Below are 108,039 nucleotides of genomic sequence, written 5' to 3'. Positions count from 1 at the left end.
ACTAGTTTATCCATAAGACTGTGAAGGGGCCAGAAGTGGTTGTTAAGAAGGTGTGGCAAGAGCAAGAGAGGGAGCAATTTCGTTGGAAAATAGAGAACATTTGACTGTAAAGAAGCTTACGGATTTTCATTGAAACATCTACGAAGGTGAATGCTGTGCCATTGTTATTAAGACGCATAAAATAGCCAGAAACTCAGCACTGGTAGAGCTTCTGCTGTTTGAAACTGGCGGTATGGGCAGATTACATTTAAAAATTGTTTTGAAGACTTGCGGTCTGTTTCTGGAATGATACACTGATTCTTCTGGAGCAGAATAGAAATAAGATCTGAGGTTTTGGCAAAGAGCAGAGTCACTTGCTAAACTTTTAGCATTGGTATAGCTGGAAGAAATGGTATGGTGGGATGGTGCTGGTCTTAGATGAAGAACTATAGATAGAAAAAAAATCTTTTCATCTAAACCTTGGGAATTAGCTGTATAGATAGTCTCAAAAATAAATGCTTTTAAAATCTGGAGTAGAGGATTAAAAGGAGAATGGTGTGAAATTATTTGGCTAGACGAAAAGATTCATTTGGTGGATTACATGCAATATATGCCATTCCAGAACATTCAGAATTACAGAATGGGGACAGGTAGTTCACCTTTCACCGTGCTCTGTGTAGGTTGGAGTTGCATGCTTCTGAGAAGGATAGAAAAACCTGTATGTGCTTAATTAGTGTGTCCATAAAGGATATTTGTCTCTGATATCCAGTAACACATGCTTAGTGTGAGGCCAAAAAGTTTGAAGAGTTACAGCCCGTATTACTTAAAAATACTTTTGTAGTTAATATCAACATTAATTATCTATGCTAAAGAGAAATTAAGTTGAGGAAGTCTTGATTTTCTGTAGAAACAAACTTGCAAGCCAACAGCTGTCTGAAAAAGATTTGATTAGACCTTTTGAATCTGACATCTTTCAGGTTCAGCATCTCCTTCAAGTGTGGAAAATGATGGTAAAAAATTTACTGACGTTTTTTCCATGCGCTATTGCCTGTGTATTCTAGTCTCAGTTCCCTTACTTTTCAAGATCCTTAATTTGTTTGCAGTTTTTCTCAGAATGTGTAAATTTTTCTGCATAATTTAGAAGATAGGAGTCGGTGTTAAATAAGGTGAACTATAACTTCTGAGGATATGTGCTGTTGTCTCTCTGCTGTTTCTGCTGTTGTGGGGTGGGGTGGGAGAAAAAGAAACGTTATTTAAGCTGCTTGTAGGTACATTGAATGGAAGTTTCTACAGACCTGGCCTCAGTGATCCGTAGGTCTTTCATCTGAAGATGGTACATGTTATCTGGAACCGCATAAAGGTGCCTGTGAGCCTTTATCTGAACTTAGAAATCATTTGCTTCTTATTCGTCTTTTAATTATATTTGCTGTCATGTTTCCCCCTCATCTATGTTCATTAAAACCTTAAATCTTCTCTGGTTATAATTAAAACACCTTTGTTCTGTTTGCTATTTGTTCACTGGAAAATTTGTCCATTTCCACCTCTGTGAATCCCTACGGATGTGTTTTGCAGGCAGGATGGGACCTTGTGTCATTCAAGCTACTTCTCTGCCGTACCTCCATCTCTCACTTTCTACTTCAGCTTCTGCTGAGTGACTTGGCTTTGGGACCCTTGACGTACAAAAAAATAATAGCAGCTGCATTCATTTGTTGATAGCTATACCAATGCATTAGGACGTTTATAATAAGTTGTAATCCATTGGCCATTCTTTGCAGAAGGAAGGATTTTGTTACAAAAACCGCAGCCTTACAGGCCATATCATCAGAATCTAAGAACTTCATAGTTCTGCTTGAACAGTAACTTCAACAGTTGTATAAAGGGTAGAAGCACAGCTCGGTACATAGCGTGTTTTCTGTCTTAAAATTGTCTGTTTTAATAATTAGTTCTTAAAATCTCCAAGTGAGTTTAATTCTAGTTTGAGCCCAGTGACTTTGTTTTGGTTTTTTTTTTAGTAAGGCAGTTTGGTGTTTCTTCTTGATGTTGATAATCTGTACTTTATCTGTTTAGAGCTAATCCAGCCCAGGTATCTGTGCTGTGAAATGAGATGTGATCCTCAGAGCCACATTGGTGTGTTCGTATACACAATCACATGACAGCAGTGACTTCAAACTTGGGGGTTTTCTCTCTGTCCAAGAAAACGTTGCATGATACTTCTGTATGTGCATGTAGTTGCAGAGTTTAGTTCAGTGTGAACACTTTACCTGTATAAACATCTCTCATGCAGCACTGTATAGATATACAAACACACACAAAACACCAAAGACACACATGGTTGGTTTGTATCTTCTTGGCTTCCACTGCTCGCTTTTGTCGCCAGTAATCTATTACTATAATGTCTTAAATTATGGTTTTTTTCCTATTCGTGTGGTTTTTTCTGTTTGTTTTCAGTTAGGTGTGCTTCAAATTCCATTTTGGTTCCTCTCACTGCCAACAATTTTACTTTGTGGAAATTGGGAAAGAGCAGACAGAGGATTCACGGTGATTGAATTTACTGCCTTAGAAAACCTAATTGGGAATTCCCCAAAAATGTGAGAGATTCAGCAACACTACTAGATTTCAACATGAAAGAAATCATAAGGCTAGGAAATGGTACAGCTGATATGTTTTAATGTACTTATATCATGGTCTTAACAAAAGGTGTTTCTATGCTTTGCCTTTGAAGGCAAGAATTTTAAATTTCTCACACTTTAACAGAGTTCTGTGGAATTCTTTTGTTTGCAAGATTGAGAAAACAAGCACCTCAATATGCAGACAAGGCAACTGCAGATTTGCCTCTTGCTGTCAATGCAGTTTCTAACACAGCATCTACTTCTTTTGAGGGAAGAAAGTCAGCGGTCCCATTGTTCCTTTATCCTGCCTGGGGGTTATCGGTGTTGCAGCCTGGTTTGTGCAACAGTCATTTCAAGCATTATGATTAAGTAAGTTACTAAGGTGGTACAGTCTGGCAATCTGCAGCAATACAAAGCAGAATGCCATACAAAACCATTACAAAAAAAAAAAAAAAAATCTTTTCTTGACAAAGTAGGTAACTAGCACAAAACGCTTGACAAGTAGGAGTTTGGTTTATTTTTTTCCAAATGAAAATGTCTTCTGGCAGTGCTGTGCTGATTACTGATGAGTCATTACAAATTTCAGAATAGAGTTCCACGCAAATTAAATTATTTCTGAAGGACCAGATGTAGATTAACCTTTGTGTGGGCATGTGGATCTGTTTTGACAGTCATTTTGCTGATCCATACTACTTCCTACAGCATGCCTGGGTTTAAGGAGCCATCTAGGTTTTAGACTCCACTTGATTCCATGACATCAGTTGTGAGACTGATGTTGATGTCATCTCAGTTTCACACATTCAGAAAGTATTGGACTTCTAAATCAATTTTTGGTAAATGGTTTTACTTTGGAGATTTAATAGACATACAAATCAACAATGGTCTGAAAAGATGTTTGATTATTTAATTTAAAAGTAATGTTAATAAGGAAAATTCTCTTCCTTGGGAGGATAAATGGCAATTGGTGAGTGTTTAAGCTTCCAAATACATCTGCACTTTCTACCAAGTGGTTCATTTTTCAAGTTCGTAACAGTTTTATGCGATTTATTCCAAGGAAAATTGTAATGTGATTTTTCATTGTGGTTTTCTACTTCTACCTTCAGATATCTTGGCTTGTGAGCTGTCATGAACCAAGTGTGTTTCATCCTGAACCTTACGATCTTGAGTGTCTATATCCTGGACTGCTTTGAAATTCAGAGCTTGGAATGCTAGATTTTGATAAAATTCTACTTTTGCACAACTTTTTACTGTCAGTTTACAGGTAAACTTACAGGGAAATAGATACCAGCTACCAATATAAATTAGAAAACCAAAAAAATCTTGTCTCCTTTCACTGGGCGTTAGGATGGTGAAACAATAAACAGGGCTTATTACCTGCATGAGGTTATCTTCACAGCAAGGCGAAAATGTAAATATGCAGTCCTAGCTTTTAAAAATCATATGTGAATCTCTGCTTGTAGCTTGGTCCACCAGCTGCCTTGAGGAATACAGTTATGAAATACGGGTAGAGCTTTGCCATTCGTCTGCTGTGATCTGAGAAGTTTTATCAGCCACTTTAATATATTACTACTTTCTCTCACCTGTACTTCCATCCTGTTTTAGCAAGCAAGTTCTTTGCAGCTGATCATATTAAGAGTGAACACTAAGGATACTGATGTTTATCTTGTTTTTCAATTAATTCCGTATTTATCTGTCTATGAAAATGACGTTTAAATGTTAGCTTGTGAAATGTTCTGCGCAAAAGCACAGAAGCACTATGGCATGTTCAGTGCAAATTGAACGGTTTTCATTATTCTGAAGCAGGAAATTCACAGTCCCAATACATCAATGTCCTGATGCAAGGGACATTTGTCCAGGTCCCAGGTGTGGGTGGAAAAAATGAGTTCAAGCCTTTAAGTTACACCTAAGTACTGCCACATTATTATGTAAGATGGAAGGAGAGAGGTAACAGCAGAGGTGAGCACTAGTTTTTAAGTCAGAATGCTGGAAATTTCAGTGCTGATGGGAGTTATGAATCATGTAATGGATGCAGTCATTAAAGTCTGAGTGTTACTTGTCATAGAGGCCGAGAGGATGGGCTGTTCGTTAAGGAGTTGTGTTCTGCTGGCCAGCAGCGATGTTGCCTTAGAGGGAGGAATGATCACCCAGGACACCCCCCCGCTGAGCCAGGAGTCACCTTGATGGCCAGAACTTATGAATCATTTTATTCTAAAACCTGTCAGTGTAAAATGGGAAAAATCAAGTAACAGATGAATGATAACAACACTTCAATAAGCTGCTGGACGCTAGCAGAACTGAGTTACAATCTCTTTTCCTCTAGCAATTCATTAATTGGCATTAGTAAACAGTCAAGAGCTCAGGTATAAAATATCAAATTATATACAAGATACCTACTAAGAAAACTCAGGCATGTGTGCCATCCAAGTTTGAATCATCCTGAACTTACCTAATCTTAACCATTTTGATGTATTTTTCAGGACCACATAGAGCAGGTTTAAAAAAAAAAAAGCGGGAAAGGGTAAAAAAAAGTCTTCTCAAGATGTTTGCTTTAAATGCAGTTAGGACACGAGTAGCGCTCTTGCATCCCAATGAAATACAGTAATAATTTCCCTAGGGATTTATAATCTTTTTCCAGTTAAGAATAGTTTATAGGCATTGATAAAACTCCAGACCAGAGAGGCTGTAAAGTCTGTCTTTAGTAGTTTAGTGGGTCCATTTTGCCTGAAGTGGAGCAAATGGAGGTTTAACTCCTTTTTCTGAAGCAGGAACGGGGAGAACTAAAACCCAATTCTTTCTCATCTAACATCAGTAATTCTGGTTTGGGCTGGAGAAGATTTCTCCCTGCCAAAAAGGGGTTTGCTCTGACTGGCTCATCTCCATCAAAAAGTTTTTGATTAGATAGTTCAGTAAGAAAGCTCCTCACGAACTCTCATTTCACCTAACTTCCCAGCTGAAGCTGAACTGTAAAATTCTTCAAGAGAGAATTAAATCTCTCAGTTTGAGAAATACGAATGATTTGATGTGCACAAATGAAAAGCAAAGTTGTGTTACCTGAGGATGCTCGAGAACCTCAATACTTTCAAATCCTTGGTAAGGATGTGGGCATAGCAGACCACAGGCAAAAATGCACTGAGTAAGAATGGGTTTATGTGTAAGGGAAACTGGGGGCTGCTGATCTTCAGACTGTAGCTGCTGCCCAGAAAACCCCTGCTGGCTACTGTTTGATGAGGAATATGCCAATAGTGTGCTGCGTTTCTGCTTGCTAAGCCCTCTAAATAAGTCAGCCTGGTAGAAAAAAAAATCCACTTGAATGGAGAAGTGCAGGGAACTTCAGAAGTCAGAAGCAGAGAACAGAGAAGTGCCTCAACTGAGAGGCAGAGCCAGAATTTCAATTCGAGAAGGTGAAAGTTTTGTTTTCTTCTGAAGGATACAAACCGTCCAGCACCTTGCTGCAACACTAAAACATTTCTCTCTTCTCTAAATAACCTTGAAAAAAAAATAATAAAAGAAGCCTGCACTTCAGCTGGCCCAATGGAGACTCTGGGATTCAGTGACAGCCCCAGCCCCACACCACCCTCCATAAATGGGTGTTTGGGGTCAGAATTAAAAGTCCCACTGGACACACCTGAATGGGATTCTGGGCCTATGTGTTTATGACCAGTGGGAACAAACACTTGAAAGTAAATACACAGTCTCCTCTTGGACACCCAGAGGAAAAGGAAGTTGTGTTATATTTGAACGTCCTTACCCAGACAAGCTCATCAATGACAACAGAATCTGTAAATGTAAACCCAAAACTGTTTGCAGCAGCTGCTGTTTGGGAGCAAACAGGATTAGATGGGACTGACTCCAGACTGGGTTTGAAGCAGAACTAGCTAATGAAGCATACAATATTTCCAATTCGACAGCAGCGCCACAGGTCTTCTGCACCTTTATTTAAACCATGTCTTGCAAGAAATATCCCTTTCTGAAGATTTGTTGCAGGTGTAAATACTTCATCCGCTCACTCAAGCCCAAAGACATTTAAATGTCTACATTTTAAATTAATTTCCTCTTATTTCAATTGGAACATGATCTGCAAACTCATTCAGTGGCCTTGAAATGCTGCTCCTATTTCACCAGGTGCCAAAAATTTTAATCCAGTCTCACCTTGCTGCCCAAACCTCCACCTCCTTTAGCTATACTTGTATATATATGTGCTGTCAGTCCTTAAAATGTATTGCAAAGAGTGAAATCTAGAAAATACATGTGTCCACCTTAATTTCAGTGCTGTTGGCAGGCCACTCCCTAAGAGGTAGATTAGTCATCACATCTTGCTTTGATTGCAAGAAATCAAAATGTGCAAGGTCATCCAGTATTTTCAAGTGGTGACTTGTCAGAGAGGGCATGGAAGTCCTGAAACGTTAATAAAATTAACTTTAGAATTTGATGAAGCCAACCAAAATGCGACAGGAGGAGCAATAAAAAGTTGCTTTAATTTTCTGGATACAAAACAACAGTAGTTTTGTTGATGACGTGTGTGTGAGCACATTAGATCTGACATACCCCACACAGAAAAGGGGAATTGCCAGAACTGGAGAACAGTCATAGGAGGTGAAAAAGAATGGTTGATATTAAAGCTGTGAAACAAAAGTAAAGAGAACTCCAGCCAGATAGGGAATTTTGCAGCTTAAAAATATAAAAAAAAAGGATGTAAAGTTACTTGATTCTGTAACTGGAAAGCAGGTGTTTCCAAGTGTCCCTTCTTCAAAAGCCCTCCCGACTGCTATCTACGATAACTGGTCGCACAGGTGGACAGAGTCTCAGACATAGGAAAGTACTCAAAAGCACTTGCACAAATATGTTCCTCCAGAGAGGATCAAGGACAAATGTAAGTAAATAACAAACCTTGGCTCAGAAGCAGAGCCTGAAGTTGCACAGATGGCTACGTTCAAGCCCACATGCGTACAGAAATAATACCAGAGTTCTCTGTTTTGTTTTGCGTAGTAGTAGATTAGAAAACATTATTCAAACTAAATTTGGAGGAAGCGCAGACACAACATGAATCAGTTATAAAATTGCGTTTTGGTAAGTTTAATTTAGAAACATGGCTCTTGGTAGGGTTGGGAGTATAATTGAGTGTACGAGGCATTGTAGTCTAAGCAGATGTGTAGATTTGGAAATTACTGTCTAGCGAAGCCAACTGGTAGCATAACAGCCTGCTGCTGTCAGCTGCCAGAATGAGGACACGAAGCTCTGTGGTGGAAAAGTGAGGTGGAGGTGGGGCAGGAGAGGCAATACCTATTTCCTCCTAGCAAAGAACACCACTCAAATTTTTAAGTTTGTTTACAGGATGCTAGTGAAAAGTAGACTGTTCCAAATGCTGGGAACCGTTAAATGCAAGCACCACAGTTTGGGGGGAAGAGGGGGTTGGTTGGGGGTGTGAGGGGGTGGGGGTTGTTTCTTTTTTAAACGCTCTCTTGCTTATTTAGATCCTTTTCTGCTCACCTGGTTTCTGAAACCGTTGTCGTTTCTAGCTCGGTCTGATGGAACACAGGGTCCCTATAGGCTGCCTCCTGCCACACCAGTGGTAGCAGAGCTGGGGTCTGTGTTGGCTGGTGCAGCTCTCAGTAGGTCCTGTGGATGCACAGCGTTCAGGGGTGCTGGTCTTTGGGACAGAGGAACATAGCGCTATATTCTCTTAACCTGTCAGCTAGACTAGAACATAATAGTATTGTGGTAGCGTAGTTTAAACTCCTCACATGAGAGACGCTTGACTCATACAGGCATAATAAATCACGCTCTGCTTGCTAGCAGCACTTTGTACGCAGCAGGCTCTCCGTGGCCCCAGGTGCGCTTCTCCATCAGGCTTCTCTGCTTGGGGCATGCTGCAGAGACCCCCAGCTCCGCTTACCTGCTCTGTCCTGCTGTCGGAATTCAGCAGCAAAACCCTATGCAAAGCCTGTAGAAAAGAAATTAATTCCAGAATAGTTGTTTTCCTTTCAAATCTCCACTTTCAGCCTTGCCTAAAACGAGTGCTTTCATACCCAAAATGAAGTTGGATTTTCCTTCCATCTTGCTGCCTAGGGAAACTTTTGTCTGCCCCCACATGCCCTTCACAGACAGGGCACAGCTGCCTTGTCTCTTGCTTTCAGGAGGGTATTGACAATCCAAAGCCAAAAACTGTTTGCAATGATTTTCTCTCCTCACAGATCAGATGACATTGTCCTTTCCACCTTATTATAATTTTTCCCCCCACTCTACAAGGTCGAAATGTTTCCTGTTCACCTTCCCTTCCATTCCTGTCCCAGCCCTGTGTCTGGGCTCTGCAGAGCCATGTTTCCAGCTGCAAGTGCATTGGATTCCACTTTGTCTTCAGTCACCGTCTTTGTAAATACTCACTCTTCTACCAGCCTCATTAATCTCTTACAGATCTCACAAAGGCAATATAGGACAGAGCTGTACACCTGCAGCTTGCTCGCTCTCTCTCTTCCTCTCCCTCTCTATGTAGCCTCTGTAATTGGAGGCTTGTCACTCTGGGCTCCGGTGTGCAGCAAAGTCTGCCCTGGTCTTAATAAATATTTGACAACTTAGTGCAGCAGAGGAGTCATGTTGGGTGTTAATAAACATCTGATGTCTTGTGGAAAACACTGCCTTTCAATAAATGTTCTTTGAATTCCCAACAGCTTTTACTTCTCACTGCTTGAAATAAGGAAGGAAATTAATACAAAAGGGAAAAAAAATGCTTGAAAAGTGCCAGGGAACACAAAGCTATTCCTGAGTCCCTCCTGGACTGTATTATTTTGCTTCAGTCAGTTGACACTATTTAAACACATTTCCTATTTAATAAACACAAAAGCACTGCGATATGTTTTCTGGATCCTTTTCCTGGATCTGCAATCCCAGTGAAGCGAGGACTTTGATATTAGCAGAACCCTCTTCTTAAAAATCAACCCACTGTGAGAACCTGTCTTATAGCCAAAAATTTGCTTTATTCACTACTGATTTTCTTGTAACTCAGCTGAACACTGTCTACATCTGGACTGCACATGAAAAGCTCTTTGTCTTCAAAACACGGTAGCCTGCTCATCCTGTGATGACCTCTGTCCTTCCCCATCAGATGACCAGGGGCACGTAAATCAGTTGTAGCACCCTGGTAAACTAGAGGGGATGTGAGGCTGGGTTTTCAGCAGAAGCAGCAGCTGCATCCTCTCTGGTACAGTGAATTAATGTCAGCGCCATAACCCTAGCGTTATTTTTCCTCCTTGCATGTGAACTGTGGCAGGACCATCTTCTTGGGAAGACACCAGAAAAAGCAGCTCCAAAGACAGAGTGCCTTGGATGACATTGCTGTCCTTATATTCCTTTACAATAATAGCAAGCTGGTCACAGCAACACTGCCAGATGCTACCACAGGGATGCAGACTGAGTTCTGAGCCGGTTTCAGAGCAAGGAAGCAGCTCTGGTTACTCTGCATCTACCTCCAGTTTAGCTATGAAATCCTGAAGATCTCAGGTGTTAGAAGGCCCGTAGCACGTTCGTCAGTGCAGCGTTCCCAGCTGGCTGGCCGGTTCTCTCTTGGATGTTGCCATCTGTTTACTGCGGATGCCCCTGTGGTTTCACCTCTGTGTCATTCTTCGCTTGGTCATGAATGAGGCCTCTTATCAGTTGCTTAATAGTCTCAGAACAAGGACCTGAGCCACTGTCCATTTAAAAAAAAGAGTTAACTGGCTCTGACAGCCAGCCAAAAGTGTGAGCAGCCCCTCATCTTTCCTGTGGATGTAGGTTCTGTACGTGTGACCGTTCTTCACGATTGCTTTGTAACACTGGTATTCGTACGACGTTCACAGGAGCTATGCAGTGCTTTGTCCGCTGTTTGAAATCAAACTCAGTATATACATTGCATTCCTCATTCGATCAGGTGATATTTTAAAAATCTGTAATAACTGCCAAAATAGCAGGAAATCAATTATATGGTGTTTACCCCACAGGGGATGGTTCCGACTTGATGTTTGCTACCTGCTGATGCTAATGAAGATGTTTTGTTCTCATCTCACAGCACAGTGGACAGCTGACATCTCAATAGCTCAAAATTAGTGCTTTTTGGACACAACTGGGAGTGGGAGGCAAAGAAAACTCTTCATGCCATAATTATCTGTAGAGAGGCAGACAAATAACTCCTAGTAGAGATGATTTGTCATTAGGCAAGCGAAGCAGGAGCTTTACAATTCATGAACATTTCCTTTGCTTTTTTTTTTTTTTTTCCCTTTCGCAGGTACCCAAGGCAGCCTAATACACTTTGCAGGAAGAAAAAAAAAAGGTAATGCTAGAAATGGGGTTTTTTATAAACCACTTAGCAATTCTGGCATCTTCAAGGCTCACATTACTATGATGTGGATGTAACTGATGAGAGAAGAGCCAGGGAGAGATTGTGCATAAAAGGCTGGAGCTGTTTAACAAAAATGAATAATGTATATAGGGAAATGGACAGGAAAGCCATGGTCAGAGGGTGAGCAAAGTGCTGACCTACATGCATACCTGCGTGAAATGTGATTTGGCTGGTCTGTGTCATATTTTAAATGGAAGAGCAAGACATTTATAAAAATTAACACAAAAAAACCCCAACCCTCCAATTCCAGCTTTTTTAATATATTCCCTACCACCCTGTCTCTGATGCTGTAATAAGGAGATTACACCCTCTCTTTTCATATAATCCTTACTCAAAGTCATTAAGTTTTAGTATTCTTCACTTTCCTTTTGAGAAGAGGCATTTTTTGCCACTAGGAACCCTAAGTTTAGCTCAATAGCCATTCAATTTAGACTGAGGAAAAAAAAAGAGGCATGTTTACCAAAATCCTGAGAAATGGAAGAGGAAGTAAGTACAGTCCTTGAATCTGAAGACACTCTTAGTTTGTGTATCTTGATTTGTATAAAAAAGCATCAGCTATGGAAAAATGGGTGTCTAAGACAATGAAGGAGATAAGTAGCTATTAAAATCCTCCCAGCACCTGAATGAGTACTTCCAAGATTAATGCTTCATGAGGAAAAAAACATTGAAGAAACTACACTCACTATTGCAATCGTAAGTTTACAAGATGGTTTGGTGGCAGTCAGTAAGTGCCAAGCACGTTCTGTTCTGTTCATAGTGGGAGTATATCTGACCATAGATGAGCTTTGATTCAGAAACACTGAGTGTGTGTTTATTTGCTATGCTTTGGCTCCGGTGTTTCTGTATTGTATTGCATTATTTCAGTATCATGCAATTCTGAAATAACCTATTTCCAAGCCAGAACAGTGCCGCGACAAGCCAAGATGCACGAATGCGGTTTACACCATCGCTGGGCTCGGAGGCAGGAGGCGCAGGAGGGGCTGGAGGAGGCAGCAGAGCCCCAGGCAGCCTCACCACCTGGCCAAGAAGGGCTTGGCAGCGTCACCAAAGAGGCCACAGCTTTTGTAAAGGAGGTGTAAACCTTTAGTGGCTGCAGCTCCAAATCCACATGCTGCTTTTCATGCAGAGCACCTGTTTTTTGCCTTGGTAACACTGAAATACATCCTTCGCTTGACTCCCTCCACTAAGTGCTGTATTTAGCAGTATTTTAAGCATCTGTCCCAAATTGTGCCTGTCATGTTAAGAAGCGGAGTTTCCTTGAACCCTTTATATTTGATCAGCCTGTCAGTTTCCCAAGAAAGACGAGATCCTTGTGTCCGACCGGCTGGTCTGCTACCTGCGTTTTGACAGCCCACGATATCGGGGGGTGAGTCGATGAACCTATTCGGGAAGCCCCCGACAGCGTCACTGAGTCACATCCATTATAACAGCTACTCAGATCTTGGGAGACTTATGCAAAATGGAATTCAGCTGAAGATTTATATCATACAAAATACAAGTTTGTGACAGAGTAAGGTTTGAAGGTTGCTGATGATAATACACTGACCACAAAACAAGCTTAAAACAATACACTTAGTAACAGCTAGCGTTAGTCATAGAATAAAGTTCTTACCCAATAGGCGTCCCTGTGGGGTAGAAGGCAGGTTCAGCCCGTCAACTGATCCCAGAAGTTAGGATGGAGTCTTCCCTAACTTCTCCCCTCAGCCGTCCACTTTTTATACTTCATCATTTATCATACACAGGGTTGGTTACAAGTTTCTCACTCCCACTGTAAATTATTACGCACCCTCAGGCAGCACTACTGCAGTCCTTCACTAACTACGCACGCTCCTCAAGCAGTTGCCCTCTTTTGGGGGGCTAATTGAGTTGGATGTCGCGATCTCCCTCTGCCACAATTACCTTTGTCCTACTTTCAGATGGGAGTCGTGACACCTTATTAGCTTGTCAGCCAGAATTTACAGCTTTAGAGGGTGGGTCAGCTTGACCTAACCTTGTGACACTAAATCAAAGTGTGATGTTTCAGGAGTTTAGACAACAGTTCCCCCCCTTTAGATATATTTCAGTTCAGGACCAGTCCATTTTCTTTACACTTAGGGGGAGCTTGAGTGGCTCATACATATTGTTTTACTGACTGGCATCACGTACCCAGTGAGATGTAGTAGTGCTTTGGGATGGGGGTGTGCACTAGTATTACAATGAGACTATTTCATTTGAGGAAAGTCATTTCGCCAGTGGTCAGCTCAGCAGCCAGCACCATCTCATATATCCTTTGTATGACAACTGCTATGCAGCTTATCAGACCATCAGGTCCCGTTCCTGCAGGGAGCACAGCAGAGCCTGGCCACGGTGTCTCCACTCTGTTCCACCCTCCATCACTCCTGTCAGCACCTGCCGAGCTGGCAGGGTGTGTTGCTTAGGGAGCTGTGGTGAAGCAGATTCCATGCATGCCAACCATCCTGAAGGTGATAGCTGTATTTCACCCTAAAAACCTTCCTGTAATACTATGCTCCTATTAGGTCCCAGTTTTCTCTGATTTCCTCCCAAAGTAATTTTCCCGCAGTGCCCTAATAATAGAAGCTGCAAGTAATAATGACAGAAGTACCAAAGGAGGACTTAGATATTATTTAGTGCTATGGCTTTGTTTTACAAACTAGTATATACTGCTTGTTTGAGCATGCCAGGAGCCAGTGTTCAACAGAGATGATGGACTCAGACGTAGGGTAGGGTTGTAAGAGGCAATTGCAGAACTGTTGTGTTGTGGGCAGGATATATTGCTTGGGGCGATGTGTTTCAGGAGTCTGTCAGCTGGAGATAATAGAGGAAAATGAAGATGAGAGTGCTCTCTGGGAAGGAAAATAAACCTGTCAAAGAGGAAAATAAAAAAATCTAGCAATTGTTGGTGGGGGGAAGTAACCTAGAGACTGGGAAGGGTACAGAAAAAAAAGATGGTAACATGCATCTGAAAGAGATAAGAGAAAGACAAGGGGAGAAAAAAACCCAGGAGTCAGGGGGGAAAGGGGAAGAAGAGGAAGACTTCAGAGATTTATGGGCATTATACACCTGAAATTTATTGGCTTGCCATTTGTCTGCTACATATGGGAAACAGTTTGCCTTTAGGTACTGCCCATTGTAGAAGTAGACTTCTAGGATAGGGTTTCTCCGCCCAACCTCTATAAACTAATGTTAAAATAAGGAGACTTCATGGGTTCTTTTATTTTAATATGTTTATTCCACCCACATTTATTGTTGAAGATACATTTCCACTAATAGCAGTATCTGAAATAAATGTGCTGAGAGGATTACACGACGCTTTAGCGATGAAAGGGTGACATTTGGACACAGGAGTAACTTCTGCAATGCACAGATCAGGGAAAATGGCATTCAGATGAATGCAGGCTGCAGAAAGGCTGAAATTTCCTGTGCTAGGAGAACAGGGCAGAAGATGACAAAATGACTGGGTTGCAATCCTGCATTTTAAAAACTTAATTCCTACTCCTTACTGGAATTTAGCTTAAGGCTCATGACTTTGGGAGCCTGGTCATAGTTAACACATTGGTTTAAAAACAGATGTGTAGGGGGCAACAGAAGGAAAGAGTGACACATGCACAGACGAGCCTTAGGCAAAAAGAAATGTGCCTCTTCTGGCACATTTCTAACCCTTCCCTGATTGTTGCCCGACTGCCACTCCATCAGGATCTTCTTCTCCTGCCTCCCTCACTTCATCACCTCCAAATTGTGCTCCCTGATAGTTGCGAGGGGGGAATCAATCAAGAGACTCTGCTGCTTTCAGCCACAGGTACCAGGGGCCACGGGTGGCTGTCATTTGATTAAGGCATTGTTGAAAATAGCTTTTGCCTTTCATCTGAAACCATCGTCCTCGGACTAAACCAGTAGGAGCCGGTGAACGGTGTTACATACTGCTATGCTGGCTCTAAAGGTACCAGGGAATCTACATTGAGAAAAAGGAATTTGCCTTTGAAAGTGCATACAGAGCTGTAAAGCAGGCTGTCTCACTATACAGTGCTTAGTCACCAATACTCATATCCAGTATATAATTAAATTGTGATTTTTTTTTTACTTATATAATTTTCAAACTATGTCCTAAATAAAGCCAAACTTCCAAATGGTATAAAAGACTTGAGAAATATTTTTTTCTGCTCTCACTGTTTCACATAAATCCAAAACCAGCTAAGTTTCTCCTTCAGTTTCAACGCACAGGACAGGTTTGTAGAGGATCTCATCCTACATCCTTATGTGAAGTAAAATTCTTATTTTTTTTTTATGAATTAAATCCCCTAATTTAATTTGGTGGGTATTTGCAAAAGGTCAGATCAATGTCAGTAAGTCTCAGCACCATTCCAGGAATAGTGTTACTTTGTTAATGTGGCAGGCAAAACATTGTTTCTATGGATCGTGCATAAATAGTGTTTAGAATTATTTTTTTTTTAATTTCCTGTCTGTGGACAAGCTGGATGCAAAAAAATAATAGCCAAAGTTGTATGCGAAGTTGTATGGATAAACTGTTTCAGGCAATAACTGAGTGCAGAACATGGATCTGGGTGCCTGGAACTCAAATTATATTTCCAATTTAAAATCATTCTGTAAAGAGATTAGATTTTTCTGATTAAAAAGCTTGAGAGGGGTTATATTTAATATCCACATCTACATTCCGCACTGTGCTCAAATTTAATCTCTTTCTAATAACAAGTTTTTTAAATTATATTGATTCAGCTAGAAGACAGAAGCATCTTCAACAGGATATTTTCACAAAACAAAAGAAATGATATAACTTCTGCTGAGCTCCACAGAGCAGAAGGCACGACCTGAACACCCACAGTCACCTCTGCGCTGCACAGGAAAGAGGCTGGATTCCTTGCTCAGTAAACACCAATCATTACATCATTCAAAGTTTTGGGTTTTTCCTGTGTTGAGTCTGTTTACAAATATGTGTAGCTGGAGAAAACAGTTGTTCCAAATTTAAGAAAAACTATGTTTTCTGACAAAGTCTTCCAGACTTTGCTCGTTGCATCTGCTCTCTTTCTGCCTCACTACATCCAATGCCTTCTATTTCCATGTGGCAGTACCATGCCAGGAGTGACTGTGAATATATTTGTGAAATGTATGGCTACCGTGAACATCGTCCTACGTCTTCAGTCCTGTGTCTTTTGTAAAATCACCTCTTTGCTTTTATCCCCAGCGTTTATTCCTGTGCTTGCCAGTGTGACAATTTCCATGCAAGCCTTTGGGGCTCATCTAAGACCTTGGCACTTGCACGTGTGGGTGATGGCAGGTGCACAGAAGAAAGCCACTTCTTTGTGCTTGTTCTATGGGGTTTATTTAAACCAAAAATACATTAACTTATATTAATTTAGGTTATTGCCTAAGTGAGAAATGAATTTTATCCACAAAGTCATCAATATTTATTTTAAATTTTTATAAAAAATGAAATTATTTTACTTAATAGCATCATCTTCGCATAGACAAGCCCATTCGTCTTTTACTTGACTGTGACCCCAAAATAATCTCAACATGTATTAGCTCAGCTAAAACAATGTGAAAATACACTACTAGAAAGGTAACTGAGAAAATTTTGATTATGAGGCCTAAGTATTGAAGTGAAGACTGCAATACATGTATTTGTGTTTGAGGAGAATCTATTAGCATCTCAGAAATTTTAAGAAATACTCAGAACAGCAGCCAAAAACTCAACAAAACTGTTGGTATAAAGGACACCAATTTTTACAGGCAAATCTATGACAAACAGAGCATCTTCTAAGGCTTTCTATAAAGTCCCTTATCTTCAAAGAGCCCTCTTCTCCCTTTGTACTTTTGAAGGGAAGGTGATACAAAGCTCAGACAGCGATCCATTTCCCGTACTGTCAGCTGAAGTGTTTCATTACCTCAGAACTAAATCATGTTCAGCTGATGCCTCAGTCACTTTCCAAGACCAGGTGACAGATACTTGAATTTCTGTAGGCCACTCACTGCCTCTTCTGATGCAGCTCAGGGAGGAGCAGATGCATTCATGTGCGTATAAGAACATTTGGAGAGTGAAGCCCCTGTTGTCTTCCCCTCCTCTTCATCACCGACCTCCCCCCGTATCGCAGGGGGCTTTTGCTTTGCGCAGCAGGTGAAAGTGGCTAGAAAACCCATGCGGAAACGCTTGTTCATAAAGCAGTATATGATAGGGTTCACACAGGCAGAAGTGTAGGACAACAAGTGGATAAAGGAGATGGGAGCCCCTGAGAGACGCTGGTCTGCCGAGGCAGTGTCAAACGCGCGCCACGCGTTCACGCTGAAGATGGGAGTCCAGCAAAGGAAAAACAAAATCACTATCACCACCAACATACGGATGACGAGTTTCTTGGCCATTAAGTTGGCAGAAGAGCTGCTGCTTCTCACCCTGTCTATTTTGCTATGGCTAGTAGCAGAGAGCTGTTGCAATGGCATTTTCCTTTTTCTTTTGGTTTTGTTGAGGTAGCATCCATCTCCATCCTCATATTTGGTGCTGCAGGTACTTACTTTTCTTTCTGTACATATAAATCAGTGCTTAAAGAGTTGGCAAAATATCTCTGAACAGTGGTTCAAAATCAAAAACAAAGATGGAGTCCAAGTCTAAACAAATAACATAATTCATGGCTGAACAACTGCTGCAAAGAAAACACTGGCCTACTTCTGAGTCAGTCATGTATCAGCTGCTCTGCGTCCGCTATATCCCAATATTCTCATGTCTTAACTCTATACAAATTGATGCAAAAGATGTAAGAACACTGTTTGCTCAAGTATTCACTGAAGATAGTTTTCAAAATTATATGCTTCTATGTAAATCTGACAATTTTTATTGTGGTGTTTATTGACAGAAATGGTCCTCACCCATGGCCAGAAAAAAATCTTGGTATTGCTACAAAAAACAAATTAGAAGTTTAATGTATCCTGCCCAGAGCCTTTGCAAACAAGCCATAGGTGAGGAATTATTTGCTAGTGAGTAATGGAATAACTTCAATCAGCAAACGCATCTGGCAAGTTCACGACCATAATGACCCTAATGGTCACTTTTGCAAATAGAAAATTTTGCTTTTAGTAGCCTTAAGATGACTGCTCGTATCTTCAACTCTAACTTAAAAAACAAAACAAAACAAAACAAAACCAAACCAAACCTAAATGTATTATTACCTTGTGAAGATTTTCTCTGGCTGGCATCAAATTTTATTCCTCTATAGAGTTCCAAAGAAATCAGGCCATAGGCAACCATCATTATAATCCCAGGTATAAGAAAGAGTATAAGTAGCAGGAAAGTGTACCTAAAGAATCAAAAGATGAACTGAGAGCAAGGAACAGCACAAACCCAGAAAACCTTTTTCTCCAGGTAAGAACTGGGGGGGGAGGGGGAGCAAGGGGAGGGCAGGATTTCAAGATTTTTTTGAAATTTTTCCATACTAATATGAACCATCATTTTGACAGCTCTGGAAATTAGAAGCTTCCCACCTCTTCTCCTTCTTGCCCCAGAAAAATACAGTAGGAACAAGGCTATTGTGGCTGCAAAACATCCATCACCCGGCCTTCGCAGGCCCAGAGGAGATGAGCACTCACGTAGAGGTCAGACGGGGGACGAAGGTCTCTCTGCCTATGGATGGGGCTCCCTGCTGTAACCACATGAGCACTGGGTGCCCTGCCACTTTGAATGACATTAAAATGGCCTTGCAGAAGCCAAATGAGCTGATGATGATTCTTGAAGGAGCCCCTGGTACTGGTAGTCACTACTTCAGTGAGATCTGACTTTCCAAGGGTCGTGGCACGTGTGGGCAGGGATGGAGCAGCCACGACCCCAGCTCTCATCCCTGGAGCCATGCAGAGGCCCCTGGGGAGGGATCCCAGGGCCAGCAATCCCTTTGCTGAAGGAAGCAGCTTTTACTTGGTTGCACATCTCTTACTCTAGGCAGCTTCTCTCATGTGACTACAAGTTGGGGAAATAATTTGGTTTAAATGCGTTCATGAGCTTATGTCTCTTCTGCTCCCTGGGGCTTTGGTGCAAACTCACTAAGGCACCTGGGAATCTGCAACACCACCGCAGAGAAGGGAATTTCACCCTCCATCCTCCCTCCTCATCTGTACTCAGACTGCCAAACACCAGAGACTACCAAAAGCATTAATACAGGTTTGCTATGTTTGCAGACACACCACACTGAAGCGGAGCATACCTTAACCTTGCTCCCAGTTCCGACTGACCTTCAGTATCCGAAAGAATCTTACATCTTCTTGGTGCCAGTTAAGGTGTTTAGTCATCATGCAAGGACACAATGTCTAAGTGATATTGCTGCTTAATAGTGCTACTATTTACTTACTCTGCCTGTACCTGTAGGGCTTGGAGCACTGTCTCTCCCCTCATATCTCTGCCCCTATTCTCTAGAAGTGACCAAAAGGGTTCAGTTCTCAAGAAGGGCATTTGCAACCTCTCCAAGTTCTCATATTCTACTTCCCTGCTTCAGAGGACCTTCAGGCAAAAAAATTTCACAGGCAAGGCAGCACACAGAGGGGCACTGGTGTGTGACTGTTTCTCAAAGACCAATCAAGGATTTCTCTGAAAATATTTATGTTTACATATAAGTGGGTCGAAGCAGTACTCCTACATGAGGAGTGACAGATGCTTTCTTTACAGTGACAGTAGCTGCTTAGCAGACCATAGTGTGAGAATCATTGCCATGTTGGGTATCATTCCTATGACACAGGAAAAGTCATACAAGTGTCAAAATGTAAGCAGCTTAATTTTATTTTTTTTTACTTCTTAAATAAGCATGATAGAAGTGTAAATGTTTGCTGAAGGTTAATACTTGATTTTCAACAGGCTTAATGCTACCATGAAATCCTGTTTTCCACCAGATAATTATGCATTTGCTAACAGTCAGCTATGCCTTACCAGGACTGCTGAATGACATCACTTGGCCAAAGGAGCCGACACATATTTGCTGTGGTGTTGTTATACTTGGTAAAAGGTACCAGTTTGCTGTAAATTGGGTATGGTGACATGATAGTAAAGGAAACACACCAGGTAGCAGCAATCACTTTCAAGGCATGAGATTTTGTTTGCCAGACCCTGGACTGCAGAGGTTTGCAAATGGCACTGTATCTCTCCAAAGATATGGCAACCAGGTTGAATGTAGAGACACTTACAGAGACACCTATATATATGAAATAAAGAAAAAGGTTATTCTGTTGTTTTAAAGGTTCATGTTATTTTCAAACAGTCTGGCTAACTTTCTGTATACAAACAGAAAATTAAAAATATAGCAAACTGTTTATAAGCTAAAATGTTTATAAATATCACACTGATTAAGTCAGTGAAGAATGTGTAGGCAATGGGTCTGGGTCTCCACACTGATGTTGCTGTCCTGTGCTTCTGTAACGCCAGAAGTCCGAAAGAAAAGATTCATTCTGTCAAACCGTGAAATTCTGATAACAGGAAAAGAAGACACTTTTCCTCCTCGTTCTTGTCTTTCCTACTGTGGTTTATCCACTCCATTAACTGCACTGAAATTCAAACAAGCATTTGAAATCAGTGGGATTATGCTATGTTATTATGTTAATTACTCTTTTAACACTGAAGTTCATAGTCCCTCTTCAATTGTTGCCATTTTTTTTAAGTGTCCTGCTTGTCTGGTGATCTGATTTTCTCATTCAAGAGAATTAAATATCTTACCACTTTTTTAACTAGATGCTAATGGAGTTACAAAGCAGGAGAAATGAAGACAAGAAGCAGAACCTTTGTCCTTCAAATGCCCTTCATTTCTTCTGTTCATATACTACAAAATATAACACAGTGGTCTGTATTGCTGTCACTGAGGTGACCCAGTTTATCACTTCAAGTTTATAAATATTTCTTGCTAGCTCTGTCACAAATTTTTCTTTTGGTGAATAAGCTTTCATTTAATAGTCTTTGTGAATGTTCTAATGTGAATCAAAATATAAAATGCCAATATCTTTACAGCCTGCTTCACACAAATTATCTGTAATTTAAAATACCTCTTCCTACATCTTAAAATTAAAAAAATGAGCACAGGTGATGTAATGGATGTCAGTGTCTGTTTGAAGCCTCTCTTAACGTGACCTGCTAATGGGAAATATCCACATTCTGACTCTTAAAATAAAACACCTTCATAATGAAAAACTCCGTGCTCAAAAATATTTCCGAGGATTTCTTTTATAAAGTAATTTACACAGTGTGAAATAAGAGAAAGATGACAATGCTTCAGCAAAGTTTTATGACATTTATGGCACCAGTTCATTATAATTGTTTAAACATGGACTTTAGTTTTATTTGTTTTATCTACAAAAAGATGTTGATTTCCCATTCACACACTTTAGGTGTGTACTTTCACATTACATCAAAGTTCTCAAGGGCATTGGTTGAAAGGGGACCTAAGGTTTCTGTAATTAACCAAGGCTCTCCCAAGGTAGCAAAAACTTATATAATGTGGTTTTTTTTCCTTTTTGTTTTTTTTTTTCTTTCTTTCTTTTAAGAAACAAGCAAATGCACAGGAAGTATTGGAAGTGAGACAAAATCACTTACACAGACATACATAATCCAGGCATTTTGAAACTCCTGGCTCCAAAACCAAAGGGGGTATGGCAAGGCATATAAATGTGATGCTTCTTAAAGTCACCCTCTAAAACCTACACCTATATTTTGTGGTGTCCTGGTGAGCTCTGATCACACCTGGTCTGTTCTCAGAAAGCGTTTGCTCTAACTTCCAGCTCTGCAAATGACACCTACTTTGACCTACTCTATTTTTTTTTTTATGCATCACTGCTACCAAAATAATCTGTGGGCAAAATCTGGCCTTGGTGAGGACTGTACAACCCTGTCATGTCTGATGGGTGATCTCAACACCACTAATAACTCTGTCAGTGATGGGTAAACAAGCACATGTGCTGGGTTCCTCATTAAAGATTGATCATACAACATATTTTTCACTCCACCTGATCCAGTAAAACACTTCTGCACGTTGTTAAAATTAAGTGGCTGCCTCTGTGTTTTGCTGGATTAGACCAAGGAAAACAGAACCATGAAGATTTGCACTACAGAGCTATTTCTTCATAATTTTGGTAACTGTTCAATGGCAGATGGAAACAATCAGCTTTTTACTGGTCTTTAATGACCTTCTCGCCTATCTCTTTAGTCAGTCTTCAAAATAAGTATAAATTTCCAAGACTTACCCATGAAATAAGTGGCAGTTTTGCAAACAGCACTACCAAAAATAAAATCTTTCAGCAGGTTGGGAATGAGGGTGAATGGCATGCAGAAAAGGCAGAGCATCAGGTCACTGACTGCTAGTGACAGCAGAAATGTGTTGGTGACTGTTCTCATCCGCTTGTTTCTTATCAGCACTGTAATTACCAGAATGTTCCCCAAAATGCTGAGCAGAAATATCAAGCAATACAGCAGAACCCGAATTATCTGATGCAAATCTGAAAATTGTCACAAGGAAAAATCAGTTATACAGTATATAGCTCATAGACTAGTATTAGATGTTTCATCCTTTAATCAAAAGGTAAAAGCCTTTCTGTATTCAGTTTTACTAAGGTTTATGTCTTTATAACAATGCAAAATTGATGGAAGTGCTGAAATTCTTAAACTTACTCTGACCTACTTGAATTCCACAACATTAAAATACAATAGATGCAATACAATGTACATTTGGATAGCCAAATACGACTTTTTAAACACACACTCTGCTCACACCACTTAGTGTGCACCACTCACTCACCATGGGAGTTCCTTCTTTATACAGAAGTAAGAAAAAATAGAGAAATCAAAAATATTTTAATACATGCATATTTTTTGCAGCCTCAGAGTGCTACAATTTCAAATGTAATCATTTGTGCATGGCATCAGATCAGATAACTCCATTGTTATTGATTTGCTCAAAGAGTAAAAATCATGTTTCTCCAAGTCCTTAGCAGAACTGTTTACATTTTGTGCCAAATATTGCTACTAGTTTAGTTTTCCATTATATCCAAATTTTGTTCTAGTTGAATTTTTAACTTGGAAAACCAGCACATTCTAAATTATTTCCTGCCTGTTTCTCATCCTAACTTATCAGCAAGCAGTTGATTTTGCACTCTTTCACGGGAAAAGCTTTGGGTAGCTGTTTCTTTCCATAGTATCCCTACTCCCAGCTAGAACTAAAACTGCCTGGAAAAAACCATGGGTTTCTATACATACCTTTAGAAGGATAAGGTGGTTCTTCCACACAGAAAAAAGTGTCATTTTCAAAGATGATATCACACAGGAAAGCAGTAATATTCGTACCGTTCCCAAGGAAGCTAACATCAACTACTTCCATTCTTCAGTACCCACAGGTTAGCTTTGATGGAGAAGTGGGTGGGTGTGCAACTATCTGCCCATTCCTTCAGTAAACAAATACATTTCTGAATGAAATCTTCCGAAGAAGCACAAGAGAGGCAGTTGTGCAAGGAAGCTCTTCTAACTATCAGGGGCACTGAGCACACAGAGTCCTGTTCAGGCTGAACAAGATTTATTCCAGGGACACACAAGGCAGTTCAGAAAAGCAAGGCATGCGTGCACATACACGCTCACACGTATGCGCGCACACCCCCCCTTCTGTTACTGGACTACTGTTGGGATTATAAACAGGCTAGAAAAAGATTACAGCATTAACCCTTTGCAAGATTGCTTCTACTCACATCTCTGCAATATTTCTCAAAAGGAGTCTGTCACACCATGGCCAATAAATCACAGCCAGTGAGTGATGAGACTGATAAACCCGTCTCTCAACCAACAGCATTTAAAATAATAAGAGCAGCTGAATAGAAGGGCAGAGAAGAAAGAAATACAGTGAAGATTTTGCATGCCTCACATGAAAGTGATTCTTACCTTCATATTTTTCAGAGCAGACTGAAGACTGGGTATGCTCAGAAAAACAAGAGCTGTTACATCTCTCTCATGCGGTGAAGTGCTAACTTTGTACAAAAGCGCTGTACGTGCCTGATCCAAACTCCAGCAAGTCACTAGAAAGACTCACTAATTTCAGTGTTCTTGGATCAAACCTTACAAAAGTATATTAGAATTGTCGGTTAAAGCAGAAGCCTACACATTTTCTCAGTACAAGGACTCGAATACAAACTTGATGAACTGATAAACTCTGGCATGTTAGTTACACATTGCTGTAAAACACAACAATCTTGATCATTTAAAAGAAACCCTTTCTTCTGAGTTCTGCTTTTTTAATGCATAAACATTATCCTCTCTGGTGTTTTCACAAAGTCATGGGCTTTTAACTTCCAGTATACAGCTTGTTTATGGCTAAAGCTGTAAATTAATATTATAAATGAATCCCTGCTATAATTCAATGGAAAACATATTTCACATTTAAAATCTCTTCTACTTAAATAGGCAGAGCACTAATAGGTTCCTAATTACAAATCTGGATCCCTTAAAGGTAACATACAGAGACTGGAAAGCCTGGATTTCTTTTCCAGTCTCATCAGCTTTGCTTTACAATGCCATTAATGGGAATAGGTACATATGAGAGTAGATTGAAAAGCTACATTTAAAGTTCTAATTTCTAAATTATCTTTTCTTTAGCAGATTAATTATATTTTTCCATTTATTTAATAGATCTTTGTAGTTTTTAAAATCTGAGATAAAACGACTCAAGCTGGCAACTGGTGTATGCAACATGTAACTGTCTAAGCTGAAAAAAAAAACCATTCAGTCCAGCAGGACTCAATTCCAGTTTCAAAGGTGTAATGTACTGGTGGGAAATTAATCCAGAATGACACGTTATAGTTTATTTTTCCACTCAGTCTCAAAATGGAAGAAAATCATATCAAAGAAACAAAAGTTAAAATGCTTCCATTTCTTCAATGACTGGGCATTAAGCTTGAACATTAGGTACCAATGTCTCTAAAAATCAATTTTCTTTTAGCTGCCTAATTCAGTTTTAATTTTTTTAAATATTTTTCTATGATTAAACTGATGGGTGTTATTAATCAACCACTCTATTAAATGACAAACATTGCCCATTTAATTAAATGCATACATTTTTTTGTTGTTTCAGTTTTGAACTTATTTGTAATTATTCCAGTATTTCCTGAACATTTTATCTGGCCATTTAAAATTATTATAATATCCCAAAGAGCTGAAATGGCAGTCAAGACAGGTGCTGCTGTAGTAGTGGTAATGCAAAGGAGAAGTAAAGAATGCTTTTTGGAAAGGACTACTGAACTTCAGTTGCATTTTTGCTCCTCTTCATAGACAACCGCAAGATGCAGAATAGTCTAAGCTGCCCAAACTTCTGGTTGACAACAGCTTTTTCCTTTGAAAATTATTTTCTATAGAGGAAAAATCAAGGACAAACCAACTCACAGCAGATCGTGTAGCCTATGAATGCCTTTCCAAGGTGCCCTTTATACTTCTTACACTTGAGATACTGATCCTACTTTCCATATCTGTATGAGAGTCACTTCAATGCTGTCTTTCCATTTTAGAGCATTTTCCTTTGTCATGAAGTAACATCAAATCTGAATGATTTTAAGCTTTTAGAAACCTTTGTGTGTCAAAAGAAGTTATTTTAATTATTTATAATTACTATAATGATCTGGCCAACTGTAAAACACAGGATGGGTAATTGTGTTTAGCAATTCCTTTACTGAATTAAATAGCCTGTAATGAAGTTCAAGAGTTTCTGTAAGCAAGATGTCACATTGTTGTTCTGGGCTTATTTTTAATGTGGAAGAGATCTTTCTGGATTCCTGGCACCTACTATTAGATCTGCATTAGATAAATGATTGGATATATTTTCAGTTGCAATTGTGTTGAATGGCTGATATTAGCAGTATTTTTATTTACGTAATTATTTATTTACGATAGATGTGTTGCTTTTTGGGGTTGGATTCTTTCTCAAATAATTTTTAATCTACAGTTTTTATACTGGTTATACCACTGTACTTTTGGGGTGAGGAGTTAATTGCTGGTGTTCTGAAGAGTTACAGCTTGTTTACTCCTGTAACTTCCTGAGGAAGCAACATTACACTAAATAGAAAGATTAATTTTTATTTATGTTGTCAAATATAGACTGAGACTGTGCACTTGCCATCGTCTGCTGGACTTCCAGACTTGCTAAACTGGATTGCATAGAGTCTTCCATGAAGTCTCAGGACCTGGTTAAAAAGAAGAGAAGAAATAGAGTGAATGAAGGTCTTGGGGAGGCATAGTGATCAGGAGGGAAGACAGGAATAGGGGGATCATTAGGAGGATCATTACAATCAGAAAGATTACAGTGGGGCTATCGTCTCTCACTGTATCATGACAGATGGTGAATTATTATTCTGAAGTTAACTCCTCCGTACTTGTTACAATTTTGTCATATCTGAGGAGTATCAGGTTGGTTATTCATTCTTTGTAAAGAGGTAGTTTCATACCTTCTATGAGCATCATGGCCCAGGTCTAAAATTTTTCCTAGTTATTCTACAGTCTTTCACAGATGTTAACACATATAGATGAACGAAGGATTTAAATAATGGCATATTGACTTTCTGTGTTGTTACTTCCCCTGTTCCTTTCCTAATAATTCCTGTAATCCTATTTGCTTTTTTGATGACTACTGAGAATTGAACTGATATTTTCATGGGAAAACCTAGTGTAAATTCAGTAATCTCCTTCCTGCATAGTAATATCTAGTTTAGAGCCCTACACTGTTTGTGAAAAATTATAATTGTTTTCTGCTTTGCAGTGATTTTTACTCTCCCATTTTTACCATAAAGAGATTTCTGCAGTTCTTCAAAGTCAGTTTTTGCTTCTCTTCTCCTTGAATGACTTAGCATCACAGAAAGCTCTTTTACCTCACCCCTCTTCCCATCTCCTGGAGCATTTATGAAAGAGGTGAACAGCTGCAGCATAGCTTCCTGTGGGGCTCCATTCATAATTGCCTTTCACTCCTACTTTTCATTCCTAATTTTTATTTCCAGTCTTCTAATCATGATGTTTCCTGTTTCACTCCAGACCAATTGTCTCCTTATCCATGACGTTAAAAATTGCTCCTGAACTCCTGCTTCCATGGTTCTCCTAGCTCTTTCTGGCAAGCATATCCACGCCAGCTCTGCTCCCCCAGCCCAGACAAGTCTTCCAGGACTACCTCTGAACATGGATAGTCACATGTTAAAACGTCCCAGGCTTTAGGAAGCTCCATCTAGAAAAGGAAAGAAGAAACAAACCACAAACTGATATAGCAGCTCAGTGATGTGGGTTGTGCCCACAGCATGAGGGAACAATGTTTTCAGCTAAAGAAACCAAACACAAAGCCTGAAACATGCATGCATGTCATTGAAGAACTCAGCATGTGTTCTCCTGAGTTATCAGGACCTTTGCCAGCATCGCCACAACTGAATCATCAGGTACTTGTGGCTCACTGGCTCTGTGTCCACGTGATGCTTATGGATGCCACAAACTTGGTTTCCAAGTAATTGCCTCTGATTGCCAGCCTCAGGAGAGAGTGCCTTTTTGATGGTTTTTTTTCACTGGTGACAGAAGGAAATCAGACCTTTCCTTTCCACTTTTGCAAAGGTAGCCCAGAGCCATGTTTACATTGCAGCTCACTTTTTCTGGATGTGCAAATTCAGATGACACTTGTCAGGCTTATTGTCCTGAATGACATGTGAGCAGACGACTTCATCCCTTGCCATTCATGTCTTCCCAATGCAAGCCCACTGGTGGTGACGGTGGCAGTGCCAGGCTGTGTGTATAGCAGCCTGCCATGACCCTGCCACATGGAAAAGGAACTGTCAGAGAGCAGTGTGCTCTGAGGCTGGCCAGGGCTGCAGGTCAGTAACAACAAACACTATAAAGCCAGCGCATGTCTCTCACATTGGTCTCAACCGTGCGAAGGACCAGCTTCCTCAAGAGGGTAAAAGCCCCTCACCTAGCCTCCTCCCAAGGGATGGGCCCACTACAGTGTCAAGATGGGCTTCTTAAGCACACGCAAGAGGGCTGAAGCCAACGAGGCCATCAGCCACAGACAGAGGCTTCATGTAGTCAGCAGAAATGCAAAATGGACCAAAGTGCCGTGGGTGCAGCCTGCTCTGTGAAGCCTCTTGGCATAGAGGCATACTGTGCAGGTGGCAAATGAGCGGAGAGCATAGCGATGGGAGGTAGCACATGGAGCATAGACGTGAAGGGTTGAGGGTAAGTACTGAGCTATGACTGGCTCCAGAGGGTACTAATTTCAACCAAAACCAAGTGCGGAATGAGTGAGGGAATGCTATCGCATGCAAATCCTAGTAACTGTGTAGTTACTATTTGAAACAAACTGGATCAGCTGGTTCACATGTCCAGCTCTCTAAATCTGTAAGGTGTAGCTTTCCTCTACAAAATTTTTGCAGACCTTGTGTCCAGAGATTTTCATCTGTTATTACTGTCTCCACCAGCTCTCCTTTCTGTGGGTGCCAGGCATACAGAGTGGCTCATAATTCCAAGGGTTTAGTTCCCTTGGAGCCTTTTATAAACACTGGCATCACATTTGCACTTTTTTTTTTCTCTGGCAACAATGTAGTTCTAAGCAAGAGATGACACATCATGTTTAATAATTTTACCATTTCCTTTAGAAGTTCTGGATGAATACCATCTGGTCCTGGGCTGAGCTGGATTCAGCGTCTGCTGGTTAAATTGCCAGACTAAATGAGTAAAAATTTACCATGAACTCTTGACTCCCCCTTTGGAGTGGATTTCTGCATGAAACTTATGTAGATCAAAGAGCTGGAGTCTTCTAGGCATTTTTTTGCATAGATTTACTCAAATGTACAGCTAATAATCTTAACGTTTGGACAGTTCTGAGTTGTCTTTTTCACATAATTTCTTCCCATTCCATTTAGCTAATTGCATGATAGATCACTCTCCACCCAGATCAGTATCATCTTGTCTCCCTGCAAGCTTTAAGCGAGAGGAAAAGGATGCTGTTTTAATTAAATGCTTGCTAATCACAGATGTACTTTTATTATTTAGGAGAAACAAAATCCTGAACGTCTACCCCACTTGAACCTAATCATGCATTATTTGGGATGTTGGAAGTTTTAGGCAAGAACTTCTTTTATTAATAAAATATGGTTTTGTTAATTAAGAAGTAATTTAGGTACCATAGTGTAGCTGTGTAGACAGTTTAAAGAAAAGTAAACAGAAATATTTTTCCCTGTATTCAAAGAAGAGGAGGCTCATTAATCCATAATAACAAAAGAGTCTGCCATTTCAATTATTTTTTCATTTTAATCATAATCCTTTTTTTCCTCTATAATGTCAAATACTGAACACACTGGCTTTGCAGCCAAAACAGTTGCTGTGCTATGTCATTTCATGTTAAGTGTATATTGCTTTTCTTGTCCAAAAGCAAACCACATCAATTTATAGTTGCCTCATTCTTCTTCCTGAAGAATAAGCATCTGTTCTGTTTTTTCATTAATCTGACAAAGATCTTTACTTAAATTTAAATAGAAACTCCACTTGTAAAATAATGAATTTCGAAAAGCTTATCTTTATCTTGTGTGAAACCTACAAATAATTTTGGGTTTGTTGCCAAGTCTTTTTTGTCCTGGCAAATGAAATAAAATACATGAATGAGAAGAAATGCATATGGGAAGCCATGGTCTACTTCTGTTCTCATTTGCCAGGTTTATGCTGGCATCAGGCAATTGATTCAGTGGAGTTACACAGATACAAACTACAGGGATATCTGTGTGGATAACTGGCTAGCTGAAAAGAGTCACATAGACATAGTCCAGCTGGCTGGACAAAAATGCACATCGCTCTCAGCTTATCTGAAGTAAAGCAAAATACACTGTCTTTGGCTGTCCTTGTTACACAGTAACAGGAATATTTCGGTGGGAAAAGAATGTTGCAGGTGGGAACAGAAAACTACAGAAGAGAAACAAGGGGCGGGCGTGGTATTTAGGCAACTAACCAATAATGAGCTTAACTTTTGTAATATGTATGAGCTAATTATAAGAAGGCATAAAAGGTGACTGTAAGAGACAATAAATGAAGTCTGCTGATCACTCATATTGAGTGACTGTGTCTTCCCTCCGTCGCAACAGATCTGGATGAGACCACACTTGGAGAACACACAAAATTCTCAGAAACACATTTATTTTAAGCTTTTCCAAGGTGATCTGAGCTTGAGTCCTATCAGTGTCTCACAGTAACTGCAATTAAGACCAGTTTATAGCATACTCATCTGAATTCAATAAGGATGAAATTTATTTCAGAGCGCTTTGTTGTACCATGAATGATTTCTGAAATAGTATTCAGCAATATAGAGGAGGTCAAAGGCAAACAAAGTGCTCTTTCTGCCACTGCAGTGCATCTCCAGTGGTCATGTATGACAGTGCTGTGACATGTAGCTTAAGAAATGCCTGGAAGACTCCACTTGATGGATGATCCATCTGGACATCTCTCAAGGTATCTTTTAAATTATTTTGGGGGTCACTTTTTTCTTTCTTTTGGAGTGCCAATTCATAGTATTTGAAATTTTTGGATGTTTGCAGTATCATCCACCTGACCTACCTGTGAGACACATTACAGCTGGCCCTGATGCCTTCATGGACATCCAGTCAGCCGGTCATACCATCTTCCTCAGAAGAGAAGAAATGAGGCCTCCCAGGTGATGGCTGTGACTTTTGTACAATGTTCAAGGCTCGCTGATGAACAGGACGAATAAAGCATATTGTTTCTGTAAGTCTTCAGGTCCAAGTTTCTGTGGGCTTTCTGGATGCAAGAACAGCCAGAAGTCCATTTTTGCTCCAGAGATTGCTATGCAAGTGTTGTATAAAGTTTAGGGAAACTTCTTCAAAGAAATATGTGTAAATAGTCTGTCCAGTATAACACAAGATCACATAAAAATCCTCCTGACACCCTGTGACAGCCAATAAGATACCTTTAGTAAGGTCTGGGATGAATCATTATTCGCTCATTCCTCCTGCATGGTTTATCGTGCCTGTTGTAACTCCTGCTGGCACTTCTCTCTCAGCCAGTGTTGGCCTGTCTCTAGGCTCAGTTTCATCTCCTCTCTCCATACACCTAGACTTCTAACTAATTTTTAAAAATGAGGGCAGAAATTATAACAATGCTTGCTGAAGAACTGAAGCCGACCCTTTTCCTTTTTGTGGCTTACATAACGGATGCATATGTGCTTATGAGAATTTAATACTAACCCATGAAGAGGAACATAGATATTTTTTAAAGTTGCTTGTTTCTTTACTAGGCCATACACTGGGTTGTACAGCCTTAGATTTTTTCTTCGCCCTGTGAATATATTAGTTTGCTAGAAAAAACGGTTCAGGATTCAAGCTAGAGATGGAAGGAAACAGCCTTGCACACCCTTACATTGTGGCTGCTAGGACCACATGCCAACTTGCCAGCATCAACACATGGCCCAAGAGGTGACCTTTTTTGGTTTATCTTAACACCATCAGGTGTTGGTAATATTAATAGGCTCCTTTGAGCATATTTTTGCATACTAGAGCAGCATCAGTCAAAGTCAAAATCCATCACATGTTCTAAGGTACCAGTCGCCTGAGCCTGTCTTCTGAGGTACAGTCATGACACGGTTTGTAACAAACAGGTAAAAACATCAGTGGCTGCCACCAGAAACGGCCCCATTGATTATAATGCCAAGAACAAAATGGTACAACTTTTCTTGACACTACTCAACTCCTTAATAAAGCTCAAAACCAGAACAGACTGCTAAATAAACCCCAACCTGTAACAGCCAAGACCTGTAGTCTTGTCTTTTGAAGATTCCAGTTAAGCACATAACGAAGAGTCACTACTGTTTTTCCCATAAGTAGATCTCTCAGAAGTATATGAAAGAAGGTAGTTATGTTAATTGCAGTTGATATGAATTCAGTTTAAAGATGAAAAAGATGAAGCACAAGAAAGTGAACTATTTGGCACAGGCCACTCAGTGGGCCAGTGGAAGAGTCAGGAGAAGGAAGGCAGTCTCCTCAGACTTGGGCCGGTGCTATATTTGTCAGACAGCTCTGCTCTCAAGGAAAGCCACCCTATACTCATGACGTTAAGATCAAATAGATCTTCACATTTCCACAGAATTAGATAAAGAGATATTATTTTAACAACACCAACTAAGTCATTAAGAGACTGGCTGTGCAGTTAGTAGGGAGGAAATAGAGGAAGTCAGCTGATGTATTATTGGATAAATTGGTACCAGCATAACTGAAGCCAGGGCTTTAATTAAAGATTCCAAAGTTTATGTGTCTTATTATGTATGGAGAGAAGCTACTTTGTGTTTCATGACATCTGATCTGACATCTACATTTTTGGAGGGCTATCAGTTTCTGTAACATATGATAAATACCCTAAAGGTAATACTACTGAAATTTGTTCATTGACATCTGAGTTCCCAAGAATCTTATAATCCTTGGCGTAAGGGAACCTAAGCTATGGGTAGCAAGCGTGTCCATCAGAAAAATACTGAAAATTACGCTTACATAAGAAGAATTAATTTAACCAACAACAGTAGTTCTTGAAAGCTTCTGTTTTTATAGGAATCATACACTTTCTGTGAACAGAAGTCATCTGATTTGACATAAATTTGTACAAGTCTGCACAAGAAATTGAACATACAATTTGGTTATATTTTGTTAAATTTTCTATTATTCAGTAACTAAAGAGAAGCATGTAGCCTCACTTATTTCAAAGTTAATAGGCTAAGTCTCTTACCAACAACTGAATTCTGAGTATGAATTTTAGTAATTTGAGAAAATTCAGACCATGAAGTGAGGGTAATGAATAAGAGCACAGGAAATAAAGTATTTGGAGTAGGGTATCTAGTTATGAAATAGATATCCAGAGCTATATATAATATTTTAGAATATATTGCAAAATGTCTCTGCTTTAGAAGACCTTTCTACCATTACTACTGGTACAACAAAGACAATTACTATCATCTATAAACCCCGACCAGCAATCCCCACACAATACTCCCTCCGTGAAAGTACTTAAGCCAAGTAGGATTTTGATCTAATAAAGAGAAGAGTAAAAGATGGCCTGATGCCTAGCATTTTGCACGTTTTCTGTTGTTGTGATTTTGCACAGAAGGGTACTCAGACAGTGAAAAGATGGGTTGTCGCCTTCAAGTTCTGGGGCTACCAGAATGAAAGTAAGATTTTAAGTTAGGTTCATGGCTATGTGTTTCATTGTATACAATTAATTATTTTATTGTTTGACTCTTGTTCTTTTACAGTGACAATCTCCAGGCCAATTTTTTCAGTTAACTGGAACTCTGCTAACTAGGAACAGTTTGGACTAATTATTGAACCAAGTAAGATGAGGTACAGGGAGACCTTTGGGACCTAAGACAATTTACCCTGTCCTAGGTCTTCATTTCTGGAATGTTTATTTTTATTTGTAAATAAGACAAATTATCTTTGCATTTTGGATTTCATTGATAGGTATGATTCTGTCTAATAACAGGTTGTAGAAAACGGTCAGTTATAATTTTTTGAGTAACTGAGAGAGGCAGGTCAAACCCATAGTGACAACATGATTTATTTCAACTATTGTGCTGAGATGCACTGGCAGTATTGGATAGTATTCCCATACAGAGTGATTTCAAAACGTTATTCCAACACTGAAACACTGAAAATAATAATTTGCAGAGTTCCAGCACAGATGGGCTGTTAAACAATAGTATTATTGGCCTTACTTGCCATGCTTTTGTCTATTTAGTTCTTAAGAAAACACCCTGTGGGGAACAATTGCTGTAGTTTGGACTATTTGCTCGTGTTTATACAACATTACATTGTGCAGGGAGTTAATGTGACTGAAAGCATGCAAGTTTTAAATTAATTTTCGTTGTTTAATCTTTGCTTACATTACAAAACTGTTTTAAAACTGCCAAGGAGAAGACTCAACTCTCAAAAGAAAGGAGAAACAAAAGTCCAAGGACAAATTCTGCTCTGAATTCTCTACGCTCCTTTTTTGATAGCGCCAGACTCAGTTAGGATGCTATGGTATTCCTAAATATCCAGAGGCTTATAAATCAGAAACGTATCAGAAGTTGGATCTTTGGGATGTAATCCTCACATACAAAAACGTTATTTGCTTTAACAAACACTTGAAAATTTGCAACTGATATGGATGATTTCTTTTAATAATTTTTTGTGTGTCTGAAGTCACTATCTTGCACTCACATTTGCAGTTTCATCCATAGTGGTTTGGACCTTTCTGTAATCAACTGGCATTAAGCATGCTTTGTACAGACACAGCAGTGCAAAACAGTCACAGATCATATAAATTGTGGCTACCGTGTCACTTCTCGGATACCTTATTTCTTCCCAGTGTTTTTATTTTATTCTAATGCATTCACTTTTCAATCCTACAATGTGGGGAAAATGATACAATTGAAGTAGGAAAGGTATTTCTGAGGAGACCATGATAAAAGGTCAGCAACAATTAGTATTTTATTTTTACAAGCTTTGCCTAGAGAAGTTGCTGGAGCAAGTAAAGGGTTTTCATAATATTTTAAGTGATATGCTAGTGAAATGCTCCCAGATTTGACTCTCACTCACTTTGGTTTTAAATCCAGCAGTAGCAGAAGTACAATTTTGTTCAAACCATAATCTCACAGTGATCTGGTCTCCTAAAATTTCATTAGCATTTCAGTTAGAAAGCCAGAAGTGTCAGCTGCAATTTTATACTTTGTGAAGACAGACCTCCCCAAAGTCTTCACTTAATTCCCAATGACTGCTCATAAAAGTTTTTATTAGAAGTCAAATGGGAATGCTCTAGCAAAATAAAAAGTAAAGTACTATTTATTTCATTAGCTGTTAAACTGAGTCATTTCATACTGGAATATCTCATTACCAGACCTTATACAGAGAAAGCTGGAAATTTAAAATTGGATTCTGTGGGAAATATTCAAAGCAATTCTGAAAAATCAGATCATGCTAAAAATGGTTAAAAATAATTTTTGATCTTCTGTTTTAAGAAAGAGTGTGTGGTAGGTCATATACAATTTTATCTAATCTAAACTTTTGTTCTTCTGATCTGACGTGTTACTAATTATCCAAGGCTTTCCAGATTTAATGCTGTTTGAGCAGAAACTGTCAATAAAATTGATATTTCTTTGATGATATCAGCTTACTGATCAAGAAGATAGTAAAGTCTATTTCTCTGAAGAGTACAGAAGAATGAGAACAAACCAGGATTTTTCCTCGCTTACACTTTTCCTGGCACCCTGTTCATTACACAGTGGCTCGTTCAATTAGCGACATGATAATGACTTCTTTTCCTCTGTTCCTTCTTTGATGCATCCTCATGAGTGCTTCTTCAGCTATTGCCTTTCCTACCTATGTGCATTTTCACCTCCTTTAAGCCAACTTAACCAAAACTGTATTTGCAAATAGTACCTTAAGTCTGGAGCATTTATCCCTTAGGCCATGCAACTGAGCTGTATTCAGTACTTTCAGCAGGGGTATTATTTCCACTTCTAAGGAGTAAATAAATAGTTAGATCTCAAAGACTTGTGCCTCTTGGATAAAGTTATAAAAGCTAGTAGCACCTTACTGCATAAGGATACTCTTTTTTTTTAATATTTCAAATAATAATAATAAAAAAGTTTATTAAATCATGTCACAGTTAAAGTTCATTGAAGTCAAAACCATTGCATGGCTATGGATATTTGGAGGTTTTGGTGTCCTAAACCACTGCATAATGATGCCAAAGCAAAATGTTTTTCTAAGTGAATATTTGATTATAAAATCAATATGCATACATACATTTTCTTCTCTGAATCCCTTATCAAACTTGCTCTATAGGGTATTTTAAGTCTTTGCCCCATTCATATTCTTGTTGTAAACATTCACAGTTATATTTGGGGAAAAAAAGTTAACTATGTTTTGAAAGTAGCTTCCTTCAAAGAATCAGTGTCATCTCTTGCTATTATTTTCCCATATGCCAGTACCTATGGGTTGACAGCCTTATGTGTCACCTCTTTGATCTAAACCTTTATTATGCTGCCATTATTATTAATCTAATTTCATAAGTGAAGGTGAGTCCTTCCACTGCTGAACGATTCCAATTAAGTATTTTAATGCTGGGAGCACCTTTTATCCCATCTCTCTAGAAAATGTGTCCTTTGTCAAAGAGTGGATAGGAATGTTGGCTGCAGGGGTCCTTCCTATGAAGAACAAAAGTGATTAATGATAAAAGTCACTAGGGAAGGTAGGGAGGCATCCCACATGAGGAGGATGGACTATGGCAAGCTACTGACAATCTTCAGGTCAAGCATGTAGACTCCTGGAGCTGGACTGGGGAAAATCTGGCTTTAAAATATTTCTTAGACAGCACCTTAGCTGCCTAATGCATCACAGTTATCCTTCTGACATTACATATTCATCCAATTACATCGCTATATGATTCCTCATTCATATTACTGACTGATAGCCTCGGCTAGGGCAAATCTGTAGAGTTTTGCTAAACTACTTTACCAGCTTCATAACTTGTCTCTTCACTTTCTTTTTTGCAATGAATACAAAAAATTCCAACCTTTCTTCAGCCCTTGAGCACTGTGATCTTTGTGAATGTTTTCTAATTTTCCTTCCTGGTCTTTTTTGGAACATGTTGCAATATAGATTACAAGATTCAGCCCTGTAACCTGTTAATTAACAAAGCAATCATTTTTTTATGTCTTTTTTTTTTTTTTCTGAGCAGACATCAGCTTAAGGAAACAGAAGTCAAGGTAAAAAATATGTGAAAAATCCTTGTAATGGAAGTAAGGATCTCTGCAACCCAAACTAGAGTGCTCCTTTTAACAGTTAGGGTATCTGGTTATGTTCCAACTACATAACCTTCAGGAAAGAATTACAAAAACCCTCAAGAGTTTCTAGCTCCTTTTGATTTATTCTTCACTTATGAATCCTCTGTTTGAAAATACAACAAACAAGGAAACCAGTCAGCCTACTAAACCTTCATATTAAAAAAAACAGAAAAGCATTAATCCACTTCAATTGTCATCAAATCTTAATCAGAAAAATAAAAAATGCCTAGAACTGATACCCAAGGAAAGATCCTGTTCTTCCACTAAGTTTATAGGTCTACTTCTTAATGATTAAGGAGAGGAAGGCTATGATTTAGACACTAAATAACGTATTCAAGGTGACCTGCTGGTTGTTGAAGACTTGCAACACATACTGACATGACTCTGCAATAAATTGTATATATTCCAGGCAGTGAACAAAAGTATAACAGACTACCTTAAAACATTTATTACATTGCCAACAGAAGACAAATTCCCTTACTGCAATAAGTAGGGTATGTTTTCAAGAAGCTATTTCAGTGGAGTAATGCTCAATACTCTGTAATACATAAATAGAAGATCAGAGGGTTTGATATTTTTAAATAGTAGATGTAAAACCCCACCACATATATTTTTTTAGATATTTTGAAAAAGGGAATACTTCCTGTCACAGACAAAACCCAAGTTCTGCTTGTATTTACATCACATAGCCTCACTGAAATCAATAGCTTTGAAAAGAATACAGAATCTTACTCTAGCATATCTATGTACTGGTAAACTCTGACCTGTAGATGTTTACTAAGAATCTCCTGAGACTGCTCTTTTAACTAGATTTCTTGCTCACAGACCAATTGGTTAAAGTTTGTAAGAACCTTAAAAGAAGTGGCTAAAGTAAGCTGTTATGTGTGTATTGGGAAAATGTTTGCTCATGAATGTTGAGTCCTGTCTTTTAAAAGGTTTGGATACATACAACTGTTATGTAAATTTCCTGACAGACTTGCTGATAGGTGAATATACAATTTAAAATTAAGATCTAAAATATATCCCATGTTTCAAGTGCATAAGCTACTCAGTTTATGCACTATTTATGCAATAAACTGTATTTGTGATTCAGCATGTGTTTTTCTTCAAATGATACAGAATGTTACTGCTAAAGCCCATGTCACTTGTTTAATAATAAAACACATGAATAATAGACTAAATCTAATAACACTAGAGAAATTAGGAACTTTGTGCATGCTAGCTGTTTTACATAACTGATAACTCACAGTTGCTGCTATGACTCAGCAATGCTACTAAAAAAATTACCAGTAATAGATACTATGATCTGACATACATGATCCTCTCTAGGATGTGGCTTATACCTATCTAAAGCAAAGCCAAGGTCCGGAAGGAAATTACCTAAAATCAAGTACTGAAGCAATGTGAAACTCCTAGAACTAGACTGATAATCCTTGATGTCATTGGTAGTCAAAGTCTAGCTCTCAAGTTCAGCCACGTATTAGATAAAATATATTACTTCTCATGAACAGTAGTCTGAAATAAGAGACGTTTTCTTCCCTGATAAGTGAAAGTACATCACCTAAGCTTCCTACATTCTTCAGATTGCATCAGTGGTATTTGGGCAAAAAAATCTCATTACTCCACAGATACTGATTATTTTAAATAAAGTATTGAAACTTGTCAAAATATGCACTGTCACTTTTTGTGCAGTAATTTGAATAAAGCTTGAAATTGATGAGGGTGAGGCAGTGACAGAAATTTCTTTTTTGTCATGCCTCTCTGTTATCAGCTCATGGTTCTGACTGCACAAGGAAAGCAGTGGCTGTTATAAAGGTGAACCTGCAGGACTGACCCATAACTGAGATTAAAGTTTAATATACATTAGTTTAATATAAAGAGTGAGCACACTAAGCAAAGGACCGAACATGATGTTCTCTGAAAGAATGTGCTTGGATGAGAAATCCAGGGAGCGGCTGTTTGAACCTGATGCTTTAGGTCACAAGAGAAGTTCTGCTAATGGCTTGAGATGAAGGATCAGGGTTATGGATTTTAAACTCTCCTGGGTTAAAATGGTTCCAAGTGGAGAAAGAAGAAATGAAGGTCTGGAAAGAAGTAGATTTTTAGATAAAAAAATTCAAAACAACAACAAAAATCCAGTTTACCTGAGAGGGTATAAAAATGCCCTGTTTTCCTGTCTGAAGGAAGGCAAATACAGAGCACTTTGGGCATGGGAAGGATGTGTGTGGTTTTTGTTTGAGTCTGGGGTTTTTTTCCCCTTTAATATCTTATCCTTTTGTTTTGGCACACAAATTTGTTGTTGGGTTTTTTTGGGGGTGGTGGTGGTTGTTTCTTTTTAAACCTGGGTTTCTGTGGCACTTGGCTGATCGGGACACAGCCATCCTTACATACAACCCAGTCTGCCATTAGGGATTGCACATGCTGTCATTCTCCTGGCAGTGTCTCATGTAGGACAAAAACAGAAGGAACAACTTGGAGACCTACACAATATTTATGATACATTGTCAGGGTGAATGCAATATGTAGCTCCACCTGGAAAGCATTAACTCCCTGTTATGCAGGGTGTCAAGGAAAGGTACGTGGCTTCTCTACAGTAATAAGTGACAATGATTGCATACTTAATCCTATTCTGCACCATACCTTGTTCCCTTACCCTGCCAGCACTGCCTGCATGAATGCACCCGCCCCCAGCACAGGTAAAGGGGCAGCATCTTCCTTCCAGTCCCTCCCCACCCCTGTTCCCCCAGCAGAGAAAGTAGCCTTAAGAGGAGACTTCATGACTTGGCACTTCTAGCAGGAAGAAAATGAAAGATGAAGATGGGATCAGGACAGCATGAGTGTTGTGAATGGCTTAGGGGAAGAGTGTCTTGGGAGCAGCTGACTGAAAATGCTGGGATTTTCTTGACTGCTGGGATTTGGGGATTGGGACTGTTGGGATTTTATTAACATTGCTGGGATTTTGTTGACTTCCCTCATCATTTATTCTGTTATACCAGGCGACTGCCTCCTTTGGTGATACCTGCAGATAGCGCTGCCTGGTCCATACATAGTGTATGGAAAAAGCCAAGCTTCCAGGCACTCAGTGCATCCTTTGGATGTTTTTCCTTTTTACTGACTGCCTTTACAATCCAGGAAATAAACTGGTCTTCCAAATAATTTGGAAGCATTAAAATGTATTTTGTCTCATGTGGCCTTAAATATGACAGTATGATGTATCTGTTGTGTCATATCCTCCCCTCAATCAAAAACCCACCAGGGGAAAGATGGAGAGAGTATGGCTGAAATATATCAGATACTGACTGTAATTTTTCCTTTCCCTTGCCAAGTTGTTGATGCTTTCCAGACCTGCAGTGGCAGATAAATGAAAGACACTTGGGATACAAGTATCAGGTACAGTTAACTGCAGTAACTTGACACAAAACACGTTAAAGAAAGGTGTAACACTGTAGAGCACTGCAGCTGTAAATGGAGGTGGAATACAAAGAAGAAGGGAATTGGTGTTCAAGGGTGTAGGACTGAGATGAAGAGAGGGAAAGACCACAAAAACCAAAAAACCAACCAACCAACCAACAACAACAACCACAAAGAAACCAACCCCAACCCCCCCAAAACAACAGAAAAACTACACCAGACCTTCTGATAAAACCAGCAAGCTGCCTCTAGTATGTGGTACTGGACATCATAAACCCACTCTACACTGTCTGTACTGCAGTTGGTTACTTATAATTTAAAAGTAAATCATGACGAAAAAGCAGTAATTGTCAAGCACTTATCACACGAACCAAGTTAAGCCAGTCATGTGATACCAGGGGGACAGGCTAAAGAATTGGTTGAGATTCCTGCCAATGCCTGTCATTCAAGTGATTTATTTTTTTTTAACAATGACCCTGCATTTCTCAAGCTGCTATGCAGTAAGGTCCTTGTAAGGAGACAAAAGAGAAGCAGGCACTTAAGCATGAGATTGCTTCACTGGATATGGTAAGGATTCACAAGAAGCTGTTAATAGCCCTCAGTGATATTCTGTAAAGATTATCTCTTTATATCACCTTGCTTTTTAGGTTTGATTGGTATTTACAAGTTTTCCTGCCCATACTGGAGATGTAACTGACCAAAGAGAAACCTAGTGCATAGGAGGATGGAAACCAGACTGGAAACAGTCTAGAAAAACAGGGAATGAAGAGTGACAGATGTGCACATGCAGAGAGCAACAAAGGCAGATTTGGAGCAGGGGTAGTCAACTCCGGGAAATTCTTCATATGTAGCCAACGTTAATTTTTTCTCCTGTTGACCTATAGAGATACGGATGGCTTTTGCAGACCTGCAAAGTCTTATGCATTGCACATGAAACTCACCTGATGTATCATCTCCCCATATTCCCCAGGAGCAGGGGAACTCACACTTCTTATCAGTAAGATGTCACTTCTTCTGTCCCTCTCCACAACCTGCCATTTGGCTGAACGTGGTCCCTGCAGACCACAGAACGGAAAACACCATGGTGTCCAGCCAGACACCATGTTGTGCTACCAGTAGTAATGTAACAAGCCTGAGTCCCCACATATCAAGCAGTCCTGATAAATAACATACTTGCCAAAGGCAATGTGAGATTGCCATCCCTGTGGCAGTCCACAGGTTCTCCCAAAAACTGGAAAAGAAAATGCTGCTGAGGACTGTGCCAGGCAAGAGGGAAGGGCTTACGCTCACACTAGCAGCTGCAATGTAAAACCCTGGACTTACAGACACTGAGCTGTGGAGCTTAGTGGCATGCCCTGGTTATTTCCATGTGCTTGTCTGAGCAGGCAAAGTTCCTACACAAATAATCCTCCTCAATGAAAATAAAAAATATCGAGGAGAGATACTGTCTTCATGTGAACTCTTTGCAGAATTTTATTATGAACTAGCATGCAAAGCTACTATACTTTGTATGCTTGTTCAGTTGAAAATGTAGGCAAATATTTCATTAACTCCCAATACACAGAGGAAAAAAAAATGTGCTCACTGTTGCCCCTGACTTCACATATGCATGTAAGAGCAGAAATGTCAGAAAACTTGTAAATCAGAAGGGCATTGCTGGACAACTGGGCAGTTGATCTCCCTGTGCTCTCCATGAATCGAGAAGCAAGCTCTCCTCAGTTTTTTGAGTTAGCATAAATGACTAAGAGAAACTTCAGTTTTCTCTACAGTTGGTTAAAGAACTTTTATTTCTGATCTTCTATTACTATTCTTTTTTAAAACTTATTTTATCCAGAAATTCTCACAGATAAGTCAAAAGAGTTTGCAGACAGATGAGTTCAGTTTTATACCTTTTACATCTAGTTGTTTTTCCTAGCAAGTTAACTGATGACACCTATCTTCATTTCCTCACCTGTCACTCACAGCAGTGAAAGTTACAACCTGATGTTTCAGAATCTTGAAACATTCTTTGTTTTACAGAGGCATGGCCATCCTCAGAGCTGAAAATAAGTATTAATGCTAGGCTTTGGAGGTCAATAATCAGTTTTTCCATGTTACCTCCTTGAACTTTCTTAGCTTATTTATTAATTATGCTGGGATTTCAAAATTAGCATTTCAGCTTAGTAAATTAGTTTATTAAGTGAGAATTTGATTACATGGTCCTGTTACTGATGCACATAGGAATAGATTTCCCCTGAAGGACTAAGTGGATTAAAATTCCTTGCATTTACATCACTCAACGAGATGCATATAGCGCCACACAGCTGCTGTGCTTAAATAAGGGCTGTGCCTGCTCCTGGTACAGAGCCTGAATTAATGCCTCACCATACTGAGCAGGCAGGGGTAACATATTCAAGAGCGCAATAAAACTTCACCTGAGTACAGGTCGAGCAGTATTCCTCCAGAACACGGCTCCTCAAACTTTTTAACCAGGGGGCCAGCGCGCGGATGCAGTGGCAGGCAGTCATCTGCGGCTGCTTGGGTTCCCCCCCAAGCCCTGGCGGGGGGAGGCGGGGGGGTCTGTAAATACCGGGGGCTGGATTGAGGACCCTGGGGGGCCGTATCCGGCCCGCGGGACGTAGTTTGTGGACCCCTGCCAGAAGCACACAGAAGGGAGCCTCGTGGCTCAATCTCCTGCTCACACCATCTGGATGTGATACCTCAGACCCTAAAAAACAGCTGTTAAAACTCTCTCTCAGGTTCTAATGACATGAATCTGTCTATGTCACACTGGTGCAAAGCCACTTAAACCACAGCTAAAGATGTTTTTAAGCTAATATTTCTGACCGCGCTGAAATGAGTTTCAAGCCCTTTCACCGTCAGCCCTGGCCTAGAAGCAGTTGACGAAGATGCTGCCCTACAGCTACTGATTGCAGCAGCTCAGCCGAGGCGCAATGGCTGGTTGTGAGGGAAAGCTTAGTCCTTTCCAAGGCAAAACAAGGCTGGTTAATGAAGTTGTAAGTAATGATGATGTAAGATATTATTTAACTCATTATTAAGACAGACCTGGGATGCGCATAGCCCGTTACAGCCCACCTGGCCTGGCAGGTGGCAACTGCCGAGGGACAGCAGCTACAAATGCCTTTGCAGGCTGCTGTCAGGAACCTGCCACTACCGGGAGAGCAGCTGGACACTCATGCCAGGCTGCAGCGGCCACACAGCTGCGGGGATGAGGCAGGTCTCCCTGCAGGCTCGGCAGAGCCCAAGGGCACAGCGGGCAGGCTGGGCACCTTCGGGTGTCTCCCACACTGGCATGGCCAGGTGCTGGCACTCAGGCCGGGCAGCTAAAGCCCAAGACCCACATGTAGGCTTTCCTTACGCTTATTTCTGACATCCTTTCTAGCCATGATACATTATAAACGTTTGTTTAGGAAACAGAAGCACCGCGTGAGATTTTCACCAGAGCTTTAGGCAACCATTGCCCAGCCCTGTGGCATGTGGCCCGTGGGCTGGAGGAAGCCTGTCAGGTGCCCAGGGAGAGGCGGCAGCTGAAGGCACCACCGGGGCGGCCTCCCCGGCTCTGGGGACAGCTTGGGGGCTCCTGAGTTGAGCGGCCGGGGGTCTGCGCCACGCCGGGCAGCGGAGGGCGCTCTGTCCCGCTCAAGTCCCCATCGTGCGGCTGGGAACCTTTCTGGGAGGCGTCGCTTTCCACCCGGACGCAGCGGCTGAGGCCCGCCTCCGCTCCCGCCGTTGCCGGGTAACGCCGGTGAACGCGGCGGGGTGTCGCGGCGAAAGCGGCCCGGTGCGGCAGCCCGGCGACGGGCGTGGCCCACGCGCCGCGATGCTGGACCCGGACAGCGGGCTGTCCCTCACCATAGCGCGGATCGTGCAGCGGCTGAAGGGCTCCAGCCTCCACTCCCAGCTGGAGCGACAGGCCCGGGTGAGCCCCAACCTGGCGCTGTGCCCCCAGGCCCGCCTCCGTTTCCCGCTCCCCCTCCCCGGCGCTTTGTTCCCGGTCGTCGCCCCCGGCCCGGCCCGTGCGGCCTCCACCGGCGGCAGGGGGCTCCAGGCTTCGCCGGGCCTCCCTCCCCGACCGGGCCGGAGGGCTGTCTGGGTGGCTTCTAGAGCTGTGTTTGTAGTTTCTCCTTGGGACTGAAGCATTTCGCATGGAATGTGAAGACTGTCCTCTTGAAATCTCATTGCTTCAAATAGTGCCTAAAATGAATCTCTTTTCTCTTTTAATCGCTAATTTGGGAAGGTTTAAATACCGCCCACCCCCGCCTCTTCCGGAGTGCCCCTGAGAAAAGGAGGGTTTCGTGAAAGGCAGTGACAATAAAATGAAACGCGCCCATGAAAGTGCATTTTTGTAGCTGGGAAAAGAATTGCTTTTTTATATTTAGTAACTTGCCTGGTTTCAAGTGCAGATTGTCATATTTCAGCTGAACTTCATTTAGGATGTTTCAGGTTAAAATTGTGTCAGTTTTCCTGACCATAATAATATAGCAGTGGTCCTATAACAATTACTGTGCGTTTCTGAAATATTTTGGATTGGGTTTTATAAAATCTTGGAATTATTTTTCTTTTTATTACAAACTGCTTAAAATTATACAGATTTTTTTAGGGTACAGTGTCCATTATCTGCCTTAGTTTTGTTGGGTTTTTAAATGAAACGGGATTTTCTTCTCTGAATGTGACTCAGTGTCTGAATAGCAACTGATGTCACTGCATGCCCTTTCTGGTTTGTTTTGGTTTTAAATCTGCTGATTTGGACTCTAAATGCTTTTTAAAATATATGTGTCTGCTTTACTCCTGTTGGTTGACTGCTCTCTGAATATGTGATTAAGCAAATTTGCATGACTTGAAGGGGGCTGGCATTATAAAAGAGTAGAGATGTTGGGTTCTGTGAAGTGTTGGGGAATTCAGCATCCCAAATAGCTTTACATGAGGTGTGGAGGGTCAGGTTCAAGAGATTGTCCTCAATAAAGGCAGTAAACAGAACTCTCTTTTAACAGCTTTGTTACTGATTGTGATAAAACCTGTATGTACTTATCTCTGCATTCATTCTTTTTGTTTTTCTCTCCTGTGAGATCTGATTTCACAGTCATTTAATACTTTGCATGTTTGTTTTGAAACATGAGGAAGCTTGGTGTTGCCAGGACTTGGTGAGGTGTTTAAATGCTGCTGGTGGATGGCTGTTTTGTACAGGTGGACACTCTGAGGACCTTAGCAGTGTCTTTCTATGGTGATGACTGATGTCTGAAAGGATAGTTAAGGCCTAAATCCCTCCTTGACTCTATAGCGTATGAATTTACTCAATACAAGCAGAAACTCTGCATAATCAAAGCATAAAGTAACCTATAAAATAAATAAAACAGTGTAATGACCACAGCTGAATCTGTCACGATAGCTTTGAAAAACAGTTTTACTGATTTCTTGGAGAAGAAAACTCATGGGTATATATAGATTAGAAGATTATTTTAGTCATATGAAGTGCTAAGGAAAAAGAAAATAAACAGGGCAACAAATATTCAGGTTGATTTTTAGAGCAGGTATTTGAAGTATTTGTAATAGAAGATTAAATCAGAGCTATAGTTCAGTGTAGTGATCTGAAAGACTGGAAAGTTTATAGATACATCAACTAGAGGATTTTTCAATGTAAAGAGTCATCTTTTGGGGCTTGTATTTTAAATTAATAGGGCCAAATGTACACCCTGAATCTGTATGTTCTCCTTTACTGAATTTTTTGTTGACCTTGCTTGCATTTATGTTCTTTCATGTACAGTATAGACTTGTTTTATTTATAATGCTTATATAGTGATATTATTGCTCTGGTATGCAGTTGCAAAGGCCCTGTCAGCGAGTTCCCTGTCTTTGTCCATCCCATAGTAGCTGTACGTAATTCTGAAAGTTTCTGAATTTTGTTACATTATTAAATTAATGCTTTATTTCCCTCCCATTACACGGGGTAGTTCTGAAGTTGCATTATCAAATATGAATTCTTTGCTATTGCTGTGCATCACACCTGAACTACAGTTCATTGATAGGATGTGATGGGTTTTTTTCCATCTGCTGGTTACCAGTTTCTGAACAATGCTTGTTCTGCACTGGCTGAAGTATTGATCTACGGGTGCTCCCTTTTTAGGTGATTTTAAGCTGTTTTGGGGGATGCATACTGTGTTTTTTTTCAAAATAAAACTTACCTATTGTTTTGGATAGCTGCACTGCAGTTGTATTTTGCCTTTACAAAAATTCCTCTTTATCTGTCAATGCAGAAAACAATGTTGCTGATACTGATTCCTCAAAAATGCTTAGCATCTCTGAAATTATAAGAGTCAGAACAGATCTTAAGGTCCATTATAATATTGCCTGAAATTTTTGAGAGGTCATCTAGTCTCAGAAACAGTGTTTTAACTGCTAACAAAAACTGTTTTGTAAATTAATCTCTTTTAATTTCTAGGAAGGAGAGCTCAAAATGGAAAGTTTCTTTCATGAGTTCATAGAATTTTGGGGAAAACACAGTATCTTGACATTATTTGTGAGAGGTGATACAGTAGCCCTGTGGTTATTAACAAATCACACCAGTGCTATGCTTGACTGTCACTGAGAGCCCTAACTAGTGTTAAGACTGTGATACACAGTCTCTTTGAAATAAGTTTGGCATGGGCACCAAATGATTTGCTTGTCACAGCTTGAGCTCAGGGGATACCAAGATAATCACATTTTTGTCCCGAAGGCTGAAGTAGAGATAGGGTCATATTCTTGTTAGTGATGATTTGGAAAATAAACTTTAGGTTGATTTTGTGGGTTGAGTTTTGGTATGTTGATAATGTGGCTGCAGTTAATACAAGGAGATTAATGCAGGAAAGCGTATAAACATGCCTGTCATTTGCTTTGGAATGTCTTCTAAGCATATTTTGTAGTGCCTTTGAAAGTAAAGAATAACAGTTACAAAGGGCCAAAATATTAGATAGCAGCTTTTCAACAGGTAGCATTGCTGCTGGCATATCAGAGGAGAAATCTGATCTCATTTTCTTAGGCACAGCTTTCACTGTGACTTTGTAACCAAATTTGCTTGCTTTTGTCTTAATTTTTCTCTTCGCTTTCTGAATTGTAAATGTGTTTAAGGTAAAAATTAGGGGTGGTTAGAAAAACTGAGACACAGACATATTCAATCACAAAATGCAGTTTGAAATTATTTTTTTTTTGTGAAATCTTACTAAAATTTTGTTTTAGAGAAAATCTTTGTCAGTGAACTGACAATAAAAATGGAACAAACCATGAAAAAAGTGCTACCTTTTTATCACATTTTCATTTGCGGAAAATATAGAAACTTTGTTTTTCATTATGTTTGAAGGAAATCAGGCTTTATTAATCAGTTAAGATTAATCAGTCTTAATTTTTGTCCTCTGCAAATCTTTAATAGAAATCAGTCTGGCTCTGGGTTGCCTGGAACCTCTAGTGGCCAGGGGCAAATAACAAGTAAAGTTAGAAAAAAAGAAAACAACCGCGAAAACCAACCAACAAGCAAACCCTCAGCAGTTTATTCCTAAAGAACTTTTCTAAAGCAGGAGAGAAACTAAAATGAAAGATAAAGGTTTTAGATTGTGTTTTTAATTTGAATGAGGAAAACTCACAATACTAGGAGTCCCGTGGGGCATTTTCTGTGTAGATGTTTTCAGATTTGTTTCTTGTAGGTATGTCTGTGGTGGGACAACTTGAAGGAGACCTTGTAGAAAAACAAGATAATGGCTGTCAAATTTGGCTGAAAGTGGTAACTTAAGCATAAGAATCAGCCTTGACACCCTGTTCCACCCCAGTCTGACAAGTTTGGGAGTGAGAAAAGATTTTAGGAGGTACTAGGAGGTATGAACAAGGTATGTAGAGGAGATTGCTAGAATGTATCATGATCAGAATGATTGTCCAGAGGAGAGGACTGTGCCATCACTCTTTGAGGAGACTGTGACTAGTACCAGAAAGACTTAAAGAAAATACTAATTGAAGTGAGAGTTTAGGGTCTTCACAAGACTGCAAGCACTGGGCAAAGAAGGAGAGGAACTTGCTTTGGGGCTTGGGGTGTTGCCCAACTGTGTGCTAGTAAATGGAGTACAGGTAAACATCTTACGATAATTTCTGTGGAGTGAATGGTTTGCAAGATTCCTGAGAATATTCTTTTCATGACATTTTTCTCCAACAGTTAAAAAAGAAATTGTTACTGATTCCTACTTAAGTGAAAGATCAAATTAAGAAGGAGAATGTTTTTGTGAAATGTAGCCTTTACTTAATAAAACTTAGCAAATAAATGTAGGCTCATGAGTCATCATAGATAATTAACTATTTGGTTTCATGCATTGTATTTAACAAAGGGCTTTATATACCCTCCTGAAAGGGTTTGTACTTTGGTTTAAATGGTTCAGCAGTAACATTTGCAGTACAGTGAATTTTAAATTGAATCCAGTTGTGTATATGTTGAACAGATTATGGAGTTCAGAAGAAATGTAAGCTTGATTCGCAGGTTATTTTTTTTGTCTAGTAATGTAATTACATGTTTTGCCTTGTGTATGCGTATTCTATTTGCAGCATTAATTTTATATTCAAATAAAACAGAAAATGTATTAAAACATAATTTTATTATTAAAAATGTATCCTGCTTATCTTGTAGGAGAACATAACATTTGAAGTTCTTTATTCCTGTATGAGGCCAATTGAAGCTCTCTGTTTCAACTGCTAGGTTATTTTTAGTTGTATAAGTTAGTTCACAATACTGTTTCCGTAATGTAATTGCTGTAGAAATGTAGAAGGGTTGGAAAATTGTCAATGTAATCAGGGTTTTACACTTACTGAAATTTCTTTAGTTATGCTCAGCATGATTCCTCTTTCTGTTACAGGAATGTGTAAGCCAAAACCAAAATCACTCCCTTAAATTTCTAGGATTTTAAGTGTTTAGAGAGTGTTTATGTTGAAATGATTGTGGTAGTGCTTGAAGTGGTTTTTAACAAGTTGGCTTGATCCTGATAAAATTTAGTTATGGCAGAATGGGCTATGTGAGAAAAGGTGAATATTTATTAGCTTTCATTGAATTTACTTCTGCTGAAGTTGGACTATGTATGGGGTAGTGTGCTTTATTGTAATTTGGGAAATAATAGCAATAAAAGCTAAAAACATTGTGCACATGTGCAGAATCATAATGAATGTAATAAATGCTCTGAGAGCTCTTGACACCCTGTTCTACCCCACTCTGACAAATTTGGGAATGAGAAAAGATTTTAGGAGGTACCAGGAGGTATGAACAAGGTATGGAGAGGAGATTGCTAAATGTGTATATATATGAATACATACTTAACCTAAACAAAAAAGGCTTTGAAGAGAAGTTATGGTGGATAGCCTGTAAAAATGTTTAGGTTGTGTAAAGTTATTTGTAGAACTGTTTGCAACAGGATAAAAAAATGTGTTCACCTGATGGAGTTCCACATTTCAGTATAGTTGGATCACTTCTCCACAGTGTTTATTTTTGTTGAGAAAAGATATAGTTTAACATGGGAGTTATGCTGGGACACTTTGTTCTGTCACGCCTCCTCTTTATAGTATGTTGTTGGTCCTCTAGCTATTTTCCTATACTTTGAGTGCTTGATGTCTTGATGGCCCATCTGTCCTGTCCTCTTGCATGATCAGGGCTGCTCCAGTCATGATGACTGAGTGCCATTGCCAAATCTTGATGCTAATTTGCAAATAGATTTGTCTCTGCGTTCAGTTGCTCTATGAATCAATATACTGTGCCCACTGACTTTTCCCACCTAGCGCTGTGCTGTCCTTTTGCTTGCTTTCAGCCACATCAGTGTTGAGTGTCTGGATTCTCTTCCATCTTGGCATCCAAGTGCAGACAGTGTAATACATTTGGAGTATCGCTTATGATGGTGACAGCCCAGATCTCAGCAGGATACCTTGCCAAAATCAAAGGGAATGAACATGTACATGGAAAATTGTTAGTGGTACCTTAACCACCTTTCAGAAGTTTTGGCAAAATTTTGAAAGTTGCAAAACTACCCTTGCTCTTCTGTGCAGCTGAAGGACAAGAGGGTACCAAGAAATGCTGTAATGATAGCTTGTTTTATGAAGGTCTGTCTGACAGCCAGTTGCTTCTTGATTTGCAAGAAGTTGACCAAGACTGTAGGTGAACGTGGACACCCAATGCCTGAAACCTGGTGCCCTATCCAATGAGAATATGCTCAATGCCAGTTATATGGGAAAAGAAACTGGTAGATATTAACTTTGATTAAAAATAATTTTTTACTGCTTGCTGAAATATGCTACATTCATCCCTGTCTCCTTTCAGGATTCTGTATTGGCCTGACTGAGTCTCCGAATAGCCTTCTTCCCTGGTCTAGCTGTCACTCTTTGCCTTCATGGGTTGCTCACTCTCCTTTACCGTAAATGTGATAGCCTCATTATAGTACCAGATTTTTTTTTTTTTTGAAAGAGGAAGATATACTTTCATCAAAATGTATATACTGAAATTGGAGAGTCTGTAGTTATACCTGGGTGTGTGCTGCATATGATCATGCAGGAAGTGAATTTAGTTCATCAGTACAAATTTCATCAAGGTGTTTTTTCCCCCAGTAAATCTTAGCTAGGCATTTTTATCAGTGTAAATCATAGTAATGGTTTTTATATCAATAAAGTTTTTCAACATATTTTTCATTTTCCCAAAAACTCACAGGGGATGAAAATGCAAATGACACTTAGGCAGTAGGTGGTACCAAGCAGTTTACAACAAACAAACCCCACCTAAAATAAAACCACCTAAATGTATTTTGCAACATAGTATAACACAGAAAGAAGTTAGATCAATTAGTCCAAAGGAAAATCAAAGTATGTGGGAGACCTGGTCTAGTAATTTTGGAACATCAGCTCTGCTAAGTCTCTTTGACTCCTCAATTTTGTTCCTGTATGCACCCATATACATTCCAACGAGGTACCATTCTGTTAAATTACAGCAAAACAGTTCAGAAGGGATTTCGATACTACTGAAGTAAATATTTTCTTCTTTGGTTATGTTATTCAGAGCTAGGGTATTTTCTTCTTCTATGTTGGAACTGTCTGCAGCCACTAGCTGGACAATCTGCCAGATCCTCACCTTGCAGGTATCTCATTTCTGTATGAAAACTGATCAGCAATCCAGTATGCAATGAGTCCATAACTGACAGTTTCTGTGGCTCTGTAGCTCTGCTTAAAACTGTAGGAATGTATCAATCATAATCCAGAAGTAAACAAAAGGAAAAAGTAGAAATAGGAGGAGGCTTTGGCAATTGCATCCTGAAACGGGAAGAGTGGGGACACAAGAATTGCCCCAATAATCTGGAGGGGAATTCTCATGTTTCTTATGTGAAAATTTCTCTCAGTAGAGCATTTTGCAATCAAGAGAAAGAAAAGGACATGGGAAAGAGGCTAAAAATAGAAGTTATGGTAAATTAAAGATTAGCATAGGAATATTTACTGCAGCTGCTGCAGAGCGAGGAATAGTGAGATAGAACGTGACTGAATAAATGGGCATGAAGGGCTGAAGTTAACTGGTGGACATTGATGCGGTAATGTAATCCTTGGAGAAAGTTTTCCCGAAAGTGCTGTCCTGCTTCCTTTTTGACTGCCACCCCGCTGCGTACAATAGAGTTACTGGGGTTTTTTGTTCCGCAGGTGGGGAACAGGCTCTGTTGGGACCAGCAATTTATGAGAAAGTCCTCTGTTGTATCTTTTGGTCTGACAGGGAAAATGGGAAGTAGTCTGTGTGGACTGAACTCTTTTCTCCCCTCTAGTGCAATACGCTATATCAATTTCCAGAGTTTCCTGGAATCCACAAAAAAAAAAAAGGTGATCAATATGAGTGTCAGAGCTTCCTCAATGAGCCAAGAGCTCACAAATTTTACAGGTGTGTGAACAGCAGGGGATTAAAAATCAGTTCTCCTGATTGCACTTCTGTTACTTCTTGCACCGTTTACAGTGTCAAGACAATGAACCCACTTTTTAGTAGATCGTAAAGCTTTTGTTGTTGTTGATGTATCACAACATCTGTCAATGCGTTGTATTTGTGAGGGGTTTTTTGCATATCTAAAAAGGATTTTGAAGCATGTGTACCAGGCTCCACAGGTAAAACCCCCATGGACCTTGGTATTAAAATTGGCCATATTTAATGCAGAAGACAAAGCTGAACATTTATGGAAGTATGTGCAAAAACTTCTGGGGAACAGTAAGGCACAATCTGCCCAGTTTGATGGGTGTTACTTTATTTAAAATTCATACAGGAGAGGTACAAAACCACTGCCTTGCAACAGAAAAAAATTAAACTCAGCCTGACATACGTCAGTCCAAAACAGACGCAGGACTTTCCATCAAAGTAGGTTCAGAAGGAATCCTTCATCAAATACTCCTTGAGGCTTTTGCTTAAAATGGTATTTTGTGAGCTGCCCCAGAACTCTCATGAAAACCTTTCTTTTTTTTCCCAGCCTTTAGCAATGATCCTTCTCTAGCTTTTACCATTGTGCTGAACGGAATATGTTTGTCATTTGACATGAGTTACGCAACTCACCACACCTATGGCTTATGCTTATGATCACCTTTCTTTCTCATGAAAGCATGCTTACAGTCTCTTCACTATTGCAGTTGATAAACCAAATATAAAGCCTTCCTTACCTGTAATGGCAAGGTGACTTGAAAGAAGAGCAGAAATGCTGATGCTATCAGTCTCTGCATTGTTAGACATTCCTCTTTTCAACTAGGGAAAAAGAAAGATTTCCTTTAAAATTCTGCATTGTGAATTCATCTAGACCAGCTTCTCTGGCAAGCTGTGCAGCACAGCAAATACCCTTTTCCATATATAAACTGTGAGGCAAATGATAAGATTGTGGAGTTTGTTGGTTTTGTGTAATAGAGCTAAAGCATGCTGTGCTGGTAGGGCTGGCAAACTGAACAAGCTGGTTAAAGTTTATTTTTAATAGCAGCATAACTTACTGCAAATGAAGCAGCAGCTGATAGGCCTACAGCATATTGCTGAGTAGCTTGTATGAAATATCTCACATTTCTAGGTAGATGATGGGGCCATATGCTTCTAACATATGCCTTGAGCTGTCGTGGCAGTGGCCTGACTTGCACACAGAATCTCACTATTATTTTCGGGTTAGCAGCCAGGGTTGATACTCTTTTCTAAACCTCTAGCTTTATCTTCTGGTGTTAATCCGCTGTTGCCACACTCCATGTTTAGGAAAATACATATTAGAAGTCACTTCACAGAAACTCCTGAGTTTCTGATTGTTGTCCTCTTCAGCCTTTGTGGTCTATTTGTTTTCTTGTCTAGCTATAGAAGAAGGAGATGCTATAGCAGCTGCTCCTGCTGTTGCTGAACATCTGTGTGGTAGTGTCATGGTACAGTTGTAAAGCTGGTTGGTGCCTTATTGTCTGTGTTGAGTGCATTTCATTACAAGAGGCTGTATATACCGGTGGTCACAGCTGCGGTGGGGGCTGTTTGGTCCACAGTTTTTATTTGAAGTTCGAATATGACATTCCTTATCTGAGAGAGGTGAACTGTGAGAGGTTAAGTGAGAAGTTATGGAACATTTTCAGATTGATTCTTTCATGTAGAATACAGTGAGTGGCTGCTAGTTATTTACTTGTGTACCTTAAAGGATTGGTCATAATGTGTAGAATCTAGCATTTGTACTAAGTATTTGGTGTACCTACTCAGAATATTAAGCACATATGTCACTGCATACTTCCTCTCCTTCCTCTCTTTCCTTCCCCACATACAGCTTTTAGCACTGATGTAAAAGCAAAGACATAGAGTGAGGAAAATGTTGGTGAATTTTATTTTTTTTGGCTGCAGTTACTGTCATCAAGTTAGAAGGAAACATAGAAGTTTGTATGCAACCTTAAGCATGTATTATGTTTCTTATTTCATAACTTAAAATACACAGTTTACTTTCTTTTTAGTGCTTGCTTGATGATGATTTATTTATTCATTTATTTATTTCTCATATTAGGTTAGCCTACATAAACCAGAAATTAAACTGGAATCACTGAAAGAAGATATTAAGAACTTTCTGAAGACATCAGGTTTGTAATACTTCATTGATACATTTGTGAATAGTATAGCTCTACATAAGAACATATGTGAGGTGCAGGATGAAAACAGTACTTTGTGCAGCTTGGTATCTTGTTGCTGACAGTAGCCAGAAGCAGACATTCAGTCATTCCAGATTATTAAACAAGATAGAGAAAATTAAAAGTGAAGAACTTCATGGATTCAAGCAGTATTTTGAAAAACATACTATGCGAAGAAGTGATTTTATAATTTTGTAAGATACTGGTAATTTTTTTGAAAGTTCTGAATAATACAAGAGTTCACTCCTGAAAACAGAAATTAGCATTCATGAAGGCATTCTTGAAAATTTTAGCCTTAGTTAAATTTCCAAGTTTCATTGGAGGTTTTGGGCTATGTAACAATAATATGAAGATTTGATGGTAAGCGATACAAGATTTATAATAATTGGGAACACTGTGTCTACTAATATTTATAGTTGTTTTAATAATATGAAGGCTTTGAAAACTACCATATAATTATTTAACCAAAACTGTGTTGTAATTATTTGAACAGTAGATGGAAATAGAGGATATTCAACCTTTATACAGGTCTCAACTTGTGGTTTTCCTGTCTTAATTAGATTGAAGTTTCTTCATCTCTTGTCTGTCTGGTAGGTAGACATGAATTGAGACAGGACAGAAAATTCTAGTGACTGCGAAGCAACATTTTCCATTAGTATGAATTCCTAAAGTTGTCTTCTGGATATCTTTTTTTTTTTTTTTTTTAACAGGTTGGGAAAAGAAGCTTCAGAATGCTGTTTATAGTGAACTCAATGTGTGAGTTAATTTAGTATTTTTATTTAATAAGTTCTGCTTACATTATTTACTTTTAATTCATTTGTATATATAGGTGTATAATGTGTTATTATTATCTGCAAAATCTGTCAAACCAAGGGTACCTGCTTAATTTCTGTTTTTAAAGTGCTATTATTTCTCTTTCACCCTAGTGAATATATTGGACTCAAGTATGTTTTAAGGAACGAGTAAAAGAAATATCAACATATTTTTTTACTTCAGTAATTTCTTTGTTATTTTACTTCCAAAGGTACTGACAGTCATAATAAAATCCTTGCGTAGCTGAGGTGGTTGCTGCAAATGAATTTTAGTTTCAGCTGTTTATGACAGCATAACAGATATTTTATTATATTAATTATTAAAAAAATATTTAAGATATTAGATCTCTAGACCTACCAGATCAGTGGTCATCATGCTTGGGATATGGTTATAAACACACTAAAATTTGTAAAATACCCTTTTTATTATTGTTCAGCAAAATTCTGGGAAGCGTAAGTTGCCTTTATGTTCTGGCAAGGTGGAAAAGGGGATTTTGTAACCTATATAGTTGTAAAAGTAACTATATAATAAATGTTTATGCAAATCTATTTGTGCTAATTTGAACAAGCTTATTAGAGTTACCGGTTTTGAACAGTGTGTCTTAGTACTACAAGGGACTTGATTCTGTGTGTCTGTTAGTAAGGAGTTGTCTTCATTGTATCTTTCAAGGGAAAAGTATTTACCTGTCTTTTGGACTAATACTTACAGTTTCTTTGAGTTCACAGAAAAAAGCTGCAAAATAATGAAAATAGTCCTGGAAGATTGAAATTAACTAGAGAGTACCATGATGTCATGAACATTGTAGAGAAGCCAAGAAACAGCTTTGCTGAAATTCGTTATTATTGATTCCATTTTACATATGAGCACAGAGTTGTCCAGAACAAATTAGCAGCAAGTACAAGAATGACTTTACTAGTTACAAATGGGAAGAAATTTGGGGAGGATTTCCCAAAATCATCTGATAGGAACTGATTGAACACGTTTCAACAAATGAAACAGGCAAACTGTGAGAGAAGCTTTGCGTAAATTTTGTTTCCTGAAAGACATTTGAAGCAATTAACAATAAGCTGGATGAGATGTTTGGCAATAACTTGTTTAGAAATAATCTGCACTACTACGGGAAGATAATTTAGTGTTTTGATTTGGTTTTTTTAAATTTTTGTTCCAGCTTTTATATTTTGGCATAATTCAGTTTATGAGTGCATATTCAATTTTGCTTAGGTCAACACCACAAAGTTCTAATTGCTTTGGATATGTACATGTTCTCTATTGATTTTTAAAAGGAAATCCTCCAAGAAATATATAATCTCTTGAAAAAAATAATGTCCTGGATAGTAAAAGTTCCAGGGAGTCATAAAGGTGACATAATGTGAAGAGGATACACTATTAAAATACCTGATTTGTTCATAGAATTATTTGACTTTACAAACATGTGAAATTATGAGTAAGCATTATTTGTATATAAGAAGAACTCATGTTGAAATGTTAATACTCACATATCTTTATATTGTTTGCATCCATAGGAAAGGATGAGGAAGAAATACTTCTAATAACATTTTTTATTTTTAGTTTTCATGAACATATGCAGTGGTTTTACTAGTGCTCTGCTGAAAGGAGTTATGTTTAGTTTTACAAATACAGAATTAATCAAGCAAAATAAAAATCTGAACATTTAAAATATACTATTCTTTTTAAGGTTTCCTTCGCCCTGTCATCCTGCAGCACCACCTGAGCATATGAAAGAACCATTAGCTTATATGAGGAAAGCACAGGTTGGTTGTTACCAATTTTACCGTTCATATCAGATTTTTCATTACACTATTTGAGATTTATTCTGTATAATGTTATTGTACAATTTCTAGGGTTTATACATTAGGAAAAACACAAATTTGTAATTGCATTGAAGTTAATAGTAATGTTGTGTATGTGACATTTTACATACATACAAAAAATACTCAAGTAATTCTCCAATCATGAAAGTGACAGGTAGGTGAATATTTAGATTAGAGACAATATGAAGTATGTCAAGGAGGAGAATTTGATTTTCTTGGGAAGAAGAAAAAGTGTAGCTATAGGTCATTTCACCTAGGTTTACAAAAATAGTTTTGAAGGGACACAAGCAGTTTTGCAATGAAAGACAACAGGCTGCAGAGATAGCGAGATCTTCAGAAAGGTGACATATTTGATACTTAAAAATGTGAAAGGAAGGTGAAAAGTGCTCAGGATCTTAAGGCATATTGAAGGAGAATAAGAAAAACTGGACTATGAAAGATTAAATGAGGATTTTTCATGTCAGGAAAAAATATTTTTGCTTCGTTGGTTTTATTTTCTCACCAATAAAAGCCATTTGAAATAAATAAAAAAGTTTTTTACGTAAAAATGTAAAAAAAAATGCTTCAAGAATATGATCTAACCAAAACATCTGAGGTAAGGATAAAATTGTATTTAACTCAGCCATGCCTAGAAATATATTGCAGTATTCTTTTACAAGGTATTCAACAAATTGTGTTATTTTTTCAATCATATTGTTGTTTATTCCTGTAAGTCTTATCCTGCTATCCTGGGTTTCAGTCTTTAGCGTTTGGGGACAAAGATTGTATTAAACAATTTTTGTTCTGTGGTGTGAAATGTAATGCCACAATTTACTGCCTGAAAATAATCATTCTTATCAGTTTACTAATGTGAAAACCACAGAGGTATATCTATGTTTGTCTAAACCAGTTTCATTGGTTATTATTTTATAGAAGTGTATGCAGTACTTAAGGTAACTGTTATTTTTAGCTCTGTGTGGAAAGGACTGTTTTTCTAATAGTTTAGGAATGACTAGGAGAAATCCTATCTTTACTAGTTTCAAAATTTCATACCCCGATTTCTAAGAGTATTAGGCATCCATATCCTCTGGGGTGGGTTAGCCCTGGTAGGTAGCTCAGCCACTTGCTCACTCTCCCCCAAGCAGAATAAGGGAGAGAATCAGAAGGGCAAAAGTAAGAAAACTTGTGATAAAGACAGTTTAATAGGTAAAGCAAAAGCCACGCATGCTAGCAAAGCAAATTAGGAATTCATTCACTACTTCCCATCAGCAGGCAGATGTTTAGCCATCTCCAGAAAAGCAGGGCTCCATCACACGTAACAGTTACTTGTGCAAACAAACACTGTAACTCTGAATGTCCCTCCTTTCTCCTTCTTTCTCTCAGCTTTTTTATTTAAAGCATGATGTCACATGGTTCCTTTGCTCAGTCCTAGCTGACCAACTTCTTGTCCACCCCCAGCCTACTTGCTGGTGCAGAAGCATAAGAAACAGAAAAGGCCTCAAAGCTATGTATGACTTCTCAGCAACAGCTAAAACACTGGTGTGTTATCAACACTATTTTGGTTACAAATCCAAAACACAGCACTATGCAAGCCACTATGAAGAAAATAAACTTTATCCCAGCCAAAACCAGTAGATCCTCTTAAATCCTTTCTTGAAATACAACTCTTCAATAAAGGCATATGTATCCTTTTCACAGAGAAGTACCGATAAATGGTGATAGTCGTGGAACAGTAATGAATACACAGTTAGGGAATTAACATTATACTTTCTAAAACTACTGAGATACATGTGATTGTTTGGTTTTTCAATATAAACACACATTTATTGCTGTAGGTAATAGGTCCATAAGAAAACAATCATAATCAGATCAGTTGAATCACAACGAGGTTTTGTTATTCTTTTTGAGTAAAGAGCAATAAACAATGTTAAAAGCTTACAAAGTCAAGTGTTTTGATGATTTTGGGTTTTTTTTTTCAAATATTTGGAAATGGCTAAAATGCAAATGTACAGCTTGCTAATACCTTTGGGGAGAGAAATAAAAGTGGAAACTTACCAATTTACTTTTATTAGGTATTGGAAATCTAATTTACATTTTGAAGGTGGAGGACTATTTTTGTTTTATTTGTGGGTAGATGTTTTCATTTTATTTGTCTTTTAGCACGACAACAGTTGGAAAAGAATAATTTGATTCTATCAATAAAATTTGTCCTGGTAGAAAAATGTTTTCCATGTAAGTCATGTTCTATTTTTATTATGCACAGCCACTGTTTAAGATACTGTTTCCATTGTTATGAGCTTGTTGACATTTTATTTATCCTTTTCTATCTTAATTAATTTTGCTCTACTTCAGAGTTCTGGAAAGAAGGGTAATGCTCTCTGAAAACTGTCTTTCTTTGATAGCAGTTACTGGAATTACTTTGAATTAGTAATTGAAACTATATTGGTATTTTCCTAGATATTGAGATCTTCATAATTAACCCTTTTTCTCTTTAAATTGGTTCTGTTTTCTCATTTTTAGGGGGCAGACTGAAGTTATTATACTCTATTCTTTTCACTACCTCAAAAGGAAAAATAGCTTTCTAGGAAAGGATTGAGCATTAATGGCAACAAGTAGTAATGTTGTAAACCATTCATGTAGTTGTGGTATTGTCCAGTGTAGAAAAAATACTGGCATTAATATTTTCACACCTTTGAATATTAATGTAACAAAATATGTATTTTCTAATAGTGTGTGCTAGAGAGCTGGTCCTGTGTTTCAGCTGAGGTTGATCACTGTTGTTTAGGTCTTTCCTAGGCAGAGTAATACTAGGTCTTGGTTTTTGTTTCCTTAAAAATGTCAGATACAATATTTAGAACCTTTGTTTAAAACATCAGGTTATTTCACATCTCTGGTGTTTTCTGAGGTATTTGGTCTGGTTATAGTTTTGGGGAGGTAGCTCACCCCTTCCCGCCTTGTTAAACAGCAGAATTATTGCTTAAAACTTACACCTTTTCATGCAGGCAAAGTATTAGCACTAGATTCTACGATTAAAAATTTGAACTTGGCTAATTGCTTTACCTGCCCAGCAGAGGCTGATCTGAGTTGAAACATTCCTGAATCCATTGAACTGCCGTATTGACTATTTTCATATCTGCATGTAGGTGAGGGGAAATGATTGCAGACCTCTTCAACTGTTTGTTTTGCTCCCAGAGTTCACTTGGAAAGGCTTTGCTAGTTTTAGAACAACTCTGCTGCGAACAGCAATGAAGAAATGAAGTGAACAACATAAAAATAAGAGCAAAAAGAGCTAAAGAGAAGCATAACAAGCTGAGACCAAAGAAATATTAAAAAATGTTTCCACAATCTGATACCTCCCATGAGGCTGTCTTTTAATTGTCCTATGTAGATTTTACAACGTTCACAACAAACCAAACACTGTAAATATCAACTCTTATAATTAATAGTATGTTATAGGACTACCGTGAATTTGCACTGCTATGTTTTAATCCATACAAGTTCTTTTTCCTTTTTTAGCTGTAAGCTGGGAGCTTGTTTCAGGATTTTGAGAGAAATGTTAAAAAAGTAAACTTGAGGAGGAGATAGGTAGATAAGAAAAGATATCCCATCATCCAGTTGCAAAGTATAAAGAGTAAGAAAACAGGAAGGGAGCAGCCAATTCTTTGTTGGATTAGGTCTGCTTGGCTCCAGCACAATAAGAGTGGGAAAGGTGTTGCTTTCCAGAGCAAGGCAACATTAAGTTAACTAGCTATCTTCAAAGGAATCTGAGATACTCTACTGGCTCTAGAGAACCCATGTTGTTTGAGTTAATAATACTTATTTTTGCTTGATTGTCTTTAAAGTTTTGTTCCATTACTTTTAAATCTGTCACCAATGAAAAAATTGATAGGTTTATCTGAAATCTGTGCAGTCAGAAACATAACTCTGGGTAATCTTCTGTGATCCAGTATACCTTCCTGAAGGTAGGGCAGCTCTTAAAAGTAGAGTGGTGGAGTACATTCACAAAAATTAGAAATTTTATATATTACTACAGGAAATCTTAACAGGAATTCAGTGTGTTCTACTTGAGTAGCATCAGCTGGTTATCTAAAAATATAGGGACCCAAAAAGATAAATATGTCCCTGGTGGGCTGCACTTCAGACTTCCAGGAAGGCAGAAGACCATAATTGTCTGTATTTTAACCTGTATGTGCCTTGCTTTGTTAGATTTTTTTTACCTCCATGCTTCTAGCCAAGTCTGTGAAGATCTTACTGAAGTGGAGCTTTGCTAAAGCAAATCTTTACCTCCCAGTAATTACATTTTTGTATGTTCCTCTTTGCTTGTTTTCAGATCTTGCATTTTGAAGAAAGTCCATACATAAACAACAGACTTGATTGGAAAATTACCTTGAAGTATATTGTTGTATTTGCTATTGATATTTTGGTAGGTGTTTTGCCTAGCTAAGACCAGATTCCCCATGTTGTATATGCTATAGAGACACACAATCTAAAAAGCATTCTGACTGTATGTTGATAGTGACGAGCTAGAGCACTCCCCAAGTCCTATTTCAAATATGAGTAGCTTTACAGTTTCAATAGGAGCATGGGTACTAGGAACTTTCTAAAGTGTAATACAGATGTTCCTATCTGTATTGTAGTTTCTCCTAGAAGAGGTAAATAATCCCTAAAGGACAAAAAAACAGGTAAATTACCAGTTTTCTTTCTTGAAACAGACTAGTGAATAGACTCTGAAAGTATTGAAATGACAATACAACGTATACTAATGCTGTGACTGCTGAAGATCCTTCAACAGTCAATTTACCTTTCCCAGTTTCTAAATCTCTTTGAGAAAATAGAGTGCTTGAATAGTTGATACAGAATAATGTTTTCTTTGGAAATTATTAAAGTCAAAATAAATTTGATAACATTTTCATTATTCCTGAAAGAATTTCTGTTTCTTGTTATAGAAGTTGGATTAAGGGATATTCAGGTCTCTTTTAGATCACGTATTGATTTGGTTTCTTGTGTCCTAAATTAAGTTATGCCTCTTATCAGAGGCCAAATTAAAAGTTTCTGAGCATTAGAATGACAGCAGTACCAACGTAGTTTCTGTATTTCTCTTCTTTTTAAAATTTACAGATGTTGATTAGGGGAAATGTACCAAATGAAATCTGTGTCCAGGCACCTTGAATTCTACCCACAGAGTAGGTCTGACTGGGTACACTCTGAAAGAATCACATTTCTGCCTAATCTTCTAGAAGAAATAATTTTAGGATTCATTATTCTGAAAAAACCTGTAACTAATCCTGGGTAGTATATGCAGTTGTGACGTATTTTTGTTTAGTTTATTTCTTGTCCGCTCAGGTTCATTTACTTGCAGTGAAGGTTTATAAATGACGTTGCTACAGGATAAGATAAATCTGATTTGTAATAGACATGTTTGAAGTTTTTCGCAAATAGCAGTACTGTCTTCCTCAGTTTCAACTATTTTACTGAAAGTTATCATTGTAACCACAGCAATCCCAGCAGCATGTTTTCTTAGTGTTAAATTTCTTCGTGAAATTAGAGGAATTGTCTTGGAAAATGTATTGTTCCCATCAATGAAATGGCTTTGTGAACTCTGCCTCTGGCTTTTATTTCAGTTGAGGAAACTGCATTCTGTTTCTGCTCACTGCAGGTAACTGCACTGTCCTGGGAAGAGGGGAAGGGCGTCTTGCTTGCAGAGGCTGTGTAACCCTTATTTTTGTTTTGACTTGCTTGCTTTTATTTGAACATCTTTTACTGGGCAGAGTCTTGAAGGCTGAATTATGACACAGTTTTATGAGTATCCAGAAGTGATTTATTACTGACATGTTGCATCCCCAATGCAATGTGGGTTAATGTCTGGTCTGGCAGTTGTCAGTCATACCGAGTATTGACCTCCATTGCTCATTAGAACAAGCTGGTTCTTGGTCTTAGAAAGCTGCCACCTGCCTCCTCTGTGCTTCTTTTGTAGCTTTTATATCTTGGAGCATATTCATGCTCCCCCCACTTAATTTTGATGGGGTCGAGTGTACCCTGATGAAGTTTGCAGATCATACCAAACTGACTGGGGACGTGGACACTTTGGAGGGGAGAGCCACCCTGCAGCCACCTGAATAGACTAGAAGAGCGGTCTAACAAGAACCATATGAAGTTCAACAAAGACAAATGTTACTATACAGAATATTATAAAAAATACTGTAATTTGGAAAACATTCCTTACAGTCTAAACTCAGATCTGTTTTGTTTATACAAGAGAAGGTGAAGGGATTGCTTGATTGTGAGAAGGAATTTCTGTTGAAAGATAGCTATTTTGTTTGATGGAAGAATTCATGAAAGGATCTTTTAAATGGAAGCTAAACCGAAACAATTATAGACAAGATAATTTTTCTTTTGACAGAACATTTGAACATCTGCCCTTCCCTTCATTTACATCCTGTCTAATAAACTGCAGCCCCTTTTAGGCAGAACTTTAAGTTTGAACATGTGGTTAGACAGTAACTAACTGTTGTAAAATTTGCAATTAATAAATAGAGCTAAATGACATTAAGAGGAGTCTTTCCATTCATTTGATTGAGGCCTGACTCATCATCCACAGAAAACTAAATTAAAAATAAGACCCACCAGTGCTGCTGTAATCACAGAAGCAAAATCCTAAGCCAATAGACAAGGAAGTAAATACTGGTTGGCATTAACTTCAGAGGAATTATCCATGGATTAGGGACCATATGGTGAGTTTGAAGTCTAATGCAATAGTTGGAAGAATCTGATTGCTCTTTAAGCTGTCCACTTGCTTCTGAGGTATTGCCTACTTCTCATTTTCTCTTTGATTAGACAACTATTTCATGAGCATTATTTTAGAAGAACTATTTTTTGGAGCATTGAAGAATACCAAATTGCTAAATTTTTAAACTTCTGAGAGCACCTAAGATACCTTTTGTGCAGAAAGACTTGCACTTTCTTCAGGTCACAAAGTGGAGAAGGCATTCTCTGTACACAGTTGATTGCCCTGCTTGTAATTGTCTGAAAAATGTTAAATGTTGATATATAAGGAAGCTTGATCATTAGGCATACGTCAAAAATCAGTAATTGTGAAATACATGCTTTTTGGAGATCTGAAATGTGAGAACTCATTTTTCTGTTTTTTTATTGTGATGTAAAAAGTGACATTTTTTTGTTTTATTGTTTCCATTTAAATAAGTTTGCAAATGTTCCCTTAACAGTTTTGCAGATGTCGGTCAGTGACTCTTGCTATCCTTTCTTATATATGACTTTAAAAAGCTGTTTGTTATTACATGATAAATGCTATTAGAAGAAAAAGAAAGTCCATAAAATTTAATTTTTTGTGTGTGTTTTAGGGAAGCTGGGAGAAGCGAATTCTAAAAAGTCTGAACAGCATGTGCACAGAACTCAGTATCCCACTAGCGCAGAAGGTAATGTATTACCAACTTTCTGTTGCCAAACTGACATTTTTTGGAAATTAAGCCTCATCTTGTGCACTTGTAATGTTCTTTTTACACATGGTTATCAAGAACTGCAAGGCTGGTATCCAAATAATTTTAATACAGAGTAGTTTTCAGGGACAGTGGCAATGTACGCACCAACTCAACTTAGGAGACGATGAAGTCTGTAGGTAGATCTTCCTCTTTACTGTTGCAGTAATTATCCTTTTGAGGGAGCAGCATGTTGGAAAGATAATTGCTATGTTCATTGCTCTTAATAGAGCATTTTTACGTACATACTCAGCTGTATAACTTCTAGGGGCATAGCCTGTACACAGCGCAGACATACTTTGTGTGCTGGAGAAAGCTATATTTAAATTGGTACTCAGAGATAGGTGCTGGTACATTGCTAATTTTGACTGTCATTCAATCTGCTCTGTTTTGTTTTTTATTAATTTAGAGGCTTTAATATTAAGAATCATGGAATTGGGGTAGAATATTAGAATGTTTTGTTCGTTATCTTTCTCCTGTTGTGTATCTATGACAGGTAGCAGAACCTCTGTAGTTCATCATCTGAGATAAAGGATGTAGCTGTGTTTGCTTTTCATGACTATGCCAGGGACAGAAATTTGATGACAAAGTCCAGCAGCTCTGTGGAAGGAGCAGAAAGTCTTCAGTAATATGAAACTGACTACTAAATAGCCTAAAACTCCTTAGTAAGCACATGAAACTATGTAATGGGCTCCCTTTTTCCTTGAACTGGAACTTGGACTTTCTACAGTAGAATATACCTTCAGCCTGGGGCTAATTTGTATAAAAAAATAATAATTTGTTTTTCTAGTGCAATCTATTTTTTAAAGTGTTACATTGAGTTATGTATTTGAAATAGGCATGTTTTTACTCATTTTGTTAAAAAAAGAAGAGTTACCTTCTTATGCCTTCCAGAGGCCTTTAACTGAACAGAAAGAACTGCTTAATAAATGGAATGAAATGGGAACTGATGAGCCAGGTAAGGTCAACTAATTTATGTGCATAGAAAAATAGCATGTACATTTTATTTATCCATCAAAGATTAATGTAATCACTTCAACCTAAACGGATTTAAATCTTTTTTTCTCATTAGTAATGTGTCATTATGCATAAATAAATATTAATGTCATTGTTATTTTGTTTCAAGTTATTGTACTAACTTTGAATCATCACTGAGAGGTTATGGTATAATAATCCTCATTCCAGTGCTTCAGAGATTTATACCACTAGGGCACAGCTCCTCTTAGTGTAAGCTCAGGCTAATAGGAAGAAAATGTTCAGAACTATGGATACTTAAGCTTAGACATACTAGCAACAAAAGATAAAAATACATTTGCACAAAATAATCATCCTTTGGGACAGCAAGGCTAACTGCCTTGTTAGTTCATGTCCAAGTTCCTTAAAAGAAATGACTTTGCAAAGGTATCGTAGTACCACCTCTGTGATGGCAAATACTTTTCATGGATTGTTGTACCTATTTTTTATTTGACAGCAGTACATTTAATTCAGCAACCTATGCAGTTAAAAAAAGCCCCTCTTTTGAATATCATATCTCTCCCATGTCTAAGAATGGTTCAATCAAAAGATTTATGTGGTATAAGTAGAGCTTCCTGTGACTACTGTTCACTTACTTGGGATTTACAAAACTGAGGCACTAACAGTAGCATAATCTTGGAGAATATGTGGTGGTTGTAGCCATGATATCTGTGATAATATTATTTTAATCTTTGCTCTAATATGCTGTTGAAATTGCTAGATTGTGTAACAGGTATGGGAAAAATGCTTTGTTTTTTCACCTCTTGGTTTTAAGATAGAATCACTGAAATCTTATTTCAGATTTAAGTCTCTTCCGGCCTGTTTATGCACCTAAAGATTTTCTTGAGGTAAGCATTTATGAGACAATCACTCAGCCATTGACTTGTATCCATTATAGTCTCTTATGTGAATTGGGAAAAATAATTAAGCGTATTTCAAACAATTTGTCCTTTATAGCAAGTGAAATCCAGCATTTTTTTGAGTCCATGTTTTGGACAATAGACAAAATGCTATTGACTCTTTCTTTTTAACTGCAGTTTTAAATTGTACTTGTGATAAACTTCTCCTTTAAATAACAGTTTGGAGCTAACTTTTTTCCTTGCAGAGCAATTTTCCAACTGATCTAGTAAATAACTTTGCATTTCAAATACATTAGGCTGATAACTTGCAATATGTGAAGCTGATAGACTGGTGGTAGATAGTAGACCTGTATGCAGTTGAAATTGTAGGTCGTCTATGAAGACTGTGAAAAATCAAACGTGAAACAGAACTGTGTGGAATTTGGATGCTTTTGTCTGTAATCAAACCAATAAAAAGAACGGTGACTGCTTAATCTTTTAAGTCAGAAATGACAGTATGACTCATCATTTTGCATGGTTCAAGCACAGAACATCTTAGTAAAACAGAACTTGCTTTACCATCTCTGCCTAGAATAGATGTGGACAATGGGCAGTCAACATTGTTGATGACAGTTAACTTAATGGTGACACAGTAGGAGATTTTGGATTAAAATGCAATTGAAAATAATATTTTAAAAAATCAGTATCTGTATATCTTGTGAGTTATACAGGAAACAAATCATCTAGAGCATGATGACAGTGTAGAATTAGAGTTAACATGGCCTCCAAATTTACAGAATAAAATGTAGAAGTCTAATACTGAATTATCAGTTAGCATTAATGTTCTAATATTTCTAAGTGATTCAGTGCAAGTTTATTGGAATGTCTTTTGTAGTGGTAGAGGAGGTTTATAATATTTCTGATTTAAGTGTAAATTGTTTCATGGTTATGCATTTTGAGTGCATTTCTGAATCCAGCAATAAACTTTCTATCCATTTTACTACATTTCTAAAGAGTTCCTCTTGTTCAGTTACTGAAAATATTGAAAACTTGATTTATTCTGTTTTCCATCACTGGATTAACAGCCAAGTTGTGTATTTGATCTTGAATCTGTAAACAAATCCATCTTCATTTTAGCCTTACCCAGTGACCATCGTGGTCACTCCTTTTCTTTTGTACTGTTTTTTTTTCCCCAGAGTTTGCAGTTTCTTATATTAATCTTACAAGTCTGGCAGTGAGGTTATATGGTATTAGATTACTTACAAGACTGAGAATTGTAGAGTTAGGATGTTGTGGAAGAATTTCTTAAGAGCTGGAAACTCATCTTCAAAAGAATCCTTGCCAGCTCAACATTATAATATCAAAATCTGTACCCATGGAATAACAGTATGCAAGTGACTGTTTTATTCCTTTTTAGATCATAGTTACTTATCTTGACATGATTCCTTGTCACTTTAATTTTATCCTTAGTTTAGGTTTTCAATTCTGTAATTAATTTTTATTCTTAAATGAAAAAAGATATTTTGGTGTATTGTTATTTAGTAAGAAATAATTTTGGTAGCAAATTATGTGACACTTTGAAAGCTACATAAGATTGCCAGAGTAAGAATGTGAATAAAATTTCTTTCAGAAATAAGTAATGCTGATGAATATCCTGGATATTGTAGCCATCAGAAATATACTCTTGGCGAGTAGCTTTGATGAGGAAGTGAGTTTTAGTCAAGATATTACTATGTAGCCAGCACTTAAGCCCATATATTTAAAATTATTTCTGTGTTTTTATTCATAATTTGAGCTTTCTTTTCAAAGTAGAATATGGTTGCTTCCTTAAAAATGTGGCTACTTTTTTATACTGAAAATACTGAGATAAAATTTGATAATTTGGGCCTATATATGATAGTTGCAGGAAATTGTTTTATGCTGAATGTACCGTTTGTAACACTGATGATGTTAAGAGGATTTCTGAATATATGCGAAGAATGACAGAGCTACCATTTTTAAGGTACTGATGAATCTTCGAAACCCAAATTATGAAAATGGAGAACAGCCTAGTTTCAGAAATCATCTGGGGCTAATTCAGGTTCCTCTAAAAGTTAAAGATATTCCAGAACTGGTAAGTATATTTATTCTTTCAAGAGGTTTCTGTAAGAACTATTCCACTTTGCTCATGAGTAAGATTCTAAACCGGAAGGGAGAATATTAGTGTCATGGTAGGGTTTTCCTTTTAAAAGTAAAAATCAGTCTAAATATGTAGTAAAAACACAGAGCATAAGCTTTGCATAAATTTATGAAAAGACATTTTTAATGAAAAATAAAACATAAACAGTAAATTATCTGCCAGTAGAAAGGTTTTCATTTTGTGCCACACAGGTTTAATTTGTGCCAAAAATATACTTCTGTACATGTTATTCACTTACTATTTTTTTTCTGTACAAGAAACTTTATGTAGTTTATCTCAATTCTACAGTTTTATTTGATGCTGTACAAGGTCAGTAACCTGACAATCAGTTAGCTTCTGATTTTCTTCTCAAAGTAATTTTACATCCCTTTATTATCAAATTGTAAATTAAAGGAAATGCTTGGGTACTAGTATTATAATTGGAAAATATAATTGGAGAGCTTTTAATGCTTCACTGATGAGTCTCCTGAGAATTTTATGTTAGTAGGAAAACTTGCATCTGGAATTGGAAAAGAGCTGGGAATTAGAAAGCCTTAACCTGATCTTTCATTCACCACCTTACTACATCCAGGTGTAACTCATAGCTGACATGAAAACTGGGGCCTATAACTAAAACTAGAGTAAGAATTGATGTGAGTTCCTTCTCTTTAAAAACCGAAGCTTCTATTTCATATGTGTGTATTTAAAAGAATTATGTTTGGTTAAAAGAAAATATTTGCCTTAAGACTGTCAGAAGAAGTATCTAGTGATTTAGAGAATTAAATGTTGTTAATTCTGTTTTATGGTTTTGTTTCTTTTCAGAAAGAAGACTTCAGTGAACTAGGCTTAAATATAGGACAGCTGGGTATTGATGATTCAGCGCAAGTGCCTCCTGGTTAGCTAATACTGTGCTTCAGTCATTTAAATAGAACACTAATGAGTAGAATACTTTGCAATTATCAAGCAATTTGTGTATTTTTTCTCCATAATTAATCATAAATATTTGTTCTGTAACTATGATTCTAGTGATTTTCTTAGCAACTTACAGCTAATAATAGAAAACATTGTAAATATGAAGAGACAGATTTGGAGAAGATTTAAAATTGTCACCTTAACGTGAAAAGATATTAATTTCGGTGTGTTTGAACACTTCAGCATGTAAAGAACCAAATTGTCTGTCTCCAAAAACACAGAAAATTTCAATAAATTTTAAGCCAACTAACAGGCTTATATACAAACATCTTTTAGATAACTGTCTTTAAGAAAAGATTACAGAAAATATCCATATATTGATGTACAGCAGCTTAAATAGTGCATAATTTCTGTTGGTTTTCCATGTATGCATCTATTCCTGTAGCAACAGGTTTTGAAATGGACTTTCCATATATAAATGGAAAACATTATAGTATCAAGTCATTTTCCTTTTTAAATGGAAACTTACCTAATTGAAAGTCTAGGTTCATGTAGTATAGTGCTGCTTTGGTATTTGTGTCACTCAGGCAAGAAAAAATTCTGTAGTATTATTTCTTCTTATTTTTTGAAAAAGAATATTGATGCTGATGCAGGGTAATTTTTAGTGACATTAGCAGTAAAAATCAGCTGAACGTAATGGTATGTAATAAAAATATAAAATGCATTACTTGCTGGAGTATCTTTTTTTTCACTTATTTTTTACCATTTTTGTATTTTCTAGAGTTCTTTGAAAATGAACATGTACGTGTTGGACAGAAAGGTATGGATCTGATTTCATCTTTAATAAACTGTGAATAGTTAGGAATGAATTCAGTAAATTTCCATCTAAATTATAGCATTTTAAAAATTTAGACATGTAGTCAACCGGCTCGTAAGAACCAATGAGAATTCAATGTGACTAAACCTAATTGTAAACAATTGTTCAAAGCGTGTAAAATGTTTTACCGTGTGTTAAGAGGTGAGCTAGCTTTGTGGATTTGCCACCTAGCACCCATCTCTGTGCAGACATGTGATAAGTGATATCTCAGCTTTGTGTGAGATTGGCTCTTTGCATACTGGATGACGAACTCCATTTGTATGACAACAGATAGACTAACACAGACAGAGACCGTTGTAATGTAGACAGGGACAGAAAAGCAAGCATTTACAGTGTACCAATAGCTATCAGATAAGCAGCTCCACAGATACTTAATTAAAATTAAATAGGAAGCATAGAGACATAACTTTTTGGTGATAACTTACACCACTACTGAATTTCATTTTAAAATCAAAAGACTCTGGACTTCCTTCTCTGCACACAAAGTTCTCATTAGTGTAATGGGATTTACGCCTGTGCATCAGAATGGTCTTTTTAATGGTTATTTGCGATTGCAGAATTTGCTAAATATTGCAATAATTAGCCACTATGGAAAATTTACTCCTTTGTCTGTGTATAATGCTTTTATTAAAGAAGCTCTGGGTTGTTTTTTGTTTTTTGTTTTTTTTTTTTTTGTAGGGTAAGAAATAACCTACAAAGGAAAGGGAAAGATAAAAGAAAGAAGAATTTATTAGCTTGAGTTTGCTTATAGAAGAAACATACAAGGAATGTTTGAAGTCCATCAGTATCTGCTTCTCACTGTCTCTTGTGATTCCTGCTAAACATTGTCACCATCAAAGAAAAAAAATAGAGTGGATACCATCCCAGAAGTCTTCCATCCCATTTTTTTGTTGCAGTAACAAAACAGCAACCTTTCTTTCTTAATTCTCCTTTTGCGGTCCTCTTTCTACCCCTCATTATCTGTTTTCTGATCTGAGAGGAATTCCTTAGGGTACTGTCCATCTCTGTTCTTCAAATAAATTCCCCATCCATACTTCCTGAGCCAGTCATTCAACTCCACAATGTAATTCTTACTCTTCATCTCTGGTCTGTGTAGAGCAGCTTCTATTACAGTGATTGTCTTAGCTTCTCCTATATGCAAAATCACAAAATTCTGCAAAAATGTAGTTTAAGAGTCTTGAGCATAAACTGTTCATTCAGTGGGAATTCTACTGCATGCTCTGTTGAGTGTTGGTTATGACTTTGGTTGCCACTGATATATTAATTTTGCTTTTATACTAGCGGTATTGCCAAGTCTGAGGAATTTTCTTTGCTGTATTTAGTAAAACCCATCTTGTATATAGCAAAACTACTTTTTAGTATTTTGTGTCTCAGTAAGAAAAAATAAAGTAAGTGCTCATGGACACTGAGATAAATCATGGTCTTTTCTAAAATTTTGTGGGGAATGTAGGAATTTATTTTTTTTTTGCCGCCTTTCTTTAGGAAGAAAGGATCACATAATCTATGTTAGAGCTCTGCAGGTTAAACAGAAAATTGACAGACTGGTCTATTCAGTGTTTAAGGAGAGAGGAGTCAATTAAATAGACATGTAATTCCGTTCTCATCCTTCTAAGTCATGTCAGGGCAGGTATTGTGAATAGCGAATTTAGTGAAATTTAGAAAAGCAAGCTGTTTCTGAGAGACTTCAGAAAAATCAGAGGGTACAGATTTGGAAACTTCTGAGTACCAGTACAATACCTATCTAATGTCTAGATGATCTCACAGAAATATTGTCCCCACTATTTCTCTGTTGTGAAAGACATTTCAGGTATGAGGAAACAGTTAACCACATAACCTCAATGGGAAACAACACTTCTACCAGATTACGATAGCTAAAGATGCACATCTTTCAAGTTTATAGTTTCAAGTAAGGAATGAGATAATCTGCTGTAAGGTATGTATGGTACTGTATTCAGGATGAGGCCCTTGTGACAGAGTAGCCTAAAGCTTAACAACAATGACCCATCTAAACAAACCTGTCAACAGTAGAATATTTGTTTTATGTCTGTCTGAAGGAAAACCAAAATCTTCTGAGAAGTCTGTATCTTTCAGAGTACATATACCAATAATGAGAGAACGTGACAGTACACTGAAATGGAAAATTCTTGCCCCAAGATTATCTGTGAAGGTATCTGTATAGTTAACATAAAAATAGGGGAGACAAAAAACCAAAGTGAGTGGCAATCTCCTATTTGAAGTGAGATACCACTTACAGTGAAACAGGAGTATTTTGTGGCTATATATGGCTGGCATTCTGTTTGATGCCAGCCTATTAGCTGCATCTAGCCATGATACAGCCATAGATACATACTAAGTGCTGGTTTATGACAGAAGGTAGTACAGCCTTGGTTATTAATACCAATTGCCTTGTTTCCCAGGGAACTATTCCAAAATTGCATAGTGGAAACCAGACCTTTTGGATGTTTTCTTATTAGCTGATTTTTACAGCATGGTAAACCGGTTAGTTAACTTAAAAATCAAAGTGTTTGATAAACTTTGGAAGTCTTAAACTACATCAATTCATTACGTGCTTTGTTTCTTACAGTTTTAGCAGAACAAGATAGTGCTGCAGCTCAACAATATGTTCGTCAGGGATGTCCAACAGCACTCCGACCTGAACTGTGGGCCCTCATTCTCAATATCTCTAATCAGCCAGAGGTAAGGAGCAAAGTGAGAGTAAAATACGAAGACTAGGTGAAAACACAAAAGTGCAAGCACATATCTTCTAGTGATCTTTTTCCAAAATAGAAATGCTCTACTGAGTTGTCACAGAAACTGGTAAATATTTTATGAGAACTATACACACACCTGGAAAAACTCCATGCTGTGTTGAAGCCTTTTAGGCTGTTCCCTATTTTTTTAACAGATATATGAACAAAATACTGTAGAATATTCAGTTGAGGTTTTCCAATATGGTGCTGAGTTTTTCAGAGGGCGAGAAGAAAAAAGTCCTGGAAAGATGACTGAACCTCTCTTATTTTTGCTAAGTTTTACAAAAAGATGTGCTATACCTTTTCCTGTCTACTTGAACTTGTCATCATATGCACGTACAAATCTTGTAAATTACTTTATATTTTATTGCATATGCTCTACATATGTACAATCAAAAAAACATAAAGAGGAACTAGTAAGATGTGGATTGTTTTCATACTCCCTTGTACAGCAGCAGTTTTTCATAGTACCTTGTATTTAATGCAGGTCCTCAACAGGGAAATCTTTTGCAGTATCCAAAGCCATGCTATAGTCAATATATCTAATATACATTTAAAAGTTAAATTCTTATTTAAATCTTTGCAGGAATTTGAATACTTTGATGCAAGGCTTTTATTGCAATAAAAAAATAACATGTATCCATGTAAATGTGCTCATAATTGTGAGACTTATATAGTATCTGGTGTCCTTTGAGGATGAAGCCATTTTCTTGTGATATTGGGGCATTTATTGGTAACTACAGAGTACAATCATGCCCTTAAAAAGAAGTGTAAATCTTGTTCATTTGACATCTTATGTAAGGAGTTGAAGTTATTTGGTCTGGTATTAGAATTACTTATTTTATTCCTTTTTGAAAAAATAAAATATTTTTGTTTTCTAGTTAAATAGAAGATTGAATTTTCTATAGAAGAAAAAGCTGTTGATAATGAAATGTTATACATCTTAATACGCTCAACACTGTATTTAAGTTATTTTAAATTATTGGAACAGCTTGAATTTTAGAAGTCTCTATGAAAGCAGGAATATAGGTGTGAAATTAATGTTGTTGGTTAAATTGCATCTGTTTCTATTCTGTTAAATGCTGCATGCTCTAAAAATATTTTTATCTTCATGTGGAAAATGAAATTGAATAAAAGAGCCAGGTATTCTGTTTTGATTACCAAAAGATAATAATCAGAAAAATGATAAAATATTTCAATTTAAGTTCACGTAAGGCGTGAGTTGTTACAGAAATAGATTTATTAAAATCTGTTTCCTCAAATTCATATGGACAGTTTTCAACAATTACCTTTATTAAAGAGGAACAGCTATGTCTGTCTATTGATATATTTGTCAGCCACACTGTTTGGTCCTTTGAAAGTTAACTCGAGTTTATAGTTGGTTTTAACATGCGTTTATACTATGCATGAAGTGTGAGTATTTTAGACATTCTCAAAAGGTTAGCCTTTGCTGTGAGGTTATTAAATCAATTTACTGTTAAGTAAACCAGAGAACAGTGCGTTAGCTGTTTGATCACAAGTGCTCATGTATGTGCCTTTGCTGTGTAGTAAATGGTAATTCAGCTCCAACTTATTGCAAGGATGCATGTGAACATTTATGTCAGGGCAGCTAAAATGTTTTCATTAACATAATATTTTACCTTGAGATGACTTTCTATGCACTTAGCAAATGATACTCATCAACTATAGATGAAGAAGAAAAATAAACTATACACAGGTACAGTATTCTGAGATTCAGTGCAATAGATGTTCTCATTTAGGAGACATTCTACAGGGTCCAGAGCCTTGAGACTGAACTGAGTAGACTGTGTGCAGGTAGTTATTGGTGAGACAGTATTTTGTGATGATGCTGAAAGAACTCTAGGGAGATGAGGATAAGTGACTGGAAAACGGTAATGATAACATCAAGAAAAAGGTGGTAAGTAAGGATGGATGAAGTGATGCAGACTGTGGATTTGTCGCTACTTTGAGAGTGTTGAAGGAAAGGATTGGAAAATAGTAAAATACAAAATCCACCCTGCCCACAAAGAACAGAAATTACCGAGTCTGTGGACAAGATATACTATCTTGGAGAAAATAGTCTAAGCTGGTGATGTAAGAGCATATGAAAGTTTTTCTATCATGCTAAACGCAAACTGTGTCTTCTAATGTAACAGATGTGGGAGCCTTTTATCTTATTTTCCAAGACTATTTTTGCATAGCATAGTATAGTATTTGTTATCCTGGTCTCTAAGTTGCAGTTATTTTATGGACTTTGGGTACTAAAAATGCAAATGCACTAAAAGGATAGGCTTTCTGGCTGAGACCTGGCAGACTGCCCATAGATCAGGTAGGTTTGATCAGGTAGCATGTGGTTTACTATAGCTATGTTACAAGGTGAATGTTCATAGTTCATTTTAAGCATTGCATTTACTAGCGTATCACTAAAGTAAGGCTGTCACTATTACCAGAATGTTAACACTATGATGTTCTTCTTGCATATACTGAATGCACTGCTTTATTTTTTGTAAAGTATAGTAAATCAGTTTTCATATACATGTAGCTGCTTTATGATCTGCTTTATTTCATATAGATTTTATTGATTTATCTAACACTTCTTTTTTCTACCTCCCGTGTACTGTTTCTCTGCTGGAATTGAATTGTGTGTTTGCAGAGATTTCTTGCTGTAATATTTCTGATTTGCTGTTTAGGCTGTATTACGTTTATAGCTGTATGAATCTTTAACTCATAAGAACCGTGCATTTTCTTTCTTTAATGGAAAACATTAGGAGGGTTTGGTATGGGCAGCATTGTGTGTGTTAGCATCCAGTATTGTTGTTTGGAAATTTTTATTCAGTAAAGCTCAGCCTCTGTATAAAGCTAATATAAAGCCAAGCAATGGATGATTCTAGCATCGTAATCATAAGAATTATAAACTATAAGCTGTATATGCCAGATTATTTAGAAATGCATAAACACATTGCCTGGCAATGAATTGTTGATTAGTTTTCTTTTGTAATGGTACATTTTCGAGGAACTGTGTTAAAAGAGCATTTTTAAGGTTGTAAAGTCAAACATTTAAAAGCTGCACAGTGTCACATTTAATATTGTCTGTGCAAGCAGCCTAATTTGCTGTATATATATATTTTTTATTGTATGATCTTGAATCACATAATCACATTTTTTTTCCTCTGGGATGTCTGCCTTATTGATTGCACAAAATGGATGGTACATGCTTACTGAGAATCTGTTAAAATTTCTTTTTCCTTTGTTGGTGTGTTATCCTATTGTTTATTCACTGCATGCTATTCAAGCAGTGCTTAGAAACCGAAATTATTCATTGTCTCTTAGGGGTTTTTTCTCTCTAATTTTTTTGAGCTAGTGGGTTGAAAATAAATCTTAATTCTGCAAATTCCAGCATGCAGAAATTAGTAATGCTTTGCTTTACCACAGCTTTTACTGAATGCAATTTCCTAGGTTTAAAAACTTAATAAATAGGCAAGGTGGTAAGTTTGTAGTGGAGCATTATGTAACTCTGCCTTATCAGAAGGGTTTTTTAGACTAGGATCAGTAGCGTAAGGTACTCGCTATACCATTCAGATAGCAGAGAAGCCCATAGCAGTAATGGACTGTCATCAATTTTGACTGGAGAAGGATGTACTTTACAAATAGATTTCACAGGTGTCTGATGAAAGGAGAATAAGCTTTGGATTGTCTTGAAGGATTGCCAGGAGGGACTTTCTTTCACTGTTTTGTCCATTGCCTCTTTATGTAATCAGATTAGTTTTTTGGTTTGTACTTGTTCCTGGTACTTCTGTTCCAAAATCTTCAGGTCACCTAATTAATGCTGGTTGCCATTCTTTAGGCTTCATCCAATTCCCACAAACCTTAGTGTCTCCTTTCTAGACTCTCCAATGTCAGTCTGTCTTCATCTTCCTAGTTCTATGCTTCACCCACCCGCTTCTTGCATTAAATTTGAGAGGCAAGTATAGATAGGCAGTGACGAGGGTAACCTAAAAATGAATCATGAGCTGCTTGTAGTTCAGTGGTGGGAGTGTAGCTCCAGTGCCAGGGATTTCATGGCAGACCACAGGTGGACTGTGCCCACACACAGGCTGCTGAGTAATCCAAACCTTAATTTCAAAAAAAGTGAATCACCAGATTCTGCTTTAACTAGCTTTTCTGGGTGCTGCTGAAAGATACTGCTCTCTCTTGCCTGTGAGCTACTTTTAGAGCTCCCTTTTCCTTATGCTCTCAGGTGGATACAGTATGAGGTTTTTGGGTGGAAATTTTGGTATGTGGCTTTGTAAGGTCAAGAGGGCTGGGGACTGTAATCCTGAAATGTACTTATATTTCAGCCTGGAAAGATGAGTATGTTTGGAGGTACAGTATAAATAAAATATGTATAATTTTGAGAAAAGCTACATTCTATATAAAAATGCAACACACTTTTTAAAAGGAAGACGTTTAGAAATCAAGGTTATGTTAAGATTTGGCAGACACAGAAGAAAGGCCGAACTGGATGAAAATGGTAAGATTTTGGGTTGAATAATTGAAGACATTTTAGATTAAGAAATGTACTGTGTTCTTGGACAGTCCTGAAACTTGGTAGTAGTCAGTTGTCTCATCTGGGGGAAGAAACATCCAATAAAATAGTAAAATGAGACTCGAATCTTTTTTGAAGCCTGAATGAAGCTCTTAAAAGTATTCCTCACTGTGTGAGAAAAACTGATCACTAAGCAGAAGTCATATATTTACTTTCAAGCCACATGACCAATCTTGTTCATGATTGAGATATTAGGAATAAATTTATTAATACAACATGAATCACAAGCCTCATCTTACCAAGAGGCATGGGCAAGATCCTCTTGTAGTCAAGTTGCAGATGAAAAACTGGCATGATTCCAAGCCCAGACATCATTTTGCATCACAAAAATTGCAACTTAACAGAAAACGAATAACAAGTAATGAGTTAAAGCCTTTACTTGTAGAATGGTTATGATTGTTCTTGCTTTGCAAGTCCCTTTTTAATGACTTTTTTCCCCAAACTTTTTCTCAGGAGCTCTAGTTCAGATGGACAGCTTGTCTTTCCAGTCTTTTTACTGAATTATTGTGCTGTTAAAATATTCAAGAATTGTTTTAGTCTGCTAATATTTGCAATGTAAATTTTCTATTCACTTTTTAATGGTGGAGTTTTGAGTTGTGTTTGAAATTTTAGTTCATGCTGAAATTCTAACAGCAACAGCAAACAGTGTTTGATTTTCTGAGTAATGTTGACCTAGTGAGTTTTTGTAAGAGAAAAGGAGAAACTATTCTTTCTGGAAAAAAGATAAGTTGATGAACTGTTGACCCTTTAATTTAAAATCAGATTGAAGAAAGTATTCAACTGAATTATAAAGAACTTCCATTCAGTTTCTGTGATGTGCTGAAGAATCTTAGCCCAGTTGTTCTCTCTTTTTAAGACAGTGCCCTAGACATCAGGTTGCTTATTCTTACCACCTTTTTGATTGCTTGAAACGTTTACCCCAATTGAAACAAATTAAGGAGGAAAATTAGGAAGGAAATATATTTCAGAATCTGTATGTCCTATTGGTTACGGCTTAGTAATTCAAATCTGTGTTCTAACGCAGACAGTACTTGCCCCATATTCCAATATGTAGGTTGTTTTCTAAAATTAGTACACAAGTCTGAAGGGTACACTTTATCTTTGCTAAAACAAAAAAAAATGTTACAAAATGGTTTAAATACATGTATTGATCTGGATTAACAAATAGCAAATCCTCTGTTCTGGTTAAACCTATTTATTCTAAATTGCAGCAGTTTTCTGTTTTTCTTCTGTGGAGGCTGCTGTTCACTGGCTATTGGCGTAAACTGTAATTTATACGTAATTGCCATTAACATGATTCTTTAAATTTCAATTAATGATGCAGTTGAATTAAGGCATGGGAAGCTGATAAACATTTTAAGAAATTAATGACATAATCATAGTTCAGTGTGATGCCATAAACAAAACTCAACTGAAACTAGCACTCTAAACTCATTATGTCAGTTCAGTAGAGCATCATTTATGAATATTTTTTCTTGTACAGTAATCTGTTCTTCATACATTCAGTAAAGTTTTTTCTTGCATACCAAATCACTAAGTCTATTTTAAGTGTGAATATATCATCAGCAATTAAACTTAATACTGATTTATTCTGACTGTCAAGATGAATGGACCATGTACTTAAGTGATTAATTTTTAGCTGTGGTTTTGCAATAGTTTTAATAATAATAGGAAAATCTATGGACTCTTGTAAGCAAATGTATAACATAATTGAATGGCCTTCTATTAGAGGAAGGAGAATGTTAACACAAAACACTGGGCTAGTGATAATATTAGCTTGTGGCTTAGAGCCACTGTGTGACCTTAGGTGAAAGTATTTTAATAAGAAAACTTGTTTCTGCGTGTAAAGCGTGGTCCATATGTGCATAACAAAAGATCACTCTTTTCCTTTATACCTCTTTAATCTCCTTTTTCCAGATAGCCTTTATCAATTGTTCAAAGCAGTTCTAGAGAACTAAAAGCTGGGAAATGATAACAGGAATGCATGAGATTCTAATAATCTCTTTCTCAAGTTACAATAGATTAGTAGTTGTGTTACCTAGTACCCCTGTAGCCATGAGTTTCATTGTACTGTTTCTTAGGCAGGAGCACTTGCATGTACAGCAGAAACAGTTAGTTAATCATGCGGTCTGCTTAGCATGAAAAAGCAGCTTTTGTGGTTTTTTTTCTTATTGGCTCTTTCTATTCTAGTATGTATAATCATTTGAGATGGAAAAAAATACTTCAGACATTGCTCATTTGGCAATGTTACGCTTAATTAGACTACAGTATTGATGCTTTAACATTGTGACTTGAATATTAGAGTAGTTCTCTGTATCTTTTAAGAACAAATTGCTATATTCATACTGCAAATAGCTTACATTTATTAAATATTTATGTCTGATCTTCCTAAAGAAATAGTGTAGTATTTTTACCTCCCCTTTTTATTTCTCAGAAAGAAAAACGTAAATATTTTCCCTGTGGTAGTTATCAGTACCTAATAAATACATCTTTTGTCCTCATTTCAGCTTAATAGTTTAAGAATGTATTCATTCTAATAATTTCTAGGTGTGTACTATTCACCACTTCTCTGTTTTGGATTCATACAAAGAACAGTTACAATGTTCTCTAGCCTTTTCTTCATTCTTTCTCCATTCTCTCACTCTCAAAATACCATTTTACTTCCCATTTGATCTTTACATCCTTACTCCAGAGATAACCTTTTTGCAAAGAAATCAGCAGTAAATACTATGTAAATCTTGGAATGTGCAAGTATTTGTGTGGTGTCCATAGAGACACATTGAGATCGAAAGTTTTGTCAGGTGGGAAAGGAGCTTTGGGACTGCTGGTTTAGTTTATGAATTATTCCAAATCCATCTGAAACTGTTATTCAATCTGAAACCATTATTCATTTGTAGGCATAATGGCAGAGAGGTATTTAGGGGTTTAGGAGTTACATGATGATAGTGTGACATTTAATTCTTTTTTTTTTTTTTTTCCTTTGCAAGCCCTTTCTAAAAAGAAAGTGATAGAATAAGCAAAAGCAGAGAAGTGTTTGTTCTGATTCTTCCATGTTGTTTCACCCTTGTGTATGTTCTGTAGACATGCAGGAAACCAATGGTGGGAACAATAAATTTTCCAAGACCATCTTGATTTGAACTAGTTCCTTCATTCTCATTTTATTAATTATCTGAAGGGGAGGTAATTTTATAATGTCTCAACTGTCTGCCTCATTCCTTGGAGCTTAAACTAGAATAAACCATGATAGAATGCTTCATAAACTATGCAGTGGGTTTTTCAGCTGAATACATGCTTATAATTTTTTTTAATTGTTAAAAATTGGCTTTGTTGCTTTAAATGTAAAGTTGTGTCTCAGACTGATGATTACATTATTTTTAATTTTAGGATATCTTGTATTATGAACAGCTTAAGTCAAATGTGATTCAGCATGACCTTTTAGTGGACAGCCTGATATACAAAGTAAGTAATTCACTAAACAGTGATTAAGTGATTTGTATACTCATTACACAAGTGTCTTGGGGGTTTTTTAACAAAGAAAATCTTAGATGGTTTGGTTTTAAGGAGTCTAAGAATAATCAGTGTGAATTCATTATTGTAAATTCTCTCATTGTGCTTGTGTTGGCTCTTGTGTAACGCATCTGTTTGAGTTGAGCCATTATGTCATAAAGAAATGGTTACTTCATTTGAGGAATAACTGGTTTTGCAAGGAAGAAAGCACTGGGGTCAAACCACTTCAATTTCAAGTTTCAATTCTGGATACTTTAATTATCAAGTTAATATAGCGCTTTTTATTTTAAAAATGTGGACTACATGCTTAACTACAGCTCTTTCATGATTCAATGGTGAAACAGTGTCTTCTACCACTGTGTTATCTTTAGCTTCTATGGGAGTCTGAAAAGATGTCTTTTGGCTTCCAACTGCTGTGTTCTTTGATTACAGGATGTAAAGCTGACAGCAAGCAACGATGACTACTATTTTGTATTTGAGGATTATTTATATCAGGTATGTAACTATTTTTTTCTTAGAAAAGCTAGAAAGTATAGTAATGTGGGGTTGTAGCATCTTTGGAGTAAGGACTGCCTTTGTTTCACGTGTAGGCAGAATACAGTGGGACCCTAGACAGATGCATGTTTGCTGTATTACATATATTTTCGCATCTGAATAACGATTTTGTACACTTAAACAGGTTAAGCAGGACGGACTTCTAAAACTCCTACTCTGAAGGACCCTACACAATGTATTTTCAATGCAGTAAGCCAGAAAATGCAAAGTCAGCCGTATTCTTCTCCTTTCCAGCTTTGCACTAACAAAATTATTAACAGTTGTGACATATGGAGAAATTAAGACTTGCAGTATATTCAGGGTTCCAGTTTAAAAAAAGAAAATAACACCCCAAAAAAACCCAACCAAACCCAAAACTGCTTTATAGTCACCTACTACAATAAGCATAAAAAATATTTCAGTGACATATTTTTAACTTTAAGACATTGATTCTGAATAAGGCAGTGATATGCATGGTTCTTCTAGGATTGTTCGCATTCTGGAGCTGCTTCTAGCAACGGGGAACGCGGCTAATTTATGAAGAATTATCTTCGTTGCTGCCTGTCAAATGCCCTTAAATAGAAGGAGATTACATTTATGAATTTCCTAACGTGTAGTTGATTGCAGCGTCAACATAAATGTCATGCAGCAAACATACAATTTCCACATGCTTTCAATTTCATTAGTTACATCTGTTAGGTTAGACTTGCTTGATTTTTTTGTTTTAGAGCTACGTGAAACTAAATGGTTTCTTCTTTGACAGCAGTATGTAAAACTGCTAGTAATTTAACTAAGAATTTAACTGTCTTTAATGCTTTTTAGCCCATACAGATATAAAAATATGTGTTACTATTTAAGAATAATATTCAGTCATGTCTACATATAATATTTAGTGTAATAAGCATTTAAACATTAATACTTAAAATTTTAACCTCATGAAATGATAAACCTTTTTACTTAAAAATAGTTACAATATTAAGATTTATGTCTGAATTTTTTTCTGAATTAAAATTCAAAAAGTGACTACATAATTGACAACTCACTGATATTTATTCACTAAAATATTTACATGTAGAAGTTTTTCTTGATTTTAAGCGTCAAAGATGATCTTCATTATTGTAACATTATCTCTGCATCATGGGATGCGAAAACCTCATTCTTATTTCTGCTTCTATATAGATGACTAAGACATATTAATTAGTCATTACCTGACAGTTCCAGTGGACACAGGATTATAATTATGAATGAACATGAACTATTACAATCTTTTGTTTTAAGACCATCAGAAATAGATTTTGTTCATAATTCTAAATGGCTAGCACAGTTGAATATTTTAATTTTTATATAACTATATTAGCTAAAACAATTATTACAGAATGAAAATCATAAAAAGGACGAAACTACCCTTAGTAATTTGAAGGAGAGTCACCAACAATCTTTGAAAAATTAAGTAGCTAGTTTTACTGCAAGGCTTTGAGGCAAAGAATTATCTCTAACTTCTAATTATTAGTTGCTCTAGTTTTGTTTGGTGCTCAGGCTGTTTTCTAGAAGAAAGTTATCAGTTTTCCTTGATAATTTTCTCTTCCAACCTAATTTGCAAATGCATTGCTGCCAAATGATTTTGTTCTATGGCCCCTGGAAAAATTCTGCAGTATGAGTCACTTTGATACGGAATTTTATTTATTGACTTCATATAATAACTGGAATTAAATATTGGCTAAATAAAATAGGTAATGAATATGTTAGTTTAAACCTGATAAATTCTTTCTATGTTTGCACTGTGTTTGTGGTTTTCTTTCATGACTAGTTACTGCCTTTTCAGGTTTCCAAGTCATTGAGCAGAGTGTGGCATTTGTCTGTGTATTACCTAACAGATAAAGCATCCATCAAAACCAGAAAGTTTGGGCATGAAATAACAATGAGTGTATTTGGTTGGATTATTGGTACCTCTTCAGTAACATGCAGTCCTTTCTGGGCAGAACACTATGAAATAATGTAATTTATTTCCTTTAATATCTTTGCTTTCTTTATCCCAAAGTTTGCATGTTTTTATTACTTCTTAATAACTACTGAAATAGAATACAGTTACTTCTAATACAGTAATTTCTTTTTGGTGAAAGCTTTGGCTTTGTTCTTTTTCAGTCCTTTGAATTCAGTGGTTTTCCTTTCAATTTTGATTATAAATATCCAGTAGTTTTCCAAACATTTCTGTACTTAGAAAGGGATTTGTGTCATGTTTTCTTTAGCATTATCATTTTTGTGAATGAGAAAAATAATACATAATAAATAAATTTGTAGATTCATTATTTCAGGCCAGAGTTTCAATTTGAATACTTCAGTCTTACATCCTGCATAATGAATACATGCAAAGAAACCTCCCCCAGCAGTTTTTAAGTGTAGTCGTAATTTCTGGTTGAGTAGACGCATAGTCTTAATTTAAAGACTTCCAGATACTGGTACTGGACACCGTATTCCTAAAAAAGAGGGCCTCAAATTAAGGTTACATTCTTTCCCCTATGAAAGAACATATTTTATGCCCTTTTTAGATTAGTTTCTTTTTCTTTCACCTCAGTTAACATATACAGAGAATTACGCTTGCCTGTGTATTGTTATTGTCAGCTGTATTTTGGCAGCTCTGAAAATGATTGTGTCTTGTGCAAGAATAATATTTAGCTTAAACTGTTTAAGATAATATAACTATTTATATTTTAAATGATGTTTGTATCTGAGATAGTTTTGAGGTTCAAACCAGGAAGAAGTCTCAAAATATGACCCGCTTTCTGTAAAAAATAAAAAAAGCTATGTTGTTCAAATGATAGTGTCTCAGTTTTGCATGTTTCCTTTTGACAAATGCTGGTATCTGGAAAATGTTTGCAATAATTAGGTGAAGGAAAAATCCATTCATTTTTACTTACAATAAATTATACACCATCTAAAACGTTTCTTCCTTTTATGCCTTGGGACAGGCATAAAACAAACAAACAAACTCTTAAAACCTGCAAGAACAGAGAGGGTGTAAGGTTGGCAGAAGAGGCAGCAGCAAGTTGAAGTCTGTCTTACTTCTGCCCTCCTGTGTACATTCTTGGTAGTGCAGTATTTCAGTGCATGAAAACATGAAAATTTTAAAGTACAGTACTAATTATTACAATTTTTACAACTGCGTATGTGATGAGTTTATTGTTAATTTTTTCTAGAAATGTTTTTACTATTTAATTTTATAGCAGTTTCTGGGAATACTGGATTTTTCATTCATGTAAACAGTAAAAAATACAAATATATTTTACAAAATACAATGTGCATTTCAGAACTTAGGGATACAAAGTGAACATTATAATCTGTGCTTTTTGAAAGAACTGGGTATTGTGTAAGCAATCAGTAAAGCTCCTGGGAATGAAAGTGAGTGTAAGGATCAGTCTTCTGAAAACACACATATGTGAAAATGTAAATGTTTAGTTCACTTATTCACTTACTAGGACTTTCCCAGGTTATAGTAGCTGAGTAGAAAAATAATCTAATAGATGTCAAAGCAACCAGTTGCACGTGCAGTCACTTAATGATGTGACAGAAGGGGATAAACCCATGCTGAGGCAAAGAGGAGGGTTGGAGAACATGGATATTTTGCTGACAACAAATGAATATGAAGGTAAAATTGTAGCAAGTTCAAAGCGAGCCTGGAAATTTGAACAGGAAAGTAAATTAAGTTGGTCAAGAGCTTTCAACCTTATTCGTTGTCTTCAATAGCATGTAATAGATGCTAATTAGTGCAGGTCTTTACATCTGTTTGACATTGCTTTGTCAACTGATTTTTACATACTGTCTCTCCTACAGGTATTACTCTGTTTTTCCCGAGATACATCTGTATTGGAGCACTTTACTTACAGTAGTGCCACCCCACCCAAATCATACATACGAGGTAAAAAGAGTTGTTCTAAGGAAGACTGTATATATTTTTGTTGACTGCTGCAGTAATACAATATGTGAATTTGCTTTATGTTCATTACATCTGCTAGACTACATTTAAAAGAATGTTAATATAAACTTCATGTATCCAGTTGACATCTGCACAGATTGTGACAGTTTAGAAGCTGATTGCATGAAGACCAGATGGCAATGTTGCTCTTTTACTGTAGTTTACTGTGCATAATTCTCCAGTGTTTTATGAAAATAAATTAGACACAGAACTATGACAATATGGTAAAATCTTGGCAACATCTGTCTTCATCAGAGCTAGAAATTTAAATATTGTCCTTTACGAAGTGGTGGTAGGATGATACTTTCCCAAAGCAGTGAGTTTCGCAGATATTCGTAGACAGGGGCAGAACATGTTGCTGAAGAACTGTGGCCTCGGTTTGAAGGTCTGAACTCTACCAAGCAGACTTATACTGATTTTTTTCAAAGCATGGCATCTTCCAGAGTGTTAGCTTACTTTTGGATGTTCTTTGGCTTAAGTTCTCATGTGAATCTTGGTTTTCTTAACAATCTTAAATTTATTGTTTCAGTCCGCTTGTCTTCTCTGTCAACTTTTAATGCTGTGCCTCTTGATGGTTTCCTTGCTTCTTAGATCCTCATCTGCCTTGGCTTTACCCAGAGGTTCCTAGTTTTGTCTTCCTTCTTGAATCATTCAGCCACCCAATCACTTTTTTTTCCATGTACCTTCTGCATTCTCATTTTCTTCCTTGCTCCCTCATGCCAGTGTATTTAGCCAAATGTGATCCCCATACCAAGTACTGGTTTTGAACAGGATCTCTGCTGACAGTTTTCCTCTTGCTGCTTCTTATGTCACTAGAAACAATGTTTGTTTTCTAAATTTGTTCTTCCTCCTTTAATGCTCCATAGGTATTCTCAGTCTCTCTCTCTCTCTCTCTCTCTCTCTGGGGGTTTTCTTTACCTGCTTCTTGAAACAAGCAAAGGGCTGACCGGAGAGCAGAACAGCAGTGGGATCCCAGGTCTCACTTCAGGCACAGAGCCATGGCGGCCCAGAAACACAGCTATGGGGAACATCCTACTTATTCCTAGACAAATCTGGGGAATGAAGTTACTGAAATCTAAATCTCTGCTGAACCTGTGCAGTGTAAATCTAAAAGGCTTGTAGATCCTATTTTTGGCTACTTTTCCAAGAGTTGTACTTTATACTAAAAATACTCTCCTTCCAGATTACAACTCCGGGCTTTACAGCAAGAAAACTACTGAAAGGAAAAGTAAAGAATATTTTTTAGTTTAATGAAACAACTGCTTTCTGTAATCAGAATTTTATGTAATAAAATTATGTAATTTTATGGGGTAGTAGGCAAGAGCTTTGCAGGCCAATTTTGAATTTAATTCTGTCAATTCATCCTATAGGAAAATATTTAAATCCGGATTCCATTGAATCTGACAAGAAATTTCCTGTGCTAAATTCTTCTGTGTAGAGTGAACAAAACCACAGAGATCTAGGGGATCTCTGACTATTGTATAAGTTTTCATATAAGTAATTACATTTTTTAGTTGCATTTTCTGATTTTAAAACAAAAATAATAACAGGTTTTTATTAGTTGTAATTATTCTTAGAGACACTTCTATATTTCTAAATAAATAGTTGATTTTTTAATAGTGGATTTTATATGATTATGTTCTATAGTTAAAATACAGTTAACTAATATAACATTCATTTTGCAGGGAAGATAAAAAGTTATAAGGTTAGTCTGTACTGTTAGTGATTGTTTTTGTATCTTTGTATGCAAAAGATTACTTAAATAATTTGTTGTAGCGAAACTATACCATCCATCTTCCTCTCTGTTGCAGGCTTAGTGAAGCCTTGAATACTTTTTATCTGTTCTTCTCTCTTTGTGGATGCTTTTCCTGTCCCTCGGGCAGTCTGCTACAGCATGGCAGACTTATCCCCTTTACCGTATCTGCTTATGGAACTTACACTGTCTTCAAAGTCCGCAGCAAAACACCTTTAGAGCTCCTGAGATACACCCAAATAAAATCTCTATGGTATAGCATTGCTGAAATCTTTCTCCTTATTTTTTGCTGATTGTCATCCTCCCTTATTGGTGCTGCATTTGAGTTTTATTTCTGACACCATACCTGTCCTATTGCATTGCTTCCTTGTTTTAGAAAATATTAAATGGTCAATAACATAATTATTTATGATTTTTATAGTTGTAACTTAGATGCTACCTTTCTAATTTAAATCTTTTTACCTTTTAACAGTTTAATCACATTTTAATTGTGGTTTGATGATTCACAGGAAAACTTGGAATGGAAGAATATGCTGTTTTCTATCCTCCAAATGGTAAGAATTATACTATTACCTCCTCTAGTGGTAGACTGGAAAGATAGAGGATTTTTTTTCTGTAATACATGATAACTTCTTTTTCTATTACAACTTATGTTTTCATGTTATACTGCAAAATTCATTAATTTAAAGGAGTAAGCTGGACTGAAGCTACTCCAAAACCACATAGGGCCTGGTGTTAGTAGTCACATATGGAGTTTGTCTGTGTGGGAAGGAGAGGGAAAAACAACCTCTGGTGCAGCAGTTTGTGTTCCAGCCTTGTGTCACTGCTTAGAGGATCTGAATGGTACATGCTGAAACTGTCTGGCCTCCAGCTTTTCAGTACTCGACAAACCACACCTTGAAGTTTTCCTTTCAAAATTTGTCTTCATTTAAAAAATTCAGACTTAACTAATCTACATAATTTTGTTAAAATCATTGCTGTTATTTCAGTTACTCAAATTTTTTTTCAGCTCTTTATTTTGACCATTTCAATCCCCGTCTATTGAATCCTTTCCCTGTTTTTGCACTGCATTTGTATTTTAAGTTCAAGCTCTGCTCTTGCTTTCAAGGCCTTATGACACCACTCTTAAATCTACGTCTCTGGCCTTGTCTTCTATGTCTTCTGTGTTCCAGTGGTGTCGGTTGTAGCACATACTTTTGTTCCCCCTTTTTCCTTTTTTGCCTCTGCAGTTCTTTGCAGTGTTGTAGCCATGAAGCGTTGTCCTTACAACCTTTTGCTAAAGCAGCAGCTTCTTACCAGTCCTATATGAAAATTAATGAATGGGAGCTGGAAAGGAGAAAATTTTCATGATACAACTGCCAAGTCATCTAAGTGTTTTAGCAGAGTATAACATGAATTACTAGAGGTCTTGGCCTCCTTTTTTTCTGCTCCCTCCTTGTCGGTGCATGACACTTAAGCCTTGTCATTTATCTGAAATTAGGTTCTGATTTTGGCAAAGCTTATATGTAATAACCTCATGAAAATGGAGCTTTACTTGACTTTCTAGGAACTATAGCATGTGTTTAGGCATGTGTTTAAATATTTACAGGATTGAGATCCAAGACTGCACATGCCATAATAAGGAAATATTTTTGTTCCTATAGTAGGCAGAATGACTGCCAATGTAGAAACTGGGGGGCAAATACAGTTTTTTTACATGCATAAAAATAAATATTTTTTAAAATATATTATGTTTTTTAGGTGTAATTCCTTTTCATGGCTTTTCTATGTATGGTAAGTGTGACTCGTAAACTCTTAAAACCTCGGTATCGCTTTTTATCATTGCAGTTTAAAGCTGCATGTACTTTTCCGCAACTTTTAAACTTGTGTGTATATTCTGTTTCTTTGTATATGAAGACTGTTGTGTACAACTTTTAAAATTCCAGGTGTTTCTGTTTACTTAAATTACAGCTTGCTACCGTGTGGGAGTTCCTTCTTTGAGAGCTAATAGCTGAGCTATGCATCTTAATGTATATGAATAAAGGGATAAAGTTTGTAGACAGAGTGCTCTTTTCTTGTGTTTTATTTCTGGATAGACTAAGTTCCCTGTGAAGAGTTCTTAAAAACATGAATTATGTGAAAGGCCTGTTGATGTTTCCATTTGCCTAGAACAGATGTTAAAGGAGCATTAAATAATGGAATGGTTGCTAATTTACTGCATAGAGGAAAGCTCAAATATCAACAAGTTTTCTAGAAAATGAGCAGAAAAATCTCCTCAGGTCTCAGATGTAGCAAGGCACCTAATGCAGAAAACAGTGTAAGACTATTTGTTACAGCTTTTCAGTTTTTTCCTTTGATTTATCAAAGGTGTTTGTGGTATCACAGGGCAAGTAGGATTTGTTTATACTTAAAATGCTATGTTTTGCTAATCATTAAAATCAGGCAATTTAAATACAAAATGCAAATTTGAACCTGAATAAGGAATCTTAAGTCTTTGAAGTAAAGAACAGCTGAGTTACAAATTCTTCCTTAGGTACTGACTAGGAGGCTTTCACTTTTTGTGTGTGACACCACTTTTCAAAATGTTTGGATTTGACTCTGCCCTTGAGAACAGTGTCTCTGAAACTGGGTGTGAGCTTCCTCCCTCCCTCCTGCCCTCTCTGTGCAAGGGCTCAGAACATGTCTGATGTGAGAAGGAGGGAGGCTGAAAAACAAGGCAGTGGAAACACAGTAGTTAACTCCAAGCTACGGGTACAGTAGCTGGGACCAAGCAGAGCATTCTGCGTATTCTATGCTGTGCTGCTATAGGAGGAAGTATCTGGATCTTTATCTAGAATCACAGAACCATTTAGGTTGGAAGAGACCTTTGAGATCAAGTCCAACCGTTAACGCAGGACTGCCAAGTCCATCACTAAACCACGTCACTAAGCACCGCTTCTACATGTTTTTTAAGTACCTCGAGGGATGGTGATTCCACCACATCCCTGGGCAGCCTGTTCCAATGCTTGACCACCCTTTCTGTCAAGAAATTTTTCCTAATACCCAATCTAAACCTCCCCTGGCATAACTTGAGTCTTTTTCCTCTTGTCTTGTTACTAGTTATTTGAGAGAAGAGACTTACCTCCACCTACCTACTACAGCCTCCTTTCAGGTGGTTGTGGGGAGCAATAAATTCCCCCCTGAGTCTCCTTCAAACCAAACAACCCCAGTTCCCTCAGATGCTCCTCATAAGACTTGTTCTCTAGAACTTTCACCAGCTTTGTTCCCCTTCTCTGGACACCCTCCAGCACCTCTGCATCCCTCTTGAAGTGAGGGGCCCGAAACAGTATTTGAGGTGTGGCCTCACCAGTGCCAAGTATGAGGGGGGACAATCCTTTGCCTTGTGGTCCTGCTGGCCACACTGATACAAGCCAGGGTGCTATTGGGCACACTGCTGGGTCGTGTTCAGGCTGCCATCAACCAGTACCCCCAGGTCCTTTTCTGCCAGGCAGCTTTGCAGCCGCTCTGTTTGTAAATCCTATACACTTTTCCGTGTTCATATGCATACGCTTGTAGGGTGCCAACTGTCAGGCACTGTTCTGTGATCCTCCTGGCCTTTATGTTCATATGCATGCTGCCAAGTCTTCCACCTCCATCTTCAGTCATTAAAAGCATACGCATTAGTAACACCCACTGCTTTTCTTACCCCTCTGTAAATACACGTTTCTGTGGACATCTCACCTTGCCTTGGCATCCCACTTCTCATACACATACACTACTGCTTTCTATTAAGCCACCTTCTCTGATGTGTATATATATATATATGTGAAAATGAATTGATATATGCATACACCCATATATATGTATATATATATAAAAGTACATATATCTATGTGCATATATATACATATGTGTACAGGTAAATGTATTCATATCCCTAGCTTTGTGTAAATAAAACTAGAAGGGAATGTGAATGTAGAGATAGAAACTGTGAGTGTGTTAAAATGTAAGTTGTCATCCATAATGAATGCACCTGTAAAATGAGGCAGTAGATGTGATGAGTGGATAGCTAAAAAGGCTGTTTACAGAAATGTATATAGACCAGGGGTCCTCAAACTTTTTAACCAGGGGGCCGGCGCGCGGATGCAATGGCAGGCAGTCATCTGCGGCTGCTTGGTTTCCCCCCCCCAACCCCGGCGGGGGGGGCTGTAAATACCGGGGGCCGGATTGAGGACCCTGGAGGCGGGGGGTATCTGGCCCGTGGGCCGTAGTTTGAGGACCCCTGATATAGAACAACTGTCTGTAAAACATGCATTAAACAAATGGAGTAGCAATTGGAGGGAACTGATTATGTTTGTGCAGCATATACATACAACAGATTTATCCATATGCTAGACTTCTACAAAAAGGAAAAAGGGACTGATTGTAAAAAAGTTTGAGAACTGCTGCTTTACAAATGTAGCCAACTCTTATTTTGAATCAGGTATATTACAAAGCTTCTAAACAATAAACTACTAAACGTCCATGGTTTTGAGATAATACAGCTCTCTGTCAGTTTGTCATACTTATGTGATGTTACTGTGGCAACTAAAAGCTATTTTTAAAATATTTTAGTTTTGACAATGCTTATCTTCAAGCAGCAAACTTATTCCAGTCTTGCAAATGGGGAACCAACTCAGAGATGGTCACTAGCCCAAGGGCACATTGGAAGTTATAGATTACTATAAACCCCAGAGAAACCATCCTTAAAGTGTATTTCTATTGTTTCAGAAGCCAGCATTGTAGTAAGCAGGGTCTAACTAGTTTAGATACTTGAAATATATAGAACTATTACCTAGACTGTATTGTACTCCCTTTCTTAACTATTGAAGTCAAATGATAGACTGTATTATAAAATACTTCTTTCTTAATAATTGGTTTAGTGTTGTTTTTGTAAGTTGTACTACTATAAATTACTTGGGTTTTCCTCATACTTCATGCACTTAATCATTGAACTCTTTTAGAAGTTTACAGTGTTGAGTCAATTATAATTCTTTTATCCTTTCAGTTGCTCCACTTTGTTTTCTGTACCATGAACCTTCCAAATTGTATCAGATATTCCGTGAGATGTATGTGCGTTTTTTCTTCAGACTCCATTCCATCTCTTCTCATCCCTCTGTAAGTTCATTAGGAATTAAAACCCACTCACTTGATATTCTGTTTGCTATGGAACAATATTATGCAGTGGCATGATTTTCTATGTGATTGAAATATATCCTTTTAAATATAATAAAATATTTCAGGCAAGCTTGGAAAAATTATTAGGTAACTCCAGTTTGGATGTTTTTGTTTTCTATGTCAATTATAGTCTTTGCTATCGAACATCATGTATTTAAAAATAATACAGCTCTCTCAATTTATGAGGGTGTGGGTGGTTTTTTGAGAGTCAAGTCTTTTATGTAATAGGTTTCTCAGTTCAGGAAGTCACATAAATGCATACTCACTTTCATTTTAATTAATGACATGTAAGTGCATGCTTAAGTATTTTCTGGGGTGGAGGGACTAAAACACAGTCATATATATATACAGATCCTGTTTCAGTGACATCAAGTTAACATCTGTTTCTTTAGCTCAAGTATCTGTGTGTGTCAGCATGTGCTAGATAAATTTAAATAACAAATGACCAGGACAAGCTGTCTTGAATGTAAGACAATAGTAGAAATCGGTTTATCTTCTGTTTTTGACAAATAAAACTTAGTAAATATTTTTTCCCTCCTTCACAAATTGCTGAATAGCTATAGTACTTTTTGAAAACACTTCCTGGTTAAAAGAAAATCCTATTCTTGATATACCATTTCACGGCTGTGCATTGTGCTTTCAGTCATTAAAAGCAGGAAAATGGGTCAGACAAGAATCTGTTCATTTTCATGGTAATTTTAAAAAGAAATTTAAAAATGCGTTTACATTTAGCTTTTTCATAGTTATCCCCATTGCTATTTGGTTTTAGTTATCAGAGATACTATTTCTCACATCATTTTTTTTTTTTAGTGCAACTGAGGTCTATTTCATCAAAGTGGAAGTATTTCAAGTAGGTCATATTATAATAACCTGCTAAGTACTTAGAGCCTGACATACAAATACCATAAGTAACTTCCAGCTGAAAGGGACTATCACAACATATTACATTGCTAATATATACATAAAATTAGTGACTGAAGGCATTAGAGTTGCTTGTGCCCTGCTTACCTGAGCTGTGTATTGTATCATTAATAGTGTTTTATTGCTTGAATTAAAAATTCATGCATACTTACATGCTGATACTGTTTTCTCAGATTGGCAGGGTGACTGTTAGTATTCAGGATATGATCTTGTTTCATTAGGGCATTGTGTCATTGTGTTTGCTGTTTGAGACTCTTCTACAAACCCATCTGCCCCAGCTTTTTTATCACCTTCGAGAAATTGGGGCTCAGCCGTAAGTACATCTTTCTGACTACAAATGTTGAAGATTCATTGTTCTGGAAATGCTGTTCTGTAGTATTTTAATTTAAAAGATATGGAAAATTATTCAAAAACATCAGTGTGCTGTTTTTCCTTGAAAGTCAATTGGAGTCCTTTGTCTAAGGTGTGTATGTGCTTTGTGCATTTCTTCTGTAAGTTCTATGAAAGAGTGAGGGGAATTGCTCTACGAGGAACACTACGTTATTCAGCTAAGTTTCAGTTATTCATGTCAGATCTGATGGAACTAAGTGATTTATTTCGTAGGGGACAAAGGACACAGAGATATGTTAGTTGCAGCAGAAGCTACTGGAAAGGGAGAGAGCAAGAGACTGTTATTCTGTAGTGTACTCATGGCACCAAGTGCAATAGAACCTGAAAATCTTGCTGGTATAATTGGTATTCATCATAATATAATTGCAGAAAGGATGAAACATTGGGGGTGATAATAGCTGAAGATCCCTCTGCTCTGATTGTTTGGTCAGAATATTTTAATTCTATAGTACTTTGTCAAACAAGATGCTAAATAGTTTTCTGATGATTGTTGCAAAGGAAAACATTGATTATTAGAGCAGCAAGAGAAAATGGCTATCCTTTCTAGAAAAGAAATTCAGAAGAATAATAGAATATTTTCTATTTGTAGAGGATTTGACTGATCATTGTGGGAAACAAATACAGTAACTGTTGTTTATCACTTGTTTTCAGGCTACGAATTTCGTTTAAATGGATGGTACGAGCATTTTCTGGTTATTTAGCTACAGATCAGCTCTTGCTTCTGTGGGACAGAATCCTGGGATACAACTCTCTAGAAATTCTTGCTGGTAATAGAATTGTTTTTACAAAACTTATTAAGTCCAGGTGGATGTAAGGCCAATACATGTTAGCTTCAAATGTATTTTGTGACAAGAAGGAAATAATTGCTCTTTGAATGCTGAAAGCAGATTACATACATGTCAAGGAGTATAACTTTTAGAAAACGAGAATTGTGTAAGTACTGCATCTCTTAACAAAAATATATGATGTAATTTTTTTTCGTGGTAGCACTGCAAAACTGCTAAGTGCTCTCTGAACAGAATATAGGATGTTCTCCTAGTTTCAGTGGTAACAATAAATGAGTTCATCTCCTTTCACAAAATACAAGGTTCATGTTACTCACTTATGGCAAGTATTTCTTCAGTACTTAGAGCAAATGAGAGTTCCCCTGATTTTGCTGGATGTCTTCTTTAGAAGTCCCATCTTTTAAGACATTTTGAAAGTTTTGCACTTTTGTAATTATTTTTTTTTTTAAAGAAAATTATGTCCTAAGATTTATGCAAGGTTTAAGATTGGGGTTCTAAAGAAGACATATGTATTCAGCCGGGTCAGTTTTTAAATACAAAGTAGGTAAATAGAAGATAAAAGGTTTTGGTTCCATTCGTACATATAAGACAGCTATGTAGAGGGGTAGAGAGTGGTAGTAAATGGAGTTACACCTACCTGAAAGGAGATTATAGGCAGGTGGAGGTAGGTCTCTTCTCCCAGATAAGTAGCAACAGTATGAAAGGAAATGGCCTCAAGTTGTTCCAAGGGAGGTTTAGATCAGATATTAGGAAAAATTTCATGACAGAAGGGGTGGTCAAGCATTGGAACAGGCTGCCCAGGGATGTGGTGGAACCACCGTCCGTGGAGGTATTTAAAAAACGCATAGAAGCGGGGCTTAGTGATGTGGTTTAGTGATGGACTTGGCAGTCCTGGGTTAACGGTTGGACTTGATGATCTCAAAGGTCTCTTCCAACATAAATGATTCTATGATTCTATATAATTATATAAGATACTACAAAACAAATTAACATTTTTGAAAATATTTCATAATATTCACAACTGAAATAGTGCTATTTAAATAAATTAAAAATATTTGCTTAGAAATGAACTGATTGTAAATCACTTTGTCCCTTTTAATTAAGAGCTATTTATCTTAAACTCAAGCATTTTCACTCAGACTTCTCTGAAAGAATGTTGTGTTTTTCCTATCAGTTTTAAAGAGTAGCCAAAGAAACTCAAAACACAGCCATCTATTGTATATTATTCTTCAGAATCAAAATAATTTCTCTACGGGAGTGAGAATTGGTATTATACATCAAGATTAATTCTAAACACTAATTAACAGGTCAGCAACTGAAATATTGGGCATTTTCTTTCAGTCCTGGCAGCTGCTGTGTTTGCTTTCCGAGCGGTCAACCTGATGGAGGTGACATCACTGGCTGCAGCTGAAGTAAGGATAAGTTTCAGTTAGAGGAGATTGAAATAGTTTCTGATGCCTTGCCAACAGGAGTAACTTAAACTTCATATGGCACATGGTACATAGTGTAAATCTTTCTGCCTAAATTCTTACCTCATATAAAAAACTGAGGAAATTGTGTACATAATACTGCTTTATGGAGTAAATGGAAATGAAAGGGTCTATTTGCTACAAAAATGCAGTGTTATCAAATTATTTTGTACAATTAGATTTTTTTCTATTTTATTAGATAATTGTGTTTGTGGCATATATTGATTCTAAAATATTGTGGTTTGTACCTTTTTTCTCAGTACATTTTGATGTAGTTGCTTCTGTGCTTTTTGATATTACAAAGATTTTCCAAGATTACTTTTGTCGCACCTGAAATTTCTCTGAGTACTCTTGTGAGAAATGAAGAAAATTAAATCATGTAGGTGAAGATTATTATTGTTTATCTCTAGTAATTTGTTCAGATTTTCTTTTTTTCCAAAACTGGTGGTTTTTTTAAACTTTGAGAGTTTGTGATTGATGACTTGATATTTTTCTTTTTTTTTTTTAAACATACTTTCATGAGAAGACATTGACTATTTGAGTCATTACATTGGATTTACTTCACAAGTACTAGCCAAGCCACAGGATAAGGACTCTCAATTCCCAATTATTTTTAGAAGCAAGTTGAAATGTTAGACCCCTTACTCACCCATGATGCCATGTATATTTGAAGTAAGGCTAAAGGCTAAAATAAAGTTACTTGGTTTATATACATAAACATATGTTTTTTCTTTGAAATCTTAGCTTGAAAAATAATACAATAAAGCACTAACATAAAACAGCATAATTTGTTTCTAGCCAGGTCTGAATCTAATTACTGTTAGTATTGTAGTCAGTATTTGAACGTTTTTCTGATTTCTTGACTTGCTTTAAAGAAATTTGATTCAAATGTCAAGTTTAAGAAGCCTTTTTGTTTTTTTTTTATCCTAGGCTGTACTTGCTGACCTTTCAACCCTGAAAGTTATGCCTCTTCTTCAAATCTTCTTGTTTGCAACTGTCACTTGATCTGCTTCAACAATACTGGTACCACAATTCCAGTCTTTCTTGAGAAGCTAATCATCATCTATGCAATGTCTGCATAAAACCAAAATTAAACTGTATGTATAATATTAATTTAGAAATCATTACCTTAAAATTTTCTAACTGAAAACAATAACTTTGCACATGAGTGTGTGCAGTGCATGCTACTGAATTTCACCATAACAGCAATGATTATTATTTGTACAGTGAGAATGACTACTTGTGCAAAAAACCAACGTGAATCGGTGTCTAAAATGCATGTAACATTAAACTACATAAAGTAAATATAATTTGTGATCTGAGTTTTGTGATGTTAATGTTGGAGTTGTAAAAGCTCTCTTTTAATATGAAATTACTTTTTCAAGGTCGCAGCTTATAAGTTATCAGCTCAAATACTGTAAACTGAGAAAATAAAGATACTTTAACTTGCAAGATTTTTTTTCTGATTTTCTAAGGAAAGGATAGGCTCATATACCGGTTCTGCTATCTCTGTCCTACTTATTCTCATCACTGAAGTTTTCTCTGTATTTTTTCTCCTGATAGCTACTTCCGTTTATTCTTTTCATATACATAGTCATGCATTCCCCATTCATGTTCGGTTAGGTACACAGCTATGTCATGCATCTTCTAAACTCCTACCCAGAGTCCCATCAAAGGCCCCGTGTCATAAAATATGTTCCCCTGCAGAGAAGGCCTGAGCATAGCTTCTTTCATAACTTGTTGGAGCCAGTCCTTGCATGAGCCAAAATATTCCCCTGAGAACGATGCCAAGAGTCCTTTTGCCGTGACCCATGCTGTCTTTGGGAGAGCAGTGCTAGGCTTTTGCCAGTTTTCCAGCCTCTCTGATTCAACAGCTCAGGCTTCAGAATCCATACTCATATCGATGTGTGACAGATTGTCACTACGCTGTTAGGCTGGCTCATCGTCTGTTAGTGATCATAGCTTTTGTGAGGTCTTCCAGCTTTTTCTACTGATTTGTTTAATACCAAAATTGGATTGAATAATCTGTTTTGATTGAGCATATCTTAATAGCTGAAAAAGGATCAAAGTCAAAAGAACATAATGGGTAATATAGCCACTGTGTTTGCCATAGGACTTTTATCTTTGCCTAATTTACTTACATGTAGTTGTCATCATTTGTCATACATACTGAATGTATGACAGTGAAACATGAATCCCTCATAGTTTGCTCAAAAGTTTTCTGTCGAATGATCTAAGCTGTAGTCTGAGATAGGGTTATGAGCTTTACGTCTGTGATTCTTGTTGTCTCTGTCAGGATAATGTAGTAAGCAACTTACGGATCTTTTATAGACCGCTAGTAGATTTATAAGGCTAATTCTAAAAAAAGGTAAAGTTCTGGACTCAGTATGATCACTTCTTATATTAAGAACCAAACTGCTTAACAAACACAATGTATTGAATGAGAATATTTAGGGAAATTTTGTTCTGTATAACAAAGAAAATGGATCTTCTCCTTAATATTTGCAAGAAATAGTTTCAACTGTTTGACTAGAGGCTTTTTGATGACATTTAGATTTTAAAAAGAGGACATGTGACAACTTTTATCTTTACAGCAAGTATTACCTGGTTTTATATATGGGAATGGAGGCACAGAAAGATTAAGTGATTTGCTAAAAATTACAGAGTAAATTCATAAAAGAGGTGAGCAGTCTCTCCTTTCCCAAATTCCTGTTTATACTTTAGGATGCTTGGTTTGTGTATTAACCACAAGACCTCATTTAATCTTCAGAACAACAAATAATGCACATCTACCTCTAAAACTGCAGCATTTTGCAGTTTTTAAAATCAGTAAGATTGGGTAACAATTTAGAAGTTATAGTGTTACAAACCAGTCACAAGGTTTGTGGCTCAGTAAGGTGATTAAAAGGTTACCATGGCTTTTTAGGGTATTAAAAGTATTTACTAAATAGCAAGGGAGATTCCCTAGAGGTCTCCTGACTCTCTCATTTGCATCTCTCTGTGTAAGTACATGGTGCAGAATCTGAACATTACCCTAACCCATTCCACGCTGGGATTTTTGAGCAATATTTTTTTTCTCTCTCTTTTTTTTTTTTTTTCATTTTCAATGTTTTTGAAAATGTTATAAGTAGGCAGACATAGAAACTTGGGTTCTTGTTTAAAGAAGCAGTTCTGTGAGTAACAGAGCATGGTCTGTTTTCCTCTGACTTGGCATCTTGTTATTCATCCTTACAATCTCATATCTCCCTTGTGTCCCCTCTGCCTTTCCCACTGGAGTACTTAACTCCTTTCCTGACCTTCACACTCATTTCTCCTCGTGGTTGGATCTTCTGCTATACCACTCATGCTGACTGCCCAGGCTGGCTGCTCCGTGAGCCTGGGGTGATGCTGTGCCTCTTACTGCAGGGTTGACCACAGGCTTCACAGACTGCATGCAGCTCTTGGGCCAGGTATTGTACGAACCAGCTCTAGCAGCAAATCTCTTGAAGACCTCTGCTGCCCTTCGTCAGATGTTTGAGACATAGAAAGATGCATACGCACAGACAGGAATGTATACAGGAATAATGAGTATAATTGCTTCAAAAATGAGACTAAGATGGGATGAAAAATGAACCAGATACTCTTAGACTTCAACTATACTGTTAGGTTTTTAAAAAAATATAAAAATCTATCTTAAAAAATTGCTTTTACTGAAGAAGGATTGCTTTCATATTCCCCTTAGTTTCCTGGTTTAGTTCCAACAAAATACTGTGTTTCAGATTCTGGCTGATACTTGTATTTTTAATCTCCCTTGCTTAAATAACGCTTTAATTTCAAATGTTTTTAAAAATAGTAAAATGACTGGTTTACAGCTAGATACTTCTCTTGTATATGTAGGTAGTACCAATTATTTAAGTTTTAATTCCTTAACTTTACACACCAGTTCCAACCTGTTCATGTCTGTAGTCCATCATTTGACTTCCAAATTCCTGAAACTCTTCTTCATTTTTTCTGTTTTAAGTAATGGCCAGACTTTGATAGTAGAATCATATCTAAATTGATAATTACATTGATTTGAACAGACTCATCTGGACCTTCAACAGCTCAGTTTAGCTGAGTTGTATTTCTTGGTCTGTTCCTCCCTATCTGAAATCATGTAAACAGACATTCCAGTACAAGAACCAATTGTTTCCATATTTATAGATAGGGATCAATTTTTTGCTGCTTACCTTACGATTCTGGCTACGGTCTGTCAAAGGTTACTTGTAATGTCAAATAGACTGTTTAAAAAACGCAAAAGTAAATAGGCTTGTCTAAAAATGTACCCAAGTTATCTTCGTTCAGTACTTCCAAAAATATATTGAAACTTAAATCTTGATGACTGGGTAATGGAACAATTGAATAACTAGAACAGCTTCTACTTTTTAGTGGATTTTTTTTTGTGTCATAGTAACAAATTTTATTATGAGAAATTGAGAGAGTATGGAGATTGTGAAACACTCAAGATATCCCAGTAAAGGGAAAAGGCTTGAAAGAGACACCAGTTCAAGAAACATTTATACTTGTAAACAGCAAGCAGCAAAAAACCATATGCCCAAGCACATGCCTCTTTTACTGTCTTCTAATGAATTTTATAAAATTCTTCCAAAAGGACTGAATGGATTTCATTAAACAGAATCATAGAATCATATCACAGAATGTTTGGGTTGGAAGGGACCTTAAAGATCATCTAGTTCCAACCCCCCTGCCATGGGCAGGGACATCTTCCACTAGACCAGGTTGCTCGAAGCCCCATCCAGCCTGGCCTTCAACACTTGTGGAGCATCCACAACTTCTCTGGGCAACCTGTTCCAGTGCCTCACCACCCTCACAGTAAAGAATTTCTTCCTAATATCTAGTCTAAATCTACTCTCTTTCTGTTTCAAGCCATTACCCCTTGTTCTATGGCTACATGCCCCTGTAAAAAGTCCCTCTCCAGATTTCTGGTAGGCCCTCTTTAGGTACTGGAAAGCTGCTGTAAGGTCTCCCCAGAGTCTTCTCCAGGCTGAACAACCCCAACTCTCTCAGCCTGTCTTCACAAGAGAGGTGTTCCAGCCCTCTGATCACCTTCGTGACCCTCCTCTGGGCTCTCTCCAACAGGTCCTTTTTATATCGGGGGCTGCAGAGCTGAACACAGTGCTCCAGGTGGGGTCTCACAAGAGCCAAGCAGAGGGGGAGAATCACCTCCCCCAGCCTGCTGGTCACCCTTACTTTGATGCAGCCCAGGATACAGCTGGCTTTCTGGGCTACAAGCACACATTGCCGGGCCGTGTTGAGCTTCTTGTCCGTTGCTGTATAAAGATCCGTCAGGGGAAGGCAATATAGTGAGCCACTTAGTAACACTAAATAAGCATTTATTTAAAAGATACTGAAATATATTGCAAAACTGTAGGGCTGTATCTTCAGTGAGGAAGGGGGAGAGCCTTTTGACATACTTTAAAAAATTGGTAATATATTCTGTCAAGTATTTTATGTGAGGAAACAGGAGAGGGAGGGGGAGGATGTGGCAGGGGTGGCGGGAGCTGCTGGGCACTTCCTTTTCCCTCCTTTCCTAGAGGCTGTTCCTGTCCATGCCTGGCTGCTGGCAGATGTTACTGCACCGGCAGCTTTCATCCCCAAAGCCCGCTCAGGAAAGGCAATTAGCTGAAGCATGTATTTTGGATCAACAGAGTTTGTGTTTTGTACGGCCAGCTGCAGCTGGCTTCCTCCAGCCCCAAAAAGTTTGCCTGATGTGCAGTTACTGGGTAGGGGAACGCAGCAGAGCTAGGGCCAGGACAAGAACCAGGACCAGGACCATGGCCAAGCCAAGAGCCTCCGGGAATGGCCGGCAGAGCAGATAGTAACTAGCCTTCCTCTCCTCCTGGGCAGCACCAGCAGGAGAAGCCACCCCTGTGAATAATTCCCCCTCTGGGTAGCCATGTTAACAATACTGGGCTTCAGAAGACGTGCTCAAGGACAACTGTGGTGGTGGAGTTTGGGTTTTTTTACAGCTTTAGGATTCAGTGCAGGAGAGAAAAAACACTCCTTCCTGGAGGCATCAGGCTTTCAGCATGAGGCCACACTTGTTGTGAGGGACTGCACGTCTGTGAGGAGTTCTGTAAGAACCATTTATTGTAGTAAATAACCACAGAATAATCTGAAACATCTAGAATCCAGAATAAGCTGTGCTGCTAATTGAAATAACTGAAAGCATTTTTTTCCTGCACGCTTCATTCTTAGCTTTTTCAATACCTTAACAAGACTATGAACACAGGGAAAATTGTTTTGAACCAGCAGTGTAACAGTTGTGCTCTGCTTTAAAACTGTTAAAATGTCTCATCTTTTTTTATTTTTTTTAATTAGACAATTGTATACCTATCAAATGACGGCTGTACAGACCAATTGTGGTTTTGAGAAGCGTCTTGGGATACTTGTGTCTTCTGTGGACAACATACAGTGCAACAGAAGTCAGCAGATGAGAATAGACTCAATATATGGTTAGAATAGGATGTTCATCTTGGGTTTACCACGCTTTATAAGACCACAACACTTAAACAATTACGATGCAGTCTAAATACAGATTGGGGATCAGCCTTAAAATTAATATGGGGGAGAAATACTGCTTTTTGTCAAACCTTTTTTCTTTGTTTTGAGTCTTTATTTGAGCCCAGGGAGGTTCACCTGATTCTGTGTATTTTCAGACATTGCTGGTTACAGAAAGTGAAGTTCAGCATCAGATGTGGTGGGGCCTCTATTTGTCCCTATTTCAAAATCAGCCTGTTGTTCTAGATGTGGGACTACTGATAATGTGCAAAGTATTATCTCTGGAGAATTGGCTTTATGGAGGACCATGGTGTTTTGCCAAATGACATTGTGTTTGGCTGAACAGTTTGAACAAATTGTTTCTTTTGGGATTATGACCAAAATAAATGGAATATTTAACAAAGGAGTTAAAGCTCACAATTGGTGCAAGACAAAGCACATAACCAATTTCTGTGCTTTGTTTTAAACAAAAAAAGTCTGTATCATGTTGCTAAGAGACAAACTGGGATTTGATAGTCAAGACAAAATATTACGTTATAGCCACGTAATATGTTTTAGTAGGTATCTGATAGTTCAGTTTATTCAACAGCTGTGTGTTCCATGAATGGCACATTATAGAATTTTATTTTTTTTTTCCCTGAAAAGCTCTGTTTAGGATAGTTATGCACTTAATGAGTCCAATTACAAATAGTAAATCAGCACAAATATACATTGTTAAAAGCAATATTTGATCTTCTATTTGTTCAGAATTATTTATTATCTAAATTTGTTTGATAATACATCTAGTGTCATAACATTTTCCCTTTTCTCTCTTTTTATTTTTTTTAACTGCATCTGGGTTACAAAAACATGAGCATTGCTTTGAAGCCCAGTCCTGGTTCATTAATGTTAACATCAAGTTCTAACTGTGGAAAACTGGCATAGTTACAGCTTGTGAAGGAGGTTCCAGTTGCTTTCGGCACTCACATGAGTGGTGAAGAAGTTCTCTTGATAGTTTCTGACCTAAAGACATATTTAGATACTTAGTTTTAGTTTGTGATACATTTTAGATAAAACTGATAGACATGGTAAAGTAGCGTTATCAGCATTAACACCCCTCACCATTAACACAAGGGCTGCGAGGCCTCCCTCCCACCTATGCCTTGCACTTTCACTGTGGGGAAAGTGATTCTTGAAAGGAAGGGCTTGTGGAAAAAGATGCTCATACTCTGTAGACTGTACTCTCTGCAACACAGAAAGGGATCATTTGCTATTTGTATATTTAACAAAGTACGTTTTCTTCTACTGACCTTAGACTGTATCTTTATTCAGCAATTAAAACATGTATGTCAATTAAAAGGTAAAAAGGTGTTTCTGAATTCTTCATTATTTTTTAAGAGCTTGAGTAAGTTTTGTGAATCATATGAAAGAGAAAATGTCTCTTTGGTATGTTAATATAAATTTTGAAATTCAAACTTTTACCACCAGATATTTATGTTCCAGAGCTTTATCTTCTCCTCCCTTCTTTTTTGCAATATTCAATATCCTTACATAGTTTTGTCTAATCTGGTTTTGCTGTCTTTGTGAATTACAGTTTACATCTTATAGAAAATATAAACCCTTCTGTTTAGGACTCTTATTTTTCCCTGAGAAAGATGATGTTTCTAATCTGTTATGGAGAAATCCTGGAAAAACTTTAAAGGTTTGCTATCTGTCCATTTCTGCATTAGGTGGCAATACAGATAAAGGGTAAGTATTACAGTGGAGAGTCTGTTTACAACAGGTATTATTTATTTAGGCAGCTAATCAATATTCAGACCTGAAACCACACAATTAAAAGATGGGAGTAGTAGATGTTTGGGCTTTGCAACAATCTAGGTTAATAAAGACCTAAATAGAGGCTTGAAATCTTCCAAAGCCAAACCCATCAAAGACCCTCCTGTCAGTGCAATCCTCCCGAAGCAGCAGGGACTGATGCCTGGGATGTTTTCTTGAATGTCCTACATCACCATTCTGAATGCAGACACTGGAGAAACTGTGTGATGCCGTGATGTAATGCATGCCTGCCATGTTTTCAGTTAGAAGGAGATGAGAGAGAAGCAGTGACATTACAGACACCATAATGAGTGCAGATTTTCTCAGGCTGGACCTAAGGACTTATTGAGTGCCTTGGCTTTGAAAGAAGTCACACACAGTGCTGTATATACTAGCCGTCAAGCAGGTAATCGAAGATATTCCCATTATTCTCTACTACACATAACTCAGAACTCACCCCCTACTATTACATTTTGGTTGAGGGAAGGGTCAAGATGGTAGTTTGTACAAATAAACTTTGGTTTGCATACACTAGAGCTTTACACCATATTCTAGAATGTGATGATAGGACAAAATAAAAGTATAATTTCCAGAGAAGAAATAGAGAATGGTGAAATCTGGGCAAGAAAAAAAAAATCATCTTATGTGGTATGTACAATAGTAATTCATGATGTTAGAGGCTTTACACTTTTCTCTGTTTTGTCAGATCTTTCGTGGTCTCCGTGTGAAATTCTCCCCCAGAGATCATTTTTCCATTTTTTAATATAAATTCCACTGAATAAAGGAATTCATATAAATATTTGTATTTTCCTCGTTAAAAAGCATGAACTGTAATACAGTTATTCTGTGTTTTCTTATAGCTAAGCAATTGTGAACATTTTTACAAAATCTCAGTTCAGTCTCTTATACTTTTATGAAGGAAAAATACCACCTTTTTTCAGCAGCACAAAGACGTATGCAATGTAAAATGCTATAGAAGAAATAGCCCTTCATAGATACAGATCTTTTGTTCACAAGTTCCAAACAGTTTAATGAAGAATATGCTCACTTAAACTGGCCTTTTTTGCTCTGTTTTTCTAGAATTTACTGTAGATCTCTCAGAAAGCTGGACACAGCCCAACTGAAATGAGTATGTTCTCAGTGCAAACATAAGCCATCTTTTCAATTTTCTCTGAAATTTTGCCCCTTTTTAGAAAACATCATGGTCAGATTATTTAAATGGCAAGTGGAGGATAAATTTCTCTTTCCTGACTTCAGTCCAGGCATTTAAACAGAGAGATGGTTGCTGATACTGCTCAGGAAATTGTTCCAATGCAAACAGGTCAACGCTGTGTGCTGCGCGCTGCTTTTGGTGGGACCAGGCTATTCAAAGGCAGGGTTATTATGGGACAGAAACATACTTTCAAGACTCAGTGCTGTACCAAGATTTTGTAAGGATTAATGCTAGGCATTTTAGCTTTTTATTCCCTTCATATTTATTTTAAATTTTCACTAGCCCCCTTATTTCAGTGTGAGTTTTCAGGCCATCTGTTAGATCTAAAAGGGGGAGTTTAAGGGAATTTAAGAAGTACACCATGCATTCTTTCCACCTTCAAACTCCCAGGAGAAGGCAAGGGCCCTGCTGTAACGAACACCACCCACTACCATAGCCCATGGTTTGCTGCAGTCTCTCTCCAGTAACTCTGGATAGGCGTCACACCTACCTCCAGCCTTTACAATTCAGGAAGCATTAGCAACCTAATTTTTTTGGTCTTATACCTGTTTCTTGAGCTTGTCTTTCTTTTTCAGATTACAGAAACATCAAGATTGTGTAGAAGGTACCAGTTCTGGAGTGATATTCAAACTTTCAGTATCAAAAAAATCACACTGTTTCCAGATGAAGGGGAGCACTGCTGGTGTTAGCACAGCTAATCCCACTGGGAATACGTCTTCGGAGGCAAGTGCTTCTCTGAGTCTTTCTTTAGTCCTTCAAGATTGGTTCTGAAGATATTGTCTGAACTAACTGCAGTGTAGAGATGATGGCAGATAGCAATCATTAGGAAAGGTTTACCGATTGCTACTGGATGTGCATTCCAACTCTTTAACGCTGTTTTTACCTTTATGATTCTTTTCTAGGTATATCACTCCAGTAAGGCCTAAAAGTTAACGAGATTCCTGTGTTACAAGGACATGTAATAAGGCACATAGAAAAGCATCAAGACCACTTTGTGTGGGTCATTCCCTACTGAATAAGAGGCAAAAGATATTTTATTTTTTTTCCCCTGGAAGTTGATACGCCTTTTCCGCCCCCCTCTTCTTTTTTAATGGCAAGACATGTAGAGCAGGATACAGTTTAACTTATTTTAGAAATCTAGCAGTTAAATGGTTAAAATAGTTTTGCAAGGCTCCCTTTTTATTGTCAGTGAAGAGAAACAAGTTAAAAAGTTGTCTGATCTTAGATGTTTATTTTAGCAGGAAATTAACAACCTTCTGGCAAGTTCCCATAACTCTATTGATTCGGATGGGATTAGGAGGTGACTGTCTCCAATTTACATGTCTAACTTTTAGTTGAGCCCTTTTCCATGTTTCCTAATAACTACCATGAACAGTTTAACAAGAACTGCTAAAATTCATTAAATAGTAGATAAATAATAAATTAAAAATAATATGACCTGTCCTATACAGGTATATCAGAGAAAGCTGAGAAACTTCACTGAATGCAGGACTTTTTTGTCCCATCCCTAACCCAAACTCTCCCAATTTCATCATGAAGGCAGATAAAGGAATAAAAAAGGTCCAGATCCAAGGAAGATCATGAAAGCTTGTTCAGCTCCAGTGCTCAGAGAAGCTTAGCACATTGCACGCAACCTTCCAAGTACCACAATCTGCAAAGCAAGCAGGAACGAAACCGAACTGTATGTACTGTTCCTGGAGATGTAAGCAATGGATGAAATTCTGCCCTCACTTTCTTGTTTCCTGAGAAATACAGCTGTTTGTAGTAAGTCATAATGCCAAATGCCCAAGGCTGTGTTTGAAAGTAGGAAGACTGTCTGTTTCCAATGACCTTGTAAATGAAGATACGGTCTCCAATGCTTTTTTCCCGATCACCCAAACCAAAACATAAAAAGAATTGAGACAGAGACAAAATACCTGTTATTTGATTTTCTCAGCAGTAGTTTCCATATCTCCTTCAACTTTCTGGGTGATTTGAGACTAGCTGTCTCTGCCTCTGCACAATGATCTTATTTATTAGGTGCTGTGTCACACACGGTACCTGGCAGGACATGCCACAAATCTAGAGAGCTCCTGTTCACAGGATGTGCAACTTGCCTGCAGAAATTCCAGGAAACAGTCTGCTTGCTGTGACCTCAGACCATCCTACAATAGAATTGTATTTACATGAAACACACGTTCACTAGGCTTTTTATTTCTATCTGTTAGTCACAGAGCATAAGAATATAATCTCCCACTCACTCAAACTCTGGCCTCTGATTGAGTGATTGCTTGTTTTTGCGATCAACAGATGCAAAAACTACCAAAACCACACCAGAAGTAAAAGCTCTGGTCACTTCCATCTTACTTCTTCATAAGGTCATCAATATTCTTTGTTCTCATCCCAAGTATTTACTTAAAGAAGA

At 37.5% G+C, this 108,039-nt stretch overlaps 2 protein-coding genes across 2 annotated transcripts; one reads left to right on the top strand and one right to left on the bottom strand.

The window, feature by feature from the left end:
• Nucleotides 1–16,649: 16,649 nt before the first annotated feature.
• CCKAR (cholecystokinin A receptor) lies at nt 16,650–23,297 on the bottom strand. The gene is made up of 5 exons (XM_005435261.3): nt 23,177–23,297; nt 22,168–22,419; nt 19,871–20,132; nt 18,130–18,257; nt 16,650–17,486 (listed from the first exon to the last, which is right to left on the bottom strand). The coding sequence occupies exons 1-5, from the start codon at nt 23,295–23,297 to the stop codon at nt 16,960–16,962; spliced, it is 1,290 nt and encodes a 429-aa protein (XP_005435318.1). The 3' UTR covers nt 16,650–16,959.
• A 20,670-nt stretch (nt 23,298–43,967) lies between these two features.
• Nucleotides 43,968–97,400, top strand: TBC1D19 (TBC1 domain family member 19). The gene is made up of 21 exons (XM_055700885.1): nt 43,968–44,127; nt 54,212–54,284; nt 55,043–55,088; nt 56,842–56,917; nt 64,315–64,389; nt 65,344–65,407; nt 66,265–66,311; nt 68,305–68,415; nt 69,283–69,355; nt 70,154–70,192; nt 72,834–72,946; nt 80,969–81,043; nt 81,524–81,586; nt 85,454–85,538; nt 87,858–87,902; nt 89,089–89,121; nt 92,354–92,463; nt 93,666–93,757; nt 94,486–94,601; nt 95,961–96,031; nt 97,019–97,400. The coding sequence occupies exons 1-21, from the start codon at nt 44,029–44,031 to the stop codon at nt 97,091–97,093; spliced, it is 1,581 nt and encodes a 526-aa protein (XP_055556860.1). The 5' UTR covers nt 43,968–44,028; the 3' UTR covers nt 97,094–97,400.
• Nucleotides 97,401–108,039: the final 10,639 nt, after the last annotated feature.

Source organism: Falco cherrug, chromosome 1 (genome assembly GCF_023634085.1).
Source record: "Falco cherrug isolate bFalChe1 chromosome 1, bFalChe1.pri, whole genome shotgun sequence".
Lineage (NCBI taxonomy): Eukaryota > Metazoa > Chordata > Aves > Falconiformes > Falconidae > Falco > Falco cherrug.
This window is presented reverse-complemented; position numbering and strand designations above follow the sequence as displayed.

Coding starts and splice junctions, on each gene's coding strand:
- CCKAR (XM_005435261.3), bottom strand. CDS start 23,297: ATGGAAGTAGTTGATGTTAGCTTCCTTGGGAACGGTACGAATATTACT. Junction 22,420..23,176: donor ACCACCTTATCCTTCTAAAG/GTATGTATAGAA, acceptor GACAATTTTCAG/ATTTGCATCAGATAATTCGG. Junction 18,258..19,870: donor GATGTCATTCAGCAGTCCTG/GTAAGGCATAGC, acceptor TTGATTCTTTAG/GTACACTTTCCTGCTACTTA.
- TBC1D19 (XM_055700885.1), top strand. CDS start 44,029: ATGCTGGACCCGGACAGCGGGCTGTCCCTCACCATAGCGCGGATCGTG. Junction 44,128..54,211: donor AGCTGGAGCGACAGGCCCGG/GTGAGCCCCAAC, acceptor TTCTCATATTAG/GTTAGCCTACATAAACCAGA. Junction 70,193..72,833: donor TGTACGTGTTGGACAGAAAG/GTATGGATCTGA, acceptor TGTTTCTTACAG/TTTTAGCAGAACAAGATAGT.